This window comes from Opisthocomus hoazin, chromosome W (assembly GCF_030867145.1).
Source record: "Opisthocomus hoazin isolate bOpiHoa1 chromosome W, bOpiHoa1.hap1, whole genome shotgun sequence".
NCBI lineage: Eukaryota > Metazoa > Chordata > Aves > Opisthocomiformes > Opisthocomidae > Opisthocomus > Opisthocomus hoazin.
Genome location: NC_134453.1, coordinates 25710040 through 25854218, shown reverse-complemented (window position 1 = coordinate 25854218; position 144179 = coordinate 25710040). Strand labels below are relative to the sequence as shown.

Sequence of the window (144179 nt, the reverse complement as noted above, 5' to 3'; positions counted from 1 at the left end):
ATACAAAAAGTTCACTGAGTTCATTAGCTTATAACTGTGGGTTTTCATCTGTTATAGCAGTCTTTCTGGGCAGGAGAGATGGTATGTACTTTGGTGCGGTTCGTGTCCAAGGATTGCAGAGATATTAGACATAGACAGAGATGTCAATCTCATGGAAGTTACTGGATGTCATGTGATGAAGTTATCTCAGGTTTCACCACCACTGCATTAACCTGTCAGACACTTACTGTACACAGTATTATGTAGCAGTTAGCATCATACTGTTTTAAATTGAGTATTCTCACCAAGAATTAGATCTCCTTCAGGTATGCATTGGACTTCAGCATCCTTCAGCATCACCCACCAAGTACATCCAGGCCCTTGAGCAAAAACAATCCCATGAATAGGTTTGTCTTTGTCCAAAGCAGGAATAACCCAGACAGTTTTCCCCAACATATTCCTTTCATGCACCACAGGGACTTTATCCCCCCCTACTGTATGTAAAAGGTCTGACTTGAGCAGGGCCAGCTCGATTGATTGATCCCTGGTGTTAAATAATCAGGTGGCTTGTGCCAAATGTTTATCCCAGTTTTTGACAGTTCTACCTCCCATTGCTTTTCAGGGTAGTTTTTAACAATCCATTGTATCGTTCGATCTTCCCAGAGGCTGCTGCATGATAGGGGGTGTGATATACCCACTCAATGCCATGTCCTTTAGCCCAGGTGTTTATGAGGCTGTTTTTAAAATGAGTCCCATTGTCTGCCTCAGTTCCTTCTTGAGTACCTTGTCTCCACAGGACTTGCTTTTCAAGGCCCAGGATAGTGTTCCAGGCAGTGGCATGAGGCATAGGATACGTTTCCAGCCATCCGGTGGTTGCTTCCACCATGGTAAGCATATAGTGTTTACCCTAGCAGGTTTGTGGAAGTGTTATAGAGCCAATTTTCCAGGCCTCCCCATATTTATACTTCAACCACCGCCCCCTGTACCAGAAAGGCTTTAACTGTTTGGCTTCTTTGATTGCGGCGCGTGTTTCACAGTCATGGATAACCTGTGCAATAATGTCCATGGTTAAATCCACCCCTCAGTCACGAGCCCATCTGTATGTTGCATCTCTCCCTTGATGACCTGAAGCATCATGGGCCCATCGAGCTAGAAACAGTTCACCTTGGTGTTGTCAGTCCAAATCCACCCAGCCACTTCAGTCTTAGCAGCCTGATCCACCTGGTGGTTGTTTTGATGTTCTTTGGTGGACTGACTCTTAGAGACATGAGCATCCACGTGACGTAATTTAAGAGGCAAGTTCTCTAGCTGGGCAGCAATATCTTGCCACAATGAGGCAGCCCAAATGGGCTCACCTCTGTGCTGCCAGTTACTCCGCTTCCACTGTTTTAATCACTCCCACAAGGCATATGCCACCAACCATGAGTCAGTATAAAGATAAAGTACTGGCCACTTTCCCCGTTCAGAGATGTTTAAGGCCACCTGTATGGCTCTTACCTCCGCAAACTGACTTGATGTGGGAAGCGATATAACTTGAGACAGAACAGCACTGTCTCATGACCCTGAAGGATCAGCGCATCCTGTGCCTCCCTTCTCTATTCTCAGGAGATAAGCTGTTTTCACACATGCAGCTGCAAAAGATCCTGGAAAACAGCAACCATGAACTGGCATTCGCAAAGCCACGAATCCAAAGCTGATTGGCTCTAGTAACTATTGTATTCGTATATAAGGTATTCACTTGAGCAATAAAATGATTCTGATCAAGCACAGATTGGGGTCCGTGCAATCATTCACCACAAATGCCACCCAAATGTGGGTATTCGGACATGAAGATATTCAGACATAAAGATAATTGGATATAAAGATATTCGGATATAAAGATATTCAGACATGAAGATATTCAGAGTTGGAGATTATTACCGGTGGTGAACCGCAGCTGGGACCAAGAGGAGACACATATGCACGCGTGTGCATACACAAGAGGAGACATCACCCTTCGCTGGAACAATTAAGGTGAGCAGCTGTGGAAATTATAAGATGGGACAGTCAGCTACAAAGGAGCAAAAGCTCCATCAAGAGATTTTACAGAGAATTTTGAAAGAACAAGGTTTTGCAGTATCAGTTACAAAGTTGGTTAAATTGTTAGTTTGGATAAGAGACTATTGCCCGTGGTACCCTTCCTCAGGTTCCTATGATAGCTCGTTGTGGGCAAAGGTGGGGGAGAAACTGCAGACAAAAAAGGACTTGCAGCTTGAAGTCCCTGAGGAAATCATTATTACTTGGAAAACAGTGTATACAGCTTTAAATGCTCTAAAACCTGCAGAAACTACCTTACAAGCGTCGGCTGCCCCTCCTCCATTCCCACAAAAGCAGGAACAGACTGAGCTGCTGATGAGATTGACGACACGGACTCCGATATCCAAATCGAAGACCCTTTATTTATCAGAAAGCTGCGTTTTATATCCTTACAAAGCTGTCCACACACTCCAACCCAAATGCTTATTCCCTAACATACATTGTTCACGCGCCTATTCTAAACATTCAGTTGGCTAGCTTAGCTGTGTATCATTTCTCCTTCGTTTGCTCCAGGCGTTCTGCCAAAGTCCTCTGTTGCAAGTGATAACGTCCTTATTTTAGTCTTGTTCAGAAACTCTCAAGGACATCATGACCTTCGTTGATATAGAATGTTCCCACAGTTCCCCCTTTTTTGTTTTCAATGACCAAGGCATGTAGTTGTTGATATTGTCATTGAATCATTCCCTGAATACACTGCAAGAAACAAGGTAATATCATAACAACAATCAAAATCATCAATAATACCATTCCTCCCCTGAGGATTAATTCTTGTAATCACCCTGTAATCCCCCATCCTCACAACAATCCTCTCAACCAGTCTGGGCCCTTTTCGCATTTGAAATCCTTAGCCAAATCCTTTAATGGTTTTAATTGTTTGTGAATGGACTCCGAATGATCTGACAAATTCATACAACACATTCCTGCAAAATCCTCACATCCATGTCCCCGAGCTAACAACAAGAAATCTATGGCTGCTCTATTCTGAAGTGTTGCGTGCCTCACTGAATTTACATCTATCGCTAATTCTGATATTAAAGCTGACATTAAATTCATTTCCTTTGCCTCCCAACATGGCAACCTATCTATACTACCTAAAGCTTTACCTACACTTACATGTGGAGAAAACATAGCTACCAATACTCTTGTTGCTTCTCCCCAATTATCTACCTCTAAGCTCTTAAAATGCCAGTGACATTCACATACTCCATAAGATCTCTAAAATCATTCACTGCCTTTCCAATAAGACATGTTCTAAATGGATCTCCGGGTGTGGCTGATGACAAACACGATGAGCCTTGTCCTGTTAGATTTGCAAAAGGCACCCATAAGTTTTGCCTTGTTTGGATGGTCCATGGTCCTGCTGCCGTTGTCGTGATGATCACTGCTCCAAAGATGACCCATCCGACAACGTTCCCTTTTCTACCGCCGGTTTTACCCATTTTGCCAGGATCCACATAGGTCCACTATCTGTAATGACACAAGCATAGCCTCTTCCCCATGTTACTAATTGAAACGGTCCTTCCCATTTTCCTTCCTTGTTTTTCACTAACACTTTAAGTTGCTCTTCATATGTTGACATTCCTGTTGACATAGCTTGCATATGTTTCACAATGGGAGGAATAACATCTTCCCCTGCTAATCGTAAAAAGTTCATCACATATTGTACTTTCATTAATCTGTTTACTGGTGTCTCCCCAGATTCCCCCTGTTTTTGTTTCTGCAAATAATGTTTTAATGTTTGGTGTGTACGTTCTATAATTGCCTGGCCTGTCGGAGAGTGTGGAATGCCAGTAACATGTACTCCCCATTTTCTAAAAAACTGTCCCATTGATTGTGAAACATATGCCAGGCCATTATCTGTTTTAATCTTTTGGGGGATGCCTAACGTCGCAAAAGCATGTCTAAAATGATTGTGTACATGTTGAGATGTTTCACCACTCAGTGCTGTCATACAAACCGCCATTGAATACGCATCAACGGATACATGTACATATTTTAATTTTCCAAATTCTGGGATGTGCGTCACATCTGTTTGCCATAATTGCAGTGACTGCAATCCTCTTGGATTTACTGCTACTGTTGGTCCTTTTGTTATCTGCTGACAGTCTGGACATGCTTGTATGATTGCCTTTGCTTCTGAAACTGGTAAATTAAATTGTTTTTTCAAAACTTTTGCTGACTGATAAAAAAACTCATGTGATATGCGAGCCTGTTGCCACGTGTCCGGAACTGGTAACATAAAGGCTGGTTGTGTGAATTTATCTGCTCTCGCATTTCCTTCAGCACAAAATCCTGGCAGGTTGATATGACTATGGTGATGACACACATAATATTCATATTCTCATTGCTGTAATAACAGCCGTAATTCTTTCATTTGATTGAATAACAATTCATAATTAATCTGTTTTAAAAATTATCTTTCCAAGCATTGCACCACTCCAGCTACATAGGCCGAGTCCGTGATAATATTAACTGGTTCTTTCATCCATTTTTTAAATACTTCAATTATTGCTCGTAATTCTACAATTTGTGGGGAGGCCTGTAAAATCACTACATGTGATTTCCACTGTCCATTTTCAAGCCAGGTCAGGGCTTCCTTTCCAGTTTTTCCACTACCATCTGTAAAAACTGTTGGCCCATTTACTGGAGTGGCACTACACTTAGATTTCTGTTCTAAACACTGTTGCTCCATAAAAGTAATCAGGCGATGACTTGGATGTTGCATCTTTATCTGTCCACTAAAAGCTGCTAAAGCAATCTGTAAAAACTGACTATTTTGTAAACACCATTGTAAATATTGCTGTGTCATAGGAATGATAATAGTTTCGGGTTCTTTTCCACTCAATTCCACAATTCGGTTTCTACCTTTCATGATTAACTGTGCAAATACTTCTGGTCTGGTTTGTATACAAATTTGTTGGTAACTTGACATTAGTTCTGGAGTTAAAGGCAATTGCAATTTTATCCGAAACTTTTTGTAAGACAGTTTTCGCTTCTGGTGTCAATCTTCGGGAAAATAACAAATCTGGGTCCTTTTTAACAAGGTAAATAGAGGGGATAACTCTTCACTTGTGATGCAAATATTTTCACCTTTCAACAGAGTGAACAACATCATCTAGAAAGGCCATCTGAACCCTGGAAAGATAATAAAGTCCAGCTGTTTGTCCACAAGGAGTTCTACGGCAGTAATTGAATTATACACACTTTTTGCAACCAAGGCCTTGAATGTCAGGAAGATCGTTCTCGCTGCGCTGCTTCTGTGTCAGGCCCGGCCGGGTGGACGCGCTGGGAGTGGGGGGGGGGGGGGGGGGGCCAGGCCGCGCTGTCGGTTGCCGGGGGGGGCTGTGTGCCCCGCCAGGTGTAAGGTTTGCTGACCCGTCTGGTGCGGTGGCTGCTGGCACTGCGGGCTGTGTTGCATTGGAGGGACTGCACGGCTTCACGCTGGAATTCACCCTGCTACTGATTAATGGGATTGCCATCCTTATCAAAGCATGATCGACACTGATTGGCATAATGACGTCCTTTGCGGCAATGTGGGCACATTCCTGGCATACGACCTCCTTGAGGTCTGCTCTGCCACCTTCCTTGACCTTTATTACATTGATAACTCAAATGTCCTTGCTGTCCACAGGTATAACACCTTCTTGATTCTAAGGGCTTCGTCGCGGCTGCAAAAGCTCCCGCTAACATTGTAGCTTGTTGTTGCAAAGTTCCTACACAACTGGCTGCTTCTACCATTTCTACTAAGGTGGCATTTTGTGGTAGGGCGATCAATATCTTTTTACAATCGGCGTTCGCATTTTCTAAGGCCAATTTTATTAACAATGATTCTCTGGCTTCCGGATGTTCAATTTGCTTTTCTACCACATCGCGCAGCCAGTCTATAAAAGTCATATAAGGTTCAGAAACCCCTTGTTTGATAGAGGTAAATGAAATTGGTTGTTTGCCGGCTTCAGGCAAGGTTAAAAATGCCCGTAAAGCCATCTGAGCTGACTCTCTTAAAACCTCCGGCAATATTCTCGATTGCAATTCAGGGTCCGCAAATCGTCCTGCACCAGTGTAATGATCCACACCAACTCCTAACAAGGGATCTCCTTGTTGGCGTCCCAGATTCTCCACTGCCTTTATTTCACAATACTCAACAAATTTGTCTTTCCATAATAGCTTTTGTGTTGGTGTTAAAATCAACGAAGCCAATTGCTGACAATCATATGGAGTAACTAATTGTCCACACAGCACATTCTCCAATAACGTTTGTGAGAATGGAGATTGTAATCCATTCTGCACAACAGCCTTCCTTACTTCCTTTATCAATTGCCAGTCAAAAGCTTGATATTGAGGCGGCTGGTTTGGTCTAAAAGTAACTGGAAACGCCACATCTATCTTCTCTCCATCCTTTAAGCCACCCATTCTTATTTTTCTCCACCTCTCCCTAATAGACTCCCTCTTCTTGCGTCCCGTTTTTCCAGCCCTTTGAATTGATTCCTGTTCACTGCTGCTATCACTATCCGTTTTTTCATAAAAAGCGCTTAATATGTTTCTTTCTCGATCTTAATGATTTGCTACTTTGTCGTGAAACCACAGTCTCACCCTCAGATTCTTTATCAGATTGCAACTCCTTGTGGTCATCATCGCTATTATCTGTCTGAGTGCCTGTTGACACAAGGCTTCCCGCAGATGTCTGTGTAGGCAGGTCATCATAAACAAACCCTGGCAAGCATTCCTCAGATGGTACATTTGCATCAAAAATACTTTTCTGAATGGCGCTGGCTACTTTTTTCTCCGCTCGCACATCTTTTAACGCTTCATAAACCAAACGCCAGGTTGTTAAAACTCGACTCGCATTCACATCTCCCCTTGAAGCATGTTCAAAAAGTAGTTTTCCTGCCTCCTTCCAAGTTAAAACACCAAAAACACACGGTGATTCCGCGGGTACTCCTTTACTTCTGAGCCAGGCTAACAACATCTCTAAAGTCTGTTCCTCATACTTAATCCCTCTCCTCCTTAAAATTTGCTTAAACATCTTAACAATCCCTCTCTCATCAGCTGACATACTCACTCCCATCGCGTTTCTCGGCTGCTCACCTGATCCTGATTACGATGTTAATGGAATAGGTGTCTGTATAGCCCCGGGGTCTTGGTCCACTCGGTCCAGCCGGCAAGATGATCATTCAGCCGAGACGTCTCCCCCCGGACGCTGCTACTCTGGAGCACACTTTATCGATCCTTGAATCCATCCCTGGGTCCTGGATAGCATCCTGGACTCTTCCTGAGTCATGTCAGGGTCACCATTTGAGGAGACTGACGACACGGACTCTGATATCCAAATCGAAGACCCTTTATTTATCAAAAAGCTGCGTTTTATACCCTTACAAAGCTGTCCACGCGCTCCAACCCAAATGCTTATTGGTTAACATACATTGTTCACGCGCCTATCCTAAACATTCAATTGGCTAGCTTAGCTGTGTATCATTTCTCCTTCATTTGCTCCGGGCGTTCTGCCTAAGTCCTCTGTTGCAACTGATAAAGCCCTTATTTTCCTCTTGTTCAGAAACTCCCAAGGACATCATGACCTTCGTTAATATAGAATGTTCCCAAAGAGAGGTCCCTTCCAATCCCTACCATTCTGTGAGTCCGTGGATGGTTGAGTAAATGATTATGACCTGTGAACCTATGTTTTGGTTTAGCCTGAATAAATGCCAGGTGCCAACCAAAACCACTCTATCACTCCCCCTCCTCAACTGGACAGGGGAGAGGAAATATGATGAAAGGCTTGAGGGTCGAGATAAGGACAGGGAGGGATCACTCACCAATTGCCATCACGGACAAAACAGACTGAACTTGGGGAGAAAAGGAAGTTTAATTCATCACCAATCAAATCAGAGTAGGATAATGAGAAATAAAACCAAATCTTAAAACACATTCTTCCCACCCCTCCTTTCTTCCCGGGCTCAAATTCACTCCTGTTTTTCTACCTCCTCCCCCCCAAGCAGCCCAGGGGGACGGGGAATGGGGGTTGCGGTCAGTTCATCACACGCTGTCTCTGCCGTTCCTTCCTCCTCAGGGGGATGACTCCTCACACTCTTCCCCTGCTCCAGCGTGAAGATTCCTCTCACGGGAGACAGTTCTCCACAAACTTCTCCAACGTGAGTCCTTCCCACGGGCTGCAGCTCTTCACAAACTGCCCCAGTGTGGGTCCTTCCCATGGGGTGCAGTCCTTCAAGAACAGGCTGCTCCAGCATAGGTCCCCCACAGGGTCACAAGCCCTGCCAGAAAACCTGCTCCAGAGTGGGCTCCTCTCTCCACAGGGCCGCAGGTCCTGGCAGGAGCCTGCTCCAGCGCGGGCTCCCCACGGGGTCGCAGCTTCCTTCAGGCTTCCACCTGCTCCGGCATGGGGTCCCTTCTATGGGCTACAGGTGGATATCTGCTCCGCTGAGGACCTCCATGGACTGCAGGGGAACAAACTGCCTGACCATGGTCTTCATCACGAGTTGCAAGGGACGACTCTCTGCTCCGGCATCTCGAGCACCTCCTCCCCCTCCTTCTTCGCTGACCTTGGTGTCTGCAGAGCTGTTGCTCTCACATAGTCTCAGTCCTGTCTCTCGACTGCTGTTTCACTGCAGGTTTTTCTTCCCTTTCTTAAATATGTTATCACAGAGGTGCTACCACCATCACTGATTGGCTTTGCCTTGGCCAGCAGTGGGTCTGTCTTAGAGCTGGCTGGCACTGGCTTCATCGGATAAGGGGGAAGTTTCTATTATCTTCTCACAGAAGCCACCCTTATAGCCTCCCCTCTACCAAAACCTTGCCATGCAAACCCACAGCACCTACCTGTTGATTTTTGAAAAAAGCAGGATGTTAATATCCAGATTCAAAGAACTGATTCTTACCAGCGAATTATCAGTCTGAACTGATGTTCAATTTGCTGAAGAGGTGAACTTAATAATGCAAAACTAATAATACATAGAGTTTTTAAACATTTCAGAAGAATGACCCCGTGTTCAGATTGTTATTCAAGATTAAGTTCTCATAACATTTTCTAACTTTTAATGTAAATTGAGCATGAATCTGGAAAAATCTATATGTGTATAAAATTTATTTTAAAACTTTCATAGCTCATGTAATTCTGGAGAGATTTAAAAGGGAAATCTAAATTCTGAGACACTTCACAGAACTTGAGAACTAAAGCGCATGAGCACAGTGAGCACAGAGCTATGCTAGCATTCCTGATAGGATCGATACAGCTCCAAACCCACACAAACATTGGAGATCAGAGTTCTAAACTGCTCGTTTTTTTAAGATTTAAACCTGGACCTAATGTTGTAATGAGATTTTGTATGATCTCTAAGAAAGGGAGAAAAGAGAGAAAGAAACAGCTGGGTGCCTTTTAACTGCTCTGATTGCCTTCAGTGTTCTACCTGAGGAATTGCATAATATGGACACACTTTTGCAGAGATCATTGCTAGTGTTTCCAAATGCTCAGATCTTATACTCATCTGAATTCTCTTCAGGAAAACATGGTAAAAACATAAAATACCCCCAAAACTGTAAAAATTTAATAGGGCATACTTTCGAAACTCGTTCAGCTTCATCTACAGTTTATGATGCTAAATCATACAGTGGTCTCAGAATCACTCATGCTGACTTATTGTGAAAGGACAGCTGTTAATTTACTGGAAAACCCTTGAAAACCTGCCCTGCATACCAAGTAATGTTAGAAGCCTGTTATATTTGCTCTAAATTTACCTTTATGCATTTACTAGATGCTGCAGACTTCCCCAACTTGTTGATATAATTCTTACCTCTAACGAGTGCTGAGGGAGCTGGCAGATGTCATTGCTAAGCCACTCTCCATCATCTTTGAAAGGTCCTGGAGGACAGGAGAAGTTCTTGAGGACTGGAGGAAAGCCAATGTCACACCAGTCTTCCAAAAGGACAAGAAGGAGGACCCAGGGAACTACAGGCCGGTCAGCCTCCCCTCCATCCCGGGAAAGGTGACAGAGTGTACCCTCAGCAAGTTTGCTGATGATACAAAACTGGGAGTAGTGACAGATATACCGCAAGGCTGTAATGCCATTCAGCGAGACCTGGACAGGCTGGAGAGCTGGGCAGAGAGGAACCTGATGCAATTCAACAAGGGCAAGTGTAGGGTCCTGCACCTGGGGAGGAACAACCCCATGCACCAGTACAGGCTCAGGGCGGACCTGATGGAGAGCAGCTCTGTGGAGAGGGACCTGGGAGTGCTGGTGGATGACAGGTTAACCCCGAGTCAGCAGGGTGCCCTTGTTGACAAGAAGGCCAGTGGTATCCTGGGGTGCATGAAGAGGAGTGTGGCCAGCAGGACGAGGGAGGTTCTCCTCCCCCTCTACTCTGCCCTAGTGAGGCCCCATCTGGAGTACTGCATCCAGTTCTGGGCTCCCCAGTTCAAGAAAGATGAGGAGCTACTGGAGAGAGTCCAGCGGAGGGCTATGAGGATGGTGAGGGGACTGGAACATCTCTCCTATGAGGAAAGGCTGAGGGAGCTGGGCTTGTTCAGCCTGAGGAGGAGAAGGCTGAGAGGGGACCTTATAAATGCTTATAAATGTCTCAAGGGTGGGTGTCAAGAGGATGGGGCCAAGCTCTTTTCAGTGGTGCCCAGTGACAGGACAAGGGGCAATGGGCACAAACTGAAGTACAGGAAGTTCCAGCTGAACATGAGGAAGAACTTCTTCCCTCTGAGGTTGACGGAGCACTGGAACAGGCTGCCCAGGGAGGTTGTGGATTCTCCTTCTCTGGAGATATTCAAGACCTGCCTGGACATGGTCCTGTGCAACTTGCTCTAGGTGACACTGCTTTGGCAGGGGGGTTGGACTAGGTGACCCACAGAGGTCCCTTCCCACCCCTACCATTCTGTGATTCTGTGATTCTGTGAAATAGCAAACCTGGAAATTTCCCTGTTAACTCCAACACATCTAATTGTGGACTGAGGTCTAGATACACAGAAGGATTTAGCCAACTAAATCATCTGATTATCACAAGAGCTTCCTAAATCCCAAAATGAGAATTTTCAGACTCTGAGCTCTAATCCTGTGTTCTCTATCAGAACAGTCCCATAGGTGGCTGCTGTTGCACCTGCCTAAATTCAGACTAATAGTAGTATAAAAGGAATCTAGCAAGAACCAGGTTCAAAATAAACAAAGCCTGTGATTCCTCACAAAACAAGTGAGCGAGCCATGGAATTACTTGCCAAAGGATGTTTAGGATGCTGAAAGTTTAAATGGATTTAAGAGTCACCAGGCAAGTTTATAAAAATCTAATGGAGATTACTACAAAGAAATACATGTAGTTCATGAAGTCCCTGAGCTGAAAATGTTTGGTGGAGGACAGAACGTTAAGGAATAGTTTCAGATCTACACACCTTGTTCTTATACTTTTCTGTTCTATACTCAACTTGTGTCCACTACTGGGACACAGCATACACTGAGTGAATAGATACCTCCTTCACACCTGAAACTTTTCTGTCTTGCTTCTGAGAAATATTTAATAAACATTTTTTTGGGATCCACACACTTAGTAAATGGAGCTTGAAGAAAAGACAGTATTTCCTCCTTTATCATGTGTGGCAGCATGCCACAATAAGTTACGGCAGTCAAAAAGCAAGCAAGCAAAGCAAAAGAAAGCAGACAGAAGCAGAAACACTTCATTGGGTATCTATAACATTTTTATATTGCCTTGTTCCCCATCCCACAAGCTCATTGGTGAGGGTCTCTAGGCACACGGTTCCTTTGTTCTTCTGATTGATCATCATGCGTCATTCACCCGACCTTCACGCTTGGCTAGGAGTTGGGGTCTCGCATCCTGTTTCTTTGTTCCTTTCCTCCTGTTCTTCAACCACAGCTGCACAATATTTTTTGCTCAAGGATACAGCTCTAATCCATCAAGATCGTCAAGGCCGTCCATGGCCCAGCCAACTCCCACATCTCCCCTTTTTTGTTTTTCTACCAAAAATGCAGTGTTTACCATCTTCTGCAGGGCCCTTTGCAGACAGGATAGCAAACACGGAATGATGAGAAGGAGGCCACAGATAACACACAATAGAATTAACCCAATCTTCATCAAACCTTTAAGCCAACCACGAATTCCCCAATCACTAAAAAGACTTTCTATCCAACCCCATCCATCATCAATCTACAACTTTTTGACTTCCTCTTTCAGTCGTTGAAGGCTACGGTGAATAGATTCCGAGTGATCGGAGAGATTCATACAACACATACCATCAAATTCTTCACACCTATGCCCTTGTGCTAAAAGTAAAAAATCAATTGCTGCGCGATTTTGTAAAGTTGCGTGTCTAACCGAATCAACATCTAAAAACAAACTACTTAAGGCCTAAGAAGTAGCATTAGTCTTCTTGGCTTGCCAACATCGCAATTTCTTCGGGGTAGCTAGAGCCCGGGAGGCTGCAATCCCGGGAGCTAAGAGTGATGCAGTGATTATTTCGCCACTATTCCAAAATTCGATATTGTCTTTGCAATCTGAGGTAAAAGCATGAATTGTTCTTTTCCCTCGGTACCATGTATTTCGGTGGCCAATTATCATGGTCTGATTTGGTGTTAAAAGCGTTAATCTCCCTAGACTACAGGGACCTCCCTTTATATGGGATGGGATGGACGGCTAAGCACGGTCCCCAGAAATGAGAAATACTCCATGGGTTAAAGCAAGTGGTTGATTGGTCGATTTAGATAAGCCACTTGTGGTATAGTTGCACCAAGCACTTGCATTGCAACATATAATGTTTGATGTATTAATGCTCCATGCATGTGTTTGATTTCTCCCTGTATAGTTAAAAAACAAACAAAAATCCATTCGTATGGAGCCAAGTAACTCTATCTCCTGAGACTCTAATTGTGCCAACGGCAGTTGAACAGTCCATAGGTCCCACATATCAGTGACTGTGCCGTTGTACGGAGGGACCACACTGGTCAGTGCCGATGGTATGGGCCATGCAACCAAAGGGACACCAACAAGGCATGTTGAAAAGGAGTTCCCTGGAGATGCAATGGACAGGCAAACCGAATGCTGTCCTGTTAGATTCGCTAGTGTGACCCACACATTCATTTTTGGTTGTGGTGGCACCAATATTGCTTGCATACACCCCATCAAGCTTAAGAGGATTGTTATCATTTCCATCTTATATACCGGTCTGTGTTACAGCAATGATAGCGGATTGAATAGATCTTACTTACGGTATCGATTCTTCCACAGTGAATGCACAATGGTGTTAAGGTGCAATTCAGATAAATGTGTTAACTACCATCAAAATAAATCAAATACCTTTTACAAAATATATCATGTGCAATAATATATCCACAACAGCGCTTACAGACTAAACATATAGACACCTGCAGCCTAGTGAGGCCTGATACACAACTCCTTATAGTCTCAGATGAATCACTTGCCATCAAACAGTGTGTTATCACTCAAAATGTCTTCTGACGCTTCAGCAGGCGCTTCAGGGTCTTTTGTGGTTGCCTGTTGCTTGTCTAGCGCTGGCTTAATGCACTTCACTGGGAACCATTTAGGTCCTATATCTGTGGAAACACAAGCATACTCGTGCCCCCACATTAATAGTTCCCATGGGCCTGTCCAAGCTCCTGACTGCAGATCCCGTGCCAGCACCTTTGCCTGAGGCCGTATATCAGCATTCTGTAAAGAAAGAAAATGAGTTAGGATAGGAGGCGATTCTCAAGACATCGGAAGCGTTAGGTGGTTCCATGTGAACATGACTTTATGCAAATGGTCATGTACCCGGACGTTAGTTCCTGGGAAATTTCTATCCCGATCAGGCAGCTATTTGCATGAGTTTCTCTGTTCTGCTTCTGTCCAGTCCGTAGCCATATCACATGCCAGGTCAGCCAATCAGGTTGCTGATCATGTGCTGTCCATGCGCTGGCTGGCAGTACACAACCGCTGCTTTTTAACTCCTTATCATGTATTCGGCTCCTTCAGCACATCCACAAGACCTGTTTACTTCAGCATTTTTCTCTTCTGATTGTTACAGCAATCTGCTTTTCACAGAATCACAGAATCACAGAATAGTAGGGGTTGGAAGGGACCTCTGTGGGTCATCTAGTCCAACCCCCATGCTGCCGAAGCAGGGTCACCTACAGTAGGCCGCACAGGACCCCGTCCAGGCGGGTCTTGAATATCTCCAGAGAAGGAGACTCCACAACCTCCCTGGGCAGCCTGTTCCAGGGCTCCGTCACCTTCAGAGGGAAGAAGTTCCTCCTCATGTTCAGACGGAACTTCCTGTGCCTCAGTTTGTGCCCATTGCCCCTTGTCCTGTCACTGGGCACCACTGAAAAGAGCTTGTCCCCATCCTCCTGACACCCACCCTTCAGATATTTGTAGGCATTTATAAGGTCCCCTCGCAGCCTTCTCTTCTTCAGGCTGAACAAGCCCAGTTCCCTCAACCTCTCCTCGTAGGGGAGATGCTCCAGTCCCCTCACCATCCTCGTAGCCCTCCGCTGGACTCTCTCAAGTAGCTCTTCATCTTTCTTGAACTGGGGAGCCCAGACCTGGACACAGTACTCCAGATGAGGCCTCACCAGGGCAGTGTAGAGGGGAAGGAGAACCTCCCTCGACCTGCTAGCCACACTCTTCTTGACGCACCCCAGGATCCCATTGGCTTTCTTGGCAGCCAGGGCACACTGCTGGCTCATGGTTAACCTGTCGTCCACCAGGACACCCAGGTCCCTCTCCGCAGAGCTGCTCTCCAGCAGGTCCACCCCAAGCCTGTACTGGTGCATGAGGTTGTTCCTCCCCAGGTGCAGGACCCTGCACTTGCCCTTGTTGAACCTCATCAGGTTCCTCTCTGCCCAGCTTTCCAGCCTATCCAGGTCACGCTGAATGGCAGCACAGCCTTCCGGTGTATCTACCACACCTCCCAGTTTGGTGTCTTCAGCAAACTTGCTGAGGGTACATTCTAACTCTTCATCCAGGTCGTTGATGAAGAAGTTGAACAAGACTGGGCCCAGTACTGACCCCTGGGGGACACCACTTGTCACCAGCCTCCAACTAGACTCAGCGCCGCTGATGACAACCCTCTGAGTTCTGCCATTCAGCCAGTTCTCTATCCACTTCACCGACCACTCATCCAGCCCATACTTCCTCAGCTTCCCTAGGAGGATATCATGGGAGACTGTGTCGAAAGCCTTGCTGAAGTCAAGGTAGACAACATCCACGGCTCTCCCTTCGTCTACCCAGCCAGTCATGTCATCGTAGAAAGCTATCAGATTGGTCAGGCATGATTTCCCTTTGGTGAATCCATGCTGACTACTCCTGATAACCTTCTTTTCTTCCACTTGCTTCATGATGGCCTCCAGGATAAGCTGCTCCATCACCTTTCCCGGGATGGAGGTGAGGCTGACCGGCCTGTAGTTCCCTGGGTCCTCCTTCTTGCCCTTTTTGAAGATTGGAGTGACATTGGCCTTTCTCCAGTCCTCGGGCACCTCTCCTGTCCTCCAGGACCTCTCAAAGATGATGGAGAGTGGCTCAGCAATGACATCCGCCAGCTCCCTCAGCACTCGTGGGTGCATTCCATCGGGGCCCATGGATTTGTGGACGTCCAGATTGCTTAAGCGATCCCTCACACAGTCCTCCTCAACCAAGGGAAAGTCGTCCTCTTTGTAGGCTTCTTCTCTTACCTCCGGGGCTTGGGATTCCTGAGGGCCAGTCTTAGCACTGAAGACTGAAGCAAAGAAGGCATTCAGTAGCTCTGCCTTCTCCGTATCCACCGTCACCAGGACACCCGCCTCATTCAGCAGCGGCCCCACGTTGTCTCTAGCCTTCCTTTTGCTGCTGATGTAGTTGAAGAAGCCCTTCTTGTTGTTTTTGACATCCCTTGCCAGCTTCAATTCCAGGTGGGCCTTGGCCTTCCTCGTCGCATCCCTGCATGCTCTCACCACGTTTCTGTACTCTTCCCAAGTGGCCTGTCCCTCTTTCCACATTCCATGGACCTTTCTCTTCTGCCTGATCTCCGCTAGAAGCTCCTTATTTAACTTTTCTTTAGCTTTTGTCCCGTTCCTCTACATCTCCCCCGTTTTTATTTAATGAATTTAAAGCAAGCGCTACATTGACACGCGTAAGCATCACTACTGGCATTGTGGTCCAGTAACAGTCCCACTACAGTGTAACACTAAAAACAAACATAAGAACACAAATGCTAATAAAAAGACATAGAGATGTGAAGTGCATACAATAACCTGACAGGTGTAAAGAAGGGTTAAATTAGCCTGAGAATGGTACATATTGATGGAAAATCTGTTACCTAACATATGGGGATAGATCGATTTACTTGCATCCAATGTTCTTCCTGTGTGGATGGTGGGAACCAAGCACCGCCTGACCACAACATACCATTATTGTCAATTGGAGGGGGTGCATCCCCCCTGCCAGGCGTCGAAGTAATGGTGTATCAATAATATGAGCCCAGTAAATTTGCACTTGGGTTATAGGTATACTCATCACACATACAAACATCCATAACATTTAGTATTGGCTATCCATATTAATCACCTAGGTTAAGATCAATGTATCTAGAAGCATGACTCATTAACAATTTAGGGTAAAATTAATGTACATAAAAGCATAAAGATGCAAACATCACCACATCTATTCCCTGTTGCATCAAATGCTTCCAAAGTCTCGATAAATCAGAGTCCAAATGCAACAGTCTAAAGTCAAAAACTGAAATAATCAATACCTGCAGAACTTACCAAACCGGAAGACACAAAAACAGTTACTTAGTCCAGACAAATCCGCTAGATCACAGAAACCAAATAAATCCATCAGATCACAGAAATACAAACACTATGACAACAAACACATAAAACCACACAATTATAGTCGCGACCACATACACACACAGGCACACCAAGTTTTCAACATAAATCCAAATATTACAAATACTTATGAACAGACAAGGACTTACAATAATATTCTACATTTAACAGACAAATTCCCAAGGCTCGGTTTCAGGAAGAGTACTCTCTTTTCAATTCTGTTTTAGGAAGGGTACTTTCCCTTCTCCCCAGGGATATAGCCCAATGCTGTGAAGCTTTTGCTATGACTAACAGGCAGGCAACAAGAAACAATACTGGAAGAATGCCTTTACCTTATTAATGGTCCGTGCTCAGAACTTTTTGGTCCAGGGATCAGAGGTTCTCCGCGAGAATCCCTTGGTACCAGCTGGAGGTCCTGCGATCCCTCGGACCATTGATGTTCAAGAGCAGGGTCCTACCTGGGTACCCAAAATCTATTACCAGAAAGCAGCAAAATAATTTACTTTCCAAAGCTTAAACACGGAGCCCTAGAAAGCAGGCACTCTCGAGAACTCATTAGCATACATTAATATCATAATTAGCTAGAGCGGCCTGCAGCAATATGGATTCTCTATTTAATACCAAAAAGTCATCTTTAGCCAGCAGCAGGTAAATAGCATCAGGATCACGTCCTGTCAATTGCTGACAACGATTCCGACCTTGTGCTATTAAGGACACTATCATGTCTACCTTTGTAGTTAATGTTTTCATGGGCGTATGAGACAAAAAGATCCATTCCAGAGTCTTCAACTCCTGCATGTTAACACACCACTGACCTAAAAGAGCATAAGGCTGGAAAAAAACCACATAAATTATATACAAATCTATTGGCAACTTGACATTGATTCTGGAAGCAAAGGAAGTTGCGATTTTATCTGAAACTTTCTGCAAGACAGTTTTCACTTCTGGCGTCAATTTCGTGGAAGATAAAAAATCTGAGTCCCTTTCAACAAGGTAAATAGAGGGGACAACTCTTCAGTCGTAATGCCTAAAAGGGGTCGGACCCAATTAATTGTTCCTAATAATTTCTGTAAATCATGAAGAGTGGTAACCTGATCAACAATATGCACTGGTTGTGGGAACACTCATGAAGTAAAGAGTTTCCATCCTAGATCCTTCCAGGGCTGCTCTGTCTGCACCTTTTCCGGGGCTATCTGTAACCCGAAGATCTTTAATGACGATTCTAATTTAGCAAAAGCAGTGAGAAGCACATTTTGTGTTTCAGCAGCAAGGAGGATGTCGTCCATATAGTGATATAAGTAAATCTGTTTAAAAGATTGCCGTACCTCTTTTAGTTCTGCATCCACAACTACCTGGCAAATCGTGGGGCTATTCACCATGCCTTGTGGCAGAACGACCCAGTGGTATCGCTGCATGGGTTTGCTGTTGTTAATTGAAGGCACAGAAAATGCAAAATGGGCACAATCATCAGGGTGTAAAAAAAAAAAATTGTAAAAATCCGTCGTTTAAATCAGTAACAAAAAGAGGCCAACCTTCTGGGATCATAGCTGGGTTAGGGACACCAGGCTGTAGCGGCCCCATTGGGCTCATTACTGCATTTCTAGCCTGCAGATCTTGTAATAATCTCGATTTACCAGACTTTTTTGGAATGACAAATCTAGGGGTGTTCTATGGGCCAGTAGATGGTACCAGGTGACCTAATGCCAGCTGCTTGTCCACAAGGAATTTTGCTGCAGTAACGGAACTGTACACACTTTTTCCAACCAAGGGCGTGAATGTAAGGAAGACGGTTCTCGCCGCACTGCTTCTGTGACAGGCCAGGCCGGGCTACGCCGCCGGTTGCCGAGCGAGGGGAGCCCGCTGGCGGGAAGGGGCGGGGCGCGGCAGGCGCGGCCCGGGGGAGGGTCACAGGCCCCAGCAGTGTCAGGTTCGCTGACCCGTCCAGTGCGGTGACTACTGGCACTGCAGCCAGACCCGGCCCAGCACTGCGGGCCGTGCTGTGTTGGAGGGATTGCACGGCTTTACACTGGAGTTCACCCTGCTTTGATCCCGGGTCAGGTACGCCGGTTGCTGTAGAGGGACCCTGTTGTACACTTTCGGAGTGCTGGGTTTTGCACCCCACTTCCCGTTTCTCTGGATTTAAAGGATGGTCAGGTTCTGGCAGATTTACCTCCCGCATTTCTCGTGTTGGGTTAGGAAATTTCATCGTATATCGGGTTAAATATTTCAAAAGACTGCGGCTCTGTTCCTGCTTTTGAGATAACGGTGGAGGAGTAGCAGCCGCTTGTAAGATAGCTTCTGCGGATTTTAGAGCATTTAAAGCAGTATGCACTGTTTTCCAAGTAATGATTTCCTCAGGGATTTTAAGCTGCAAGACTTTTTTCTTTCAAAATTCTCTGTAAAATCTTTTGATGGAGCTTTCGCTCCTGTCTAGCTGACTGTCCCATCCTTCAGCAAGCCAGGGGGGCAGAGACCTGATTCCTGCTCAGGGTCTGTTGGACCCAGCCCCTGCTCATGGCTCCGGCCCCTGGTTAAGATAGTTTGTGCGATACCCTTGCAATCATGTGGTGTGAGCTCAGCGGTAAAAATTGAGCGTAATAGTGACTGAGCATACAGGGATCCTAAGCCATGTTGCATGCATGTCGAACACAGTTCCTTGATGACTCCCCACTGAAAAGGTTCCCATTCTACTGCTGCACTGTCGGCCCGATAAACCGGATAAGCAGCTATTTCCACCCTCATTGCTTTAGCTGCTTCTACATCGCCATCATCCCAAGCCTGCTGGCCTAGGTGTTTCCAGAACTTAGCTGGATCAGGACCAGCGATAGTTACACTTGCGGGGGAGACACTAAACAACTCAGTAACAACAGAAGACCTAGGTGCCTTGGCCCTATTAATACAACGTGTACGTCCCGTCCCAGTACCCCCCCATATCAGAGAAGTCAATCAGCGGAGGCTCAGGTAATGGGGAATGACAAGACTCAGGGAGAGGTATTGATGCAGCATCGACCAATTCTCCCGCAGTCTGTTGAGCCCCTTCAGTAGGGGGGAGCTGTGGTGCTGTAGACAGGGGGAAGGTAGAAGGCAACACTGGCCAAGGAGAAGGCTTGGGGTCAGTAGCACTCACAGCAGCAGCTTTTGCTTTTTTATCCGCCCGCAGCTGAGCTAGTGAGTCTTTAATCAATCGCCAGAGACTGGGTTGCAACCTGATCCCCTTCAGAAGCAGCCTCAAACAGTTTCTTTCCTGCTTCCTCCCATGTCTCTATATCAAAGGCAGTTTTAGCAGTAGCAGGCAGCTCATTACGCTTACAGCATAGAAAAAGCATGCGCACAGCTCGTTCTTCATAATTAATGCCGTGTGCTTTTTGAGTATACACATTAGTATATTCAGGATAGACCTTTCTTCTACAGAAATTTGCGCGCGCACATTCCCAACGGCTCACCTCTCCAAGTGTCGAAATTGCCGGCCAGCTACAGACTCTCCTCATCTGTCCAGCAGCTTCGTTGGGCTCTGCCGTCACCGCTTACCGTCCATGGTCAATGCCTCAGCGAGACAGCCTCACACGGGGCGCCACTTGTGGCAGCACGGCACAGTAAGTCACAGCAGTCACAAAGCAAGCAAAAGCAAGCAGAAGCAGCAGAAGTTGATTGGTTAATCATAACATTTTTATATCCCCTTGTCCCCCACCCCCAGAGTCTCATTGGTGAGGGTCTTTTGGCACGTGGCTCCTTTGTTCTTCTGATTGGTTATCATGCGTCTGTTGTCTTGACCTTCACGCTTGGCTAGGAGTTGGATTTTCCCATCCTGTTTCTTCATTCCTTTCCTCCTGTTTTTCAACCACAGGTGCACAAAATAATTAGCTCAATGATACAGCTCTAATCCATCAAGATCGTCAAGGCCATCCATGGCCCAGCCGACTCCCACAATTTGTGGCTCGACCAAAAGTATGGTATAAAGAATTTGGGGAATCGCAATGGACAGGTCCTGTAGAACTAATAACGTGGGGAAGAGGGTATGCGTGTGTTCTTCCTTCAACAGGCCCTCGATGGTTACCAGCAAAATATGTGAAACCGTATCATGAGCTGAAAGAACGCAACACAGAATCCGATGCCAGAGGTGACCACGCTCACACTCAAGGAGAAACCTCTGATGTGGAAGCAGAAGAGATCCACTCTGGATGATCCTATTACACAGGGAAAACTAAAAAAAAAATTACAGAAAATGCAAGTACTCTGATGACTGCAGTGGGTGCACCACCCACCCCAATTAATATATTTTTGGCATATTTGGCAATTATCTCCCACAACTGCTTTTTGTATAATGAAGCAATCATGGAGGACATGGTATACGTGATTTTAGAGCTGAGTTTGCACAAGAGCAAAGGTCAAGTAGCAGACACCATGAGGAAAAGTACGAACCTTCAACTGAGGGCTCCCAACAACTGCCCAGAGGTGCCAATAGACATGTACAAAGGATATTAGTATATTAAAAAAATGATAAGCACTTCTCAGAAATGTAATGATTATGTATATTAACATAGCATAAATATCCAGCAGTTGTGTCTTTTCGGTACACACATTTGGGTGGAACTATCCCCTGTGCATCCAGCACTGCAATAAAGAATGCCTGCTTTCTAGAACTCCAAAATTAAGTTTTACAGAGTGAATTATTTTGCCGCTTTCTGGTAACAGATTTTGGCACCCCAGATGGGACCCTGCTCCTGAACATCAAAGGATATGAGGGATCGCAGGACCTCTGGCCAGCACCGAGGGATTCTCGCGGAGAACCTCCGATCCCAGGACCAAGAAGTTCTGAGCAAGGACCATGAATAAGGTAAAGGCATTCTTCTAAGTATTATTTCTTGTTGCCTGCCTGTTAGTCGTAGTGAAAGCTTCACAGCATTGGGCTATATCCCTGGGGAGAAGGGAAATTACCCTTCCTAAAACAGAATTGACAAGAGAGTACTCTTCCTGAAAAGGAGGCTTGGGAATTTGTGTGTTAAATGTTGAATATAATTGTAAGTCTCTGTCTATTTGTAATATTTGGATTTATGTTGAAAACCTGGTGTGCCTGTGTGTGTGTGGTTGCTGTCCCGGGTTTGGCCCGGACAGGGTTAATTTTCAGGGGAATCCAGGAAGGGACACAGCCGGGCGGGCTGACCCAACCTGGCCAAACAGAACAGGGTATTCCATACCACGTGCTGTCATGCTGGGTTCCAGTGGGGGGGGGGGAGGGGGGCGGCGAGAACTCACTCACGGCTAGGGAGTTTGTGGTGGCGGTCGTGGAGGGTGGCTCTCTGGGTTGTGCAGTTTGTGTTGTGTTTTCTCCTTATCTGTATCGTTGTTGTTCCTGTTCCCTTTGTATGTTGTTCTGTTAAACTGCCCTTATCCTGACCCACCAGTTTCTGCCTGTTTTTTCCATTCTTCTCCGCACCCCGGCGGGAGGAGGGGTGGCCGCGTGGCGCTTTTGTTGCTGGCTGCAGCCAAACCAGAACATTAAATTTGGCGACCAGCATGGGGCGGGGATAACGGCAGGGCTGAGCAGCGTGTGTTAGAACAGCTTTCTTAGATTTTGTTATAATTAGTTGTACCCATTTCCTGTGTTAGTTAAACAGTTGCCGGTAAAAATGTTGCTGAATTTAATCAAATGGCTGTGGTATGTAAATCCGTATCTGGTGCTCGCATTTCCTGTGGTGATGTTCATTACCTCGGGGAAAAGGATCAGGATTATGATTTTACTGTACTGTACAATATCGACTTATGACATGATTACATCACTGTGCATGAAATTAGGCTTGTATTTGCATGCGGCACTGCGATCATTTCCATACCTCGGATCCTATGTCTTAGAATTTGTTAATAATCGAACCCAGCCTGTGGGGAAAACCAGAGGGGATACCTTCCCCCACTCTTTGGCCCCCCCTCTCTCCTTCAGGCTAGTCCTAACAGCTTTTGAGAATTTCAAGTACCCGTGGGATGCTCAGGCCAGCACACTCCTATTGTTCTGCCTCCTGAATGGGTTGCAGGTTTTGTTTAGGGTTAAACAAGTAGTTAAGAACATCTTGCAGAGACCTGCCCCGGGGCAGGACAGCTGTGAGTGGCTGGGTGTGTGGGACAGCATGGGCAAGTACCTAGGGCAGTGGGCACCCCCGGTGTCTTTGAAACTCACCCCTGAACAAGTGCAGAATCCAGACAAACTAGTAAAGTATCCGCACAAAGTGCGCTGCCCCCCCAGCCGGCCCTGAAGCCCCTCCAGCCCAGCAGACAGTCACAGCCCCCCCGACCGGCACCACCACTGCCACTGCCACAGCCGCAGGGGAAGCCCCGGTTTCCCCGGCGGGCACAGCAGCTGCTCCAGCCCCAGCTCCGGCAGCAGGCATCGCGGCTGAGCCCAATGACCAACCTGTGCCAGTAGCAGTCGCCCCTGTAAATCTAAAGAAAGACGCAAAGAAAGAAGATCGCTCCGGGAGGGATGACAATGAGCCAGGGTCATTGCGGGAGACAGAGACAGAGATCATCACCCAGTCCCTGTCCCTGAGTGAGCTGCGAGACATGTGGAAAGATTTCAGCCGCCACCCAGGCGAGCACATTATCACCTGGCTGCTGCGGTGCTGGGATAACGGGGCCAGCAGCTTGGAATTAGAGGGCAAGGAAGCCAAGCAGCTGGAATCCCTGGCCAGGGAAGGGGGCATTGACAAGGCCATTGGGAAAAAGGAACAAGTGCTCAGCCTCTGGAGGAGACTTCTGTCAGGTGTGAGGGAGAGGTACCCCTTCAGTGAGGATTTTGTATGCTATCCTGGCAAGTGGACCAATATGGAAAGGGGTATTCAGTACTTGAGGGAATTAGCTGTGCGGGAGCTGGTTTACTGTGAACCAGACAATGAGCAGGTACCCACAGACCCAGATGAAGTCCAGTGCACACGGCACATGTGGAGTAAGTTTGTGCACAGCGCATCATCCTCATATGCCAACTCACTGGCAGTAGTAAACTGGAAAGGTGAAGAGGCACCAACAGTGGATGAGGTGACTGTCCGACTCAGGCAATATGAAGAAAGTCTCTCTTCCTCCCTCATCTCAGCTGTGGAGAAACTTGCCCGGGAGGTGCGGCAAATCAAAGAGAAAAGGTCCTACTCCCCACCTGTACGGGCCAGCATCTCAGCTATTAGGGGCAAGCGTTCCTCTGCTCAGGAGAGAGAATACAGAGGCTACACACCACGGGGCACCCTGTGGTTTTACCTGCGTGACCACGGAGAGGACATGAGGAAGTGGGATGGAAAACCTACCTCAAGTCTAGAGGCATGAGTGCGTGAGTTGCGAGGTAAAACAATCACCAAAGGGGATTCTGTTAGGAAAAATGCCACTCCAGTTTCCAGCAGCCAGCTCTCCAGACCAGGTAGACAGTTTGGTCTTGATTCTGATCCTCTGGAAGGGACCTCCAAGTCATTTTTACAGCAGGTGAGCAGCAAATTCTCTGACCAGGATTAGAGGGGCCCTGCCTCCAGCCAGGTGGAGGAAAGGGACAACCGGGTTTATTGGACGGTGTGGATTCGGTGGCCTGGCACGTCAGATCCACAAGAGTATAAAGCTCTAGTGGACACTGGTGCACAGTGTACTGTAATGCCATCAGATTTCAAAGGGTCAGAGTCCATTTGCATTTCGGGAGTGACAGGGGGGTCCCAAGAGCTGAGTGTATTGGAGGCTGAAGTGAGCCTCACTGGGCAGGACTGGCAGAAGCACCCCATTGTAACTGGCCCCGAGGCTCCGTGCATCCTTGGCATAGACTATCTTAGGAGAGGGTATTTCAAGGACCCAAAGGGGTATCGGTGGGCTTTTGGCATAGCTGCTTTGGAGACGGAAGAAATTAAACAGCTGCCCATTTCACCTGGTCTCTCGGAGGATCCTTCCGTTGTGGGGTTGCTGAGGGTTGAAGAACAACAGGTGCCAATCGCGACCACAACGGTGCACCGGCGACAGTACCGTACCAACTGAGACTCCCTGATCCCCATTCATCAGCTGATCCGCCAGCTGGAGAGTCAAGGAGTGATCAGCAAAACTCGCTCACCCTTTAATAGTCCCATATGGCCAGTGAGAAAATCTACTGGAGAGTGGAGACTGACAATAGACTACCGTGGCCTGAATGAAGTTACACCACTGCTGAGTGCTGCCGTGCCAGACATGCTAGAACTTCAATATCAGCTGGAGTCAAAGGCAGCCAAGTGGTACGCTACAATTGACATCGCTAATGCATTCTTCTCCATCCCTTTGGCAGCAGAGCGCAGGCCACAGTTTGCTTTCACCTGGAGGGGCATCCAGTACACCTGGAATCGACTGCCCCAGGGGTGGAAACACAGTCCCACCATTTGCCATGGGCTGATCCAGACTGCACTGGAAAAAGGTGAAGCTCCAGAACATCTGCAGTACATCGATGACATCATTGTATGGGGTGACACAGCAGAGGAAGTTTTTGAGAAAGGGGAGAAAATAGTTCAGATCCTCCTGAAAGCCGGTTTCGCCATTAAGCGAAGTAAAGTCAAGGGACCCGCGCAAGAGATCCACTTTTTGGGAATAAAATGGCAGGATGGGCGCCGTCAAATCCCAATGGATGTCATCAACAACATAGCAGCTATGTCTCCACCAACCAGCAAAAAGGAAGCACAGGCTTTCCTGGGTGTTGTGGGTTTTTGGAGGATGCACATCCCAAATTACAGCCAGATTGTAAGTCCTCTGTACCACGTGACCCGGAAGAAGAGTGATTTTGAATGGGGCCCTGAGCAGCGACAGGCATTTGAACAAATTAAATGGGAGATTGTTCATGTCGTAGCCCTTGGTCCAGTCCGGTCAGGGCAAGATTTTAAAAACGTGCTCTACACCGCAGCCAGGGAGAATGGCCCAACCTGGAGTCTCTGGCAGAAAGCACCAGGGGAGACTCAAGGTCAACCCCTGGGGTTTTGGATTCGGGGATACAGAGGATCCGAGGCCCGCTATACTCCCACTGATAAAGAGATTCTGGCAGCATATGAAGGCGTTCGAGCTGCTTCAGAAGTGGTCGGCACTGAAGCACAGCTCCTCCTGGCACCACGATTGCCAGTCCTGGGCTGGATGTTCAAAGAGAGGGTCCCCTCTACGCATCATGCCACCGATGCTACGTGGAGTAAGTGGGTCGCGCTGATCACACAGCAGGCCCGAATGGGAAACCCCAGTCACCCAGGAATTCTGGAGGTAATCATGGACTGGCCAGAAGGCAAAGATTTTGGAGCATCGCCAGAGGAGGAGGTGACACGTGCTGAAGAGGCCCACTGTATAACCAGCTGCCAGAAGAGAAGAAACAGTATGCCCTGTTCACGGATGGGTTCTATCACATTGTGAGGAAGCAGCAGAGGTGGAAGACTGCTGTATGGAGCCCTACACGACAAGTCGCGGAAACTGCCGAGGGAGAAGGTGAGTCCAGCCAGTTTGCAGAGGTGAAAGCCATCCAGCTGGCTTTAGACATTGCTGATCGAGAGAAGTGGCCAGTACTCTATCTTTACACTGACTCTTGGATGGTGGCCAATGCCTTGTGGGGGTGGCTGCAGCAATGGAAGAAGAACAACTGGCAGCGCAGAGGCAAACCGATCTGGGCTGCCCCATTGTGGCAAGATATTGCTGCCCGTCTGGAGCAGTTGGTTGTAAAAGTGCATCATCTGGACGCCCACGTCCCTAAGAGTCGGGCCACTGAAGAACATCAAAACAACCACCAGGTGGATCAGGCTGCCAAGATTGAAGTAGCTCAGGTGGATCTGGACTGGCAACATAAGGGTGAACTATTCATAGCTCGGTGGGCCCATGACACCTCGGGCCACCAAGGAAGAGATGCGACATACAGATGGGCTCGTGACCGAGGGGTGGACTTGACCATGGACACCATTGACAGGTTATCCATGAATGTGATACATGCGCTGCAATCAAGTAAGCCAAGGGGGTAAAGCCTCAGTGGTATGGAGGACGATGGCTGAAATGTAAATATGGGGAGGCTTGGCAGATTGACTACATCACACTGCCACAAAGCCGCCAAGGGAAGCGCTATGTGCTCACAGTGGTGGAGGCCACCACCGGATGGCTGGAAACCTACCCTTTGTCCCATGCCACCGCCCGGAATACCATCCTGGGCCTGGAAAAACAAGTCCTGTGGCGACATGGCACTCCCAAAAGAATTGAGTCGGACAACGGGACTCATTTTCACAACAGCCTCATAGACACCTGGGCCAAAGAACACGGTATCGGGTGGGTCTATCACATCCCCTACCACGCACCAGCCTCTGGAAAGATCGAGCGGTACAATGGGCTGCTAAAAACCACTTTGAGGGCAATGGGGGGTGGGACATTCATAAATTGGGATACTCATTTAGCAAAGGCCACCTGGTTGGTTAACACCAGAGGGTCCACCAACCGGGCTGGTCCTGCCCAGTCAAAACCTCACTGCCCCGTAGAAGGGGATAAAGTCCCTGTAGTGCACATGCAGAACATGTTAGGGGAGACAGTTTGGGTTAGTCCTGCCTCAGGCAATGGCAAGCCCGTCCGTGGGATTGCTTTTGCTCAAGGACCTGGATGTACCTGGTGGGTAATGCGGAAGGATGGGGAAGTCCGATGTGTACCTCATGGGGATTTGATATTGGGGGAGAATAGTCCATAAATGAATTGCATAAAGTTAATTGTTAAATAACCCTGTCACTGTCTGTTATCACTGTTATAATTGTTATATGTTGTACCAGTAGTAGCATAGTAAGAATTGTCCAGATTAAAGAAGGATGGACTTTTTGATGAAACCTAGCAGAGCACAGCGATGATGGGACTGGACCTTGTTTTCAACAACTGGCACCCAGCAACTTCATCAAGATCGACATCTCTAACCTGCAGACTGTGGGCACGGGCCGCACCAGATGCATCAGTTGTGAGCTCCGGATGCAGCGAGTGACCGCCCATCACCACACATCACCTCTCCTGCCACGGAAGACCATTATGACAGATGGAGCCCGTAGTCATGGATTAAATGAACTCAGCGGACACTTTAGAGTGATGATCCATAGACTAATGGAATGATATCTGGAGACAGGAGAAGTGGTGGTGATCAACTGGACAATGGGGGACCTGGGCATGACGTAGATGGTATGGAATAAGGGGTGGATAATGTCCTGGGTTTGGCCAGGACAGGGTTAATTTTCAGGGGAATCCAGGAAGGGGCACAGCCAGGCGGGCTGACCCCACCTGGCCAAACAGAGCAGGGTATTCCATACCATGTGCCATCATGCTGGGTTCCGGTGGGGGAGCAGGGCGGCGGGAACTCACTAGCGGCTGGGGAGTGTGTGGTGGCGGTCGTGGAGGGCGGCTCTCTGGGTTGTGCGGTTTGTGTTGTGTTTTCTCCTTATTTGTATCATTGTTGTTCCTGTTCCCTTTGTTTGCTGTTCTGTTAAACTGCCCTTATCCCGACCCACCGGTTTCTGCCTGTTTCTTCCCATTCTCCTCTGCACCCCGGCGAGGGGGGAGGGGTGGCCGCGTGGTGCTTTTGTTGCCGGCCGCAGCCAAACCATAACACCTGGATAAATGCCAAGTGCCCACCAAAACTACTCTATCACTCCTCCTTCTCAGCTGGACAGGGAAGAGGAAATATGATGAAAGGCTCGTGGGTCAAGATAAGGACAGGGAGAGATCACTCACCAATTACTGTCACGGGCAAAACAGATCAAACTTGGGGAGAAAAGGAAGTTTAATTCATCACCAATCAAATCAGAGGAGGACAGTGAGAAATGAAACCAAATCTTAAAACACCTTCCCCCCACCCCTCCCTTCTTCCCAGGCTCAGCTTCGCTGAGGTACAGTTTCTGTACAAGGTCACAGGCCCTGCCAGCAAACCTGCTCCAGAGTGGGCTCCTCTCTCCACGGGTCCGCAGGTCCTGGCAGGAGCCCGCTCCAGCGCGGGCTCCCCACGGGGTCACAGCTTCCTTCAGGCATCCACCTGCTCTGGCATGGAGTCCCTTCCACGGGCCACAGGTGGATATCTGCTCCACCGTGGACCTCCATGGACTGCAGGGGGACAACCTGCCTCACCGTGCTCTTCATCATGAGTTGCAAGGGAAGAGTCTCTGCTCCAGCATCTCAAGCACCTCCTCCCCATCCTTCACTGACCTTGGTGTCTGCAGAGTTGTTTCTCTCACATAGTCTCACTCCTCTCTCTTCACTGCCGTCTCACTGCAGTTTTTTTCTTCCCCTTCTTAAATATGTTATCACAGAGGCGCTACCACCGTCGCTGACTGGCTTGGCCTTGGCCAGCGGCAGGTCCATCTTAGAGTCGGCTGGCACTGGCTTTATCAGACATGGGGGAAGCTTCTCGCAGCTTCTCACAGAAGCCACCTCTGTAGCCCCTGCCCCCCCCAACTACCTAAACCTTGCCACGCAAACCCATAACAATTGTTCATTTTTATTAAGTTTAAATATTGATGCAACATACTTGCTGCTTCAAGCAAAAAGGTGCTTTTGTGGACTGTCATCCTTTTTTTCCCTCCAAACTACAAAGATCACTGCTTGTGACCTTTATAAATATAAACAAACATCAGAATGGAGGACATGATTTCCAAGATAAGTGTGGAGACTGGTGTAAGCAAGCTCCCAGTGAGTAGGCGGAATTAAGAGGTAGAAGCTCACACAAAGAATATAGTGAATGTTATGGATCCCAAATGGATCTTGGATTTCAGTTCCCTGGCTGCCTTACCTGGGATGATGGCGTGGTGGGATGCAAGGACAAAAATAACTGATGACTTCCTTCAGGGCTCTGGTTTTGTTAAAGCTTCAGCAGCACTGAGGCATGTGGCTCTGCCTGGTGGGGGGAACTTAGCTACAAAAACAGCTCTCACAACCCCATTTTTATTTCTTCTGCCTTTCAGTTTTGTGTCCGGACACTTCTGCGACCATGCCAGTTTGGGGGTCAGGCCTGTACCGAGCTGCTGGTGGATTCCTGCCCGTGCTTCCCAGCTAAGCTCTGCGACATAGTGGAAGTTGATTGCAAGAATAAATTTCAGTGTAAAACTGGCAATGATAGTCTTCATTGCATAACTGCTGCATTATTGGATAGTCAAAAGATTAGACACTGAAACAAACAAGGTCCAGATGATCCAGATCTTGCATATTCCATGCAAAATTTTCAGGGAAAAGGAGCAGGGAGAAAAGTTTACTTAAGGATTTCATGTGTATATATATACCAGCAGGAGCTTATGTTTGCAGTTTCTTCTGTAACTAAACGAATTCAAGGCAGTGCAATCTCTAGCCTGGGATGTCAGCATAACCATGATAGCTAGACAGTAGCACTGTTCCAGTAAGATTTCTTTGTGTGGTGGCTTGACTGGAATCGAGTTAATTTTCTTCATGCAGTTAGAAACTTTTCTTTCTCATAGCTAGCATGGTCATTGTTTGGGTTTGGTTTGAGAAGGAATGTAGGAATGTACTGATATCTTAGCCATTACCAGGGAAACCAAGGTCTTCCTATCTGCCAGGTGTAGGGCAGCTAGAAGGGGGGCGTACATGGACAGATGTTGACTGACATCCAGGTTGATCAATGAGAGTATTTCATACCGTCAGCGTCATGCTTTGTATATAATTGGAGTCGGCTTTTCTGGCTCATCAGAACAGTCCTTATCATGAGAACCGTTCTGGGCAGGACCGTTCTGGTTCAGTTCTCTTTGCAGTTGGCCTTTGGGCCTTCCTGCCTTTCTTGTCTCTTCACGTTCTCCATGCGATCAGCTGTTCTGGACCAGAGTGCTCTCTTCCTTTTTAGCACCCAACGTGGGGCACGAGGAATTCAAGATAAGGATAGGAAGTGGGAAAGGTAATGGGCAAAACAAGAACTGAACATTGCTAGAGATTGGAGAGCAGAATAATTGTGGGGAATTTCTGTTGTTGCAATTGTGGTGAAGGGACAAGGGGTAGAGTATGTGTAAATTGTCCACTTCTGTCGATGTTGTGATGATGATATTTTCATTTTGGTGTGGGGAATTTTTTTTGTTGATGTAAGTGAAGTTTGTGAAGATTGTAGATTGTGTGATTAATGTGTAATTTTATGATAGCTCTTAAATACGTGATTCACAGAGGTGAGGGGTGGAATGTATAGGTTTTACATGGCAACGTTTTGGTAGCGGGGGGGCTACAGGGGTGGCTTCTGCGAGAAGATGCCAGAAGCTTCCCCCATTTCTCCTAGAAAGCTATGACCTGATTGCCCTTACTGAAACTTGGTGGGACGAATCCCATGACTGGAGTGTGGCTGTCGATGGCTACAGGCTGTTCAGAAGGGACAGGCAGGGAAAGATGGGTGGAGGCGTTGCCCTCTACACCAAGAAATGGATAGAGTGTGAAGAGCTGTCCCTGAAGAATAGTCACGAGCAGGTCAAAAGCCTATGGGTAAGAATCAGAGACAGAGGCAACAAAGGGAACCTTGTGGTTGGTGTCTACTACAGGCCGCCTGATCAAGGGAAGCCTACTGATGAAGCCGTCTTCCTCCAGTTCCAGGAGGCTTCACACTCGCAGGTTCTCATCCTGCTGGGGGACTTCAAACACCCCGGTGTCTGCTGGAAAAGTAGCACAGCGAGCTGTAGGCAATCCAGGAGATTCCTAGAATGCACTGAGGATAAATTTTTAAGCCAGGTAATAGACAGCCCTACCAGAGGGGATGCAATACTGGACCTGATGCTCACCAATGCAAGTGAGCTCATCAGTGACGTCAAGATTGGAGGCAGCCTGGGCTGCAGTGATCACGCGCTGGTGGAGTTCACACTCCTGAGGGATTCGGGAAAGACGAGGAATGTAGTCAGGACCCTAAATTTTGGGAAAGCAAATTTCCAGCTCTTCAAGGAGTTAGTCAGAAGGACCCCCTGGGAAATGCTCCACAGGGACAGGGGAGCAGAACAGAGCTGGCAGATCTTTAAGGATGCTTTCCACAGAGGGCATGAGCTCTCAGTCCCCAGGTGTAAGAAATCAGGCAAGGAAGGGAAGAGACCAGCATGGCTGAGTCAAGACCCGCTGGTCAAACTAAAGGGCAAGAGGGAACTGCACAGGCAGTGGAAGCAGGGACAGAGATCCTGGGAAGAGTATAGGGATGCTGCCCGGCTGTGTAGGGATGAGGTCAGGGGGGCCAAGGCGCGGCTGGAGCTGAACTTGGCAAGGAATGCTAAGAATAATAAGAAGGGCTTCTATAGGTATGCCAACCAGAAAAGGAAGGTTAAAGAAAGAGTACCCCCTCAATGAACAAGAATGGTGACCTAGTATCAACAGACAAGGACAAGGCTAAGGTACTCAACAAATTTTTTGCCTCAGTCTTCACTCGCAACCTCTCTACTCACCCCTCCCAAGTCGATGGACCACAAGATGGGGACCAGGGGGGTAAAGCCCCTCCCACTGTAAGGGAAGACCGGGTTCATGACCACCTCAGGAACCTGAACATCCATAAGCCTATGGGGCCTGACAAGATGCATCCCAGAGTCCTGAGGGAATTGGCTGATGCAGTTGCCAAGCCACTCTCCATACTATTTGAAAGGTCATGGCAGTCAGGTGAAGTCCCCAGTGACTGGAAAAAGGGAAACATTGTGCCCATTTTTAAAAAGGGTAGAAAGTAGGACCCTGGGAACTATGGATCTGTCAGCCCCACCTCTGTGCCTGGGAAGATCATGGAACAGATCCTCCTAGAAGATATGCTAAGGCACGTGGAGGACAGGGAGGTGATTCGAGACAGCAAGCACAGCTTCACCAAGGGCAAGTCCTGCCTGACCAACCTAGTGGCTTTCTATGATGGAGTGACTGCATCAGTGGACAAGGGAAGAGCTATGTATGTCATCTATCTGGACTTCTGTAAAGCCTTCGACCCCGGTCCCCCACAACATCCTTCTCTCTAAATTGGAGAAATGTGTATTTGATGGGTGGACTGTTTAGTGGATAAGGAATTGGTTGGAAGGTTGCAGCCAGAGGCCAGTGGTCAACAGTTCGATGTTCAAATGGACGCCGGTGACAAGAGGTGTCCCTCAGGGGTCCGCACAGGGACCGGTGCTGTTCAATATTTTCATTAATGACTCAGACAGTGAAATCGAGTGCACCCTCAGCAAGTTTGCAGATGACACCAAGCTGAGTGGTGCAGTCGGCACACCGGAAGGACGGGATGCCATCCAGAGGGACCTGGACAAGCTGGAGAGGTGGGCCTGTGTGAACCTCATGAGGTTCAACAAGGCCAAGTGCAAGGTCCTACACCTGGGTCGGGGCAACCCCTGGTATCAACACAGGCTGGGGGATGAAGGGATTGAGAGCTTTGGGGTACTGGTGGATGAAAAGCTCAACATGAGCCGGCAATGTGCGCTCGCAGCCCAGAAGGCCAACCGTATCCTGGGCTGCATCAAAAGAAGCATGGCCAGCAGGTCGAGGGAGGTGATTCTGCCCCTCTACTCTGCTCTGGTGAGACCCCACCTGGAGTACTGCATCCAGCTCTGGAGCCTTCAGCACAAGAAGGACATGGACCTGTTGGAGTGGGTCCAGAGGAGGGCCACAAAAATAATCCGAGGGCTGGAGCACCTCTCCTATGAGGAAAGGCTGAGAGAGTTGGGGCTGTTCAGCCTGGAGAAGAGAAGGCTGCAGGGAGACCTTATCGCATCCTTTCAGTTCTTAAAGGGGGCCTACAGGAAAGATAGGGACAATCTTTTTAGCAAGGCCTGTTGTGACAGGACAAGGAGTAATGCTTTTAAACTAAGGCAGCTATGACAGAAAACATCTTATGTTAAATGTTTGAGTCCTGATGTCTTTATTTCAGCTACTATGTGAGAGGTAAGCATCTCTTAATTTAAGAATTTGGTGCAAAATAAGACTGTGACTATTAAATGCAAAGTTGCCAGATGCAGTGAACCAGAGCTTTTACTAGTGCCGCTTTCCCAGTGAGTGATAAACCAGAGGCAATCTTAGCCAGTTTTTCCTACTGGGTTCCTGCAGAGCTCACTGCTGTCCAACGCACTCCTGGACTTGCTCTCAGGGATGCATCTCCAGCAGCAGCATAAATTGTGGCACTCGTGATAGCTCCAGTTCAACGTATTCAATTTATGTATTTGGAGGAAGAGATCCATCACATTTCTGCTCACCCAGAGATCCCTGAGCAGTAGGCTTTGGCTAGTTGCTTCAGAAAACAGAGGCTTTGGCTATATCTGTAATAGAACTGACACTAACTCTGCTGGTGGAACGTTATGGGATAAAGATGCTACAAATAACATTGTTTATAAGTTAAAATTTAACTAGATTTAACAAACTCTCTGCTCAGAGGTATCAATTTTACTATAAGGGGTCTTTAAGCTGGCTCCCAAGGCTCTGTGGGTTTGTGTGTGGGTGTCCTATCCTGCTCAGTGGGTAAAGGGGAAGGTGAGCTTTTTAATTCTCTGTGCAGTACTGAAGAGTCGTAACAATGACCAAGAGGCTTGACTGAAAACAAAGCTTTACTTGGAATGCAGTGGAATTACAAAAGATGATAACTTTGCAACTTCATAACATTACTTTTAGCACAGTAGGGTTGGAAACAGATATTGACTTGGCAAAGGTTTCAACAACACAGTATCTGATTTCACAAAACCACAGAATATAGCAGGTTAACAAAGCTTAGAACAACACATTACCCTTATGTGCCCAGAAAGTCGGAGATAGAGAGGAAAATGAAAGGAGAGATAAGAGAAGAAATAAGAGAAAATATATCACCACCCTTGGATCCAGCATCGGTCTCTGAGCTGGTGGTCGGGGTCCTCCGGTGGTGGGCCCGCACAGCAAGGGGCTGGCCCCCTCTCCTTTTATACCCTTTGGGTACCTGTCTCATAGCTTCCTGAAAGTTCTCGAAAATGAGTCAGTGGGCGTGGGGGGTCTTGGTGGTCTCACAGCACTCCCCCCCAAAGGCAAGTGCTTAACTTCCTTGCCTACATGACATAGGTGGGTTTCGCAAGCCGATACCCTGCCTCTGCAGGGTTTTGCTGGTCTTCCACACTCCCTTATCAAGATGAGGAAGTTCCCAAAGCACGATGCCTGATTTAAGAGTTTGCTTAATTTGTGCATCTTTATCAGTTTCTCAAGACAGATGTTTGCAACAATTGCCCACCCCGGCCTGGGGGTGCACAGTGGGTAGGTATGAAGATTTCTGATGCAGAGGGGTTTGGGTAAGCTGATCTTCCTTCCTTGGTTATTGGGAGTAATATGCCCCTAAAGGTGTATGTCTGCATCCAAGACAATCATCTCTGGATGTACGTTTAGTCAGAGGAGGAGAAAAACAGTCCCTTAGAGGACAGCATTTCTGTCGTCTTAGGTAGACATCTAAAAACATGCCAGATGAGTCATGCCCAAAAGGTGCCTATCTTTCTCTGTTGACTGTGAAGGGAGCTGGGTGGGTGACTAGGCCAGATACAAATATTTATGCTATTAATATCTGTAAATGTAAAATTTCCACTTACTAGAGTGACTGTAATTAAACTACAGTAGATCCTTGTTGTTTTTGAGAGGACAGGAAAGCTCTAACTTGAAGAGGCTCCTAAATAACGCTACTTAGACAAGCTTGACTTGCTGTTTTGGGGGGACAGGAAAGCTCTAAGATAAAGAGGCTCCTAAATAATGTTATTTAGATAGCTCAACCTTGGAAGAAGCAGATGTGCGGAACCATAATGATGAAGGAACGGCAAAACAAACACTAAACCAGAACAGACTACCCTTGACGGACGTGATATACGTGATTTCAGAACTGAGCATGCGCAAGAGCAGAGGTCAACCAGCGGACACTGTGAGGGAGAGTATATCCTTCATCCAGAGAGCCCCGACGACCACCCGGGGTTGTAAATGGGCATGCGCAAAAGAACATTAGCATATGATGATGAGTTTACCCGAAAGATAATGAATATGTAAATCTTTTCTTGGGAATTTGATGAATATTTGTCCTGGGTTCGGCCAGGACAGAGTTAATTTTCACCAGAATCCAGGAAGGGGCACAGCCGGGTGGGCTGACCCAACCCCAACCTGCCCAAACAGAGCAGGGTATTCCATACCATGTGCCGTCATGCTGGGTTCCAGTGGGGAGGAGGAGCTGGGCGGCGGGAACTCACTCGTGGCTCGGGAGCGTGTGGCGGCAGTCCGGGAGAGCGGCTCTCTGTGGGTCGTGCGGTTTGTGTTGTGTTTTCTCCTTATCTGTGTCGTTGTTGTTCCTGTTCCCTTTGTTTGCTGTTCTGTTAAACTGCCCTTATCCTGACCCACCAGTTTCTGCCTGTTTCTTTCCATTCTCCTCTGCACCCCGGCGAGGGGGGAGGGGCGGCCGTGTGGCAGTTTTGTTGCCAGCCGCAGCCAAACCATAACAGAGGAGAAATCCCCTGTGTGTCCAGCACCGCAATAAAAGAATAGCTGCTTAATAATCTTCTGACTGTTGAGTTTTTAACTTGGGCTTTTCACGGCATCACTGCTTATCAAATTTTAATTTGCATTCAGGCTTAGCCTTAGGGCTGTGAATCTGGCAAATTCACCGAGGTGGCGGATCAGACAACTGGGAGGATCCGATACATCCCATCCTGCGCCCGTAGTTTACTATGTCTTGTACATATTCACTCCACGTGATTACTTGATTTTGATTCCGGTCTTGATCCTAATTTTGCCCTCGACGTGGGCGTCGGCCTTGTCTGGGGCGAGCAACTTGAATTCAATCTTGCACATTGGCCACATATGTTTTTAAACTGTCTGGGAGGCCGCGGATCAGTGGAGTTAATCTTGCCGGATCTATAGGGGCTAACATCGGGGAGCTTATTAACCCATCCTTCTCATGCATTGCTTGTATGCAGGCAGCCTTTTGTACAGATGTCACCAAATCAGAGAACCCTGAGGTTTTTATAAGAGGAGGTTCTCCTCTGTCTTGCGGGTCTATGCCACCAGCCCAATAAGCAGCCCGCATAGATAAGGAGTTATTATGATTACCCATAGTGGTAGTTAGGAATACTCCAGGACCCCAGTAGCCTCCTGCTTCTTCCTCATTTAAGAGGATTTGGTCTCCCCCGGTGAGGAAGACTCGACATACATATTCCGTCTCGGACTCCTCCAGATGCCTGGAATATTTTTCCTGCAATTTTGCCAATTTAGCAGAAGACCATGGGATGGTTCGTACAGTAGTACGAGTCTGTTCTCCACCCTCATCGGTGGTTTCTATTTTAATCAATGGTTGAATAGGTAGAGGTTCTGGGGCCAAATCATAATCAGAATTTTCCTCCAGTTCATCATTATCATCACTGTCCCAGACGTCTCCATCCCATGTCTCGGGATCCGCATACTGTATTAATTTGCGGATTTGTTTAGCTGATACCGAGGATGGTATCCAGTTTAATGAGAGATTTAATTTTTCTTGTAAATGTTTTTCCTGCCTTTTGGCCCAAAACAATTGCGATTTAAGGTAACTGATTTCACCTTTTAGGGTGTCTGTTTGTGTCTCCAATTTCTTTTGATTTTCCTTTTAAAAAGTCAACGATGTTTTTCATACTTCATCTTCTGATTTTGATACCTGTGAATGTAGCAAATGTAACAGATCTAGCGGATGTAGATAAAAGTTATCACTTTAGGTCGTCAGAATCATTGCACAACCAAAGCAAATCTTGGTTCTCTGTGAATATTTGGGAAGGTTGTAAGATAAGAGACTCCTGAATAGTCACTTCAGACAGCCCGGCCTTGGGAAAGCAGATGTGCAAACTACAGAGATAAGGAGGCTGCAAGATGACCATAAGATCAGAACGAAGCAACCTTGAAGGACATGGTAGACGTGATCTTAGAACTGAGTTTGCGCAGAAGCAAAGGTCAACCAGCGGACACTGCGATGAAGAGTACGAGCCTTCATCTGAAGACCCCCGACGACCACCGAGAGGCGCCAACAAACATGCGTGAAGGACATTAACATATGCTAATGAGTTTTTGGAAAACTCGTGAATATGATAAGCATTTCTTGGAAATGTAATGAATATGTATGATAACATAGCATAAATACCTAGTAATTGTGTCTTTTCGGCACGCACATTTGGGCGGAGCTGTCCCCTGTGCATCCAGTGCCGCGATAAAGAATGCCTGCTTTCTAAAACTCCAAACTTAAGTTTTAGAGAGTGAATTATTTTGCTGCTTTCCGGTAACAATTTTAGTGCAGCATATTATACATCTGCAATTTTTTTGGAGTGTAGGGACTCTTTAATTTCTTTCTGTGTGCAAGATAGGTAAGGCCCTAATACAGCACAAATAATTTTTTTGCCTTTAGTGCCTTTGATCTTTTGCTCGCTCAGACATTGTTTTATCTGTTCCACCACTTTATCCTCATCTTTCCAGAATTTTTGGGCCCATTCAATTCCCACTTGGGATGGTGCACATTTACATTTTTGTAGCAGTTTATCCATGGCAATCCTGCCAACTATGCCAATTTTTACTGCCACATTAAAATGGGTAAAGGTGTCACCGAAAATCCGGGAATAAAACCTCGTAACACCAATGTAGTGTTAAAAGGCAGGCATTCTTTATTGCAGCGCTGGATGCACGGGGGATAATTCCACCGAACGTGCATACCCCATACCTTTTCCGCATAGTTTATACAGATCAAAATATACATATTTATTAGGTTACATAACTTATCCCTTTCATAGTAAAATTAGTTCATTTTCATACACTCCTCCCACCCGCACTTGCGCAGTGCCTCCTAGTGGTGGTCGTCAGGGGTCTCAAGATGAAGGCTCATCCTCTTCATCACAGTGTCCGCTGGTTGACCCCAGCTTCTGCACATGCGCAGTCCTCTTCTGGCTCTTGTCCCGTAGCTAGGTCACTGTAACTATGTCGCTGTAGCTAGGTCGCCTTGACTGGCTCTAGGCGACCGCTAACATTTCAGGTGGGAAACATGGGACTTTTTGTTTCAGTTAATTTAGACAATACATAAAAACCACAAACACACCTGCAACCATAGTAATGCTATTCCTATTAAAAATCCCCCTTTACCGTTATTGTTTAACATTGATAATTACCTAGAGACCAAACTCTCTGTTGCTGGACCTAACGTCCAGATGGGCAGGGGCTATACAAGGGACATAACTAGCAACATGGTTTATGTTTATGGTTAACAGATTTCATCCCCTTTGTTACATTTCCCCCCTTTGGAAGTTTTGAAATAATTATCCTTTCAGTACTTCCATTCTATTCTATACCAAACTTTATTTCAGTCACGATGGTTAGATAGTTATTGATTGTTATATTCGTTTTATAATTCATTCGTTTCACTATAGGATGGCGGAGGTGTAGCAGCCGATTCACCAGGGTTTTGTCTTCTGGAAACAGCTTGAATAATTTTCCAATTAAAAGCAGTTCTGTTGGTGAGTTCTCTTTTCAGGCAATAATATATGAGCATTACTACTACAACTACTACCAGTAAAAGCAGTCTGGTACTAATTAAAGATTTGACCCAAGAACTAATGTTCCACCCTAATCCATTAAAAATTTTGTCAAGCCAATTTTCCTGCATGTCATGTTGAATCTCCTGAGTGTCTTTTTCTATTTGTCCTAGTAAGTCTAGGTCATGTTCAACATCTTGAGTGATGTTGGGGATGTGTACACAGCAATGATCTATTTTATCTCTCAGGTATCCACATACTCCATGTTCTTTTAACAGGAGCATGTCTAAGGCCATTCTGTTTTGCAAGGTCATTCTTGAAGTTGCTTGCAACTGTAGGTTTAACTGTCTGAAACCCTTCCTTGTTACATTTGCTAATTTTTCTACTTGACCAGTTAATTTATATAGCCAGGCCTTATTCCTATAAGTCGATAAGGGAGTCAATAAAGATTCTAAGGCCCATCCTATTTTTACTCCTGTTGAAGGCTCATTCCAGTTTTCGTCTTCTTCAACTTCTGATCTCTTTGTTCATAATAATTTCAAATTTTCAGAGTTCCCTTTAAAGGGAGTCTTTTTCCAAATCGGACATAATGTTGGCATTCCTAAAGTAATTTGTTTTACCTTACCATCCACCAGTAGGTGAGTGGACCAGGTTCCATCACTCATTGCCCAAACTAAATGTCCCGGACTTTGAATTGTAGATTTTCTACAACTAAAAAAGGTTCCTCTTTTGGGCTTATATGTGTCAGTTAATTGTAAATCATTTTTAAGTCCCCTACACTGGCATCCATATTTCAAGGCAGCTGCTAGAGGGGGAACACTCTGAATCGCTTTACTAACTGTGCTGCAATTATATATTTTTGTACAATTCCACCAGGGCACGATAATTTCCTTTTCTCGGGAAGTACTTCCTTTGTCATTGACCGATGGGAAAGCTGCAAAAATCATCCCATCCCAAGTGAAACACCAGGGGGCACTGGCCATATACTGGAACTGAGATGTGATGGCCATTGACCATACTGAATCCCACAAAGTTATTTCTTGTTTAGTTTGGTTGGACTTTCTACATTCCAATTTCATGATTGTTCGACTAACGTTTTTCTTAACTGGTTCGTCACAAGCACACCAAACTATATTGGGAAGAACTATTTGGACAAAAACATGATTTAGTAACTTCTCACAATTTGCTTTACTCCCAGGGGTTTTCCATTGCTTTTTAACATAACTTATTTGTTCCTGCCACTCAACAACGGGAAGTTGCTCACAATGAGTACCGTTATTGTTGGGTTCTTTGTTACTCAGATTTGTGGTCAAGATTCCCCACGGGACTGATTCTCCTACCGCCCTTGGGATTGGAAGACATGCAGTTATTTGGGTCACGTTTTGTAAATTTGCAAATTCTTTTATGAGCCCCATCATCAAATTTTCCTCAGGAGTCCTCCTTGGGAGGTATATTAATTGTTCAGCTTTTATTGGTAGTGGATCAACACTCTTTGTCTTTCCTACTAACACACTAAACAGAGCTCCCATCACCATTAATTGCCAGATACAATTTTCCGGCATTTTGCAGCAATAATTTCTCTTTTAGATATACTTTAAAGTCAGTTTTGCAGTTTCTGGGTCTCTATTGATGACCTTCCACGAAGGGGCCTTTTTCACTCGAGTGTAGTGTATCCACGGTTCCACTCCTTCCACTTTGATAGCAGTGTAAGTTGTTAACAGTACCTGGAAAGGTCCTTTCCACTTCTCTTGCAGTGGTTCAGAGTTCCAAGTCTTTATGTACACAAAATCACCTGGTTCATACTGATGCACAGGCGTATCCAAGGCAAGCGATCTGGTCAGCACAACGTGTTTTCGGAGTGCCTCGAGGGTTTTTCCTAAAGAAATCAAAAACATTTTTAAATCTGTTTCCCCTGCTATTTCCATATCCCCTGGGATTAAAGGAGTCTGATAAGGTCTGCCATACAAAATTTCGTATGGACTTACACCATCTTTAGATTTTGGTTGAACTCTGATTCTCAGGAGTGCTAATGGTAAAGCTTGTGGCCATTTTAAAGACACCTCTTGACAAATTTTACTTATTTGTCGCTTTAATGTTTGGTTCATTCTTTCAATTCTCCCACTTGATTGTGGCCTCCAGGGGGTATGTAAATCCCAATTTATTCCTAAAATTTTACTTACTTGTTGAACTATTTCTGCTACAAAATGTGGTCCCCTATCGGAGGACATGCCAATTGGTACCCCAAACCTTGGTATTATTTCTTTCAACAATATTTTAACTACTTCTCTCACTTTGTTGGTGTGACAAGGAAAGGCTTCCGGCCACCCAGAAAAAGTATCAATTAATACTAATAGATACCTGAATCCATTCTGCCTGGGGAGTTCAGAAAAATCAATTTGCCAGTAATCTCCTGGGGAGTTACCCTGTTTTGTTACTCCTAGGGGTGCCCTTTTCCGATTTAAAGGATTATTTTTGAGACAAATTGGACACTTAGCTATTATAGATTTAATTACCCCTGTCATTCCTACACACACTACAGATGATTTTAGGCTTGAGATCATAGCATCTACACCCCAATGTGTCTGTGCATGCTTTTCTTTCACAAGTTCTAACATAACTTGCGGGGTTACAATTATCTGTTTTCCTGGCGTTACCCACCACCCTTCTGTATTTTGTGATGCTTTCAATTGTTCTGCTAATTGTTCATCCAATTTACTATATTTTGTTTCAGATTTGGGATTTTTATCTGTTTTACTGGTACTAGTGCAAGGATACCTCGTTCCGCAGTCTCCTTTGCCGTTTTGTCTGCCAATCGATTACCTATGTTTACAGCTGTCTGACCAAATTTATGAGCCTTGCAGTGCATCACTGCCACTTCCTTTGGTTTCTGCACCTCTTCGAGGAGCTGAAGGATTTCTTCTTTATGTTTTATCGATGAACCTTGGGCTGAGAGCAGTCCTCTTTCTTTCCAGATGGCTCCATGAGCATGAATCACACCAAATGCATATTTAGAATCAGTCCATATATTTACCCTCTTTCCTTCTGCCATTCGCAAGGCTTGCTTCAACGCCACCAGTTCTGCTTTCTGTGCCGAGGTATTTGCAGGCAGCGTTCCTGACTCCGATACCTCGGTCGTGGTGACAACAGCATATCCGGCCATTCGTCTTCATTTCACAGATCTGGTTCAATAAGCTTCATTTCACAGACTGGTTGGGGTTAGAAGGGACCTCTATGGGTCATCTAGTCCAACCCCCCTGCCGAAGCAGGGTCACCCAGAGCAGGCTGCACAGGACCTTGTCCAGGCGGGGCTTGAATATCTCCAGAGAAGGAGACTCCACAACCTCCCTGGAAAGCCTGGGCCAGGGCTCCATCACCCTCAGAGTGAAGAAGTTCTTCCTCATGTTCAGACGGAACTTCCTGTGCTTCATTTTGTGCCCATTGCCCCTTGTCCTGTCACTGGGCACCACTGAAAAGAGCTTGGCCCCATCCTCCTGACACCCACCCTTCAGATATTTGTAAGCATTTATAAGGTCCCCTCTCAGCCTTCTCTTCTCCAGGCTAAACAAGCCCAGCTCCCTCAGCCTCCCCTCATAGGAGAGATGCTCCAGTCCCCTCATCATCCTCGTAGCCCTCCGCTGGACTCTCTCCAGTAGCTCTTCATCTTTCTTGAACTGGGGAGCCCGGAACTGGATGCAGTACTCCACATGGGGCCTCACTAGGGCAGAGTAGAGGAGGAGGAGAACCTCCCTCGACCTTCTGGCCACACTCCTCTTAATGCACCCCAGGATGCCATTGGCCTTCTTGGCAGCCAGGGCACACTGCTGGCTCAATTTCCTGGGTGGCAATGTTATGTTGCTGTTGCTTGATGAAGTCAAGGAGAAACTCTGATGGACTTTTATGTTACCGACCAGGGAGGTTCTTCCACTTGGCCCACACGTGAGCCCAGCGTCCTCCGGCACCAGCAGGCACCCTCGACAGCACTGGCCAAGGGCAGGGACGGCAGCGTCATGAAAGGCAGCAGCAGCTACATTGACAAAGCCGAGCGAGCAAACTCGCCACTGAAAATCTGGCAGCAAACTGGATTTATAGCAAACCACTTCAGTGCAGCATGCAAAACAAAGAAGCTGTCAGAAATCCCACTGACATAATCATCAGCATGTTCAGTATTTACAAAAAAAAAATAAAATAGAAAGCTTTTCATCTTCAAAGTCCTTTACAAACATTCACTAGTTAACCTTCCGTGTCTCAGTATTGCAGCTATCGTGGGAAGGCCCTCAGGGGAAACTGTAGTAAAGTTTCTAAATATCCCTTGAAGATGTCGATGTAAGCACAAATTCTCTTTTTTTAACTGACCACTGAATGCAAAGCACTTCTATAAATACTTCAAATAGCACTAACAATGCTATTGAAATGCGTATCTGTGTACACAACCTGTGTAAGGCGTTATGCATCATTTATGTCCTCCTTTAGTTTTTAAAAAACGACTAATGGCACTTCAGCCCTCTCTGCTGGAGTGAATTTCTCTAGGTGGGTCTGTCACCGAAAATCCGGGAATAAAACCTCGTAACACCAATGTAGTGTTAAAAGGCAGGCATTCTTTATTGCGACGTCGGATGCACGGGGGATAATTCCGCCGAACGTGCATACCCCATACCCTTTCCGTGCAGTTTATATAGATCAAAATATACATATTCATCTGATTACATAAGCCCTTTCTTTCATAGTTAAATCAGTTCATTTTCATACACTCCTCCCACCCGCACTTGCGCAGTGCCTCCTAGTGGTGGTCGTCGGGGGTCCTAAGATGAAGGCTTATCCTCTTCATCACAGTTTCTGCGCAAACTCAGTCCTCTTCTGGCTCTTGTCCCTGCGGCACGGGTCGTCTTGACCAGTTCTAGGCACCTGCTGGTTTTAATTAAAACTAACTTCTTTGGGGGGAGATGTATGACTTTTTGCTTCAGTTAATTCACACAATAGATAGGTACCACAAATACACCTGCAATCATTTGGTAACGCTATTTCTATTAAAAATCCCCCTTCACCATTATTGTTTAACATTAATGATTACCTAGGGACTAAACCCTCTGTTCCCAGACCTATTGTCCAGATGGGCAGGGCTGTACAAGGGACATAGCAGCACTGTTCGTGCTTTATGATTAACGAATTCCATCACCGTGGTTACATTTCCCCCCTTTGGAAGTTTAGAAATAATTATCTTTTCAATACTTCCATAATTAATTTTTTTTATTATATAATGATTAAATACTATTAAAATATACTTTTTAAAATTACAACACTACACTTATAGTCCACTTGTTTCGTTATAGGGTGGTGGAAGTGTTACAACCGACTCACTAAGGTTTTGTCTTCTTGCAATAGCCTGAATAATCATTCGACACTGAACAGTGCTCCTATTATCATCAGTTTCCAGATCGAGATACAGTCTCCTCGCATTTTACAGTAATAACTACTCTTTTTAGATATATTTCAAAGTCAGTTTTGCAGTCTCTGGATCTCTATTGATGACTCTCCACGAAGGGGCCTTCTTCACTCGAGTGCAGTGTATCCACGGTTCCACCCCTTCTACTTTGATTGCAGTGTAAGTTGTTAACAGTACCTGAAAAGGTCCTTTCCACTTTTTCTGCAGTGGTTCAGAGTTCCAAGTCCTTATGTAGATGAAATCACTTGGTTGATACTGATGCACAGGTGTATTCAAAGCAAGCGATCTGGTCAGCACAATGTATTTTTGGAGTGCTTCAAGTGTTTTTCTTAAAGAAACCAAATACATTTTTAAATCTGTTTCCTCTGCTATTTTTATATCCCCTGGGATTAAAGGAGTCTGATAAGGTTTGCCATACAAAATTTCGTATGGACTTACACCATCTTTAGATCTTGGTTGGATTCTGATTTTCAGAAGTGTTAATGGTAAAGTTTGTGGCCATTTTAAAGACACTTCTTGACAAATTTTACTTATTTGTCTTTTTAATGTTTGGTTCATTCTTTCAATTCTCCCACTTGATTGTGGCCTCCAGGGGGTATGTAAATTTTAATTTATTTTTAAAATTTTACTTACTTGCTGAACTATTTCTGCTACAAAATGTGGTCCCCTATCGGAAGACATGCCAATTGGTATCCCAAACCTTGATATTATTTCTTTCAACAATATTTTAACTACTTCTCTCGCTTTGTTGGTGCGACAAGGAAAGGCTTCCGGCCATCCAGAAAAAGTATCAATTAATACTAATAGATACCTGAATCCATTCTGCCTGGGCAGTTCAGAAAAATCAACTTGCCAGTAATCTCCTGGAATGTTACCTTGTTTTGTTACCCCTAGGGGTGTCCTTTTCCGATTTAAAGGATTATTTTTGAGACAAATTGGACACTTAGTTATTATGGATTTAACTATTCTTGTCATTCCTACACACACTACAGATGATTTTAGGCTTGAGACCATAGCATCTACACCCCAATGTGTCTGTGTATGTTTTTCTTTCGCAAGTTCTAACATAACTTGCGGGGTTACAATTACCTGTTTTCCTGGCGTTACCCACCACCCTTCTGTATTTTGTGATGCTTTCAATTGTTCTGCTAATTGTTCATCCAATTTACTGTATTTTGTTTCAGATTTGGGATTTTTATTTGTTTTACTGGTACTAGAGCAAGGATACCTTGTTCAGCAGCCTCCTTTGCTGTTTTGTCTGCCAATCGATTACCTATGTTTACAGCTGTCCGACCAAATTGATGAGCCTTGCAGTGCATCACTGCCACTTCCTTTGGTTTCTGCGCCTCTTCGAGGAGCTGAAGGATTTCTTCTTTATGTTTTATCGATGAACCTTGGGCTGAAAGCAGTCCTCTTTCTTTCCAGATGGCTCCATGAGCATGAATTACACCAAATGCATATTTAGAGTCAGTCCATATATTTACCCTCTTTCCTTCTGCCATTCGCAAGGCTTGCCTCAATGCCACCAGTTCTGCTTTCTGTGCCGAGGTATTTGCAGGTAGCGTTCCTGACTCCAGTACCTCGGTCGTGGTGACAACAGCATATCCGGCCATTCGTCTTCCTTCTTTCACAAAGCTGCTTCCATCCGTGAACAACTCCAGATCAGGGTTCTCCAGAGGCTCATCCCTCAGGTCTGGTCTGCTAGAATAGACTTGTTCAACAGTTAGCAGGCAGTCATGTTCTAGATTTTCTGTTGGATTTTTCGTTGACAGAAACATTGCTGGATTTACGATGGTTGTGGTTTTCAGTTCCACATCATCCTGCTCTGGCATGACAACCTGATATCTTAGCATTTTGCTGGGGGATAGCCAATGACCCCCTTTTGTTCTAGAACAGTTACCACCATGTGTGGTACATATACCACCATCTTTTGGCCCATAGTCAATTTTCGAGCTTCCTGAATCAGCAATACTGTCGCTGCCACAGCGCGCAAACATCCCGGCCATCCTTTACTCACGTTGTCAAGTTGTTTAGAGAAGTATCCTACTGGTCGCTTCCAGGATCCCAGATGTTGTGCCAGCACTCCAAGGGCCAGATGCTGCCTCTCATGGACAAACAGTTCAAAAGGTTTGGTTAAATTAGGTAAACCCAAAGCAGGGGCCATCATCAATGCTTTTTTAAGTTCTTTAAATGATTTTTGGCATTCAGGTGTCCATGTCAGATACAAGTCTTTGGATTCTCTTAAGGCGTTGTAAAGTGGCTTCACATATAGTCCATAGTTTGGAATCCAAAGCCGACACCATCCAATCATTCCCAAAAAGGTTCTCAGCTCCTTTGGACTGTTAGGTTCTGGGATTTGGCAAATGGCTTCCTTTCTTTCGTTGCTTAGTTGCCTTTGCCCTTGAGATATTTCAAATCCCAGATAAATCACTGCTTCTCTTCCTATCTGGGCCTTATTTCTGGAGACTCTATATCCTCCTTGGCCCAGGAAATTCAACAAACTGATAGTAATTTCAAAACATTCTTCTTTGCTTTCTGCTGCTATTAGAATATCATCCACATATTGTAACAATGTCCCCTTTTCCTGGTTTTGTCTCTTCCATATTTCTAATTCCTTTGCCAACTGGTTTCCAAATATTGTGGGGCTATTTTTAAATCCTTGTGGAAGTACAGTCCATGTCATTTGCATCTTTCGTCTTGTTGCAGGGCTTTCCCATTCAAAAGCAAATATGCTTTGACTTTGTGCATTCAGAGGTATGCAAAAGAAGGCATCCTTTAAATCTAGTACAGTAAACCATTTATACTCCTCTTTCAGGGATGTCAATAAAGTATAGGGATTGGTTACTACTGGGTGTATATCTTGAACTATTTGATTTATAGTTCTTAGATCCTGGACTAGTCGATATTCCCGTCCCCCAGGTTTCTTTACCGGTAATATAGGTGTGTTGTATTTTGACTCGCATTCTACCAAAAGCCCATATTCTAAAAATTTCATGATTAACCCCTCTAATCCTTTTCGTGCCTCCCACTTAATAGGTTATTATTTTTGTCTTACTGGTTTGGATCCAGGTTTTAAGGTCACTTTTACCAGTTCTGCCAATTTGGACTGTCCCGGAACTTCATTTGCCTAAACCAAGCGGGATTACTGCGTTTTCCACCTCTTCTGGAATTTGTTCCTCCTTAAAAGAATCCTGTAACACAAACACCCTTGCCTCTACGGCTTTTGATTCTGGTATCAATAATTTAATTTCTTTATTTTTTTTTTTAAAGTTATTTGTGCCTCTAATTTGCTTAATAAATCTTGTCTTAACAAAGGCAACGGACATTCAGGCATATATAGAAACTGGTGAGTTACCCACTGTTTTCTCAATCTAAATTTCAACAGCTCTAAGAAAGGTTAATTTTCTTTTTACCTTGTCGCACCAACAACATCTACAGATTTATGACTACATTTCCCTTTACATGTGTTTAATACCAAATAAGTGGTCCTTGTATTTATTAAAAATTTTACTTCCTCATTCCCTATCTTCTCAGAGAGGGGCTTGGAGGGGAGAAGCCGATTCTGCTACCCCCCCCCCCCCGCCCCGTCCTTCCCTGTGTCCTTCCCGAAACCAGGCTAAATCTTCCTGCCCCCCCCCCAGGAGAAACGGAAGGACTGTCTGTCTCAGATTTTCGGTCCTCCTCATTACCTCCACATCTCCAACAAGGTGCAACCATTAATTCAACATCATCCTCCTCAGGCTCATATTTCAAACACTCTTTGCCAACACTACAAGCGACGCAACATTTTTTTGAACCCTTTTCGTAGTTTCCTTTCTTTAAAGCCATTACCATAGAACCGCGTGGATGTATCCCACACTGCCTTTGCCATTCTGAATGATTTCTCAACGAGAAAAACAAATCTACATATGTCATTTCTTCTTATTTACCTTCCCTTTTACAAAACAACATCAATTGCAAAATGGTATTATAACACAGTGTCCCGTCCTCCGGCCACTTCTGCCCGTCATCCAGAGTATATAACGGCCACCAATGATTACAATATTCAATTAACTGTTTCCGAGTTAAAGGGTGCCCCCCCAGTTCTTTCCAGTGCTTTAAAATACATCCCAAAGGCGTGCCCCTTGGGATGGGTCTTTTACTCGGAAAGGTGCCCATCCTTCAAATGACCAGTGGTAGTGATTGTGCACTATATCACAAACACTAATCAGAGGGACCCCAACCCTTGTTGGAGCTCCCTTTTGGGATCCCAGCCCCCTGCTGAGATCCTGGAGACTTCAACCCCCTGTTGAAGACCTCCCCCTTGGGCCCCGCTCCACCGGCTTTCACCGAGCAGAGACTTTCCACAAAGGTACCTTTCAGCCCAACTCTACGAGGTTTTCACCACGATTTACGAGCAGGCGTATATTACACTTAAAGAATGCCTTAATTAAATTCCAGGGGACTTACTTGGAATCCTTCGGTCTGGGGATCAGAGGTTCTCCTCGAGAATCCCTCGATGCCGGCTGGAGGTCCCGTGATCCCGCGGATCCGTCGGTTTTCACAAGCAGAGTCCCATCTGGGTCGCCAGAAACTGTCACCGAAAATCCGGGAATAAAACCTCGTAACACCAATGTAGTGTTAAAAGGCAGGCATTCTTTATTGCGACGTCGGATGCACGGGGGATAATTCCACCGAACGTGCATACCCCATACCCTTTCCGTGCAGTTTATATAGATCAAAATATACATATTCATCTGATTACATAAGCCCTTTCTTTCATAGTTAAATCAGTCCATTTTCATACACTCCTCCCACCCGCACTTGCGCAGTGCCTCCTAGTGGTGGTCATCGGGGGTCCTAAGATGAAGGCTTATCCTCTTCATCACAGTTTCTGCGCAAACTCAGTCCTCTTCTGGCTCTTGTCCCTGCGGCACGGGTCATCTTGACCAGTTCTAGGCACCTGCTGGCTTTAATTAAAACTAACTTCTTTGGGGAGAGATGTATGACTTTTTGCTTCAATTAATTCACACAATAGATAGGTACCACAAATACACCTGCAATCATTTGGTAACGCTATTTCTATTAAAAATCCCCCTTCACCATTATTGTTTAACATTAATGATTACCTAGGGACTAAACCCTCTGTTCCCAGACCTATTGTCCAGATGGGCAGGGCTGTACAAGGGACATAGCAGCATTGTTCGTGCTTTATGATTAACTAATTCCATCACCGTGGTTACAGGTCTGCAAAGGCTTGCAGAGGTGATTAACTTCGTAAAGCAGTCCCACAGAAGTTCAGTGAAGCTGTTCCTCATGTAACATAAGCATGCAGCATGTTCATGAGCAAAGCCATCATGAGCATAATTCGGCAGTTTGGACCACTGCTCTTGTTGGCATAGGCAGGCCTTTGGGCAGAAGTATGTCCTTCAGCCCTGCTGCGGTTACTGCTCTGGCTATTTTTGTTCTGGGCATCCTTTTATCTCGGGGAGGCAAATTTGTGGCTCCCTTGGAGTCTTCCTTCTTTCACAAAGCTGCTTCCATCCGCGAACAACTCCAGATCAGGATTCTCCAGAGGCTCATCCCTCAGGTCCGGTCTGCTGGAATAGACTTGTTCAACAGTTAGCAGGCAGTCATGTTCTAGATTTTCTGTCGGATTTTCCGTCGGATTTTCCGTCGACAGAAACATTGCTGGATTTACAATGGTTGTGGTTTTCAATTCCACATCGTCCTGCTCCAGCAAGACAACTTGATATTTCAGCATTCTTCTGGGGGATAGCCAATGACCCCCCTTTTGTTCTAGAACAGTTACCATCATGTGTGGTACATACACCACCATCTTTTGGCCCATAGTTAATTTTCGAGCTTCTTGAATCAGCAATACCGTTGCTGCCACAGCGCGCAAACATCCCGGCCATCCTTTACTCACGTTGTCGAGTTGCTTAGAGAAGTATCCTACTGGCCGCTTCCAGGATCCCAGACGTTGTGCCAGCACTCCAAGGGCCAGATGTTGCCTCTCATGGACAAACAGTTCAAAAGGTTTGGTTAAATCAGGTACACCCAAGGCAGGGACCATCATCAATGCCTTTTTAAGTTCTTTAAACGATTTTTGGCATTCAGGTGTCCATGTCAGATACAAATTTTTCATCCTGTTGCAGGGCTCTCCTATTCAAAAGCAAATATGGTCTGATTTTGTATATTTAGAGCTATGCATTAAAAATTTGGTCAACAGTTTATGTCTAAAGGGTTAAGTGCGTAGCCACTTAGCAGATTCAACTTGCCTGTCAGAGCCCTTCCAAGGACTTTCATCACAGTTTTGCAAAGTTGAAACAATAGGTAATTTATACAGGTATCACAGATTTGGGATTGCTGTTGATAAATGCACTGTCTACAAAAGCTGAGCTCAAGGTAATGGTTTAGCAGTTTAGTTAACAATGTGTTCCCGGGGATATGTCTGACAAAGTCAGAGGTGCGAATCTTACCAAAAAGGCATCCCTTCTTGGGGGGGCGAAGAGAGGTTCAGGCCCGTTGACATGCCATCAGGTAAGGTTCTCGCTTGGCTCCTCCTCCCAAAGAGAGTTTTCAAGTGCCAATTTTTATACATTTGAAAATCTTTTTGTGAGGTGGGACTAAGTCAATTACTATGTGTCAATTGGCTCTTGGCGTGGAATGTTGTGTCCTCACAAGCGGGACTCAGCAGTTCAACACGCCTTCGCCTTCAGAGGGGGGATCTTGGTATGTGCTCAAGGGGGCCAAATGTTTAAGCAACCTCTGGCTGTGCAGCCTCCATCATGTACGGGAGATTACTTGATTTACAGTGATGGGCTATCTCCCTTCTGTCTGATAAGATAAGCACAAGTCAATTGCTCCCTTTGTTAACTCTTAGCATGTCATTGACAAGTCCAGCAAGGCCATGGACCACATGGGGTCTTCCCCTTCTTCATTAGGTCCTTTCATTGTCTCTAGGTGGGCCCGGCGTTTCTTTTCTTATCTCTAAGGTTGCAGCTTCTGTTAATGAATGTAGCTTCCTTATCTTCTGGCTTGAACTGGCTCTGGGGCCTTCTTTTACTTGACTAGGTAAAAGTTCAACATATCTAGGTGAAAGATCACGGCCTGCAGCCTGAGGCATCAGCCAATTTAGCTGCTTATGCTAAACAAGCTCTATATAAGTAGTATACCAGATCACACAACAGCCTGTAAAACTCCAAAGACTGACTTGAAAACCAGTCCAATACACACTAAGAACGGCAGCCTGTAAAAATTAACAGTTTGAACTGGCTTCAAAACAGCAAGCTTCAGTTACTCACAAAACCAAAATTTCTATGATTGTTTTTCAGAAAGTAAGAAAGAGGAGAGGGAAGAATTATCTCTGTCACTATACTGTATTAGTGTACTGGATATCATCCAGAGGTAGAGAGGTACGGTTCTTTGTCTAAAAGCCTTTGACTTATGGTATTTAAACACTATGTTAGAAAATTGAGCATGATATTACATTGTGATTCTTCTCTTCAGATTGATACATACACACACAACAGACAGTAATGCTAAACACTGAAAAGCATTAAAAAAGTCATAGAATCATAGAATGGTAGGGGTTGGAAGGGACCTTAAAGATCATCTAGTTCCAATCCTCCTGCCATGAGCAGGGACATCTTCCACTAGACCAGGTTGCTCAGAGATCCATCCAACCTGGCCTTGGACACTGCCAGGGAGGGGCATCCATAGCTTCTCTGGGCAACCTGTTCCAGTGTTTCACCACCCTCATGGTGAAGAATTTCTTCCTAATATCTAATCTAAATCTGCCCTCTTTTAGTTTAGAGTCATTCCCCCTTGTCTTATCACTACACACCCTTGTGAAAAGTCCTTCTCCATCCTTCCTTTAGGCCACCTTCAGGTACTGGAAGGCTGCTGTAAGGTCACCCGGGAGCCTTTTCTTCTCCAGGCTGAACAGCCCCAACTCCCTCAGCCTGTCCTCGTAGGAGAGGTACTCCAGCCCTCTGATCATCTTCGTGGCCCTCCTCTGGACCCGCTCGAACACATCCATGTCCTTCTTATGTTGGGGGCTCCAGAGCTGGACACAGTACTCCAGGTGGGGTCTCACGAGAGCGGAGTAAAGGGGCAGAGTCACCTCCCTCGACCTGCTGGCCACGCTTCTCTTGATGCAGCCCAGGATACGGTTTGCCTTCTGGGCTGCAAGCGCACATTGCCAGCTCATGTTGAGCTTCTCATCCACCAGTATCCCCAAGTCCTTCTCCTCAGAGCTGCTCTCGAGCCACTCTCCGCCCAGCCAGTACTTGTGCTTGGGATTGCCCTGACCCATGTGCAGGACCTTGCATTTGGCCTTGTTGAACTTCATGCGGTTCACGCAGGCCCACCTCTCCAGCCTGTCCAGGTCCCTCTGAATGGCATCCCTTCCCTCCAGCGTGTCAACCACACCACACAGCTTGGTGTCGTCAGCAAACTTGCTGAGGGTGCACTCAGTCCCACTGTCCATGTTGCCAACAAAGACATTAAACAGCACCGGCCCCAGTACCGACCCCTGAGGCACACCACTAGCCACTGGTCTCCACCTGGACATCGAGCCGTTGACTGCAACTCTTTGAGTGCGTCCATCGCGCCAGGTCCTTATCCAACGAGTGGTCCATCTGTCAAATCCATGTCCTTCCAATTTAGAGACAAGGACATCATGCGGGACAGTGTCGGATGCCTTGCACAAGTACAGGGAGACGATGTGAGTTGCCCGCCCTTTGTCCACCAACGCTGTAACCCCATCATAGAAGGCTACCAAGTTGGTCAGCCATGATTTGCCCTTGGCTGTCCCCAATCACCTCCTTGTTATCCATGTGCCTTAGCATGTTTTCGAGGAGGATCTGCTCCATCATCTTGCCAGGCACAGAGGTGAGGCTGACTGGCATGTAGTTCCCCAGGTCTTCCTTTTTTCCCTTTTTAAAAATGGGGGTGATGTTGCCTCTTCTCCAGTTGGTGGGGACCTCCCCAGACCGCCACGACCTCTCAGATATGATGGAGAGTGGTCCACCAGTTCCCTCAGGACCCACGGATGCATCTCATCAGGTCCCATGGACTTGTGCACCTTTAGGTTCCTTTGGCAGTCTCGAACCTGGTCTTCTCCTACAGTGGGCGGTTCTTCATTCTCATCTGGTATTTTGACTATAAATCATGACAATTTTAATCAATCCCCTATTCATACTACACAATTTTACTTAGAGTGATAAGCCTACCTATTTTCTCTGCATTTTTTGCATGATTGACCTTAGATAATGATCAACCTAATCAAAGCTAATAGTTACTGAGATTAAAATTTTTAATTTTATTTGGAGAATACTGGTATTGTTCATTCACTCTGAAAGAGGTAAGCACTATATGGAATAGCTAATAATACCTGACATGCAAACTACATCCAGGACTGATACCAGTTATTTTCAGCCTACAAGGAATAGTAGGAATGAGTGCCTAGTACATTCTCCTAGTTTCATCATAAGCCTTTTCCAGTCATTTCTCTTACACTTAATTACAAAATCCAGTTGTGTAGGGCTTTTAGATCACCCTTATGGAAGAGTCAACATTCCCCATGCAATATGTCAGCAGCCTAACATAATTTTAGACTTTATTCTGGGAGCCAGGAATAAAAGCTAAGTTTGTAGACTCCCAGATTCTCTACTGAATCAGTCCATTTAACTTTCTAACTTTTAAAATACATTTTTGCTTTAAATGAGGACAATCAGCAGAGAGCGATAGGAAGAAGGCGGAGCAAAGACTGCCCATTTTTGCATCGCTCTCTGTACCCAAAGCATTCTATCAAAGATACATGGACTAGCAAAGCAAAATGAAAAATAAATTCAAGAAATGCAAGTTTCCCACCTGCCGAAAAAGGTTCCATACCAGTGACCTGTACAGCCAAATTCGAGTCTGAGGAACTACTTTCTGTATTCTAAATGCACCTGTAGTTTTAATAGGATATAATCACAGAATGGCTGAAATTGGAAGGGACCTCTGAAGATCATCTAGTCCAACCCTGCTCAAAGCAAGGTCAACTAAAGCAAGCTGCTTAGGACATTGTTAAGTCAGGTTCTGAGTATCAACAAGGATGGAAAGCCCACACCACCCTCTAGGAAACCTCTCGCCTATCAGGTTGGTCAAGCATGATTCCCCCTTCACTACTCAATGCCAGCTACTCCCAATAACCTTTCACAGCCTTTCAAACACAGTTGAAGAGTCCTTGCAATAACATCAACCATCTCCGGGGGCTGGGGTTCTTGAAGGCAAGTCTTATCAATAAATACAGAGGCAAAGGCAAGCAATGAGTACTTCGGTCTGTTCTGCATCCTTTGCCGCCAGATCCTCTGACCCATTCAGCAGAGTATTCACATTTTTCCTAGTCTTTCTTTTGTGCTGATGCACCTGTAGAAGCTCTTCTTATTGTCCTTCACATCCTTCACCAGATTCAACTCCAGGTAGGCTTTGGCTTTCCTAACCCCATCCCTGCATACTCAGACGGGGTCTCTGTGGTCTTCCTGGGTCACATGACCCTGCTTCCTGTAAGGGTCCGGACAATATGAGGTTAAATATCTCAAACGTTCATCTAAGGTGCTAATGTGAAGGACAAAGCCTGTGAGTGTTGGATACAGGAGCGTTGTACTTGTGCCAATAAGCACTGGGCCTGAGCAAAGGGCCTGCTCATCCTGGCGCCTGGTGGTCTGGTACTAAATCAACCAAGTGGCATCTAGAGTAAGGAAGAGACCCTCACAGCCCGATGCTATTCTGGTAAAGCTAAGCAGACCACCTCCATACCCAATTCCCTTTTTACAGCTAACCAGCTGAGAGTCCTGCACCAGGAAGAGATCAAGCAGAGGTAACTGCGGCAGGGGGAGATCGCAACCACCGACTCAATTCAAGACCAAAAAGACTTGCCCCCCCACACCTGTTAGGAGCATGTGTGCTAATTTACATGGAAAGCAAGGCTAACCTAGCCTATAACAGAAAAGGTGGTTATCACCAACTAATTAATTAGCATGAGAAGTGAAAAACTCAGTTAAAGGGAGGAGCCTACCTGCCTATAAAAAATGAAAAAAAATCACTGCAAAGGTGGTGCCCCCAGGACCTGGAGACACAGACACACACCCACACCCCCCCCCCCCCCAGGTTGTCTGGATCAATGCTGGACCCAGGACTGGTCATATCTTTTTAATTCTTCTTCTTCCTCTTTTCCTCTCTATCTTTTCTTTTCTGTCCCCTCTTACGTTCTTTTCCTTCTCCTTTGAAACTATAAAAGCAAGGCTTATGTCCTGGTTTTGGTTAAAACAGAACCGATTCTCTTTTAGTGAATCTTCCTTACAGCTAAGTTCTTCTAAGTAACTGCATTTTTCTGAAGCTGGCTGCATATTTTACAGACGCTGTCTGCTCCAAAGCTGATAACACCTAATGTTTATAGTCTTACTGAGCTAATGGTAGGAAAGGAATGCAGAAAAAGGCCCCCGTTTATCACTATAGCAGCCAAGGTCACCAAGTGGTCTCTTGGGTCCCGCAAGTGAGGAGTCGGAAAGGGTCGTACTTGCAGGGAGGGGCGGACAGGACAGGTGACCCGATATTGACCAACGAGGTATTCCATGCCATGCACCTCATACTCAAATTAAAGCTGGGGGATCACGAGGGGCTCTCTCTCTTCGTCCATGGCCGCCTTGTGAAGAGTACCCTGCTCATTGCTCTACCTGCTATCCTGATCCAGATTCCTATCTGTGCATCCCTGAGTCCAGTTCCTGCCTACTGTCAAGGCCAGTCTGGGACTTCCTGGTGCTGCCCGGCAGCTGCTGGCAGGATGCCAGCGCCCGGCACCCAACTCCGGGAAACTCAGTATCGGTTTTGTATATTTTACATCATTACTCTTATTATTAGTAGTATTATTAGTGTAATTAGTAAAACTTTTTATATTCAATTTGTGAGTCTCCCTTTTCCTCCTTTTCCCTTTCTCTGGTGGGAGGGTGGGGGTTAACAGAGAGCGTCTGTCACTCAGTTTATTGACGCCCTGCTTTAAACAGTGAGACCTTACCATAATCGTACCACCGTAGTTTGCTTACCATAATTGTGCCACAATAAGTTGATTTATCATAATTGTGAATAAACATTGTAAAGTGATACAGGATCTCTGGTGTTGTTTCACCTTAATCTGACTGAGGTGATTGGCAAATCCGAGTCACTCTCATTAATGGAGTGGGGCATTTAATCACTCTCATTACTGGGGTGTGACACTTCCACCTCTTGTACATAACCATTTTATGTTTGAATTTTATCAGGAGCTCCCTGTGCACCCATGCAGGACTCCTATCACCTTTTCTTCATTTCCTCCTCATCAGGATGAAGCATCCTTGAGCTTGGAAGAGTTAAATTGAAAAAAATACGCAATCAGCTCTCCTGAACCTCTCTTCTCTCTAACATACCCCACTTCTACCCCACTACATACACTTAATGTAATTAAGCCTATTATTTGGCAGAAACATTTCAGCAGTTTAAGGCAGCTGTTTGACCTTTTGAGAAACCTCTTTATTTACACTATAAATAATATCAGTTTTACAGAATGAAAATTGAAAGGCAAATTGGACACAATGATCCTTGCCCTTTGCCATGTCGGTTGCATCAAAATGAATTATCAAGACAATCTGAAAGGAAAGTGCTAAAGCAATAAAGTTGCTAACTCATTAGTAATCAAGTGCTTATCATAATCTAAACCTGAAAGACATGGGTAAATTGAACAAACATTATAAAAACATGACAGAAAAGCTTTTCAACTTTTTAAAATAGGTATTCTTCTGCTCCATCTGCTAAATATTTTTATTTATTTATTTTATAACACTTAGCTTATCACTACACTAAACACTTTTTAAAGAACTGTGCTTCTCATCATCTTACACTGACACCTTACTGTGTCTAGTGAGGAAGACAAACTGAAATACAGCTTAGGAATCTTTATAGCTAATGAATCTTAAGCTACACATGTTGAAGTGATTCTAGCATACTAGCATCGGGGGGGGGAAGTCAGTCTCAACTGTAAAATGTGGATTAAGTAGCGTTTCACAAAAGTTGGATATTTTTAAAATAATAGATTAGAAAATTGAGTAATTCTCAAAGATTAATTACCCTAGAAAAGTAAACTACTTCATGAAGATTGACTAATTATCTGGTCTGTTCATAGCACTTTGATGTGCCTTTGTTTAATTTGCTGCTGCAAAAGGTAAAGGAAAGAAAGAGTAAAACCTTATTAATCAGTCTAATTTACATATCAAGTGACAAAGTGACATCAACTATTTATTTTAACATAGGTGAATCTCTAAGCTCAGCCAAAACAGTGTTCCAGTTGAAAGGAGTCACTGTAGCTATTCAAACCCTGGCAAAGGGCCCTGCAGCTATTTCAACACCCTCGAGAGTCACTGCAGCTACACAAATCCAGGCAACAGGTACTGTAGCGACTCCGACCCCAGTGACAGGCACTGCAGCTGAACCAGAGAACCAACCCACACTGCTATCAGTCGCCCCTGTACAGAAGAAGAAATAAATACACAAAAAAACCCAGAACACAAGGGTGAAGATGAACCAGGGTTGTCACAAGAACAAGAGGAAGAACCAAAGGTAACCACCCAATCCTTATCTATGGGTGAGCTGCGAGATATATGAAAAGAATTCAGCCATCATCAAGATTGATCGATTACATGCAAATAACTAAGAACTTAAAACCAATAGTGTATATTTGCAAAAGAAAATGAAGTATTTAGATGAGCATTTTTTTGCACATCTTCAGGGTATATTGGAGAGAACTATCTCCACCTACTGGACCAGCTACAAAAATGGTTGTAGTTTGAAAACAGCATGGGAGGATTGAAAAACCATATATATGAATAAGCAACTCAAATGTACTGAACATGCTAATCTGACACAGAAGTTTTACTCTCCTTGCTCTTAGCTCTTTACACACAACATGTTTGAAGACATTATACTCCATTGTTTAATCTCACCTAAACCCATTCTTAAACAGACAAACGCTACGAACTATCACAGTTTAGAGCAGGGCAGCAATAAACTGAATGGTAGATACTCTCTATTAACCCACCCTCCCACCAGGGGAAAGGAAAAAGGAGGAAAAGGGAGAGAGACTTACAAAATAAATATTAAAACAGTTTTACTAATAACACTAATAATATTAATTATAAGAAAAATAAAAGAAAATATACAAAACCAATATGCAGTTTCCCAGAGTTGGCTGCCGTGGGTGCTGGTGTCCCACCAGCAGCTGCCAGGCAGTACCAGGAAGTCCCAGACTGGCCTCAGCAGTAGACAGCAACTGGACGCAGATTGGAATCTGGATCAGGATTGCAGGCAGGACAACAAGCAGGGTCCTCTTCAGAAGCCGGCCATGGACAAAGAGAGAGTGAGACCCTCGTGATCCCCCAGCTTTAACCTGAGTATGAGGTGCATGGCATGGAATACCTCGTTGGTCAATATCGGGTCACCAGTTCTGTCCGCCCCTCCCTGCAAGCACGACCCTTTCCGACTCCTCACTTGCGGGACCCAAGAGACCACTCGGTGACCTTGGCTGCTATAGTGATAAACGGGGGCCTTTTTCTGCATTCCTTTCCTACCATTAGCTCAGTAAGACTATAAACATTAGGTGTTGTCAGCTTTGGAGCAGACAGTGTCTGTAAAATATGCAGCCAGCTTCAGAAAAATGCAGTTACTTAGAAGAACTTAGCTGAAAGGAAAATTCACTAAAAGGGAATTGGTTCTGTTTTAACCAAAACCAGGACACTTACCAGTCAAAATACACTGTAATTGCAAACTGCTGTGTTCAAAATACTGAGACTGAGAACACAAACTTTTATCTTCTTGGATTGTGCTGGATTTAAAACAGTATAGGACTACCAACAAAAAAACTAACCTGGATTATGTTGGGGTTTTTTTTATTCCAGTGTTTGTGTGCATATCCATGCTGATGTCTCAATTTGGATAATGCGCCAGCATTAGAAATTTCATATAAGCAAAACCAATTCCTCTGGAATACTCTCCATTCTTTCCACCAACATACAATAGTCTATTTCCCAAAAGAGTGTGTATGTTTGTACATGTTTGTTTAATTATTCCTTCCCACACGTCCCAAGAGCACACGAATGTGACTCTTCTGCACATCCGCCTTTTCTTTCTGTTCTGACAGCAAGATCACTCATTCACAAGTCATCTTCAGACTACCAGGCCAGAATTTCCTAAACCACATCTTCCACAATATTAGACCCACTGGGATAATCAACCCAGTTCAACACCTTTTTCTGGCAGTCTCCCTATCATCCTTCCCATCCCAGAGAAAGACTAAAATGTAGATCAGAAATTGTTCTCTTCAGCACTATTTTAATTCTTTCTCTCTCTCAGCTTAACAGGTCTAATGCACATACATTACACTGGGTACACATTGTTATGGTTTGGCTGCGGCCGGCAACAAAAGCTCCACGTGGCCGCCCCACCCCCCGCCGGGGTGCGGAGGAGAATGGAAAGAAACAGGCAGAAAACTGGTGGGTCGGGATAAGGGCAGTTTAACAGAACGGCAAACAAAGGGAACAGGAACAACAACGATACAGATAAGGGGAAAACACAAAACAAACCCGCAGAACAGAGCCGCTCTCTCCTGGACTGCCACTGCGCGCTCCCGAGCCGCGAGTGAGTTCCCGCTGCTCCAGCTCCCCCCCCACCGGAACCCAGCATGACGGCACATGGTATGGAATACCCTGCTCTGTTTGGGCAGGTGGGGTCAGCCCGCCTGGCTGTGCCCCTTCCTCGATTCCGGTGAAAATTAACCCTGTCCTGGCCAAACCCAGGACACACATAAACACCCCCCAAGCAGCTCCCACAGAATGCTGCCACCTCCAAAACAATTAACCCATGCTACTCCCGAGTTCACTAGTGGGCAAAGAGAGCAGGCTAATGAGAAATAAAAACAAATCTTAAAAACACATTCCCCCCACCTCCCCTCCCTTCTTCCCAGGCTCAACTTCAATCCCGATTTTCTACCTCCTCCCCCTGAGAAGCACAGGAGGACAGGGAATGGGGGTTGTGGTCAGTTCATCACACATTGTCTGCCGCTCCTTCCTCCTCAGGGGGAGGACTCCTCACACTCTTCCCCTGCTCCAGCGTGGGGTCCCTCTCACGGGAGACAGTTCTCCACAAACTTCTCCAATGTGAGTCCTTCACACAGGGTGCAGTCCTTCAGGAAGAGGCTGCTCCAGCATGGGTCCCCCACGGGGTCACAAGCCCTGCCAGCAAACCTGCTCCAGAGTGGGCTCCTCTCATTCCACAGGTCCTGCCAGAAGCCTGCTACAGCACAGGCTTCCCACAGGGTCACAGCCTCCTTCGGGCAGCCACCTGCTCCAGCGTGGGGTCCCTTCCACGGACGACAAGTCGATATCTGCACCACTGTGGACCTCCATGGACTGCAAGGGGACAATCTGCCTCATCATGCTGCAGGGGAATCTGCTTCAGCGCCTGGAGCACCTCCTCCCCCTCCTTCTTCATTGACCTTGGTGTCTGCAGAGTTGTTGCTCTCACATAGTCTCACTCTCTCAACTGCTGTCCCACAGCAGGTTTTTCCCCTTCCTAAGTATGTTATCACAGAGGCGCTACCACCATCGCTGATTGGCTCAGCCTTGGGCAGCGGCAGGTCCATCTTAGAGCTGGCTGGCATTGGCTCTATCGGACACAGGGGAAGCTTCTAGCAGCTTCTCACAGAAGCCACCCCTGTAGCTCCCTGGCTACCAAAAACTTGCCACGCAAACCCACAGTAGTGTGTTAAGTTTTTGTATTGTTCCCTAACTGATAGAAAAAGGAAAACTTTAGTCTTGGAGACTGAGTTTTGTCCCAGCTTAATATTTTAAGATCACCAAAAGTTACCTGCTGCTCAAAATAAATATACAGCATTGTGTATCTCCCTGCCCTAAACTACATATATGACAGATTATTTGCTGCCATTCAAGAGATTTATTGCACTTTACATAATATATAAAAGCAAATAAGTCAAAAAGAACACCAAAATACAGAGAAAATAAGGGTCTTCCACAATATACAACATCCAAAGCAAAATACAAGGAGGGCAAAGGTGAGGGTGATATGAAATTCAAAGATCAACTTCTGTTTAATTTATAAGTACTGATAATTGCTAATATTTACTGATGTAGAATGAAAGCATTTAGAAATACTACTTTCTCAAGATTAAAAACACAATCTCTGTACTGTTAGGAAAATCTCATTCCCTAACTATTGTACCAATTAACATTTAGAGTATGAAATTGTATGAAAGAGAAGGCGAGAGCTTACATTGTATGCTGCATAGTCATGGTTAAGTAAGCATGACTAAAGGACCCCAGCTCATTGCAAGGAGGACAGCCCCCATCCTGAAGAATAAAGGATACCCCAGACTACCAAGATAATGCCAGCATCTTAGGCCCTCTAACACCTCTGTGAAACCCTCCCATTATCTGGCATCATAGATAAGTAACTGTAGCAAAACCGACTCCGGGGACATCTAGATCAAGAAAGCAGCAGGTGGATGATGACACCATAGAATTATAGTTGCTTTGCAAAACAGTAGTATGTATGTGTTAAGTAGTGATTGGTCAAATCATGTTGTGCTTGAAAGGTATAAGAACTATGTGTAAAACTGCATTCAGGGTGCCTCAGTGTGAATGGGACACCTCATGCGCATGAATAAAAGTTACTCTTGTAATTCTATACTTTGTGGTCTAGCCTCTCCTTGGTTGGCACAGGCCAGTTGTGAAATTTTCGTGACAACATCCTGAAAAGGACAGAATAGACCTACCTTTCTGTAGAACACTGTATGATTTATTCCCAGTGTTAAAAACAAAGAAGTTAACAAAATATTCTTAATTTGTGTGTTGTGTTTTGAGCTATTAATATTAATTTAAACAACTTATGCAGCTACTGTATTAAAGGTATTGATGGCAGCATGCTTAAAACTGATTTAGCTTAATTTGGTTTTAAGTCACCTTTAAAACACTTCAAAATTTTATTCAGGAATTACAAAACTCAGGAACACAAAAGGATGTGTAAAAGTGAATCACTGTCCCCCTGAACAGTGTCACCATCAGACTGAAGAGTAAAAAGAGGAAAATATTAAAACAGAAAGCCTTTTCTCAAAGTCTTATATTTTTTTAAACCAGACCACACACACAGTGTTTATTATTATAAACAAACTCGCCTGCTTTAAACTTCTAAGTTGTTCTCTCTTCCAGACTGCCCAGTGCACCCTTTTTTAGGTGGAAATTTCTTAACAGAAATAGTTTAACAGAACAGGAGCGTATACTGACTGATTATGGAATTATTTGTATCAGGAAAACGTCATCACTGGTCTGGGACAATGAATAAAGCAGAGATGCTCATACAAATCATACAGATTTAGATGTCAAGCATTCTGAAGATTTTAAGGGGACTAAGACCTCCCTCCCCCCGAAGATCTAGTCAAATTATGCAATTAATATGTAATTTACAGTCTCTTTCCCCCCTCCACTCTAAAGTTACTTTCTGCTTGAAGCATAATAGGAGAATGGAACCATCTGTGCAATATCCTTCCAAAAATCACTGCAGTCTCAACACTCAGTATTGCTACCAGAAGATGTTCAGAGTAGCTACCCGAACCTGACTTTCCAAAAGAATTAGACATAATTACAGAGCATTATGACTTGAAGATCCGGTAGGAAAAAACCTAACAGTACAATGTATACTGTTAAGCAGATATTCTTTATTGCGGCGCCGGGCACACGGGGGATTTCTCCTCCAAACGTGCGCGCCAGACACCCTGTTGCTTCAGGTTAAATACAATCACACATGTAAATATTCATTATATTTCTAGGAACTAATAAGCATATGTAAATATCTTTCATGCATGTCTGTTAGCATCTTTGGGTGGTCTTCGGGGGTCCCAAGATGAAGGCCCATCCTCTTCATCACGCTGTTCACTGATTGACATTTGTTTCTGCGCAAACTCAGTTCCAGGATCACGTATATCATGTCCTTCAGGGTGTTTGGCTCCGGTCTTGTTGCTCTCTTGGTGCCTCCTTATCTCTGTAGCTTAGCGCATTTGCCCTCCCAAGGCTGAGCTGTCTGGAGTAGAATTATTTAGGAGTCTCTTTTATCCCACAATTATCCCAATTATTTGCTGAGAATCAAGACCACTTTTGTTTCACTTAATTATTTTGTCTAACGACTAAGTGATAGCTTGTGCCCATGTCCATCCACTACATTCCTTAATGAGAAAACAGGGATTAGTGTAACAGTTACATCATTAGATCACTATGCATGCAGAAATACAAGTTACAGTACTAAAGACTACTAAAAACTAGAAAATATTAAGGCTTTTTGTTATAGTTTCATGTTTCTTACAATCCCCTCTATCAATTAGCTGTTTTGCGTTATTTGCCTAGGCACTGTATACATGCAAATAAGTTTACTCTTAATAACAGAAAAGTAAGATTACCACACATTTACAGGAGAAGAAAAAGCTACCAGAGTAGCTAAAGCATTACTTACAGCATGGCTTATCTCATGGTAACTTATTCACCCTTTCAACTTTCAGATCCAGTCAGTTTTTCATCTCCCTCCTTCTATCATTTTTTTTGTTATGTGAATGCACAAAAGTGAGATTGAATACAGGCTTAATTTCACAGCTACCAACACCATCAAAGAAAACAATTTATTCAGTACCAGACAATAAATGTAGAATGAAAGGAATAATCAATTTTTCAAATATGAAAAATGTGAATGTAGCTACTAGCAAATTATCTAGTGTTTAGAGAAGAGACTAAAATGCTATTTAACACTTATTCAGTCAATGAAAAAAAGAGTAAGATAGTAGTAGTACTTCCTATTTTCAGCCAAACTTGCACCTTCATCCTTCAGCTGCTTGCTTTTCTTTACACAGTCTTCTAATAGAATTTCCTTTCTTCTCTTAATTGCATGCACCCAGTTAACATTGTCATCATCAACCAAACACTTGTCATCCCCTGCTTCTGCTTCAAATTGCTGTGAAGCAGCTTTTGAAACTTTCTCACTAATCTTTCTTTTCCACTCAAAAGAAGCCACTTGGAGAGCTAGAGAAAAACATATTTTCAACAGTTTGGTAGTTAGGTAGTTAGGTATGTAGAAGAAAAAAAATGCAACTCACTTATCTTGATTCTAAAACAATAATATGTAACAGACCCATCCACACAAATTCTGCCCATCAGCTTCACTAGATGTGTTAGTTGGGCAATTATAACTTCGAGCCTAGCTAGGAGATACTCTCTAGCAGAAACACCCTCCCCAAAACAAAACCCCACACCACAAAAACAAAACAAACAAACAAACAACAACAACAACAAAAAACCACCACACCACAAAAACAAAAAAGCCACCACGGAACTCTGACACACCAGAAAGCCTTGTAACGTTTAAGCCAACACACCAGAAACCAGACAAAAAGAAAAAGGAAACAACTCGGTCCAAGGAGAGCAATGCATGACAGGCATGGTCACTAGCCCAAACCACTACGAGCTGCAACGGCCACGCAGACCTCACACTGCACAGTCCTAAATGCCTTCGGCCCAGCCACCTGCAGGGAAGTTTCCCCACACGGTCGTTCCTCAGCCAGCGAGGTACCCCCGGGATTACCACCTGCTAGTGATGTTCAACTATGAAGGCAAGTATTACAAAGGGAGAGGTGAAGAAAGATGGGAATGCCATGTGTCGCACAAAACTCTGATAATATGCAACTGTTACTTGTAAGTGCAGTCACCTCTTCACAAGGATCTGTTAGGAGCAGGTAATACTACAAGGAAAAATGATCAAGAATGAAGATGAGGTGGTTTTTTTTCCTAAAAGAAAGAAAGGACAGACTATAGGTTTTTAAATTGCTCCTTAGTTATAGGGGCAAAGATAAAAGAACCATCCATGGTGCATGAAAAGAGCAAAGTGCAAGATGCTAGATAAGGTGAGCCACCATAGGGCAGTGCAAAAGGAGACTTTTCCCAGTGTTCCTTCCATCTCAAATTCCATTTTGCTTTAAGAGGGTTTATAGGACCTAAGGGAAAATAGTCAGTCACCACACTAGCAGTTGGTGGCACCCAGCCTGCCTAGCTGGGAATTCTTCAATAATTTTAGTTGTCATGTTGCTGCTTATTCTAAAATCGTAATTACTGTTGTTTTTAAAACAAGTTTAAGTTTTTCTATTAATTTATAACATATATAACACTAGAAGACAGTATGCACACAGATGTTTTAGTATTTTATGTTTACTTAGTTTTAAGTTTTGAGAGTTTAAAAAGTTATAGTTATAAACAAGCATTTGAGCCATTCAGCTTTGTCAAAAAAACCCAAACAACCCACAGCACAGGAAGTAGGCACATCTTTGTTAAAGAACAGGACTTTATATCTTACAGTAGTAATCAACTGGTAAAATAAAATTTATTTCCAAGTTTGTATTAAATACTCATATCAAAACAACCATGAAAGTTTTTTTTTTAAATATTGCACCACCAAGATAAAATTTTTACCTGCTACCTAATGAGTTACATTGCACATGGACAATCAGATTTATCCATGTTTTTGAAAAAAAATACAATACAAAGGCAAGATAATTCAACGTACTCCAACTGAAGCAAACTTGGGAATATAGAGTAACATACTTGACCAATTTGTATATTTGCATAAGCTGCCTCCTTACAACCCTGACAGATTTCTCAATTAAGTTTTGTTTCACAGCCTAGTGGCAGATATAAGTGTGATGCTAAAAAAAGGTCTGCAAGATCAGTAGGAACATCTGAAGAAAGCAGTTACAACAGCAAGATCTACAAAGCATAGGAAGGTTACACAACAGACAACTGTTCTGGATTCAAATAGCTTGTCAGCCTCCCTTTCTCCCTCCCCCATTCTGTATTAAAAAAAAAACAACAAAAAAATCCCACAAAACCCCAACTCTGTTCCATCAGGAAACTTTTGGCCATCAAAACTGATTTATCATACCAATAAAAATTACTTTATTTAAAACTATGCATAAAGTAAACTCTTGCCAGAAACTTACTTTAACTTCCAGATACCAAGACAAAGTAAAAACCATGGTTGCCTTAATACATAAGAGAGCCAAGAAAGTATATAAATTTAAAAGCTATTTGCACCTTGACACCTTGCATTTGTGGTCAGCATTACAAATTTGCAAACCAGGAGCAGATACCATTTGCAAATATTTAGTTTAACATATGCAAGAGACCCTTTCAGTTATCCCAAACAGTTCCAGATGAGGAATTACTGCAATAAAAAATAATATCTGTGTGTTTGTTATATTGTACAAGTGCAATATTTAACAATTTCAAAATAAAAGGGTAACAAAAATGAGTACACTGATTTATTTGGTACATCAGAACCAATTCTTACAAGGCTGAAAACACCCCATCCCAAACAACTTAAGTAGAATTTGCAGCTGCTCCCTCATGTTGACATCTCAATCTCAGGAGTTTAAACCCAAAGCTTTATTTAAGAGAAATCTTCCACTTTGAGATACAGTAATACGACCTTGCATTACAGGGACCATGTGTGACACTTGAGGATAAAGAACTGAAGTTGAAACTTGTACCTACATACTAGGCAGACCACACCATTGCCCAGTTCAGAACACAGTTACAGCAGCTCCAGGGCTTAAGCAGCTTTAAGTTTCTTCAAATTCTGTGCTGTGTATATTCATAACATGAATTTCTGAACTGAAGCCAGCTGGCCTGGATTAGACTGTTCTTATAGCTGTAGCTAGCAGTTTTCAGCTAATCATTGGTAAGAACCTCCATTTATTTTAAGAGTCCAGGTTTCACTGTTCATAGTAATGCCTTGATTTCCAGTCTCTAACTGGGAGAACAATCTTCAAAACTGAGTAGGTTATGAAGTTTATTTTTAAGAGAATGCTCATTCTTGAATACAAAACTAAATGTTTTATGACATACAGTTTGTCTAATGTTTACATCTGTTGGTGCTAGATGAAAATGGAACTGTGGATAATTACATCCAGTTTACAAGAGATTAAATGTTTTTGTGCAAGGACTAGTTGATTTTAACATTTAAGGTTCAATTTTCTTCCCAAAACATTGCAAAAACCATAAATACAGAAGGATTTATGTCATTGGTAATGGCAATCTACTGCTGAAAACTTTTTGAATATTAGCAGTCAAGTTGTCACGATCAGTTTTAAATGTCCAACTGAAAAGTTGGACTATTAATGTCACAATTTAAATGGCAGAGTTCACTATAAAGGTGGCTTGGGAAAACCTAAACCTATATATGTAGTATCAACTGCAAAGTGAATTCTATATAATATATGCTAAGTTAGCATACGATATAAACAGCTCTATCAAAATATTAACACATATTTAAAAAACCTAAATTTTAGATTCTGGAAAAGCATGCAAGAGCCCTTAGGGCTGTGCTCTTAACTACAAGCACACATTTATAAGGAACAGGATTCTCAGCCTGCAGTAGCAGTGGGGAGCTGCTATGCTGCTACCACACTAAGGTATGAGCTAGCAAATCTGCACAGATCGGGAACCTGCTGACAGTTCTTCACAGAGCAACATTTTGTTTCAGTCCACAGGGTGCCAAGTCTTCGCAGCATTAAGTCTCTCACCATTGTTGTGGCCTCAGTTGTTCCACTTAGAGCCCACAGAATTTCACCCTTAGTGCATTACAGAGCACCTACATGCATTTCCACCTGGTTGGATTTGCATGCATTTGATCAAATTTATCCATTATTAAAAGTAGTATATTATAATGCATTAAACTATTCTTTATCATTTACTGTCAAATAAGGGGGAGGAAACACCGCAGTTTTAACACATTACTGTTAGATGTTGACAATTCTGATCAACTGAGGCACAACTATAGATAGTGACCAACAAGTCATACTTAGGTCAACTAGTAAGTGCACATTTACTTACAGTGCATCAGATGTATGTATTACCAGTAGAAAAAACCAAGAAGGTCCGTGTAACTTAAAACATTATATGAAGTCTAATGTGCAATCAAACTGTTATGAACACTGCCCCAAGGGCGTGTGACTTCCCGTACCTGTATTATGCTATTGTACAGCAGACAATCAGAATTCACTTCAGCTTCAAAATAATATACATAACTGCCCATAATCATTCCAATCCCTCTGCAAATTGTATTCTGTGGCTATTTTTTTCAGCGCCTTAGTTAATTTAACTTGATTATAACTGGAAACATCTGACTGATTTAGGCATGCTTATTACTGCAAAAGAAATAAGCCCATCTTCAAAATTATTGTGCAAGTATTTTAATAAGATTTGCACACATCTCAAAGAATTCTATTGTATGACTCCCTGGTCTTGGAGTTAAGTCAGCTTTAGAAGAGTCAAGTGAAGAGGTCACTGATGGGGTAAGGGATATATCTGCAGATTTTCCTTGTGCATCAGCATCTGAATCTTTTTGACAGGATCTACAGTTGCTCACAGAACCCGATCTCCGTGGAGTTGCAGTCCCAGATTTTGCTTCAATAATTTCATCTGTGAAGCAAGTGGAGAGACGAGGAAAATGAGTTATCGGTATCAAATCAGTCATAGGAACAGCAAACATCTTCCCCTTCTCACACTTCTAATCTTATTTTTTAAGTTTTGATTAATACATAAACAGCTTTTGCAAACTGTATATACTTGTTGTGGTTTAGCCCCAGACGGCAACAAAGGAGGACAATCGGAAGAAAAAGGCAGAACTCATGGGTTGGGATAAAGGCAGTTTAACAGAACACAGGAAGAGAAAAACAACAACAATACTGATGAAAAGAATATGCAAAGCGAGGGATACACAGTGCAATTTTCTAACTGCCCAATGCCCAGTCTGCTCCAGAGCAGCGATCCCCCTCCCCCAGCCAGCTCCCCCAGTTAAATACTGAGCATATGGTATCAAATATCCTGTTTGGCTAGTTTGGGGCAGCCTTTCAGGCTGTGTCCCCTCCCAGCTTCCTATGAAAATTAACTCTATCCCAGCTGGAACCAGGATATTATCCATCCCTTATTCTATACCATCTACATCATGCCCAGGTCCCACACTTTCCAATTAATCACCACCACTTTTCCTGTCTTTCAGATAAATATACAAACATACAGAGATATTATTCCCTTAGTCTATGGGCCATCCTGTTGGCGTGGGTTACGGATCCGTTGTAACGATGTGACCCTAATATGAGTATGATCGTTCACCTTTATTAGTCAGCAAAAACAAGGTTTATATAGCAAAACTATTACAGCATCTGAATGGTTAAACCCCCAATCCATATATAGGCAAAACTACTGCAACTCGTTGCGATTGGTGCAGAGCTGCATCTCGAAGTGAAAACAGTACTGTGGCAGGAAACAACAACGTGGCAGGAAGGAAGTGACAGTGTGGCAGGAAACGATGACATTCCCCCTGCTCCAGTGTCCCGAGCTCGTCGCTCTGCCTTCCCAGCAGGGTTCCGTGTCAGCCGCTCCCAAGGCTCACCTCCGGATCGGAACCTGGGTTGCTCAACAGCACCAAACTATGTCCCCTCTCGTCCAGCCAGGACTCCACAATTCCCCCTTTTTGTTTTTTTGAGCAAGCCAGGTATAGTTGATGAGGTTGTTGATGATGATGAGAGCTGACATAATTTTGGTCTTCAGCTTGCTACCACTTTTTCAGAGGCCCACACAAACTACAATACTAACAGTATAAGAACACAAATGCTAGTTGAAGACATAGAGATGTGAAGTGCATACCACAACCTGCTGGATATAAAGAAAGATTAAATTAACTTGAGAATGATACATACTGATGGTAAATCTGTTACCTAGCATATGGGTGTAGATTGATTTACTTGCATCCAATTTTCTTGCTGGATTTACTTGTATCCAATTTTCTTCCTGTGTGGATGGTGGGACTAAAGTACCGCTTGACCACAACATATCATTATTGTCAATTGGAGGGGATGCATCTCACCGCGTTAGGCGTCGAAATAGCAGTGTATCAATAATATGAGCTCAGTAAATTTGCACTTGGGTTATAGGTATACTTATCACATATACAAACATCCATAACATTTAGTATTGGCTATCGATATTAATTACCTAGGTTAAGATCAATGTATCTAGAACTATGACTCATTAACTATATAGGCTAAAATTAATGTACATAAAAGCATAAAGCTGCAAACATCACCACATCTATTCCCTGCTGCATCAAATGCTTCCAAAGTCTTGATAAATCAGAGTCCAAATACAACAATCTAAAGTCAAAAACCGGAAATAATCAATACCTGCAGAACTCACCAAACCGAAGACGCAAAGGCAGTTACTTAGTCCAGACAAATCCGTTAGATCACAGAAACCAAATAAATCCATCAGAACACAGAAATACAAGCACTGCAACATAAAATCACACGTTCATGGTCACGACCACACACACACACGCAGGCACACCAAGTTTTCAGCATAAATCCAAATACTGCAAAGACAGGACTTACAATAATATTCAACATTTAACAGACAAATTCCCAAGCTTCAGTTTCAGGAAGAGTACTCTCTTTTCAATTCTGGATTAGAAAGGACGCTTTCCCTTCTCGTCAGGGATATAGCTCAATGCTGTGAAGCTTTTACTATGACTAACAAATAGGCAACAAGAAACAATACTGGAAGAATGCCTTTGACTTATTAATGGTTCGTGCTCAGAACTTTTTGGTCCAGTGATCAGAGGTTCTCCCCGAGAATCCCTCGGTGCCGGCTGGAGGTCCTGCGATCCCTCGGACCATTGAAGTTCAAGAGCAGCATCCTACCTGGGTACCCAAAATCTATTACTAGAAAGCAGCAAAATAATTAACTTCCTAAAACTTAATGTTGGAGTTCTAGAAAGCAGGCATTCTTTACTGCAGTACTGAACGCACAGGGAATAGTTCTACTCAAATGTGTGTACCGAAAAGACACTCTTACTAGATATTTATGCCATGTTAACATACATAATCATTACATTTCTGCAAAGTACTTATCATTCTCCATTTCTCCCCCCCTTTTTTTTTTTTTTTTTTTTTTGTTGTACATGCATATTGGCACCTCTGGGCAGTTGTCGGGAGCCCCCAGGTGAAGGTTTATATTTTTCCTCACGGTGTCTGCTAGTTGACCTTTGCTCTTGTGCAGACGCAGTTCTAAAATCACATATACCGTGTCCTCCAAGATTGCTTCGTTATACAAAAGCTGTTGTGGGAAATAACTGCCAAATATGCAAGGAATGTATTAATTGGTGTGGGTGGTGCACCCACTGCAGTCATCAGAGTACTTGCGTTTGCTGTAATTTTTTCAGTGTTCCCTGTGTAATAGGATCATCCAGAGTGGATCTCTTCTGCTTCCATGTCAGAGGTTGCTCCCTGAGAGTGAGCGTGGTCACCTCTGGCATCGGATTCTGCGTTACGTTCTTTCAGCTCATGATATGGCTTCACATATTTTGCCGGTAACCATCGAGGGCCTGTTGAAAGAAGAACACACGCATACCCTCTTCCCCACGTTGTTAGTTCTACACGACCTGTCCATTGCGATTCCCCAAATTCTTTATACCATACCTTTGGTCGAACCACAAATGGAGGGACCATCCCGAATTGACAGTCAGCTGCTGTTGTAAATAATTGATCATCAGAACGATTTAAAAAATTAAGTACATATAATGCTTTGTCTAACTGTTCCTGTGGGGTAACACTGCCCGTAGGATTCCCCCTTTTTTGTTTATTTAGCATAGCTTTGAGGGTTCCGTAGACACTTTCGACAATGGCTTGTCCAGTAGGAGAATGCGGTATACCTGTAGCATGTTGTATACTCCAGTCCTGTAGGAAAACAGAAATTGTCTGTGAAACGTTCCTTTTCTCCCGTATGTGCCGTGGCTACCAGAAATCCTGAGAAAGTATCCACATTAACATGTACACAGCACAGTCGACCAAATGTTGATATATGTGTAACATCACTTTGCCACAACTCATCAGCTCGTAAACCACGAGGGTTCACTCCTGCACACGATGGTACGGGTGTAATACATTGACAGTCAGGGCATGCATGAACATTTTCCATGGCTTGCCCCTGGGACAAAGCAAATTGTTTACGCAAGGAAGAGGCATTTTGATGAAAGAAGTCATGAGATAATCGGGCTTGCTTAAAACTGTGTGGCAGTACTGCTGCCATTGTCAATTTGTCTGCTACAGCCTTTCCTTCAGTTATTGGTCCTTGTAGAGTAGTATGTGACCATATATGCATTATAAAATATACAGGTACATGATTTTCTAATTTCAATAGCAAGGAAAAAAAAATTGTTTGTTATTGACTTCTCTTATCATTGCATCTGCAATGCGTTAAACAATAGTCACAACATATGCAGAATCTGCGACAACATTGAGTGGTTCAGTCGAAAACAATTCAAAGGCGTGCAAGGCCGCTGATAGCTTAACAATTTGTGTGGATCCTTCAACAACTAAAATAGATGATTGCTAATCTGATGAATTTGTTTGTTTCCACACAACTACAGTTTTATGTGTTTTTCCTTAATTCGTCCAGAAACACTGTTCGTGCTCCTTTAATAGGAACAGAAACACATCGGTTTGTTGGCTGCAATGAAATTTGAGAGAGGGAATGTAACAGTTTATGCTGTGGAAGGGTATAACGTATGTCATTTAAATAATCAGCTAGAGCGGCTTGTAGCGATAAGGATTCACTGTTTACTACCACAAAGTCATCTTTAGCCAGCAGCAGGCAAACAGTATCAACTTGCTGACAGTGATTCCAACCTTGTGCTATTAAGGACACTATGATGTCTACCTTTGAGGTCAATGTTTTCATGGGAGTATGAGACAAAAAGATCCATTCCAGAGTTTTCGACTCGTGCGTGTTAACACACCACTGATCGAAAAGAGGATAAGGCTGGAAAACAAAACCCTCATAAATGATATACAAATTTGTTGGCAATTCGACATCAATTCTGAAGGTAAAGGCAATTGCAATTCTATCTGAAATCTTTTGTAAAACAGTTTTTGCTTTTGTCATTGATCTTCAGGAAAATAATAAATCTGAGTCCCTTTTAACAAAGTAAATAGAGGGGACAAATCTTCAGCTGTAAAGTCAATATTTTCACCTTTCAGCAGAGTGAATAACATCATCTAGATAGACCATCTGAACCCTGGAAAGATAATAAAGTCCAGCTGTTTGTTCACAAGGAATTCTACTGCAGTAATCGAATTGTATACATTTTTTCTAACCAAGTCCTTGAATGTCAGAAAGATGGTTCTCGCCACGCCGCTTCTGGGCTGGCCGGGACGGGCTGGCACACTGAGATCAAGGGGAGGGGGCGGGGGAGGGTGGGGGGGAACTGTGCCGCCGGTTGCCCGGGGGGGTGCCATGTGCCCCACCAGGGGTAAGGTTTGCTGACCCGTTCGATGCGGTGGCTGCTGGCGCGGTGGCTGTACAGCGTCTGAGGGACTGTGCAGTTTTATGTTGGAATTCACCTCATTTTGATCTCAGGTTGGGTACGCCAATTGCTGTAGAGAGACCCTGTCGTACACTTTCGGGATGCCGGATTTTTGCACCCCACTTCCCATTTTTCTGGATTCAAAGGATCGTCAGGTTCTGGCAGATTTACTTCCCGCATTTCTCATGTTCGGTAGGAATTTCGTCGTATGTAGGGTTAAATTTCAACAGACTGCTGCTCTGTCCTTGCTTTTGAGATAACAGTGGAGGAGTAGCAGCTGCTTCTAAGATAGTCTCTGTAAGTTTTAGAGCATTTCAAGCTGTATGCACTGATTTCCAAGTAATGATTTTCTCTAAAGGGATTTTAAACTGCAAGACTTTGTTCTTTCAAACTTCACTGTAAAAAATTTTTTTAATGGAGCCTTCGCTCCTTTTTTCGGTGACTGTCCCATTCTCCAGCGAGCCGGGGGAACAGACCTGATTCCTGCTCAGGGTCTGTTGTTGGACCCAGCCCCTGCTCACGGCTTTCTTCAGGTGGTACATTTGCAACAAAAGGACTTTTCTGAATGACTCTGGCCACTTTTTTCTGTGCTCACACATCTTTTAACGCTTCATAAACCAAACGCCAAGTTGTTAATACTCGACTCGCATTCACATCACCCCTTGAAGTATGTTTAAAAGGTAACTCTCCTGACACCTTCCAAGTTAAAACATCAAAAACACACGGTGATTCCGTGGGCACTCCATTACTTCTAACAACAGCTCGAAAAACAGGGGCTAATTATCGCTCCTCTTTGTTGCCGACCTGCGTGCACAGAGTCCATGATTGTTGCCGACCTGCGTGCACAGAGTCCATGATTCTCTGCCACACATCCAAGTCGAACAACTGATCTGTTTTCCAATTTTTTACACTCGCTAGTATTGTGGTTATCTTGCTTACAGTTCACACACCACTTTAGCTACCCCTCTCCACCATACCCCCGACCCTCCCCCGGTTCCCAACCCCCCATTCCACCGCACGGCGCAAGGTGGGGCTGGAAGAGAAAACAGGTTATATGGGTTAGGGACTGGTGGCTCCGGCAGCAAAGTATCCGTAAGCTTCTCATCTGTACAATGAGTCACTGGAGTCCTTGGAGAAGGTGGCGTAGGCAGAGGAAGTGGAGGATACTGCGGTACAGGATTCAGGGACGTGGGACGATCAGAAGGGGCAGCGGCGGCGCCCGGCCGACCTGCGGGTGGTGGCACCTCAGTGAATCCCTCTCCGCGGTGTGGTGGCAGCGGTGGTGACTCTGGCGGTGGGGGTGGAAACCCCTGTGCCAGTGGGTCTCGCCGCACGTACTCCTTTTCCTGGACCGCAGGTTTCCCTGCCTCCACGGGCTGCCGACTCGGACCCCCTCCTGCTTTCACACGTGGCATAGGGAGGCTAGGACCCTGAAACAGCAGAGTTGTTGCCAAGCAGGTCCCTCCCTCGGGTGTTAATATAGCGAAAGCAGAAGTAACGGCTTAAGTCCTTTCTCCGTGCAGCAGCAACAGAAACTTCAAGGTAGCTGAGTCATATTGTAACCCTCTCACAGAGAGGATGGGTTGGAGGAGCTTAACCACTGTTGACTCTTCCTATATCAGTGTGGACCCCATCTCCTCCCCGGCCCAATCAACTTCATGAGTTGCTTTGCCGTTGCGTCTATTCCTCTCTTAGAGAGAATACCGACTAGCAACGTTGCCGCAGCATCCACCTCCATGCCTGCAACCACGGCCTCCACGTTCAAATTTAGCTGCACCAGGCAGCCCCAGTGTGGCTCAAAAATTCCTGGGAGTCGGCCGTCCGTGTCTGCCCTGCGCGTTCGCACCCAGGAAGGACCCTCCCAGCCACTGTTCCCACGCCCCCTCTCCAGCTGCTCACCGCAGACTGAGGGACTCATGCAGGGAAACTGTCCATCCTCTGCTACCAAATGTTGGCATGGGTTACGGATCCGTTGTAACGATGTGACCCCAATATGAGTATGATCGTTCACCCTTTATTAGTCAGCAAAAACAAGGTTTATATAGCAAAACTATCACAGCATCTGAATGGTTAAACCCCCAATCCATATATAGGCAAAACTACTGCAACTCGTTGCGATTGGTGCAGAGCTGCATCTCGAAGTGAAAACAGTACTGTGGCAGGAAACAACAACGTGGCAGGAAGGAAGTGACAGTGTGGCAGGAAACGATGACATTCCCCCTGCTCCAGTGTCCCGAGCTCGTCGCTCTGCCTTCCCAGCAGGGTTCCGTGTCAGCCGCTCCCAAGGCTCACCTCCGGATCGGAACCTGGGTTGCTCAACACACCAAGCTATGTCCCCTCTCGTCCAGCCAGGACTCCACACCATCCCTCTAAAATGTCCATTGAACCATCCCTCTAAAGTATCTGTTGAGTTCATTTAATCCATGACTTTGGGCTCCGTCATAACAGTCTTTCAGGGCAGGAGAGATGGCGTGTGATGTTGGATTGTTGCATGCTGCATCTGGAGCTCACGGCTGCTGTATCTGGCCCGGCCCATACCCACAGTCTGTAGGTTGAAGATGTCGATCTCGAGGAAGTTGCTGGGCTGGGGGTACACAAGAAGTTGGGAGGGGACAGAGCTGGGACAGCTGACCCCAAATGATCAAAGGGATATTTCATACCATATGATGTCATGCTCAGCAATAAAATCTGGGGGAAGAAGGAGGAAGGGGGGACATTTGGAGTTATTGTATTTGTCTTCCCAAGTAACCATTATGCATGATGGAGACCTGCTTTCCTGGAGATGGCTGAACACCTGCCTACCGATGGGAAGCAGTGAATGAATTCCTTGGTTTGCTTTGCTTGTGTGCATGGTTTTTGCTTTACCTGTTAAATTGTCTTTATCTCAACCCACTAGTTTTCTCACTTTTACTCTTCTGATTCTCTTCCCCATTCCACTGAGGGGGAGTGAGTGAGCGGCTGTGTGGTGCTCAGTTGCCAGCTAGGGTTAAACCACGACAGAGTTGTATGCTGTGTTACTGTCACTCAGTAAAATAGATTTTTCTACAGGTTAGTTCAACTGCTTTCAAGACTTCACTTACTGCAAAAGCATGCAATTCCCATCTCAAATTTTGTCTACTACTAGTGTTGGTGGGTTGGACCTAGCTGGCAGCTAAGCCCCCAGCCAGCCCCTCATTCACTCTACCCTATCTCAGTACAACAGAGGAAGAGAATTAGAAGGGCAAAAGCAAGAAAACTCATTGGTCAATATAAGCACAATTTAATAAGAGGAAAAAGAAAAAAATAAAAGAAATAAAAAGAAGTGATGCAAAGGCAACCATTCACCACCTCCTACAAGCAGACTAATGCCCAGCCAGTCTCTGAGCAATGGCTACCTTCCCCAAATCCCCATCCCCTCAGTTTTTTTGCTAAGCATAATATCATACAGCATGGAATATCCCTTTAGTCAATCTGGGTCAGCTGTTCAGGCTGTGTCCCCTCCCAACTTCTTGTTCACCTCCGGCCTACTCATTTAGTGCAGCACAGTGAGGAAAGAGAAAGACTAGATACTATGCAAGTACTGCTCAGCAATAACCAGAACACTGGTGTGTTATCAACACTGTTTTATTTATAGATGGAAAACACAGCACCGTACAGGCTACTATGAAGAAAATTAACTCCATCTCAGCCAGACCTAGTACAGCAATGTACAGCCCAAGTCAAATTTAAATGCCTAGATGCCAAGCTTTATCTTCACTAGGAAAATATGTTCACATACTTCTTTCAGATCTAAATTAATGTTTAAATTTGGGGGTGAGGCCCTAAAGATAGTTTAGGTTGATCCAAATCTCACCTCCCATAATCCTTCCCCTTTTACACCAGTGGTATTGATACCTGTGAATGCAGCAAATGTAACAGATCTAGCGGATGTAGATAAAAGTTATCACTTCAGGTCCTCAGAATCATTGCACAACCAAAGCAAGTCTTGGTTCTTTGTGAATAATTGGGATGGTTATAACATAACATAACAGACTCCTGAATAGTCACTTTAGACAGCCCGGCCTTGGGAGAGCAGATGCGCAAACTACAGAGATAAGGAGGCTGCAAGATGACCATAAGACCGCAATGAAGCAACCTTGAAGGACATGGTAGACATGATCTTAGAACTGAGTTTGCGCAGAAGCAAAGGTCAACCAGCAGACACCGCGATGAAGAGTACAAGCCTTCATCTGAAGAACTCCGACGATCACCCGGAGGCACCAACAGACATGTGTGAAGGACATTAACATATGCTAATGAGTTATTGGAAAAATCATGAATATGATAAGCATTTCTTGGAAATGTAATGAATATGTATATTAACATAGCATAAATACCTAGTCATTGTGTCTTTTCGGCACGCACATTTGGGCGGAGCTATCCCCTGTGCATCCAGTGCTGCAATAAAGAATGTCTGCTTTCTAAAACTCCAAAATTAAGTTTTAGAGAGTGAATTATTTTGTCGCTTTCCGGTAACAGATTTTGGTGACCCAGATGGGACCCTGCTCTTGAACATCGACGGATCCGAAGGATTGCAGGACCTCCAGTCGGCACCGAGGGATTCTCGGGGAGAGCCTCCGATCCCCATACCGAAGAGTTCTGAGCAAGGACCATCAATAAGGTAAAGGCATTCTTCCATTATTATTTCTTGTTGCCTGCCCGTCAGTTGTAGCAAAAGCTTCGCAGGATTTGGCTATATCCCTGGGGAGAAGGGAAAGTACCTTTCCTGAAACAGAACTGAAGGGCAAGTACGCTTCCTGATACCAAGGCTTGGGAGTTTGTCTGTTAAATGTTATTATAATTGTGTGGTTTTGTGTGTTTGTTGATATAGCGTTCGTAGTTATGTATTGTTGTTGTAAAAAGTTTGGTTTTAATTGTTTCGTGTCTTGGTTTAAAATTGGAACTGGAACTTCTAAAGGGGAAATGATTTTAAAGAAATCTCCTCTCGGGTGCATTTTACAAAATTGGAAGCAAATAGCAGGACCCCCAGGAGGGGTTGCAAAGAAAGCTGACCTAATCAAATATTGTAATCAGTGGTGGCCATTGTATAAGCTGGAGGAGGGAGAAAAGTGGCTGGTTAATGGAACTTTGAAGTATGAAACTTTGTTGCAATTGTTGTTATTTTTAAGACAGAAAGGAAAGTGGGATGAAGTATTGTATGCGGATATGTTTTTCACTTTACATTTGCACCCTGAATGGCAGAAATAGTGTGGGATAAATTTGGCTCCCTCAGATCCTTTGGTACTAGCATTGGAGAAAGATAGTAAGAGCAATGGAAAAGGGAAAGGTTTGAAAAGATGTTGTTCTGCTTGTAGTATTGGACAGAGGTGTTTAAAATTAGTTCAGGATGAGCCAGAGGACGACCTAGAAATGTTGGTTGCTCCCACATTGAGACAGAGATTTCAGAATGATATACCTGAGCCCCTTGGAGCCAGGTGACTCAGAGTAGAAAGACAGGAGGGACTCCGGTAGCTGAGAGAACTCGTAGTCAGCAGGGAGCAGTATTGCAAGCTCCACTGAGACAGGCTGTTGGAAATGAAGGACCAGTGATTCTGAGGGTGCCATTTTCAACAGCTGATTTAAATAATTGGAAGCAGGCAGCTGGCAATTATAGAGATAATCCTGACAAGGTAGCTAAAGCTTTTGAAGCAATGATCAGAACTACAGACCCTGATTGGAAAGATATTGATACTATTATGTCAGTATTGTTTGATAGCACAGAAAAGGAAATTATCTTTAGAAGAGCAAGAACTCACATAGAGGCACAAATTGCTGCAGGACAATTTCAGGGTCAGTGGGAGCAACATCTACCTCCTGTAGATCCAGATTGGGACCCCAATAATAGAGCGGAAAGGGGAATTAATAAAACAATATCAGAGATTGATTTTATTTGGAATTAGGAATACTATTCCCAAAGCAGTGAATAGGTCAAAGTTGTACCATATTAAGCAGAACAAGGAAGAGTAACCGACTGAATTTTTAGACAGACTAAAGGAAACTGCGCAAAAATATACCACTAGGGATTTGGAATCAGAAGAAGGGAAAAATCAGTTAGTGTCCCTCTTTATAGGACAGTCAACAGACGATATTCAGAGGAAATTACAAAAGTTGCAGGGCACAGATGTCAGGGACTTGGGGAAACTGTTGGAAGTTGCATGGATAGCTTTCAGAAATAGGGATAAGGTGAAAGAAAAACATAATGCTCAGTTGATAACAGCTTTAGAAGGATTGCAAATAAGTAGAGGAGGGTTTCGAGGAAGTAGAAATGAATTCTGAGGAAGAGGACGAGGCAGAGGGCCTATAGTGGGGAGAAACCAATGTGCTTATTGTAAAAAGGAGGGACATTGGAAAGCAAACTGCCCATCCCGACAGGGAATAGAAAGGGCTGACTTTGCTTTGACAACAATAAATGCAGTTAACACTAAGGAATGAAAGGGACCGGAGGAATCTTCCCCAGCAGAACCTCTGGTTAAAATGCAGCTGGGGGAAGATCAAACTGAAATAAAATTCTTAGTAGACACTGGGGCTGCCTATTCGATTTTGAATGAAAAAAATTTTGAACTTAGTAACAAAAGAATCAAAGTTGCTGATGTGACTGGTAATGCTGAAACTAGGCCATTCTTCAAGCCTTTAACATTTAAAATTGGAAAACAATGGGTAATGCATCAATTCTTGTATTTACCGGGAGCTCCAAAACCCTTGCTAGGGCAAGTTTTTTTAGAAAAAATTAGAGGCGGAAATACAATTTAAAGATGGGGAGGTCGATGTGTTAATTCCTGAATCTAAACCTGTACAAGCAACTGTGTTCCTATTGCAGGAAGACAAAACTTTAGAAACTGGCATTCTGATAGAAGTGGAAAATGCAGTGATACCCCTCGTATGGGCCAGCAAAGTCCCTGGTAAAGCTAAGAACGCTGAACCGGTAAAAACTAAACTCAAAGCAGGAGCCAGGCCGGTAAGGCAAAAACAATATCCTTTGAAACTAGGAGCTAGAATCGGGTTAATGCCAATTACTGAAAAATTTGTGAAATATGGTTTGTTGACAGAATGTGAATCAGGATACAACCACCCCACCCTTCCAGTGAAAAAGGCAGATGGAAAAAGCTATCCATTGGTCCAAGATCTGAGAACTATTAATCAAATTGTTCAGGATATTCATCCAGTAGTTGCAAACCCATACACTTTATTGACCACAACAAATGAAAGACAAGAATTGTTTACAGTTATAGATCTGAAAGGTGCCTTTTTCTGCATACCTCTTGAGCAAGAAAGTAAAAACATATTTGCCTTTGAGTGGGAAAATCCAGAAACTGGTCAGAAATCACAATATACTTGGACAGTACTGCCACAAGGATTCAAAAATAGTCCCACAATATTTGGAAATCAATTAGCTAAAGAATTGGAAACCTGGAAAAGAAGACAAGAGACAGGGTCTGTGTGTTGCAGTATGTCGATGATATTCTAATTGCAGCTGTAAGCCAGGAAGAATGTTTGCAATTAATTATTGATCTTTTGAATTTTCTGGGATGAATGGTTACCGAGTTTCAAAGGAAAAGGCTCAAGTTGTTCAAGAATCTGTCAAGTACCTGGGATTTGAACTTATGAAAGGACAACGAAACGGAAAATGGAACAAAAAGAGGCTGTCAGCTTCCGGAACCCCAGGATGCACATGAGCTACGGACCTTCCTTGGAATGGGAGGGTGGTGCAGGCTGTGGATTACAGATTATGGACTCATTGTGAAACCTCTTTATGAGCTACTGAAAAATTCACCACATGGGTGTTTGGAATGGGATGATAACACCAGAAATGCTTTTAAAAAAATAAAAAGAACTCTAATGAAAGCACCAGCCTTAGGACTCCCTGATCTAACTAAAACTTTCGAATTGTTCGTTCACAAGCGACAAGCTATAGCCCTGGGGGTGCTTCCTCAGATGCTAAGAGGTAGCAGACGGGCTGTGGCCTATTTCTCCAAGCAATTGGATCATACCAGCAAAGGATGGCCAGGATGTCCGAGAGCTGTAGCTGCTACTGCGCTGTTAATTCAAGAAACCCAGAAACTGACACTGGGACAGAAAGTGACTGTTTTTGTACCACACATGGTACTTACTGTCCTGGATCAAAAAGGTGGGCACTGGTTGTCTCCGAGACGGATGTTGAAATACCAGATAGTACTTCTTGAACAAGATGATGTTGTTTCAAAATCAACTACAGTAGTAAACCCAGCAGTTTTCCTGTCATCCCGACAACCAAAAGAGGAAGAACCTGTCACCGAAAATCCAGGAATAAAACCTCGTAACACCAATGTAGTGTTAAAAGGCAGGCATTCTTTATTGTAGCACCGGATGCACGGGGGATAATTCCACCAAACGTGCATACCTCATACCTTTTTCGTGCAGTTTATATAGATCAAAATATACATATTCATCAGGTTACATTACCTATTCCTTTCATAGTAAAATTTAGTCCATTTCCATACGCTCCTCCCACCCGCGCTTGCACAGTGCCTCCTAGTGGTGGTCGTCAGGGGTCCCAAGATGAAGGCTCATCCTCTTCATCACGGTGTCCGTTGATTGACCCCTGTTTCTGCGCAAGCTCAGTCTCCTTCTGGCTCCTGTCCCTGCAGCAGGGTCGCCTTGACCGGTTCTAGGCAACTCCTAGTTTTAATTAAAAACTGACTTCTCTGGTGGGAGATGTATGATTCTTTGCTTCAGTTAGTTTCCACAATCTAAGTACCCTGAATACGTCTGTGGTTACAGTATATAAGCACCATGAATACGTCTGTGGTTAACTAACAACGTTATTCCTATTTACCATTGCTTAATACTTAATGATTGGAAACTTAACTGTTCGTTCCTACTAATGTCCAGATAGGTAGGGCTGTGCAAGGGACATAGCAGCATTGTTCATGTTTATGGTTAACTGATTTTATCACCTTGGTTACAAACCTGCACAGGACTGTTTACAGATCATCGAGGAAATATATGCCAGCCGACCTGACCTGAAAGACACCCCTCTGGAAAACCCAGACTGGGAGCTATATTCGGACAGGAGCAGCTTTGTGAGGGATGGGATCCGGATCTCAGGCTATGCTGTGACTACAGTAGATACTGTTGTAGAGGCAGAAGCTCTGCAATCAAAAACATCAGCCCAAAAGGCAGAAGTGATTGCACTGACAAGAGCTTTAGAGCTAAGTGAAGGAAAGCAAGTGAATGTAGGGACCGATTCCAAGTATGCATTTGGGGTATTACACGCACACGGGGCAATGTGGAAAGAAAGGGGATTGTTGCCATCTCAAGGGACCTGAATTAAACATGCGGAGCAGATTTTAGAGCTACTTGAAGGTGTACAGAAACCAAAGGAAGTGGCTGTTATGCACTGCAAAGCTCACCAAACTGGATGAACCCCACAAGAAAGAGGCAATCAATTGGCCGATCTGACTGCTCGTAAGGTTGCAGAAAAGGGTAAAGGAATATTGACAATAATACCTGAAAGGAAAATAGAATTAGGAGAATCACCCAATTATGATAGTCAGGATCAAAACTTAATTGAAACATTAAGAGCTAAGATACAGAAAAATAAATGGGTTGTCACTCCTACAGGGCAGGTAATTCTAATCCCAATTTTGATGCGTGAAACAGTAAAGAAAGAACATAATAGTGTTCATTGGGGAACTGAGAATTTACTGAAACATCTGCAGAATTCAGTGATGAGTCATAATATGGTGGAAATTATAAGGTCTGTAATTGAGAGGTGTGAAACATGCCTTAGAAATAATCCAAAGACACAGAATAAAATTCGTCTTGGATCCACAAAAACAGGAAACACTCCAGGAGAGCACTGGCAAGCAGATTTCACTGAACTGCCAAGAAAAGGAGGGTTAAGATTTCTGTTAGCACTGGTAGATACTTTTACAGGATGGCCTGAAGCCTTCCCATGTTGTACCAACAAGGCCAGGGAAGTTGTAAAACTTTTACTTAAAGAAACAATACCGCAATTTGGTGTTCCTTTAGGAGTGTCCTCTGATAGGGGACCACATTTTGTTGCAGACATTGTCCGACAAGTAATGGAAAGGACCATTTCAGGTTTTACTTACAACATACATGGCCGTAAAGCTGGATAAGAAAGGACCCTGGGTTCATTACTCAAGAGTCAAGAGGGCTCCTAAACCATGGACTTCCGAGGAGACAGCTCCTCTCAAGCTCGTTTTCAAATGACAACTCTAGTTTCTGTGTTACTGATAAGTTTAAAAGTGTCTGGGCAGAAACTAGGAAGTCCATGGCATGAGAATGCCCATGTGAAATTAGTGACAGAAGTAGCTTCAGCCACTAATGTAAGCAAATGTTGGGTGTGTACTAGATTCCCAAAGCATAGCATTCAATCTGCTGTAACACTAATTGGCCTACCAATTCCTTTCAATACCACTTGGCATAACCTCTGGGACAGCCCTGAAGTTTACTTTAAAACTCAAAACAATAATCCACAAGTTTGGGAAATCCAGACTCCCCAATTAACAGGCAAGATTGAGTGCATTACTGACCAGAATTCAGAACAAAGAGGAAGCTATTCTGTAAGGAATTATTTGCAGTGTGACTGGTACATGCAGTTGCGATTACAGAAAAACCAACAGAAATATTGAGGAAAATTTTGGGAAGTACCCAAAGGGACAGGATGGTATTGGCTGTGTGGAGACCAAGCCCTTAAAGTGTTACCTCCCTGGTGGACAGGTTCTTGCACCTTGGGAGAGGTATCTCCAGATATCAAAATAATAACACATCTTTATGGAATGGGGTGGGTTAAGTCCCCATTTAGAAAGCAGAGGAGAGCAATAGATAACCCGTTGATCACTCGCCCTACTACCTTTCACTCATTCATAAGATGGTTAATCCCAGCGTTAGGAGTCAGTGAATTGGAAAAGGCAATAGTGAATATCTCTGGAGCCATTGAGAAAATCGGAAATGCCACCTCTGACACTATAAGAGCTTTACAAGAAGAAACTACTAAACTTTCAAAAGTTACATTACAGAACAGGATGGCCTTTAGATATGATGTTAGCCTCTTACGGAGGAGTATGTGCAGTAGTAAATTCAAGTTGCAGCACATACATTGATGAGAGTGGAAGGATATCTGAGGATTTAAAAATCATAAATGACCAAACAGCTATTTTACATGAAGTAACTAAAGATAACACCTCCTTTGGGTCTGAAGAAATTTGGAATACTCTTACTTCTTGGTTACCTAATTCGTCATGGATAAAGAAACTGTTTTTGTTTGTGGTTTTTATTATCGCATGTTGTATTCTTGCATGCATAATGATCCAGTGCTGTAACTGCTGTAATAACCTCTCTTCTAAATACAACAAGTACACGTATTGAGGACTGTAGCACGTAAGGTACAAGCCCTCAGAAGTAAAGGAGGGATTGATACCTGTGAATGTAGAGAATGTAGCAGATGTAGCAGATGTAGATAAAAGTTATCACTTTAGGTCATCAGAATCATTGCACAACCAAAGCAAGTTTTGGTTCTTTGTGAATAATTGGGACGGTTGTAAGATAAGAGACTCCTGAATAATCCCACTTAGACAGCCCGGCCTTGGGAGAGCAGATGTGCAAACTACAGAGATAAGGAGGCTGCAAGATGACCAGGTCTTATGACCAGAACAAAGCAACCTTGAAGGACATGGTAGACGTGATCTTAGAACTGAGTTTGCGCAGAAGCAAAGGTCAACCAGTGGACACTATGGTGAAGAGTATGAGCCTTCATCTGAAGACCCTCGACGACCACCGAGAGGTGCCAACAAACATGCGTGAAGGACATTAACATATGCTAATGAGTTATTGGAAAAATCATGAATATGATAAGCATTTCTTGGAAATGTAATGAATATGTATATTAACATAGCATAAATACCTAGTAATTGTGTCTTTTCGGCACGCACATTTGGGCAGAGCTATCCCCTGTGCGTCCAGCACTGCAATAAAGAATGCCTGCTTTCTAAAACTCCAAACTTAAGTTTTAGAGAGTGAATTATTTTGCCACTTTCCGGTAACAGTATTAGTGCTGGCGCAGACACAAAATGGAGTAGTTCAGGAGTTTGTAACCAGGGTGACAGAATCAGCTAACCATGGCAATGAACAATGCTGCTATATTCCTTGTACAGCCCTATCCAACTGGACATTAGGTCTGGGAACATTGAGTATACAAACTAAGTCGTTTGGGATAGATGTAGGTAATCATTAATGTGAACAAAACAACAGACAATGTGTTTCTGTCAAAAGAGAATGATGGAGCGTGGTTTCATGTAGCGAACTGAAAAAACTAACCAGGACTGCCAAGATTGCGAGCCGAGTGGGTAAAAGGTAATTCTGGCAGGGGGAGATCGCAACCACCGACCCATTGACCACCTACCCAAGTAATACCACCTACTCAAAAAGGAAAAATGGAAGAGGACGAAGGAGTCTGCGCAATAATTTACACGCTAAGTGAGCAAATTTGCACCAATCACCAAAGAGAATAATAATGAATATGTAACCAGGGTGATAGAATCAGTTGACCATAAACATGAACAGTGCTGCTATGTTCCTGGTATAGCCCGACCCACCTGGACATTAGGTCTAGGAACAGAAGGTCTAGTCTCTAGGTAACCATTAACGCTAACCATAGTGGGTAACTGTGTTTTTGTCAAGAGAAATGATGGAGTGCGGTTCTGTGAAATGGACTGAAGAAACTGACCAGGTTTGCCAAGATTGCAAGCCTAGTAGGTAAAAGGTAATTCCGGCAGGGGGAGATCGCGACCACCGACTCACTGACCCCCTACTCAAGTAATACCACCTACTCAAAAAGAAACAATGGAAGAGGATAACTGAGTCTGCACAACAATTTACTTAAGAAGCGAGAAAAGTTTACACCAATCGCCAAAGAGAATAATATTAAATATGCATGAATAAAATAAATATGTATATTTTTGATCTATATAAACTGCATGAAAAAGGTATGAGGTATGCACGTTCGGTGGAATTATCCCCTGTGCATCCAGCGCTGCAGTAAAGAATGCCTGTCTTTTAACACTACATTGGTGTCACGAGGTTTTATTCCCGGATTTTCGGTGACAAGTTGACATATCTAAAAAGGGATTAAAGGGATGAAGCAGCTAACCATCTGGTCACAGGAACACTAGACCAGGAAGGAATAAAGAAACACTAATTCAGATCTAGCTTGGCTTAAACTAATAAAGGGCAACACTTACTTCACTTCTAAACAAGTAAATTAAGACATGTTTGCATTTAGAATTATTTCCCTTACAACACCATTAACTTATGTAAGTCTTCACATACCATCAATGCTACGGAAGTCCAGTAAGTATGTCCTGCTGTCCACCTGATACAGTTGTAGATTCATTTTGGAATATGCACTTGTCACTGGATTCTTCCTTCGAACACGTAGATAGTATGGATTTACAACCTAGTACAAAAGAGATTTGAGTTAGTAACTAGAACTGCTTGAGAAGCACTGCATATTGTTTTTTTAATTTCAACTCACTGGTATTATCAAGTGATTTCAGGCTTATCTGTGAGAACATTTTTTTTTTTGGCCAACAAAACAAACAAACCAATCACCCCACTCAACACATTCCCACAGCCCCAACAGAAAGGTTAAACACGTTAGCAAGATTTTTCCTGTTAGCATAAATAGCCTCCCCCAGTACCCTTCCTGCACAGGAAGCACAAGCAGTCAGCACAGGCACATGAGATCATTTTCCAGCACAGGATAATGTAGTTTCAGACTTTTAGACTATGTAATTACACAGCTCAAACAAAAAATTACTGTTGTCTGCTGTAAAGATCCTTTATTCTTCTACCTTCCATTCATAATCCAGTTGTTTAATTGCTCGACAAACTTCAGCCATGATATCATTAGGTCGACTCTGACTCCTTATTCCCAAGTGCCACTTAGCTCTTCTTACACCTTGATGTTTTGACTTCTGTGGGTTCAGCTCATCAAGAGTATGGCGGGGACGTGGTGCTTCAGCTACTAAGAATGGCACTCTTTCAGGATGAGGGCGAGACAGATTGTGATCATCAAGAAAAGAATCCGGTGGGCTTGTGGCCAAGTATAAGTCTTTGGCCTCATTCATTATTCTTCTATTATCTATAATGAGGTGATAAGCAACCACTAAAGGGTCCTGATGATCTTGGCTGTATAGACAACTTAGCACTTCCTCTTCAGTACATTCAAACTTCTCACACACTTCTTTTAAGGCTTCATCATCAATCATAGTAGAACTATATGATGGGTCTTCAGGAAACAAATATTTGGGAAGGTCCTGCTTAAACCATTCATGTTCCCTAGATTTAAAAATAAGCAAAGTCTGAGTACATATATGTAAAGCGAGCCTTTTTAGTATTAAATTATTTTAAAAATAGAATTATTCTTAGTCTGTACAAAAACCCCACAGTTGTCAGTCCAAGTCCCCTTCTGTGCAACACAACAGTACATAATGGAAAGTAATCACCTCCTTCACAAGATTTTGCTACACATTTTGCAGGACACTGTAAAAAATCCTCTTTCCTATAAGGGTTTCAACTACCTGATCTGCAAAAATATCTTTGTATATCTTATCAACCAGCTTTTATTTTTTTACTGCCACTATCTTAGTTTTGAGATATTTTCAACTGAAAGTCGCATGCTACCCACTTCAGTTGTCCCTTCCCAAGTACATACATAACAATACATAACAAGTAGAACAAATCTTGATACTGAATTGTTTCTTTGAAGGAAGGGGTTAAAAGGGATTTTAGTAGAAGTAGCATTACCTAATAGTTGCAGTGCATTTAAAGAGAACTGATAGTGCCTATCTATTGTCTAAATTAACTGAAGCAGAGAGTCTTGCATCTCCATACAAAGGGGTTAGTTCCTGATAGGGGCTGGGAGTCGCCTAGAACCAGCTAAGACCTACCCTGCTCTATGGATGGGAGCCAGAAGAGAACTGAGTTTGCGCAGAAACAAAGGTCAATCAGCAGACACCGTGATGAAGAGGATGGGCCTTCATCTTGGGATCCCCGACGACCACCACTAGGAGGCACCGCGCAAGCGCAGCTGGGAGGAGTCTATGGAAATTACTTCTTGGAACTGATTTTGATATGAAATGAGGATAGATGCATATGCATAGGCATATTGGGAAATCTAATGTATATGTAATATTTGATTGTATAAATTGAAGAGGTAAGTTGCTGCTCGGCACGCACGACTTTGGTGGGACTATCCCCCGTGCCGCCCGGCGCCGAATAAACATACCTACTTTACAATCTTACAGATTGTGGAGTCCGCTTTCTGCACGTCAGTTTTGGTGAGCCAGGCAGGAGATCTCTACTCGACCGTGGGAGCGACTGTGGAGCGGACACTCCTAGGTGCGCCCCGGGCACTTTCCTCAGAGGAGCCTCCGCTGCCGGCCGCTCACCCAGAGAACAAACAACAACCTCCTGAAGCCGCGGATATGAAAGGTATGTTTTGTAGGGAAGGGCCTGTAAGTCGTATGTGTGGCCGGGGCTGCTGGTAAATCGTGCAGAGACGTCTGGCGTGCAGCATAGTCCCCGTGGGGAAAGGGTACCCTGGTAAGGAGGGGGTTTGCTGACCGATAGAGCGGCCGCTAGCGATCTTGAGGGTAGATCGAGCAAACTCGAGGTTACCGCTGCATCCCAGTGTCGGGAGCCAGGATGGACCTGCTAACGATTGGTATGTAAGAAGCAGGAGAAGGGTAAGCAGACCTCTGCGCAATTGTGTTTGGGTTGTTTTTGTATGAATGCTAACTGAAGTGATAATGTTATAATTTGAATGCCCGGGGATTTTATGTTAAAAGTTTTTGCGTGTGTGTATGTGTGGTTGAGACACAGCATTGCTGTGAAGTGAGTAGGAGTCCCAATCTGCGGTTCCGTAACTCCGCGAGGAGCACGGCCAGAGACGGACAAAGCGCTTGGAATAATTATGAAGCTTGTAAATCTTTTTAACATGCAAGTTGGGCTGCGGTAGAGCCTAATCACTCCCCTAAGTGACAGGGAACGGGAACTGGTTAATTATTAAAGTGGCAGAGCAAAAGAAATCACTCCTTAGGTGGTTTGGGCTCTAACCTTGGGAGTATTTAAATGAGGGTGGGGATTGGATACAAAGGGGAGAAGAGAGATTTTATTTGAAAGGGGCATACGTGACTCCTGCAGGGTGGAAGGTAGCCTTAGATTGGGAACAACCTCCAGAAACCCTTATAAGTCCTGGGGTTGGTGGGCAAGCAGGAATAATTCCCTGCTTCGCATGTGGGCTAGCTCCTAGATTATATAAGAATTGGCACCAAGCTTGGGTCCTGTTGAAGTGTAAATCTTGTGATAAAAAGTGGTACTGTGTATCTAGGAGGCGAAGAGTGCAGTGTCCTAGGTGCCTTCCCTGGACCCCAAGGTTTTATAGTTGGGAAAGAACTCACCAAGAATATGAGGTAGTGAAGCTGGTGTGCGAAGAGGAAAATTTGATTCCGGAAATTTGGGATGTGTGGGAGAAAGATTGGGAGGAAACTATAACGAATTGTAAGAAACGATTTGTGTGGAAATTTATTAAAAGAATAGCAAAAGACAAATTAAAGGGGCAGTAAGTCACGAAATGGGTAACACTCAGGGAGGAATTTTGAAAAAGAGTCCTTTAGGCAGTGTACTTGCTCACTGGAAAGACATTGTTGGGACCGGAGGCATAGAAAGTAAAAGGACCCTTATCAAATACTGCAATCAATGGTGGCCTCTATATAAATTGGAAAATGGGGCCAAGTGGCCATTAAATGGGTCAATAGACTATAATACCCTTTTGCAGCTAATGCTGTTTTTGAGGAGAGAAGGAAAATGGGATGAGGTCTCATATGCAGATATGTTTTTCACCCTCCGAAACCATCCGGAGTGACAAAGGGACTGTGGAATGATACCACCACAGGACCCCATGGTACTCGCACTTGAGCGAGAAAATAATAAAGAACTCAGAGGTAAACTGAGGCAGTGTTGTTCGGCATGTAGCATTGGGCAAAGATGTACTAATCTAACTGACTTGTTTAAGCCTCCCCCTCAACCACAGGAACAGGGTGCGAACTCAGACGAACTCACATCTACCGGGCGACTTGCATAGGTTGCTTCAATGGTCTCCAAGCAGTCATGATGCACTGGTTCTCCTGTGTTTATCTGGGAGCCCTAAGGCAGGGGCTGACATCAGAGCCTTTTTCAGTAGTTCAAAGGCTTGCATGGTCTCCTTGTTCCATTTAAGGTGATTTTGTCCAGTAGCATCCAAATGATACAACCGTCTTCTGTGTTAGTGGCAATCAGAATGTCATCCACATACTGTAGTAATTTCCCTTCTTCAGAAGGGATTTCCCAGGACTCCAAGTCTTTTGCAAGTTGATTGCCGAAGATGGTGGGACTGTTCTTAAATCCTTGTGGCAGCACTGTCCAAGTGAGCTGAGTCTTTCGAACACTTGGGGTTCTCCCATTCAAATGCGAATAATTTCTGACTGGCTTCATGGAGAGGGAGGCAAAAGAAGGCATCTTTCAGATCTAAAACAGTAAACCAGGTTAATTTGGAAGCCAATACGGTCAACAAAGTATATGGGTTTGCTACTACCAGGTAGAGGTCCTCTGTTATTTTGTTTATGGCTCGCAAATCCTGGACCACCCGGTACAACCCGTCAGATTTACAGACAGGTAATATAGGGGTGTTAAAATCCGACTCGCACTCTTTCAATAATCCTAATTGTAAAAATCTTTCTATCTCTGACCGGATTCCTTCCTTATCTTCCTGTTTTAGGGGATATTGCTTAACTCTTACCGGTTGCTGGCCTTCTTTGAATCTAACTTCAACGGGTGGAGCATTCTTCGCTCTTCCAGGGACACCAGTGGCCCATACCCCAGGGTATACCTGGTTTAGGATCTCCTCAGGAATTTTTCCTTCTGTGGGAGGACTGGTTAGAAATAGACTCAGTACCTGAATATATTGTCGATCCTTTACCTCCAGAGTAATTTCTCCTTTTTAAAATGTAATTTTTGCACCCAATTGTTCCAACAAATCCCTTCCCAGAAGTGCCTTTGGGGAATTGGGCATATACAAGAATTTGTGGATGCCCCATTGTTTTCCTAATTTATACTTCAAAGGTTTACAAAAGTATGCCTTTTCACTTTGGCCAGTTGCCCCTTTTACCATGATATAGTCGCTCCCCAGGGGCATCAAGGCTTGATTCAAAACCGAGTTTGTTGCCCCCGTGTCAACCAAAAATTCTACCTCTTGTTGTTCCCTCCCTAGCTTCATTATAACCAGTGGATCCGCTAGGGTGGATTCCCCAGGTCCCCGTCAATCTTCCTTTACATGGGCTATTTTTTCTATCTGGTGGCCTCGTCCCTTTTCCTTATTTTTTGGACATTCCCTTTTCCAATGACCAAATCTCTTACACAGCGCACATTGGTCTTTACCCAACTGGGACAATTCCCATCTAGGACTTCTTCCTTCCTCTTCCCTGACAACTGTCACTATTCTCCTCTGCCCTTGCCTGTATCCCTCTTCTCTATTGCTAAACACTCTTCATGCTTCATCCAGCAGGACTTCCAAGTTCCTACCTTCTGTAGGACGCAACTTCTGGAGTTTGCGCCTAATGTCTCCCGTAGACTGACCCAAAAATAGGGAGACTAGTTGTTGTATCCCTACCTCTGACCCAGTGTCCAGCGGTGTGTTACGGCGCATTACATCCCTCAATCGATTCAGGAATTTGGATGGGGACTCGGAAGGACAATTTCATCTGAGTTCGCATCCTGTTCCTGTGGTTGAGGGGGAGGCTTAAAAAAGTCAGTTAGATTAGTACATCTTTGCCCAATGCTACATGCCGAACAACACTGCCTCAGTTTACCTCTGAGTTCTTTATTATTTTCTCGCTCAAGTGTGAGTACCATGGGGTCCTGTGGTGGTATCATTCCACAGTCCCTTATGATTTCTTAAGTATCAGTGCAGTGTCTTCCCGTGGGGCGGGGGGGATTTTGAGAAAGTCTCTCCTATGATGTATATTGAAACTGATGCCGTGAAAAGCTGGAGCTGAAGACTCAATAGTCAGAGGGCTATTAAGCAGGTATTCTTCATTACAGCGCCAGGCACATGGGGGATCTCTCCTCCAAACGTGCGCCCGAAGAGGCACAGGTACTAGGTATTTATGCTATGTTAACATACATATTAATTGCATTTCCAAGAAATGCTTATCATAGCAATCGTTTTTCCAAGAACTCATTGGTAGGTGTTAATGTCCTTCCATCCTTGGGGGTCTTGAGATCATCTTGCAGCCTCCTTATCTCTGTAGTTTGCATACTTGTTCTCCCAAGGCCTAAAGGGATTATTCAAGAGTCCCTTATCTTACAACCGGCCCAATTATTCACAAAGAACAAATTATTCACAAAGGGACTTGTTTTGGTTGTGCAATGATTCTGACCACCTGAAGTGATAACATCCCCTACATGTTACATTTGTTACATTCACAGTTATCAACGGTAGTTATCAGGTTAGAGAGTCATAACTTCCCCGCAGACTCCCAGGTTCTCAACAGGAAAGAATTTTCTTGCCCAGAGAAGTCAATACAGTGCAGTTTTTGCAAACCATTCTGCAGGTAAACAGGTTTGCTTTAGCAGTCTTAAATCTAGAGTTTCTCAGAATTTCTATATGTAACACATATATTTGTTTTACTGTGACCTCCAATAGATACTTCATTGGCCACTGGAGAACAGAGCCAGAGCTAAAGCCAAACAACCAGACGTTGATTTTTTTCATCTCAGACTATAAAACAGGGACAAGCTATATTAATGATTTCTTTGTTCTGCATATTTTTACTGAGATTACCATTCCAGCATCCTGTGATCAGACATCAGTTAATGCTTTACCTAATGTTTCTGATTGTTGCTCTCTTCATTGGATCTACTTGCAGCATGTGTTTCAGAAGACTAATTACAGATGGACTCAGGTACTGAGGGGTATAAAAGATACCATCACATATCCTCTTAAAAAGGGTTGGCACGTGATCATCATCAAATGGAAGTGTTCCACACAACAAAGCATAGAGAATAACCCCACTGCTCCAAATATCTACTTCTGGACCTGCATATAATCTGGGAAAAAGTTAACTATTAGTGATTTGTGCTTAATACATTTAAATAGATTTTTTTTTTCTACTTTCTTACATTGTATCACATTAATTAAGAGTGTGTGAACTTGGGACAACTAATCTGCAATTACTATATCACTTCAGTGCTATGCCTCCCTTGAACTCTAGTGTCCTTCCTCTTCAAGTATGTAAGAAAAGCTAGGGCACAAGCACTTGGTTTTCCTCTCTATTGTATAAAAATAATCCACAGATACAATTTAAGACAACGGTAAACTGAAAGATACTTGCACCTACTACCAAGAAAGCCCATGTTATACATTGTTATCACTGTTTAAGTGGAATCTATGCAGTCATCTAGCCCACAAATCTTGGAGGCTGAGAAGTTTGTCACATCTATGCTACTGCCTGAATAAAACACACATCTGGCCTCCAATCAGCAAGAGATATTAGGGTGGGTAGCTGAAAGCAGCAGATTTGACAATCAGAGTCCAAAAAAAAAGAAAAAAAAGGGAAAGTTACCTTCAGACTGAATATCTGTTCTGCAGCAGATATTTCACTGCTACTCAACTTCACAGTAGACTTTGCCTGTATTTCTATCTGTACCTCTACTGCCAAGATCGGAGCTGTAAGTGAGATTTTTAAACCAATTCAGGTGCACTGTACACACTGGATTTGGGACATTAGACATCACCTCCACCTTACAGGAACTATTCAAAGCTAGTTCATCAAAGCCTTAAATACTTATGAAAAATTATCGAGGCAATTAAGAGTTCAGCCCACAGTTTCTCAGCATCAAGCTTGTCAATTGCACTAGTTTTTGTAGCCTTTAGAATTAAGCAGCAAAATGACTGAAGTACATGCATGCATCTGATAGAAAAGACACTACCTTCCTGAAATTACTTCTGGTGCAGCATAGTTAGGGGAACCACAGCTTGTTCTTAAAAATTCTCCATCTGACATCATATTTGATAGACCTGAAAGTGTATAAGAGTAACTACTAAAGATTCAGAGAGCAAAATGATTGCACGCTGCATATACCACATAGAACAAATCACTAGTAATTCAAATTAGAAAGTTAACTAATTTATCTCAGTAAGGAAGCAGCATTGTTTGGAATTACTGAAATTTTTATATGAGAACGCCACATGATCCTGCATTTAGTTTACCAGAAATTTGAGTAACATCAATCTATTATTGCACACAACCTAGGAATGTTTGAAAACATATTCATTCCAAGACAAAAAACAGTCCATTTTGGATTACACAGGCATGATAGAGAACAAAGTTGCTCTAAGGAAGAGAGCAGCATAGCAAGATAGGATTTTGGTCATTAACAAGAAAGTGTCTTAAAAACCACATTTGCTTCTAAATGCCAAAGTGGAAGATGCTACGACAGAATTGCCTAAAATTCTGTAAGAGGTTATATAGAATAAAGGAACTGAGGAGTGCACACAGCTTCACCACAATTTAGACACATACACTGCTTCAACTGGTTCTTGAATCACTGCAGTTTAGTATAGCTTGATTTTTAGATACTGTTAGTGATTAAAGCATACTTTAGAACTAGGCCATCTTCATTCACCAGCCCTCAGCATACCCTATGATCAGTAAAGAATTACCAATTTTAGAATAGCTGTGGAAAATATCTTCTAGTTTCCTCAGTGGAGGGTGCATAATCAAGATTACTACAGGCCAGAGAACTCAGTCTCGGAGAAGGAATTATGCCCTTTTACTGGTGTGGGGGGAGGAAGAATATGAAAGAACACAGCTTGGCTAGCTTTCATACTCTAATATACAAAAGCTTTTATTGAGTGCTACAGCTTTTCTGACACTTGAGTTACAGAAAGATATTTTATAGGTTAGTGTACTTCATTTCTTCACCAGGTAAGCCATTTCAGCCAAAGTATTTTCTATTTCTACACTTGAGAAATCACTACGAATCCCAGCACCCACATACTTGAACACCATACTTTTAAGCTATACTTAGAATACTCAGCAATACCTAGCATCTTTTAGAGACCTCCAAGTGCTTTACAAGGGCAGGTATTATCCACTACACCTACAAGAGATATATCGTGATGATGTAGCAGTATGGCTACCTTACCATACTTATATGGTCAGGTTTCCCAATTCAGATAGTTCCAAGAACTAGCTACCAGTCTTCTCAGTAGCAGTGTTAAGCAGCTAGTACAAAAAATTAAGCTTTCTAATTAGTTAAGCAGCTATACAGCAAAAAGCACAGGAGTTTGCAAAATTAACTGTTCTTATTTTACCTTTTATGCTTTAATTACATTTTTTCAATGATATCTTTAGAGTTTTTAAAGTAAATTTAGAGTAGTTTCGTAGGAGGAGTAGTGTATTTTACTAGAGCAATGTGGTTCTTAAATACGATGAACTGTCCATGCACTGTACTTCCAAGAGAACTAAGCATTTGCATTTTACAGATGGAGAAACAGGTAATAAGAGAGTCAATTTTGAAGTGTCAAGGTGGAGAACTAAGTCTGTTTACCATTACAGAAAAAATATTAAGTAAGACCAAACAAGGCAGTTCACAATTTCACCCAGTCACAGAAAATACCTCACTTGAAGAGAAAGCTTTAGAGGAAAACAAATTCTACACATGTACAAGAACACCATTTTCTTTTCATACTCTTCAGGTTTTCTTGTATTATGTCCCACCACCAGGATACTCAAGTATACACATTTTATTAAATACTTCCCATAGTAATTAACAGGATTTAAATAACACCAGAAATGTAATGAGATATAAAACAGCAATGTTTACCAAAGTCAGCTATCTTGGCATTCATGTGTGCATCAAGCAGCACATTTTCAGGCTTCAGATCTCTATGCACTACCATATGCCTGTGACAGTAATCCACACCAGAAAGGATTTGCTGGAACAGACGTCTACTTTCCTTCTCATCAAGCTAAGACAAAGAAAGGTTTTAAATGATTTTGAGACAGTGGAAGATAACTTGGTTTTCCTCTATATGAATTAACAGAAAATTTCCCATGACCTAAAGTTATCATTCATAGTTTTGATACTTTATACAGCAGATGATCAGAACTTGTAGCAGAAAGCTTCATAGCTTGCATCATTTTGTTTGTACCACAGCTCTAAAATGACCAAACCAAAACAATATCCACCAACTCGAGTGTCACTGAAATTTCTCAATCACACTTTTGAAATTGGTTAGGCAGACATTATATACTCAGTAAGTAGAAATATTAGCACCCAAACATTAACTTTGTCTAATTAGAATATCAATGAACTTTGATATTTAAGCACAGTGTAAGATTTAATTTGACAAAGGCTGCTGACACTCAGTACAGAAGTGATAAATTTTAGATGCTACTTATGCTTCTATTAGTAGCTAGCCCCAAACAGCAGACTTAGCTGGGCATTTCCTATAAACACACCCTAATCCATGTCAAAGTCTGCTCAGTCTAACAACTAACTAAAAGTATCCTGGCTATCTAGATGGTTTGTCAAAAGTGACTTTAGGACTTTCACAGAAACCATTCTATTAGTAGAAGAGGGTAATAAGGGCACAATGGTAGCTTTCCAATAATAGGTTATACTGAAGAAGTAGTTTTCAGCTACTCTAAATGGATACATAACCATCCAGTTTGTACACACTAATTGTAAATTAAGACATCAGTATCATTTATTCTTCAGTAGAGTGGAAAAAAGTGGAAAAAAAGTCATACATAAAGATCTGAAACATGTTAACATATAACCATTTTTAGTTTCAAACAAGATGTAGTCATAAAGTATATTTTAATTGTTAACAGAAAAATGCTGAATACATAAAAAACAAACCTTCATTTAACAGGAATGTTGCAAACACAATAACAGAATGAAAATCATTGATTTCTAGAGTTGAACTACTTCTTACCCTTCCATTTTTACAGATATAATCAAACAGTTCTCCTCCTGAAACATATTCCATCACCATGAAAATGTCAGTTGGTGTACTGATGACTTGGTACCTGATAAGAGAAGGTATCTGTTAGTCTATGCACTCAGTAAAAGAAGCCAGTTACATTTAGTTAAAAATCGAAGTTGTGCAAAGAGTCAGATAAAAGTATACTTTAAAAAAATTTATCAGCCAATTTACAGCTACTGGAATGATAATATATCTCAGAAGCTATTTCTTCTCCTTTCACTATGTGATGCCATCATTGCAAAGACTAGCAGGGAATTTGTATTTCCCACCAGGAAGATCAGTCTTCATACTTTCAGAAGACTATTCTTAGTCCAAATGATTTCTATGAAGCCATTTACAGTGCTGCCTCACAGACATCTTAGTGCAGTGAGGAAGGAATTCAAAAGGACTTTGCTAGTATTTCAAAAGCATGCACCTTTCAACCTTAACAGGCAAAAAACCCTGCCTTGCCATAAATAAAAAGAAAGTGTACTTCAAGACTTGAAAAAAATATTCATGATGATTGAGAGCAATTATCTTTTACAAAGAGACCTAATTTTGTCATTAGTATTTAATAGTATTGACACACTGGTTATTATATTTTTATCATTATACTTCAATTAAGTTTGAAAAAAAAGCTTTAAGGTTTTCAAATAACTAGTTTATGGTCAAACTCCTCACATAAGAGTTTGATGTTTTCTACATATCCTTACCTAAAAGTTGTTTAATTTTTTTCCCCCCTTATAGCACTCAGAAGTGGTCAGTTTTTAATGTAACAAGAAAACGCACACTGATAAACCTTCAGTCAAAATTCAGATGCTATATTGAGAAGACAGGAGGTAGCAACTGGATGAAAATTAATGTTTCAAGGTACTACACTTAAGTATACAAATATCCCAATTGTAAAAAAATAATTGAATTCACACATACAATACAGAACTGAAATGTTCCTCAAAATGCTGAATCGATGACAAGGGGGAAAACCAGACATGCTTCAGCTTACTGAGACAAGTTATTCTTGAACTGCATAGACAGCAATGAGTTCAGACTAACCAGTTGAATGTATGTGTGCTCATAGATGCATGTGTGTATTTTAACAGCTTAGTATTATAGGGTAACATTGCAATAACCTAAATACTATTCTGAGTCAGTTATCAACACGAGATCTTCAAAGTTAACTTTACCTAACATCTTACAGTCTAAGATGCTTTACCCTTTACTAATGTTCTCTCAAATACCTTGGTTGAAAATATGTCATGTGCTTAAACATGAACATGCTGAACCCATGGCTAAGACAGTCTACAGAAACAGTATTTTAATCTTTTTAATCCAAAAGTTACAGTGCAGCCTCATTTTTAACAACATTAATGTTAATGACCTTTCCCATAGTTGTGAAATCAATGAGCTACATGCTTCAGGCAAACATGAGGAACAGTTCATAGTTTAGATCTTCACAGTGATTTTTCCATCCTCTGGATAGTAAGGTAGTGAACAAAGCTAGGAGATAAATCTCTCCATATCACTAGAAAGAATGAGCCATTCTGCACCTCACATTTTCAACCTCCTGGAAGACTCAGCCATACTTCTCTATAATAGTTCATTTTTCTAGTTATGGAAAAGGAGGCTGTAGAATAGTTACATACATGTATGTTGCAGTTTGGCCGAGGCCGGCAACAAAGGGCCATGCGGTCGCTCACCCTGCTGGGGCCTCACACTGCTGGGTGGGGAGGAGAATGGAAAGAAAAAGGCAAAAACTCCTGGGTTGGGATAAGAGCAGTTTAACAGAACAGCAAACAAAGGGAACAGTAACAACAATAATACTGATAAGAAGAATATACAAAACAAACAGCAAAATGCACAGAGCAACTATCACTGCCCGGTGCCCCGCCCACTCCTGAGCCACGATTAACTTCCCCCCGGCCACCTCCTCCACACTGGAACAGAGCATGATGGCACATGGTATCGAATACCCTGTTTCGTTTGGCCAGTTTGGGTCAGTCCACCCAGCTGTGTCCACTCCTGGCTTCTGGTGAAAACCCTGTTCTGGCCGAAGCCAGGATGTTATCCACCCCTTATTCTATACCATCTACGTCATGCCCAGGTCCCCCATTTTCCAGTTGCTCACCACAACTTCTCCTGTCTTTAATACATACAAACAGATATCATTCCCTTAGTTTATGGATCATCCCTCTAAAGTGTCCGTTGAGTTAATTTAATCCATGGCTTCAGGCTCCATCTGTCATAACAGTGTTTCAGGGCAGGAGAGATGATGTGTGGTGATGGACGGTCGCTTGCTGCATCTGGAGCTTGCGACTGATGTATCTGGTGTGGCCCGTGCCCACGATCTGTGGGTTGAAGATGTCCATCTTGATGAAGTTGTTGGGTGCCAGCTGCTGAAGCCAGGTCCAGTCCCATCACTGCTGTGCTTTGCTAGAGTTCATCAAAGTCCGTCCTCCATTAGTTTGGTTGATTCTTACTGTAATACTGTTGATATAACATAGAACAACTATAGCAGTGATAACACACAGTAACAGGGTCATTTAGCAGTTGACATCATACAATTTCATTCATTGACTATTCTCACCTAAAATCAAATCCCCATGAGGTACACATCGGACTTGCCCGTCTTTCTGCATCACCCACCAGATGCACCCAGATCCTTGAGCAAAAGCAATCCGACAGATGGGTTCACCTTTGCCCAAGGCAGGACTAACCCAGACTGTCTTCCCTAGCATGTTCCACATGTGCACCATGGGGACTTTATCCCCTTCTACAGGGCGCTGAGCTTTTGATAGGGCAGGGCCAGCCCGGTTGGTGGATCCTCTGGTGCTAAGCAGGAGGCCTTTTGTTATGGTTTGGCTGCAGCTGGCAACAAAAGCGCCATGCGGCCACACCTCCCCCCGCCAGGGAGCAGAGGAGAATGGAAAGAAAGAGGCAGAAACCAGTGGGTTGGGATAAGAGCAGTTTAACAGAACGGCAAACAAAGGGAACAGGAACAACAACGATACAGATAAGGAGAAAACACAACACAAACCGCACAACCCACAGAGCCGCCCTCCATGACTGCCGCCGTGAGCTCCCGAGCCACACCGGAACCCAGCATGACAGCACATGGTATGGAATACCCTGCTCTGTTTGGCCAGGTGGGGTCAGCCCGCCCAGCTGTGCCCCTTCCTGGATTCCGGTGAAAATTAACCCTGTCCTGGCCAAACCCAGGACACCTTTACTAAATGAGTATCCCAGTGTTTGAAAGTCCCACCCCCCATTGCTCTCAAAGTGGTTTTTAGCAGCCCATTGTACAGTTCGATTTTCCCAGAGGCTGGTGCATGGTAGGGGATGTGATACACCCACTCAATACTGTGTTCTTTGGCCCAGGTGTCTATGAGACTGTTGCGAAAGTGAGTCCCAGGATAGTATTCCGGGCAGTGGCATGGGGCACAGTGTAGGTTTCCAGCCATCCGGTGGTGGCCTCCACCATTGTGAGCACATAGCGCTTGCCTTGGCGAGTTTGTGGCAGTGTGATGTAGTCAATCTGCCAAGTCTCCCCATATTTATATTTTAGCCATCGTCCTCCAGACCACTGAGGCTTTACCCGCTTGGCTTGCTTGATTGCAGCGCATGTTTCACATTCATGGACAACCTGTGTAATGGTGACCGTGGTCAAGTCCACCCCTCGGTCACGAGCCCATCTGTATGTCGCATCTCTTCCTTGGTGGCCTGAGGTGTCATGGGCCCACCGAGCTATAAACAGTTCACCCTTATGTTGCCAGTCCAGATCCACCTGAGCCACTTCAATCTTAGCAGCCTGATCCACCTGGTGGTTGTTTTGATGTTCCTCAGTGGCCCGACTCTTAGGGACATGGGCATCCACGTGACGCACTTTTACAACCAACTGCTCTAGCCGGGCAGCAATATCTTGCCACAATGGGGCAGCCCCAATAGGTTTGCCTCTGCGCTGCCAGTTGTTCTTCTTTCATTGCTGCAGCCACCCCCACAAGGCATTGGCCACCATCCAGAAGTCAGTGTAAAGATAGAGCACTGGCCGCTTAATCAGCAATGTCTAAATCCAGCTGGATGGCTTTATTCTCTGCAAACTGGCTTGACTCACCTACTCCTTCTGCAGTTTCCGCGACTTGTTGTGTAGGGATCCATACAGCTGCCTTCCACCTGCGACGGTTTCCCACCACATGACAGGGCATATTGCTTTTCATTCTCTGGCAGCTTATTATACAGTGGGGCCTCTTCAGCACAAGTCACCTTCTCCTCCTCAGGTAACATTCCAAAATCTTTGCCTTCTGGCCAGTCCATGATTACGTCCAGAATTCCTGGGCGACTGGGGTTTCCCATTCGGGCCTGCTGTGTGATCAGCGCGACCCACTTACTCCACGTAGCATCAGTGGCATGATGCGTAGAGGGGACCCTCTCTTTGAACCAGGACCAGCAGTCAGTGTTCTAAGAAGAACTGTGCTTCAGTGCCAACCACTTCTGAAGCAGCTCGAACGCTTTCATATGCTGCCAGAATATCTTTTTCAGTGGGAGTATAGTGGGCCTCGGATCCTCTGTATCCCCGAATCCAAAACCCCAGGGGTCGACCTCAAGTCTCCCCTGGTGCTTTCTGCCAGAGACTCCAGGTTGGGCCATTCTCCCCGGCTGCGGTGTAGAGCACGTTTTTAACATCTTGCCCTGACCGGACTGGACCAAGGGCTATGGTATGAACTATCTCCCGTTTAATTTGTTCAAATGCCTGTCGCTGCTCAGGGCCCCATTCAAAATCATTCTTCTTCCGGGTCACGTGGTACAGAGGACTCACAATCTGGCTGTAATTTGGGATGTGCATCCTCCAAAAACCCACAACACATAAGAAGGCCTGGGCTTCCTTTTTGCTGGTTGGTGGAGACATAGCTGCTATTTTGTTGATGACATCCATTGGGATTTGATGGCGCCCATCCTGCCATTTCATTCCTAAAAACTGGATCTCTTGCGCAGGTCCCTTGACCTTACTTCATTTAATGGCAAATCCGGCTTTCAGGAGGATCTGAAATATTTTCTCCCTTTTCTGAAAAACTTCCTCTGCTGTGTCACCCCATACAATGATGTCATTGATGTACTGCAGATGTTCTGGAGCTTTGCCCTTTTCCAGTGCAGTCTGGATGAGTCCATGGCAAATGGTGGGACTGTGTTTCCACCCCTGGGGCAGTCGATTCCAGGTGTACTGGATGCCCCTCCAGGTGAAAGCAAACTGTGGCCTGCACTCTGCTGCCAAAGGGATGGAGAAGAACGCATTAGTGATGTCAATTGTAGCATACCACTTGTCTGCCTTTGACTCCAGCTGATATTGAAGTTCTTGCATGTGTGGCACGGCAGCATTCAGCGGTGGTGCGATTTCATTCAGGCCATGGCAGTCTATTGTCAGTCTCCACTCTCTATGGAGACTCATCCATCGTTGGTGCCTCTTCACCTTTCCAGTCTATTACTGCCAGGTAGTTGGCATATGAGGATGGTGCGCTCCATAACAACTTCCTCCACATGGATCGTTTGCACTGGACTTCATCTGGGTCTGTGGGTAACTGCGCATTGTCTGGGCCATAGTAAACCAACTCTTGCATAGCTAATTCCCTCAGGTACTGTATATCCCTGTCCATATTGGCCCATTTGCCAGGATAACACACAACATTCTCACTGAAAGGATACCTTTCCCTCGTGCCTTACAGAAGTCACCTCCAGAGGCTGAGGGCAAAAGCCTTTTTTTCCAGTCGCCTTGTCAATGCCCCCTTACCTGCCCAGGGATCCCAGCTGCTTGGCTTCCCTGCCATCTAATTCAAGCTACTGGCCCTGTTATCCCAGCACCGGAGCAGCAGGGTGACGATGTGCCTGCCTGGATAGCAGCTGAAATCTTTCCGCATATCTCCCACCTTGCTCCTCCTTCTGCTCCTGTGATGGCCCCGGCTCATTGTCATGCCTTATGGGGAAAACTGATATTTTTGTCTATTTCTTTTTCTTTATAGGGGTGACCGATAGAAGCATGGGTTGGTTTACTGGCTCAGCTGCCATGCCCACAGGGGCTGGAGCAGGTGCAGCGGTTGTGGCAGTGGCAGCAACAGCGCTGGCTGGGGGGCCTGGAGAGGCTGCAAAGCTGGTTGGGGGGACTGGGCCAGCCGCCGTGCTTGTCACTTTGTTTTCCCCCCCTCCCCCTTTACAGCACTGAATAGTGTTGAACAGGGTGGCTCAGTAGGCATGGTCCAGACTGCAGCACATTGAGATTATTTGTATCTCCCTGGAATTCCCAGGGTGGCAGCACACTTCTTCCAAATATTGCAGAATCCCGACAGACTCAAATACTTTCTCAGGGGTGAAGTTCAAAAACACTGGGGGAAAACCATTCAGGAGACATAACAATAGGAGCATGCTGGATTGAGCATCCCATTGATACTCGAAATTCTCAAAAGTATTTATGACTGGCCTGAAGGAAAGAGAAATGGTGACTGTGGGGGAAAGCATCACCTCTAGTTTTCCCCATAGAGTGGGTTCAATTATTAATAAATTCCAAGAGATAGCACCCAACGTACGTAAATGACCACAATGTTGCACACAAATACAAGCCTAACTTCATGCCCAGTGATGTTATGATATCATAAGTTGATATTACAGAATCACAGAGTGGTAGGGGTTGGAAGGGACCTCTGTGGGTCATCTAGTCCAACCCCCCTGCCGAAGCAGGGTCACCTACAGCAGGCTGCACAGGACCTCGTCAAGGTGGGTTTTAAATATCTCCAGAGAAGGAGACTCCATAACCCCTGTGGACAACCTGTTCGGGGGCTCCATCACCCGCAGAGGGAAGAAGTTCTTCCTCATATTAAGACGGAACTTCCTATGCTTCAGTTTGTGCCCGTTGCCTCTTGTCCTGTCGCTGAGCATCACTGAAAAGAGCTTGGCCCCATCCTCCTGACACCCACCCTTCAGATATTTATAAGCACTTATAAGACCCCTCTCAGCCTTCTCTTCTTCAGGCTGAACAAGCCCAGCTCCCTCAGCCTTTCCTCGTAGGAGAGATGCTCCAGTCCCCTCACCATCCTCATAGCCCTCTGCTGGACACTCTCCAGTAGCTCCTCAACTTTCTTGAACTGGAGAGCCCAGAACTGGATGCAGTACTCCAGATGGGGCCTCACTAGGGAAGAGTAGCGGGGGAGGAGAACCTCCCTCGTCCTGCTGGCCACGCTCCTCTTGATGCACTCCAGGACACCATTGGCCTTCTTGACAAGAACACACTGCTGCCTCACAGCTCACTTGTCATACACCAGGACTCCTAGGTCCCTCTGCTCAGAGCTTCTTTCCAGCAGGTGTCCTGGGTTTGGCCACGAGAGGGTTAATTTTCAGCAGAAGCCAGGAGGGGACGCAGCCAGGACAGCTGACACAAACTGGCAAAAGAAAATGGGGTATTCAATACCAGGTGCCATCATGTTCCATTCTGAGTGGGGGAGCTGGCCAGGGGGAAATTAATTGCAGCTCAGGAGCACACTGGGCATTGGGCAGCGAGAGTTGCTCTGTGCATTTCACTGTTTTGTATATTCTTCTTATTAGTATTACTGTTGTTACTGCTTGCTTCCTTGGTTGTTCTGTTAAACTGCCCTCATCCCGACCCACCAGTTTTGCCTTTTTTCTTTCCATTCTCCTCCCCACCCCATCGGGGGGAGGAGCAGTAGAGCAACCGCGTGGCTCTATTGCCAGCCATGGCCAAAAATCACAACAAGCACATCAGACCCTAGCCTGTACTGGTGCATGGGGTTGTTCCTCCCCAGGTACAGGACCCTGCACTTGCCCTTGTTGAACCTCATCAGGTTCTTCTCCACCCAACTCTCGAGCCTGTCCAGGTCTCACTGAATGGCACCACAGCCTTCTGGTGTATCCAGCACTCCTCCCAGCTTTGTGTCATCAGAACTTGCTGAGGGTACACTCTAACTCTTCCTCTAGGTCATTGATGAAGAAGTTCAATAAGACTGTTTAAACGTCACTTCCTCCATGCTCAGGAGCGGTGCATCCCCCTGAGAAAGAAATCGAGCAAAGGAGGCAGGAGACCTGCATGGTTAAACAAGGAGATTCTAGCAGAGATCAGACGGAAGAGAAGGGTCCATGGAATGTGGAAAGAGGGGCAGGCCACTCGGGAAGAGTACAGGAATGTGGTCAGAGCATGCAGGGATGCAAGGAGGAAGGCCAAAGCCCACCTGGAATTGAAGCTGGCAAGGGATGTCAAAAACAACAAGAAGGGCTTCTTCAACTACATCAGCAGCAAAAGGAAGGCTAGGGACAATGTGGGACCGCTGCTGAATGAGGTGGGTGCCCTGGTGACGGAGCACGCAGAGAAGGCAGAGCTACTGAATGCCTTCTTTGCTTCAGTTTTCAGTGCAAAGGCTAGCCCTCAGGAATCCCATTCCCTGGAGATAAGAGAAGAAGCCTGCAGAAAGGATGTCCTTCCCCTGGTGGAGGAGGATTGTGTGAGAGATCACTTAAGCAATCTGGACACCCACAAATCCATGGGCCCCGATGGAATGCACCCACGAGTGCTGAGGGAGCTGACGGATGTCATTGCTGAGCCACTCTCCATCATCTTTGGGAGGTCCTGGAGGACAGGAGAGGTGCCTGAGGACTGGAGAAAGGCCAATGTCACTCCAATCTTCCAAAAGGGCAAAAAGGAGGACCCAGGGAACTACAGGCCGGTCAGCCTCACCTCCATCCAGGGAAAGGTGATGGAGCAGCTTATCCTGGAGGCCATCATCAAGCAAGTGGAAGAAAAGAAGGTTATCAGGATGTTTCAGTTTCGTCTGCCGCCGGCAACAAAAGCGCCACGCGGCCGCCCCTCCCCCCGCCAGCGTGCGGAGGAGAATGGAAAGAAACAGGCAGAAACTGGTGGGTCGGAATAAGAGCAGTTTAACAGAACAGCAAACAGAGGGAAACAGGAACAACAACGGTACAGATAAGGAGAAAACACAACAACGAACTGTAACGACCCAGACAGCCGCTCTCCCGAAACAGGACCGGCGCCGCGCCCCCCCAAGCCGCAAGTGCCTTCCCGCCGTGCCGCCCCCCCCACCGGAACCCAGCGTGACGTCACATGGTATGGAATACCGGGCTCTGTTTGGCCAGGTGGGGTCAGCCCCCAGCCCCCGGCTGTGCCCCTTCCTGGAGTCTGGTGAAAATTAACCCTGTCCTGGCCAAACCCAGGACATTATCCACCCCTTATTCCATACCATCTACGTCATGCACAGGTCCCCCATTGTCCAGTTGATCACCACCACTTCTCCTGTCTCCAGATATCATTCCCTTAGTCTATGGATCATCACTCTAAAGTGTCCGTTGAGTTCATTTAATCCATGACTTTGGGCTCCATCTGTCATAATGGTCTTCCGTGGCAGGAGAGGTGATGTGTGGTGGTGGGCGGTCACTTGCTGCATCCGGAGCTCACGGCTGATGTATCTGGTGCGGCCCGTGCCCACAGTCTGCAGGAGATGTTGATCTTGATGAAGTTGCTGGATGCCAGTTGTTGAAAACCAGGTCCAGTTCCATCATCGCTGTGCTCTGCTAGGTTTTCATCGAAAAACTTCGTCCTTCTTTAATCTGGACAATTCTTACTATGCTACTACTGGTACAAAATATAACAACTATAACAGTGATAACAGACAGTGACAGGGTTATTTAACAACTAACTTTATACAATATATTTATGGACTATTCTCCCCCAATATCAAATCCCCATGAGGTACACATCGGACTTCCCCATCCTTCCGCATTACCCACCAGGTACACCCAGGTCCTTGAGCAAAAGCAATCCTGCGGACGGGCTTGCCTTTGCCCGAGGCAGGACTAACCCAAACCGTCTTCCCTAACATGTTCCGCATGTGCACTACAGCAACTTTATCCCCTTCCACGGGGCGCTGAGGTTTTGACTGGGCAGGACCAGCCCGGTTGGTGGACCCTCTGGTGTTAACCAACCAGGTGGCCTTTGCTAAATGGGTATCCCAATTTTTGAAAGTCCCACCCCCCATTGCCCTCAAAGTGGTTTTTAGCAGCCCATTTTAACGTTCGATCTTTCCCGACGCTGGTGCATGATAGGGGATATGATACACCCACTCGATACAGTGTTCTTTGGCCCAGGTGTCTATCAGGCTGTTGCGAAAGTGAGTCCCATTGTCCGACTCGATTCTTTCGGGAGTGCCATGTCGCCACAGGACTTGTTTTTCCAGGCCCAGGATGGTATTCCGGGTGGTGGCATGGGGCACAGGGTAGGTTTCCAGCCATCCGGTGGTGGCCTCCACCATTGTGAGCACATAGCACTTGCCTTGGCGGGTCTGTGGCAGTGTGATATAGTCAATCTGCCAAGTCTCCCCATATTTATATTTTAGCCATCGTCCTCCAGACCACTGAGGCTTTACCCACTTGGCTTGCTTGATTGCAGCGCATGTCTCACATTCATGGATAACCTGTGCAATAGTGTCCATGGTCAAGTCCACCCCTCGGTCACGAGCCCATCTGTATGTCGCATCTCTTCCTTGGTGGTCCGAGGTGTCATGGGCCCACCGAGCTATAAACAGTTCACCCTTATGTTGCCAGTCCAGATCCACCTGAGCCACTTCAATCTTGGCAGCCTGATCCACCTGGTGGTTGTTTTGCTGTTCTTCAGTGGCCCGACTCTTAGGGACGTGGGCGTCCACGTGACGGACTTTTACAGCCAACTGCTCCAGCCAGGCAGCAATATCTTGCCACAATGGGGCAGCCCAGATAGGTTTGCCTCTGCGCTGCCAGTTGTTCTTCTTCCATTGCTGCAGCCACCCCCACAAGGCATTGGCCACCATCCAAAAGTCGGTGTAAAGATAGAGCACTGGCCACTTCTCTCGACTGGCAATGTCTAAAGCCAGCTGGATGGCTTTCACCTCTGCAAACCGGCTTCACTCACCTTCTCCCTCGGCAGTTTCTGCGACTTGTCGTGTAGGGCTCCATACAGCAGCCTTCCACCTCCGCTGCTTCCCCACAATGCGACAGGACCCATCCGTGAACAGGGCATACTGTTTCTTATCTTCTGGCAGCTGGTTATACAGTGGGGCCTCTTCAGCACAAGTCACCTCCTCCTCTGGCGATGCTCCAAAATCTTTGCCTTCTGGCCAGTCCATGATTACCTCCAGAATTCCTGGGTGACTGGGGTTTCCCATTCGGGCGCACTGGGTGATCAGAGCGACCCACTTACTCCACGTAGCATCGGTGGCATGATGCGTAGAGGGGACCCTCTCTTTGAACATCCAGCCCAGGACCGGCAATCGTGGTGCCAGGAGGAGCTGTGCTTCAGTGCCAAACACTTCTGAAGCAGCTCGAACGCCTTCATATGCTGCCAGAATCTCTTTTTCAGTGGGAGTATAGCGGGCCTCGGATCCTTTGTATCCCCGGCTCCAAAACCCCAGGGGTCAACCTCGAGTCTCCCCTGGTGCTTTCTGCCAGAGACTGCAGGTTGGGCCATTCTCCCCGGCTGCGGTGTAGAGCACGTTTTTAACATCTTGCCCTGACCGGACTGGCCCAAGGGCTATGGCATGAACTATCTCCCGTTTCATTTGTTCAAATGCCTGTCGTTGCTCAGGGCCCCATTCAAAATCATTCTTCTTCCGGGTCACGTGGTACAGAGGACTTACAATCTGGCTGTAATTTGGGATGTGCATCCTCCAAAAACCCACAACACATAAGAAGGCCTGTGCTTCCTTTTTGCTGGTTGGTGGAGACATAGCTGCTATTTTGTTGATGACATCCATTGGGATTTGACGGCGCCCATCCTGCCATTTTATTCCTAAAAACTGGATCTCTTGCGCAGGTCCCTTGACTTTACTTCATTTAATGGCAAATCCGGCTTTCAGAAGGATCTGAAATATTTTCTCCCCTTTCTCAAAAACCTCCTCCGCTGTGTCGCCCCATATAATGATGTCATCGATGTACTGCAGATGTTCTGGAGCTTCACCCTTTTCCAGTGCAGTCTGGATTAGTCCATGGCAAATGGTAGGACTGTGTTTCCACCCCTGGGGCAGTCGATTCCAGGTGTACTGGATGCCCCTCCAGGTGAAAGCAAACTGTGGCCTGCGCTCTGCTGCCAAAGGGATGGAGAAGAATGCATTAGCGATGTCAATTGTAGCATACCACTTGGCTGCCTTTGACTCCAGCTGATATTGAAGTTCTAGCATGTCTGGCACGGCAGCACTCAGCGGTGGTGTGACTTCATTCAGGCCACGGTAGTCTATTGTCAGTCTCCACTCTCCAGTAGATTTTCTCACTGGCCATATGGGACTATTAAAGGGTGAGCGAGTTTTGCTGATCACTCCTTGACTCTCCAGTTGACAGATCAGCTGATGAATGGGGATCAGGGAGTCTCGGTTGGTACGATACTGTCGCCGGTGCACCGTTGTAGTCGCGATTGGCACCTGTTGTTCTTCAACCCTCAGCAACCCCACAACGGAAGGATCCTCCGAGAGACCAGGTGAAATGGGCAGCTGTTTAATTTCTTCCGTCTCCACAGCAGCTATGCCAAAAGCCCACCGATACCCCTTTGGGTCCTTGAAATAGCCTCTCCTAAGATAGTCTATCCCAAGGATGCACGGAGCCTCGGGGCCAGTTACAATGGGGTGCTTCTGCCAGTCCTGCCCAGTGAGGCTCACTTCAGCCTCCAGTACACTCAGCTCTTGGGACCCCCCTGTCACTCCCAAAATGCAAATGGACTCTGACCCTTTGAACTCTGATGGCATTAAAGTACACTGTGCACCAGTGTCCACTAGAGCTTTATACTCTTGTGGATCTGACGTGCCAGGCCACCGAATCCACACCATCCAATAAACGCGGTTGTCCCTTTCCTCCACCTGGCTGGAGGCAGGGCCCCTCTAATCCTGGTCAGAGAATTTGCTGCTCACCTGCTGTAAAAATGACTTGGAGGTCCCTTCCAGAGGATCAGAATCAAGACCAAACTGTCTACCTGGTCTGGAGAGCTGGCTGCTGGAAACTGGAGTGGCATTTTTCCTAACAGAATCCCCTTTGGTGATTGTTTTACCTCGCAACTCACGCAGTCGTGCCTCTAGACTTGAGGTGGGTTTTCCATCCCACTTCCTCATGTCCTCTCCGTGGTCACGCAGGTAAAACCACAGGGTGCCCCGGGGTGTATAGCCTCTGTATTCCCTCTCCTGAGCAGAGAAACGCTTGCCCCTAATAGCTGAGACACTGGCCCGTACAGGTGGGGAGTAGGACCTTTTCTCTTTGATTTGCCGGACCTCCCGGGCCAGTTTCTCCACAGCTGAGACAAGGGAAGAAGAGAGACTTTCCTCATATTGCCTGAGTCTGACAGCCACCTCACCCACTGTGGGTGCCTCCTTACCCTTCCAGTTTACAACTGCCAGTGAGTTGGCATATGAGGAGGGTGCGCTCCGCACAAACTTCCTCCACATAGATGCTGTGCACTGGACTTCATCTGGGTCTGTGGGTAACTGGTCATCATCTGGTTCATTATAAACCAGCTCCCACACAGCTAATTCCCTCAAGTACTGAATACCCTTTTCCATATTGGTCCACTTGCCAGGACAGCATACAAAATCCTCACTGAAGGGGTACCTCTCCCTCACACCTGACAGAAGTCTCCTCCAGAGGCTGAGGACTTGTTCCTTTTTCCCAATGGCCTTGTCAATGCCCCCTTCCCTGGCCAGGGATCCCAGCTGCTTGGCTTCCTTGCCCTCTAACTCCAAGCTGCTGGCCCCGTTATCCCAGCACCGCAGCAGTCAGGTGACAATGTGCTCGCCTGGGTGGCGGCTGAAATCTTTCCGCATGTCTCGCAGCTTGCCCAGGGACAGGGACCGGGTGATGATCTCTGTCTCTGTCTCCCACGATGACCCTGGCTCATTGTCATCCCTCCCGGAGCGATCTGCTCTCTTTGCGTCTTTCTTTAGTTTTACGGGGGCGACTGCTACTGGCACAGGTTGGTCACTGGGCTCAGCCGCGATGCCTGCCGCTGGAGCTGGTGCTGGAGCAGCTGCTGTGCCCGCTGGGGAAACCGAGGCAGACCCTACAGCTGTGGCAGCAGCGGTGCCAGTCTGGGGGGCTGTGACTGCCTGCTGGGCTGGAGGGGCTGCAGGGCCGGCTGGGGGGGCAGCGCCAGTTGCAGCGCCTGCCGTTTCGCTTCCCCCCCTTTCCCCTTTAAGGCACTGAACAGTGTTGAACATGGCTCGGTAGGCATGGGCCAGACCCCAGCACATTGTGGTGATCTGTGTCTCTCTGGAGTTCCCAGGGTGGCAGCACACTTTTTTCAGATATTTTACCAGATTGTCCGGATTCTGTATTTGTTCAGGGGTGAGTTTAAAACACACCGCAGGTGCCCACTGCTCTAGACATCTGCCCATGCTGTCCCACACACCCAGCCACTCACAGCTATCCAGCCCCGGGGCAGGTCTCTGCACGATGTTCTTAACGACTTGCTTAACCCTAAACAAAACCCAGAACCCGTTCAGGAGGCATAACAAAAGGAGAGTGCTGCCCTGAGCATCCCACGGGTACTCGAAATTCTCAAAAGCAGTTAGGACCAGCCTGAGGAAGAGAGGGGGGGCGAAAGAGTGGGGGAAGGTATCCCCTTCGGTTTTCCCCACAGATTGGGTTTGATTATTAACAAAATCTAAGACATAGGATCCGAGGTACGGAAATGACCGCAGTGCCGCATGCAAATACAAAACTAATTTCGTGCACAGTGATGTTATCATATCATAAGTCGATATCGTACAGTACAGCAAAATCATCATCCTGATTTTTTTCCCGAGGTAACAAACAGCACGGCGGCAAACACATACAGCAAGTAAGGATTTACGTAGCACAGATATTTGATCAAAGTCAGAAACATTTTTACCGGCGACTTTAACTAGCACAGTAAATGCGTATAATAAATTTTAACAAAATCTATGAAAGCAGTTTTAACACCCGCTGCTCAGCCCTGCCGTTATCCCCGCCCCACGTTGGGCGCCAATTGAATGTTTCGGTTTCGGCTGCCGCCGGCAACAGAAGTGCCACGCGGCCACCCCTCCCCCCACTGGCGTGCAGAGGAGAATGGAAAGAAAAAGGCAGAAACTGGTGGGTCGGGATAAGGGCAGTTTAACAGAAGAGCAAACAGAGGGAAACAGGAACAACAACAGTACAAATAAGGAGAAAACACAACAACGAACCGTAACGACCCAGACAGCCGCTCTCCCGAAACAGGACTGGCGCCGCGCCCCCCCAAGCCGCGAGTGCCTTCCCGCCATGCCGCCCCCCCCACCAGAACCCAGCGTGATGTCACATGGTATAGAATACCGGGCTCTGTTTGGCCAGGTGGGGTCAGCCCCCACCCCCCGGCTGTGCCCCTTCCTGGATTCCGGTGAAAATTAACCCTGTTCTGGCCAAACCCAGGACACAGGAGTAGTCAGCATGGATTCACCAAGGGGAAATCATGCCTGACCAATCTGATAGCTTTCTATGATGGCATGACTGGCTGGGTAGATGAGGGGACAGCCATGCATGTTGTCTACCTAGACTTCAGCAAGGCTTTCGACACTGTCTCCCATAACATCCTCCTAGGGAAGCTCAGGAAGTGTGGGCTGGATGAGTGGTCAGTGAGGTGGATCGAGAACTGGCTGAATAGCAGAGCTCAGAGGGTTGTCATCAGCGACACCGAGTCTAGTTGGAGGCCTGTAACAAGTGGTGTCCCCCAGGGGTCAGTACTGGGCCCAGTCTTCACAGAATCACAGAATGGTAGGGGTTGAAAGGGACCTCTGTGTGGGTCTTCCCAGCTGTTGTCAGGGTGGTTGAAATCCCCCATGAGAACCAGGGCCTGTGACTGTGAGGCTGCTTTCAGCTGTCTGTAGGCTGCCTCATCAACTTCCTCCTCCTGGTCAGGTGGCCTGTAGCACACACTCACAACAGTGTCACCCATATGAGGCTGTCCCTTAATTCTAACCCACAAGCTCTCTACTCCTTCTTCATCCGCCCCCAGGCCGAGCTCAATGCATTCCAGTTGCTCCCTCACATATAGAGCAACTCCACCACCTCTCCTTGTTGGCCTGTCTTTCCTAAAGAGTGTGTAGCCATCTATAACAGCACTCCAGTCATGCAAGCTGTCCCACCATGTCTCTGTAATTGCAATGAGGTCATGGCCCTGCGACCGCACACAGATCTCTAGTTCTTCCTGCTTATTGCCCATGCTGTGTGCATTCATCTACAGACATTTCAGGGAGGAACTCGAGCATGCATGTTTCCCTGGAGGGGTGCAAGAGTATCTGCTGCATCCATACCCACCCTTAAGGTTGTTGGTCTTCTGCTTTTTAATTTGGGAGGCAGCTAAGGAACATTTGTCACTGCTCTGGTTGGCCACACTTATTCGCCGGCCAGATGAGATGGCTTGAACACTGTGACTTTGCACCCCTGCCCCCAAAGTCCTTCAGTTTAAAGCCCTCCACACCAGCTTGGTCAGCCTGCTGCCAATGATCCCCTTGCCTCTTCTAGGCAAGTGGATCCCATCCCTCCCTAACAGGTTATAGTCATTGAAGAATGTCCCAGTGTCATAAAAGCCAAAACCCTCATGGCAGCACCAGCCACAAAGCCAGAAGTTGATACTCATAATGCACCTATTTCTGGCTGAACCCCTTCCTCCAACTGGTCAAATGGAGGAAAAGGTAACTTGGGCACCAAAGCTTCTTGCTTGCACACCCAGGGCTTTGGAGTCTTCCTTAATTCTGACAAGGTTCTTACTTGCAGTTTCATTTGTGCCTACGTGAAAGAGTAACAGTGGACAGTAGTCTGTGCTCTTTACCAGTTGTGGCACCCTCTCAGTCACATCTTGGACTTTAGCTCCTGGAAGGCAGCACACCTCGCGTGCCTCCCTATCAGGTCAGCAGATGGGTGCCTCAGTGCCCCTTAACATGAAGTCACCCACCACGAGTACCCGTTGTTTCTTTTTATGGTACCCGCTGTGTGATGCTGGCATAGATTGCTCTTGCAGATCTTGCTCCTGGGTGTCTATAGTTGTTAAAGCTTCATATTTGTTTTTGGTTATGATGCTGGAGCAGACTCCTGCTTTTGCGGGTCACCAGGGTCCAAGGTGCCCTGGCTGCCAAGAAGGCCAATGGCATTCTGGGATGCATTAAGAAGAGTGTGGCCAGCAGGTCGAGGGAGGTTCTCCTTCCCCTCTACACTGCCCTAGTGAGGCCCCATCTGGAGTACTGTGTCCAGTTCTGGGCTCCCCAGTTCAAGAAAGATGAAGAGCTACCGGAGAGAGTCCAGTGGAGGGCTAAGAGGATGGTGAGGGGACTGGAGCATCTCCCCTACGAGGAGAGGCTGAGGGAGCTGGGCTTGTTCAGCCTGAAGAAGAGAAGGCTGCGAGGGGACCTTATAAATGCTTACAAATAGCTGAAGGGTGGGTGTCAGGAGGATGGGGTCAAGCTCTTTTCAGTGGTGCCCAGTGACAGGACAAGGGGCAATGGGCACAAAATGAAGCACAGGAAGTTCTGTCTGAACATGAGGAAGAACTTCTTCACTCTGAGGGTGACGGAGCACTGGAACAGGCTGCCCAGGGAGGTTGTGGAGTCTCCTTCTCTGGAGATATTCAAGACCCGCCTGAACAAGGTCCTGTGCAGCCTGCTGTAGGTGACCCTGCTTCAGCAGGAGGGTTGGACTAGATGACCCACAGAGGTCCCTTCCAACCCCTACCATTCTGTGATTCTGTGCCTCATTCTCCTTGGCGGTCCCTGCAGATAAGTGGTTGCAGAACCATGCTCCCATCTCCAACTCAGCTCCTCTGATACTGCATAGCCTGTTAACTGTTTCTTGCAGCTCAGCCACCTGACGTATCAGATCCTCAACCTACCCACATATTGTGCAGACACTTACCAGTGCTCCAGGAGAAGGGTCTGGGCACTTGCCACAATCCACCGCCTGTACTGAAGACTCCTTTCTTACCAGTTCTGTCTGGGTGGGAGCATTAGACATCACAAGGGTGCCCACTGTGGGAATTCTGGTTTTAGCTCTGAGGCGAGTGCCCACCATTCTGACAGAGACTTAGAGCTCTTCCCTGTGCTGTGGCCTACAGGCACATTGCAGGGCCCTCCCTTCTGCATAAATTGCTGTGCAAACTACCACGCCACACCCTGACTGCCTGCCCTCTTCGTCATGCTCCTTAAGGGCCACTTAAATCTCCTGCGGTTGCTCCTGACAATGCCCACACCATGTCAGCCTCGCTCATGAGAGCTGCCGGCTCCTGGCACGTCTTGCTACTCTTTCCTCAGGTTTCCCTGGCTCTGGAAATCCCCCTGTCCACCTCGGTCGAGCACCCAGCCACGGTTCTTACCATTGCCACCACGTTCCTCACCGACTGAGACTGACCAACTGAAAAGTTAGGGATCCATCAATCTCTCCATCTCCTACATCTTGTCCTTTCTCTCCACATGCAGGAGAGAAAATTCTCCCCATAACTCCCTGAGAAAGAATTTGCCATCTGAAACTTGTTAAGCTGACTTAAAAGTTTAGCAGCATCAAAAGTACACATTCCTGTTCCACCCCCATATATCAGTTGGTACACTAACACTTCCTATTTTGTTTTGGCTACAGGTACATGCTTTGGACTCATTCATGAGCTCTAACTGGCAGCACTAGCAGTTCTGCAGCCAGACAAATCACCTCAATAGTCTTCTGAAAACTGACCCACTGAAGAAGTTAGCATGATGATCTGACACAACCTGATTTAGCTCCAGTATAAGTGCTGTTGTCAAATCAAAGGAGTGTATAGGGATAGCATCTGTCAGTGGCAGCGTGGTCTTAAGAAAAGACTCTGCCAATAAAATAACTCCAGTGCCATGATTAACAGTGAAAGTCACCCACATTCTAGCTGTGCCCTGCTAGATGCGCAGATTCACTTTATAAGAAACAAGAGTCAACAGCATTTATAATTTATTTCCTCAGACCACATAAGGTGTCTACTCTGGGACATATTTAATTGTACTCTGAACTCTGCTGATAAACTATTAATCAAACATGTGTAAATAGGCACACTGTAAATATCACATTTATTTAGACAAGTGGTAGCAGCTATATTGAAGAACTCTGAAATATCAGATCACATTTAGCAGACTGCACATCTTTCAGCAAAACCTTGCAGAGTGCTGTCTACATAGGGAAAACATAGGTCACTGACCAACATGTCGTCCCTTAACCCTGGAACAGGTTTGTGCCCGGTGTGCTGGAGCCAATGAGCACACAGAGTTGAGATCCACTTTCTAACCTTTAACGCAGTTCTGTACAGAAAGGGGTGCTAGGTGATAATGCGCAAAAACTAGCACACCTCTTTGGAAAAGTTGTAGGCTTTTATACAGGTTACAACGAAGAAGTTGTTACACAATACTTACTCATTGGTCAACTTTTAGTTACATAACTGGTGTACTCCTGCGCATGTTCTGACTAGTTCATTATACAAAGGTGGTCCTACCTCAGGATGCAAGGTCTCCTACCAGGGCTGTGATTTTTACCATGCTAATCAGTCTTAGGTTACCTTCAGACAACCTTATCTCCTTCTCCCCCATCCCCCTGGTCATCCCTGATGACATTAGCTCATTCTCGTCATTCCTGTGTTACCTTGATGAGATTCTCTCACCTTGAGGAACACAAGCACATCCCTAAAAAATATTTTGAGTAAAGAAAACACAATAAACTTAATCTAGAAACGCCCTTTACAGTCTTGTTCTTAAATCGGTTTCTAAGCAGAAAAAGATCAAGTATAACCAGAAAAAAGAACATGGAAACAGCAGTTAAAAAATTATGTTACTTTAAGTATCCATCATGCCGCTACCTTTTATACACCTGCCCAAAGGATTTGTAAGTAAATATCTAATGGAAGCTCTCTCCTTTGCAGAAAAGATCAGTTTTGTGAAAATGCATTACAGAGTACACTGAAACTGGTTACTTTCCTAATAGCATACTGCTAGTAGTATTGCCCTTTAAACATGTTTCAGATGGTTGGGAGCAAGAGATTACTGCTGAAATAGATTTGATTACAGCAAGCAAAACTTACAGCTTAATTATATGAGGATGTCTGAAGAGTTTGAGGTTCTGAATCTCCCTGCAGATTTTTCCTACAACATCAAGGCTGCGAATCTTCTGCCGATTCAGGATCTTCACTGCAACTTTATGCCCAGTTAACTCATGTTTGCCAACTGCAAGGAACAAGGAAGTATTTAGTCAGAGTTCTCAATTGCTCCATAAAGATATTAATCAGACCATTTCAACTATAGCCAAGAAATACCACAGTTAAGATGTAAGCATTCCACATAACCCCTATTATCTTTGGGGAGGTTGAAAACCAGATGGCACGTCATTTCTTCTGCCCTACCCCAATTTCTCCCACAATTCCACCATTAGAAGATGAATTGGGTATGTAGGAACAAACCTTAAGCCTAACCCTCAGAAGTCTTGCAGCACAACTACATTTTTGCACTACTGCAAACAAAATGTTTTGAATCCCAAAACACTGCCATCCTTTCTAATTAGGGAGACCATTTTCTTTCCCTGCACAAGTCACTCGAAGCTTTTGACTCACTTGGTAACCCACTCAGACATGCTCTCCTAAAGTAGAAGTATCTGCAAGGATGCTATTGCTAAAGACATCACTGCTATCCTTCCTTCAAGAAGCAATTACTCTGAATTACTGCTAAAAGTATCTGATCAGTTTACTTGAAAAATATTTACCTGTCCTTGGAGCAGTCTGACCCTATATAAGCTTCACATTCTATGTAGTAAACACCAGGGCTTTATTATATAAATTTTGCCACTTATTTTATATGAAATGCACAACAAAATCCAATAGTAACTATGAGAAGCAACGCAAACATGTAACCTCTTACATTCCTCGGTTTCTTTCCTACTTCTAGGAGAGTTTAATTTTTCATTCAACAGGGGAACTTGAAAGTGCAAAACATTTCCTAGATAGTTACCCCTCTTAAATTCCTTAATCTTGCAGGTGCTATTGAAAGTAGCCACAACAAAGTTGCTAAGAATATTTTTCTTAAGCCCAACATTGGATCACAGATAAGCCACAGAAGGTAAGTATCTCTTCCACTAGAAGGCTTCACTATCTGCATTGGTTTCCGCACACAGTGATTTAATACTACTAATATCATAACTACATCACTTTAATCCGCCACCCTGAATCTTACCTTCTGAAGACAAGCCAGACTCCAAGGATACCTACATGGTTCGTCCTTGTCCACTTGAATGGACATTGGTAACAGGCCTCTGCTGAACACAGTACTCATTCATCTGAGTGCCTCTCCTCACTTGAAAACTTCACTAAGCCCCAGGATTCAAGCTTTAAATATATCCATGGGAAGCTGTGATAAACAGCAGTGATCCACAAAAATCTTTCTGCATTCAACAGATAATTTTGACAAGATTAACAAACACCTATCAATCTGTAAATCTCATTCCCAACACAAGACTTTCCTGCTGCCTTTTGCCTCTATATTGAGCTAAAAAAAGCAATGCAAGTGGAAAACTTCTTCGCAGAGAGACAGAGATAACAATAAGCATCCCTGAGTGATTATTCTTACAACAAAAAGATGGCCATTGGGTAAAATAAAGCAGTTTGTCTGAACTCCTGTGGGGAAGTAACTAAGTAATGGATCATCCAAGACCCTGAACCATCATGATGCAGCGGTGAGGACAGATGTCTTTTGCACCTGAGAATACAGAAAGACTCCACCTGCAAGGTGAAAGAACACATCCCCTCATTCAGAGAAGCCAACATTCATCACAAGTTCTAGACAGACCACAAAGCAGTGATAGGTAAGTGCCTAGAACTGTAAAATCACATCACCTATGAGAATTATTTGCTTTCAATCAGATCTAAAATTAAAGCAATTACATCCTCATTTTTTCTTCAGTTCAAATGTCGTTGAGGTTTTAAAGGAACCCAACAAATCATATTACCTATATCAAAACCCTAAGGAGTAATGAATCACTACCATAAAACACTAGAAAAGCAACTATTCCATTCAAATTACAAAGTCTTTGCCTATCAATAATGTGAACTGAGGTAAGCCAGAAGTATTTAGAAAAAAATCTTTAATCAGCAAGTTAAAATTTAACATGAATTTGTTAGTAAGGAACAGCTGCTTAGAAACTAACCAAAAATCAGACACATTAATATGCATCTTCCTTTGGTTTACAAGTATTAAAGTGCCTCCTTAAATGTAAGTAGCATATACATTTGAGCAATTCTACAGCTTAACATACAGATATTCAGACATTAAGTTCTGACATGCATTGTGTTATAAAGTTTCATTTATCAGCAAGTTTGTTTCACTTCTGATTTGTCAGTCTACCTTAGCTGAAAACTGGAATTAGAACTCAGAAAAGCATTAGAAGGCCATTTATTAGCTACAATATTCTATGTTCAATATACAAGGCACATAACAGTTTATTAAAAACACATTTTTTTCATTCAAAGTAATTAAACAGTAACATTTGCAGTTGACTAAAACCAATTCTAGCCATCACAGCCTTCAAGATTGTGTACCTCAAGCCTTGATTTTATTAATTGACTGGGAGAAAACAAACTTCTCTGCTTCTTCAGCTGTTTGCCAACTTCCAATAAATTATTGAAATGAAAACATACTGTGATTTTACACAGATGCAAAAAGATCCCCAAAAGCCTGTTCACTTGCTTAAGACTTTTCAAATTGAATGGCTATTTTCTTCAGTAATTTTTGCCCCCTCCCCTTTTATTCAATTTAAGATTATATCAAGTTTAGCTTTTTAAGATACAGGTTTCCATTAACCATCTACTTCATGAAATAAAACTGTCATCTTGGATATGATGCACCGAGTATCCATTATCACTGTTCAGTTACCACAAGTCATATACTTTAAGTCTTAAACTATGTATTCTTTTCAGAAATCTTTGTCTTCCCAGACAAAAGTAATCTTCACCTTGCTGCATAATGTAATAACAAATAGAAGTTTTCACATGCATTTAAGTCAAAATAAAAAGAGTTGTCATTTTTTTCTACTGTAAAGTGGCTTTGCAGCTTTGTTATTGTTTGTGTAGTATCACGTTAGAACTAAACTGTTAATTCCAAAGAGAAAACATACTGGACTGCTACCATGGTTTTAAGTTAAGTCTTTATCCACGTGCCAGAAGAACTTATTGTATGATGAAGCAGTTCAAGGTATCTGGCATCAGCAAAACAGCAGACACTAACCGGTAACAGACCATTGACTACTTTTGAATTTGGCATAAATACAGAACTGAAAGCAAGACCTCAGATAATATCACATAGAAAAGCTGCCAGTGTTTACAAAATCTACTTTGTATTGCCTCTTGACAGAAGTTTTACCTATGAAGAAGGTGGCTCACAAATAAGAAGCAATGATGCAGAACGATGCTGCATTTTACCAGAGTGAGATTTCTCCCAACACTTAAAAAAAATTATGTTCATACATGCATGTGTGTACTCTTCACATGATCAATAGCTACAAAGCAGCCTAAAAAAACCACCCAAATTCACCAAATCAGTTAAACAAAAGTGTAAGCTCAACATAAGCCACCAACGTGTGCTCGCAGCCCAGAAAACAAACCGTGCCCTGGGCCGCATCAAAAGAACTGTGGCCAGCAGGTCAAGGGAGGTGATTCTACCACTCTGCTCAGACCCCACCTGGAGTACTGCGTCCAGCTCTGGAGCCCTCAGCACAGGAAAGACATGGACCTATTGGAGTGGGTCCAGAGGATAGCCACAAAAATGATCAGAGGGCAGGAAAACCTCTCCTATGAAGAAAGGCTGAGAGTGTTGGGGTTGTTCAGCCTGGAGAAGAGAAAGTTACAGCAATGGAAGCAGAGCAACTGACAGCGCAGAGGCAAACCAATCTGGCAAGATATTGCTGCCCAACTGGAGGCAAGCTGGTTGTGAAATTGTGTCACATGGACGCCCATGTCCCTAAGAGTTGGGCCACTGAGGAACATCAAAACAACCACCAGGTGGATCAGGCTGCCAAGATTGAAGCGGCTCAGGTGGATCTGGACTGGCAACATAAGGGTGAACTCTTTATAGCTGGGTGGGCCCATGACACCTCGGGCCACCAAGGAAGACATGCGACATACAGATGGGCTCATGACCGAGGGGTGGGATTACATCACACTGCCACAAACCCGCCAAGGCAAGCACTATGTGCTTACAATGGTGGAAGCAACCACTGGATGGCTGGAAACATATCACATCCCCTGTCATGCACCAGCCTCCAGAAAAATTGAACTATACAATGAACTGCTAAAATGAAAACTACACATAGAGCACTGGGTGGTGGAACCTTCAAACACTGAGAGACACATTTGGCACAAGCCACCTGGTTAGTTAACACCAGGTGATCTACCAATCTAGCTGGCCCTGCCTAATCACAACTTCCACATCCTGTAGAAGGGGAAAAAGTCCCCGTAGCACGTGAAGAATATATTGGGGAAGACAGTCTGCATTAGTTCTATCATGGACAAAGGTAAACCCATCCACGGGACTGCTTTTGCTCAAGGACCTGGGTGCACTTGGTGGGCGATACAGAAGAATGGGGAAGTCCGATGCCTACCTCAAGAGGATTTGCTATTATTTGAGAATAGCCAATAATTTGAACTGTATGATGTTAATTGCTACATATATAATATTGTACGCCATCATTTCTATTAGTTTGCTAAATGTCATAAAGGTATTACAGTAAGAAGCACCCAGATTAATGAAGAATGGACTCTGATGAAATCAAGAAAAGTGCAGCAGTGATAGAATGAGAACTGGCTTCAGCAACTGGTGCCCAGCAACTTCCTCGAGATCGACATCTTCAACCTGCAAACTGTGGGACATGGGCCGTGACAGATACACCAGCTGCGAGCTTCAGATGCACTATGCAACAATCCAGCAGTGCACACCATCCTCCTGCTGCACCCAATGTCACCTCTCCGCCACATTTTGCCAAAGCCCGGTCCTGCTCTACCAACTTTGCACCATCTCTCCTGCCCCCAAAGACTTATGACAGATGGAACCCAAAATCATGGACTAAATGAACTCAACGGACATTTTAGAGGGATGGCCCATGGACTAAAGGAATGATATCTGTGTGTATATACAGAGAGACAGGAAAAGCAGTGGTGATTTACTGGAAAGTGTGGGGCCTAAGCACGACATAGATGGTATAGAACAGGGGGTAGATAATATCCTGGGTTTGGCTGGAATAGAGTTAATTTTCCTCCCAGTAGCTGCTGTGGTTTTGGATTTAGTACCACAAGAATGTTGATAACACTGATGTTTTCAGTTGTTTCTATGAAACCAAGGACTTTTTTTCCAGTTTCTCATATTCAGCTAATGAGCAGGTGTGCAAGAGCTGAGAGGGAGCATAGCCAGACAGATAGCCCAAGCTGGCCAATGGAGACATTCCATACCATAGATGTCATGCTCAGTGTATGAATGGGGGTTGGCTGGGGGACAGGAATCTCTTTCTCTTGAGTTCAAGTCCTCTCTTGTCTAGGAGTTTGTGAATTTTGCAAAACTCAAGAAAGACCAAAATCATCAGTTTCAGAGTTCTGCAACCACTGATCAGGGACTGGCTGCAAATCGGTCATCAGGTAGTGAGAAAATTGTATATAGTTTGTTTTGCATATTCATTATTACCATTATTAATATTGTCTTTTGTTGCCTTAAACTGCCTTTATCTCAACCCACCAGTTTTACTTCTTGTCAATTTCTCCTCCCCCTGTCATGGGGGGGGGGGGGGAAGAGGTGAGCATACAGCTGTCTAGTGCGCAGTTGCTGGCTGCCAGGTTAAACTACAACACCATGGCAAGGGGGTTGGAACTAGATGATATTTAAGGTGCCTTCCAACCTAAACCATTCTATGATTATGAAATAAAGCAATAAAAAACTGACAATTTTTTTTAATCAAGTGTTTCAATAAGGCAGATTATTAGCCCTTCAAGCTAATAGTATTTGATGACATATTAATAGGAGTGATATTCAATAACATGTTAAAATTATAAAAGTAGCTCCACCAATTGACCATCTTTCAATATTTCAGACACATTTTCGCTAATACAGATAAGAATGGGAGCAGTAGTGCAAACAGCACGCTCTGAAATCTAAGAGTGCCTCTAAATAACCCTGCCCTACACCCCACAAGCCTAAATGGACACCTCCAGCTTTGCCAGCCCCAGCAGCAGCAGTCCCTTGAGGTAGGGAGTGGAATGTGGGAAAATAAATATTGGTGAGGAAGATTATAAACACGCTTAAGTGACCTGCAGCTGGGGTGAAGACTAATACATATATCATACTACTTGTTGTTTAGCCTTACGTGCTTGACAAGTAGAACATCTGTGTTTAGATAACATAGGCCTACCATAGACTCAGAGGTGCCCTATGGGACATGCTTGAGATTCCTGCCCCGCTACAGAGATCAAAGTACAGTGGTAAGCTACGCCTGCATGAATCTCTAATAAACAGGCAAAAACAGTAGGGTCGGCAATCCTCCAACATGGACTGAGCTCAGCAGTGCCTGCATCCCCGCTTGTGTGCCCTCTGCCCAGGTGCTGCTTCAGAGATCCTACAGTTTGTGAGGTAACAAAAAAATAAATTTACTCTTTTGCATTTCATCCATGATTTTGTGGTTGTTCCTGCATCCTGCCTGTGCCAACTCACACACTACTCCCCAGTGGCTGGGGGGGGTGTGTGTGTGTGTGGTGGTATCACTTTATAAGCCAGCCTTGAAAAAAAGGGAGACTCCATGGGGTTTACTCCTAAAATATCCTTCCACTGTTTTCCTATATATTCTTAGAGTCAAATATATTCATATTTTCTATAGCATGCCAGAAGTTCCTTATTAACAAGCAACTTCCAGGTAGGATTTGGTTCTACTACTACACAGAACACCATCCATGGCATCACTTTCAATTTCTAGAGAGGGGAATCACGCTTTTCACCCACTTTCTTCAATCATACGGACACACATAACCTGATGCTACTCCTAGAATGAAGAATTTAAAGTAAAGGGAGGTAAATTTGAAATGAAACATGGCAACAGACTGCTGAAACATCAGCAATTTCTTCAGAACATGCCAACAGTTGAAAAAGCTTGTGCAGAGAACATACAATAGGAACACCTACACTGAAAAAAAGATATGTTAAAAGCCAGCTAGCACATTAGATACAACAGGATAAACTGGGTTTTTTTACTGGTTATACTGGTATAGGAGCAATTCATTAGGTTAAAATAAGTGGGTTTTTTTATGGCTAAGAACACATCCTGAGTCTAGTCAAACATTTGTGAAACAATGTTTTCAACTTGCATACCCCAATATTTCAACAATTATCACAAAGAACACAGCAGGAACAGTTTAAGATAACGCACAGTTTTTTCACCTGTGGTGAATGGCATCAAGGGAGAGTTTAATTTCTATTTTATTTCTACTAGGTTTCAAGTTTACTGCATGACATCTGCACCCCTACTAGGAAAAGTTGTTTCAATCTGAGCTGAAAAAAAACCAAACCAAAAAACCTTTCAATAACCACTAACCAGCTGTTTTTAGCAAAGTCTTTCCGTGTCTGTGTGTCAGCTGTGTTGCTAGTTAATCCAATAATCTCAGGCCCATCTTTTTATGTTTCTTTCTCCCCTTGTAGAGGGCATCAAGTATTAGTATTTGTGCAGCAAAACATACAGACAGCTCAGGAATTAAGACTACCTACTTTCATTACATATCTGGTGATGTTTTAAATAAACACAATATAGTTAGCTTCCAATAATTATTTCCATAAATACAGAAAAAAAAAAAAAGCTTTTGCTCCTCCAGCGATTACTTCCTGCTGCAGAACTGCAAGTCCTACTCTCTGAGAAGTCAGCTAATACAACTCCTCTTTCCTGAAAGACGCTCACAGCATACCAGGCGCTGTTTCCACACCACACTCGGTCAGCGGCATTCAGACCGTAGCCCCAGGCCCCCCACCCTGCAGCCACCGCGGCTGGAGCCGAGGCTCCAGCTAACAGCCCATGAAACGCCTTCTGGCGGCTGCCCCGACCACGCGTCAGCCCTGCAGTCACTCCCCCCAGCACCTCTCCCACCGCCCCCGTCGGCCCGGTGCTAGCGCAGCCTCAGCCCGGTGACTCGCCCGGCTCAGGTTTCCCAGCACCGCCCCCGGTGAAGCTCAGACCCCCCCCCCAACGCTCTGAGCGGGAGACGGAACGGGAACAAGCCCAAGCTAGGGCGGCGGCCCGACCCCCGCACACCCCCTACCTCCGGTCAGGCCTCGACGGCCGCTTAGCCCCAACCCCAGGGGACCAGTCACCGTGAGGCGACCGCGTCCCTCAGCCTGCAACGGAGACTCCGTTGCTCTGCCCGACACATCCTCCTAGCCCGCTACCCCCCACATCCCGACTAGGCCGTATCGCTCCGTATGGCACGCAGCGGCCCCACTGCTCACCGCTCACCCTTAACTTTGCCGAAGGTGCCTACGCCGAGCGTGTCGCCCAAAATGTAATGCCCAATCTTCACCCATCCGTGCTCGTGCTTCTGCTTATCCGCCGCCGCCATCTTAAACCAAGGGCCGAGTCTGCGCATAGCCCACGCCGGAGCGCTGGCGAGTGAAGAGCAATCGCACAGCGTCCACCCACCCGCACCGAAACCCGGAAGTGAACCCCGTACTTATCGTCTTCCCGCCCTTCCCTGGGACAAACCATTGCTGTTCAGGGAGGAAGGGCTGGATCGGCTCAGCGGCGTCCCGAGAGATGCGGCTCTTGCATCGTGCTATCACAATGAGATCGCTAGGCTGTCTACACTGCCACAGCCGTGGAGTGCTGTGCAATGTGCTGCTGCATGCTGCAAGGCCTGCCTGCAGAGAGCACACAGCAGCTCTCTCTGGGGCGGCAGCTGAACCCCCACATGCAGGCAGGATTTCAGGCACTAATAATGTGGTGTGTTGCATATCACAATTTAAAGGTCCATTCAAGATGCAGTTGTTGCTGATACACTTGGCTCTGTCAGCAATGCTGAGAGGGCTGATAGCCAGCAAACCCATTTTGCCACACCATGTGAAGGAGTGGCATCCAGGCACAGGGAGCATACTGTTTCCAAACCACCTGTGCTCAGTGGTGAAGAAAGGTCTGTGACAGTTTAAGATAAGCAAGCTGGTGAAGCCTTGTTTCCACCTCCCTGCCTTGCTCTGACATAAGCAAACACCAGTCTGATCCTTCCGTAAGGTAATTCAGAGGTATAAGCTGCCAGAATGTCACCGAAAATCCGGGAATAAAACCTCGTAACACCAATGTAGTGTTAAAAGGCAGGCATTCCTTATTGCGACGTCGGATGCACGTTCGGCGGAATTATCCCCCGTGCATCCGACGTCGCAATAAAGAATGCCTGCCTTTTAACACTACATTGGTGTTACGAGGTTTTATTCCCGGATTTTCGGTGACAGTTTCTGGCGACCCAGATGGGACTCTGCTTGTGAAAACCGACGGATCCACGGGATCACGGGACCTCCAGCCGGCATCGAGGGATTCTCGAGGAGAACCTCTGATCCCCAGACCGAAGGATTCCAAGTAAGTCCCCTGGAATTTAATTAAGGCATTCTTTAAGTGTAATATACGCCTGCTCGTAAATCGCGGTGAAAACCTCGTAGAGTTGGGCTAAAAGGTACCTTTGTGGAAAGTCTCTGCTCGGTGAAAGCCGGTGGAGCGGGGCCCAAGGGGGAGGTCTTCAACAGGGGGTTGAAGTCTCCAGGATCTCAGCAGGGGGCTGGGATCCCAAAAGGGAGCTCCAACAAGGGTTGGGGTCCCTCTGATTAGTGTTTGTGATATAGTGCACTACCACTGGTCATTTGAAGGATGGGCACCTTTCCGAGTAAAAGACCCATCCCAAGGGGCACGCCTTTGGGATGTATTTTAAAACACTGGAAAGAGCTGGGGGGGCACCCTTTAACTCGGAAACAGTTAATTGAATATTGTAATCATTGGTGGCCGTTATATACTCTGGATGACGGGGAGAAGTGGCCGGAGGATGGGACACTGTGTTATAATACCATTTTGCAGTTAATGTTGTTTTGTAAAAGGGAAGGTAAATAAGAAGAAATGACATATGTAGATTTGTTTTTCTCGTTGAGAAATCATTCAGAATGGCAAAGGCAGTGTGGGATACATCCGCGCGGTTCTATGGTAATGGCTTTAAAGAAAGGAAACTGTGAAAAGGGTTCAAAGAAATGTTGCATCGCTTGTAGTGTTGGCAAAGAGTGTTTGAAATATGAGCCTGAGGAGAATGATGTTGAATTAATGGTTGCACCTTGTCGGAGATGGGGAGGTAATGAGGAGGACCGAAAATCTGAGACAGACAGTCCTTCTGTTTCTCCTATGTCGGGGGGCAGGAAGATTTAGCCTGGTTTCGGGAAGGACACAGGGAAGGACGGGACGGGGGGGGGGGGTAGCAGAATCGGCTTCTCCCCTCCAAGCCCCTCTCTGAGAAGATAGGGAATGAGGAAGTAAAATTTTTAATAAATACAAGGACCACTTATTTGGTATTAAACACATGTAAAGGGAAATGTAGTCATAAATCTGTAGATGTTGTTGGTGCGACAGGGTAAAAAGAAAATTAACCTTTCTTAGAGCTGTTGAAATTTAGATTGAGAAAACAGTGGGTAACTCACCAGTTTCTATATATGCCTGAATGTCCATTGCCTTTGTTAAGACAAGATTTATTAAGCAAATTAGAGGCACAAATAACTTTAAAAAAAAATGAAGAAATTGAATTATTAATACCAGAATCAAAAGCCGTAGAGGCAAGGGTGTTTGTGTTACAGGATTCTTTTAAGGAGGAACAAATTCCAGAAGAGGTGGAAAACGCAGTAATCCCCTTGGTTTGGGCAAATGAAGTTCCAGGACGGTCCAAATTAGCAGAACCGGTAAAAGTGACCTTAAAACCTGGATCCAAACCGGTAAGACAAAAACAATATCCTATTAAGTGGGAGGCACGAAAAGGATTAGAGGGGTTAATCATGAAATTTTTGGAATGTGGTCTTTTGGTAGAATGCGAGTCAAAATACAACACACCTATATTACCGGTAAAGAAACCTGGGGGACGGGAATATCGACTAGTCCAGGATCTAAGAGCTATAAATCAGAGAGTTCAAGATATACACCCAGTAGTGGCCAATCCCTATACTTTATTGACATCCCTGAAAGAGGAGTATAAATGGTTTACTGTACTAGATTTAAAGGATGCCTTCTTTTGCATACCTCTGGATGCACAAAGTCAAAGCATATTTGCTTTTGAATGGGAAAGCCCTGCAACAAGACGAAAGATGCAACTGACATGGACTGTACTTCCACAAGGATTTAAAAATAGCCCCACAATATTTGGAAACCAGTTGGCAAAGGAATTAGAAATATGGAAGAGACAAAACCAGGAAAAGGGGACATTGTTACAATATGTGGATGATATTCTAATAGCAGCAGAAAGCAAAGAAGAATGTTTTGAAATTACTATCAGTTTGTTGAATTTCCTGGGCCAAGGAGGATATAGAGTCTCCAGAAATAAGGCCCAGATAGGAAGAGAAGCAGTGATTTATCTGGGATTTGAAATATCTCAAGGGCAAAGGCAACTAAGCAACGAAAGAAAGGAAGCCATTTGCCAAATCCCAGAACCTAACAGTCCAAAGGAGCTGAGAACCTTTTTGGGAATGATTGGATGGTGTCGGCTTTGGATTCCAAACTATGGACTATATGTGAAGCCACTTTACAACGCCTTAAGAGAATCCAAAGACTTGTATCTGACATGGACACCTGAATGCCAAAAATCATTTAAAGAACTTAAAAAAGCATTGATGATGGCCCCTGCTTTGGGTTTACCTAATTTAACCAAACCTTTTGAACTGTTTGTCCATGAGAGGCAGCATCTGGCCCTTGGAGTGCTGGCACAACATCTGGGATACTGGAAGCGACCAGTAGGATACTTCTCTAAACAACTTGACAACGTGAGTAAAGGATGGCCGGGATGTTTGCGCGCTGTGGCAGCGACAGTATTGCTGATTCAGGAAGCTCGAAAATTGACTATGGGCCAAAAGATGGTGGTATATGTACCACACATGGTGGTAACTGTTCTAGAACAAAAGGGGGTCATTGGCTGTCCCCCAGCAAAATGCTAAAATATCAGGTTGTCATGCCAGAGCAGGATGATGTGGAACTGAAAACCACAACCATTGTAAATCCAGCAATGTTTCTGTCAACGAAAAATCCAACAGAAAATCTAGAACATGACTGTCTGCTAACTGTTGAACAAGTCTATTCTAGCAGACCGGACCTGAGGGATGAGCCTCTGGAGAACCCTGATCTGGAGTTGTTCACGGATGGAAGCAGCTTTGTGAAAGAAGGAAGACGAATGGCTGGATATGCTGTTGTCACCACGACCGAGGTACTGGAGTCAGGAACGCTACCTGCAAATACCTCGGCACAGAAAGCAGAACTGGTGGCATTGAGGCAAGCCTTGCGAATGGCAGAAGGAAAGAGGGTAAATATATGGACTGATTCTAAATATGCATTTGGTGTAATTCATGCTCATGGAGCCATCTGGAAAGAAAGAGGACTGCTCTCAGCCCAAGGATCATCGATAAAACATAAAGAAGAAATCCTTCAGCTCCTCGAAGAGGCGCAGAAACCAAAGGAAGTGGCAGTGATGCACTGCAAGGCTCATCAATTTGGTCGGACAGCTGTAAACATAGGTAATCGATTGGCAGACAAAACAGCAAAGGAGGCTGCTGAACAAGGTATCTTTGCACTAGTACCAGTAAAACAAATAAAAATCCCAAATCTGAAACAAAATACAGTAAATTGGATGAACAATTAGCAGAACAATTGAAAGCATCACAAAATACAGAAGGGTGGTGGGTAACGCCAGAAAAACAGGTAATTGTAACCCCGCAAGTTATGTTAGAACTTGCGAAAGAAAAACATACACAGACACATTGGGGTGTAGATGCTATGGCCTCAAGCCTAAAATCATCTGTGGTGTGTGTAGGAATGACAAGAGTAGTTAAATCCATAATAGCTAAGTGTCCAATTTGTCTCAAAAATAATCCTTTAAATCGGAAAAGGGCACCCCTAGGGGTAACAAAACAGGGTAACATTCCAGGAGATTACTGGCAAGTTGATTTTTCTGAACTGCCCAGGCAGAATGGATTCAGGTATCTATTAGTATTAATTGATACTTTTTCTGGATGGCCGGAAGCCTTTCCTTGTCGCACCAACAAAGCGAGAGAAGTAGTTAAAATATTGTTGAAAGAAATAATACCAAGGTTTGGGGTACCAATTGGCATGTCTTCCGATAGGGGACCACATTTTGTAGCAGAAATAGTTCAGCAAGTAAGTAAAATTTTAAGAATAAATTGGGATTTACATACCCCCTGGAGGCCACAATCAAGTGGGAGAATTGAAAGAATGAACCAAACATTAAAAAGACAAATAAGTAAAATTTGTCAAGAGGTGTCTTTAAAATGGCCACAAGCTTTACCATTAGCACTTCTGAAAATCAGAATCCAACCAAGATCTAAAGATGGTGTAAGTCCATACGAAATTTTGTATGGCAAACCTTATCAGACTCCTTTAATCCCAGGGGATATAAAAATAGCAGGGGAAACAGATTTAAAAATGTATTTGGTTTCTTTAGGAAAAACACTTGAAGCACTCCAAAAATACATTGTGCTGACCAGATCGCTTGCTTTGGATACACCTGTGCATCAGTATGAACCAGGTGATTTCATGTACATAAGGACTTGGAACTCTGAACCACTGCAGAAAAAGTGGAAAGGACCTTTTCAGGTACTGTTAACAACTTACACTGCAATCAAAGTAGAAGGGGTGGAACCGTGGATACACTGCACTCGAGTGAAGAAGGCCCCTTCGTGGAGAGTCATCAATAGAGATCCAGAGACTGCAAAACTGACTTTGAAATATATCTAAAAAGAGTAGTTATTACTGTAAAATGCGAGGAGACTGTATCTCGATCTGGAAACTGATGATAATAGGAGCACTGTTCAGTGTATTAGAAGTAAGAACAGAAAACGTTGATTCACTGCCAATAAAAGCAGAACAATTAATATACCTCCTAAGGAGGACTCCAGAAAAAAATTTGATGATCGGGCTTATAAAAGAATTTGCAAATTTACAAAATGTGACCCAAATAACTGCATGTCTTCCAATCCCAAGGGCGGTAGGAGAATCAGTCCCATGGGGAAATTCAACAAGACATGCAAGAAAATTGGCTTGATAAAATTTTTAATGGATTCAGGTGGAATATTAGTTCTTGGGTCAAATCTTTAGTCGGTACCGGACTGCTTTTACTGGTAGTAGTTTTAATAATACTGCTCATTTATTATTGTCTAAAAAAGGAACTCACCAACAGAACAGCTTTTAATCGAGTGATTATTCAGGCTATTGCAAGAAGACAAAACCTTAGTGAGTCGGTTGTAACACTTCACCACCCTATAGCGAAACAAGTGGACTATAAGTGTAGTGTTGTAATTTTGAAAAGTATATTTTAATAGTATTTAATCATTATATGATCAAGAAAAATTTAATTATGGAAGTATTGAAAAGATAATTATTTCAAAACTTCCAAAGGGGGGAAATGTAACCACGGTGATGGAATTAGTTAATCATAAAGCACGAACAATGCTGCTATGTCCCTTGTACAGCCCTGCCCATCTGGACATTAGGTCTGCGAACAGAGGGTTTAGTCCCTAGGTAATCATTAATGTTAAACAATAATGGTGAAGGGGGAGTTTTAATAGAAGTAGCGTTACCAAATGGTTGCAGGTGTATTTGTGGTACCTATCTATTGTGTGAATTAATTGAAGCAAAAAGTCATACATCTCCCCCCAAAGAAGTTAGTTTTAAGTAAAACCAGCAGGTGCCTAGAACTGGTCAAGACGACCCGTGCCGCAGGGACAAGAGCCAGAAGAGGACTGAGTTTGCGCAGAAACTGTGATGAAGAGGATAAGCCTTCATCTTAGGACCCCCGACGACCACCACTAGGAGGCACTGCGCAAGCGCGGGTGGGAGGAGTGTATGAAAATGGACTGATTTGACTATGAAAGAAAGGGCTTATGTAATCAGATGAATATGTATATTTTGATCTATATAAACTGCACGGAAAGGGTATGGGGTATGCACGTTCGGCGGAATTATCCCCCGTGCATCCGACGTCGCAATAAAGAATGCCTGCCTTTTAACACTACATTGGTGTTACGAGGTTTTATTCCCGGATTTTCGGTGACAAGAAGACCAATCCTACTGAAAAATTAGTATTGGGATCCTATGACAGAAAACATAGCCACTCGCAAAAAACAGACATGTCAAATCTCTGTATTTCCAATCAACCTTGTAAATTAAATCTGTTAGTTCTCCTCCCCCTTTTCCCTTCTTCTACCTGTAATAAATGTATATATATAAAATTTGTTCTCAAACCGGCAGATGGAGAAAGAGGAAGAGCCCCCTCCCTTTCCTTTGGTGTTAGCTTTATTACTGTTGTGCAACGATTGCAAAAACCACTTCCATAAACGTTGTTAAATCATAGAACCTTGGGGCAGGGAAGTTTTGGGACTTGTTTGCTCGGCGGGGTGCCGCGGCTTCCCTGCTTCGTGCTGGGCTGGCATGGCTGGGGGGGAGGAGGCTGGTCCGCGGCGCGGAGGGAGACTGCGACCTTTGTCCTAGTGACCGCTGGAGGGAGCAGGACGACCCCTAGCAACAAGTACGCGCAGCCGCGGAAAGATACCAGGATGGGCTACGTAGACCGTCTGGAACCTTCCCTATGAATATGTATTAGGAACAAGGAGAACCTATGGCAAAGTCCAGAACTTTCTGTATGAATATGTATTAGCAGACCATATATAAACTGGGGAAGGGGACTGGGCGGTGCGCGCCGTTGGTAGAGCAGGAGACTCCCCTGGCCGCCCAGCGCTGTTTTTGCCTGCTTATTTGCTTGCTTAAATAAATTTGGCTTTAATAAATATAACTGGCTCTTAGCCTTTATAACAATTTGGTGCCGTGACTGGGATACAGGTTAACTTGGTTTGGGAATCCAAACTCTGGGGAGGCGCCCCATCTTCAGATGGCCCCTGGGTGGACGATTCCCTCTTCCAACACCTGTACCTCTGAACCCTAAATTAAGGAAGCAGGCAAAAAGAAACTGCAGTACCCCGTAATTTTTGTGCACGAAGACCCGAACAAAGACTCCCGGACGCGTGAGTAGATTCAAGGTTTCTGTTCGGTTGGGGTGGGTTTCCTGAGGTGCAATTGAAAGGTACCTCGGAAGATGGGACAGAAGAAAAGCAAGCCTTCTGATCCCATGGGTGGTCCAAGGATAGGGCTCCCCGGTATACCGCCAGACAGTCCCTTAGGGTTAATGATTGCCCATTGGGGAGACTGGCTGTCTAGGCGAGGAGGGAGTGAAGAAAAGATGGCATATTATTGTATGCAGGTATGGGGTGGGAAACAAATAAGAAGGGACCACCTATATTGGCCCGTTTTCGGTTCCTTTGAAGATTGGATTTGTCAAGCTCTGAACATGTATGTGAATTCCAAAGAACCTTTTAGCCTAGAGGAGAGCGAATATCAGTTCCTGGGTCCTAATGTGTATACCTGGGAAGAAGTGCAGGCAATCTTGGGCATATTGTTCACAATGGAAGAGAGGGAAATGATTCGGAGAGCAGGCATGAGAGTTTGGGATCAACAACACCAACAGGGTCCCAGTGGAGATATCAAGTGGCCATTACAACGGCCAAATTGGGATAACCAAAATGCTGAACATAGAACACACATGGCAGATTTACGCACTATTATTGTTCAGGGAATTAGGGAATCTGTTCCCAGAGGATAGAACATCAATAAGGCTTTTAGTGAATACCAAAAGAAGGACGAGACCCCCACTGAGTGGCTAGAAAGGCTGCGGAAGAATTTGCAGCTCTATTCGGGGTTAGACCCTGCCACTCCTGTGGGACAGGCGCTGTTGAAAACTCAGTTTGTGGCAAAATCATGGGTAGATATTAGGAAAAAATTAGAAAAGTTAGAGGACTGGCAGGAGAAGGGATTAGATGAATTATTGAGGGAAGCTCAGAAGGTGTATGTGCGAAGGGAGGAGGAGACTCAAAAGAAACAGGCAAGGATTTTGGTGGTGGCAGTCCGAGAAGGACAAAAGGTGGCTCCAACCCGTACAGGGGGAGCGGGTGTTTCAAGGCCTAGGGAAAAACCCCCGAGGGGCCAAGGTGATCTGAGGGACATGAGACAGGTTGAGTGTTTTTATTGTCAGAGAAAAGGGCACATGAAAAGGAATTGCAGAAAATGCATATGAGATGAGCAAATGTTTAAGGAAGATTAGGGGGGTCAGGGGCTCTATTTGCTGGGGACTTGTAGGAAAACAGAGCCCTTGATAAAGTTGAAATTGGGTCCCCAGCGCCAAGAAGTGGAGTTCCTTGTGAACTCCGGGGCTGAAAGATCTACAGTCCAAATAGTGCCCCGGGGATGTTCTCCTTCCCCGGAGAAATTGCAAGTAATAGGATCAAAAGGGGAACCCTTTGAGGTCCCAATAATAAAAAAGGTAGAAATAGAAACCCCTTCCCGATTCAGCATAGGATCCTTTTTATTAGTACCTGAAGCAGATTATAATCTGTTAGGAAGAGACCTAATGATTGAGCTAGGAATTAATTTAGAAGTAAAAGACAAGGAAATAGTGGTTAAGTTGTACACTCTCACTGCGGAAGACCAGGCAAGAATCAGTCCTGAAGTGTGGTACACCCCTGAGTCAGCCGGGAAACTAGATATTACTCCTTTTGAAATTACTATCATGAACTCCGAGATCCCCATAAGGGTAAAACTGTATCCAATGTCCCAGGAGGGTAAAAAGGGGTTACAACCGGTAATTGAAAGACTATTAAAGCAAGGACTATTGGAACCTTGCATGTCACCCCACAACACCCCTATACTACCCGTTAAGAAGCCGGATGGCTCCTATCGTCTAGTGCAGGATTTAAGGGAGGTAAATCAGAGAACACTCACCAGATTCCCAGTGGTAGCCAATCCGTATACTTTGTTGAGCCAGCTCTCTCCAGAACTGAAGTGGTACAGCGTTATAGATTTAAAAGACGCTTTTTGGGCTTGTCCTCTGAAGGAGGAGTGCAGGAACTACTTTGCCTTTGAATGGGAGGATCCCGAGACCCATCGGAAGCAGCAGTTAAGGTGGACTGTGCTCCCTCAAGGATTTATGGAATTGCCAAACTTGTTTGGGCAGGCCCTGGAGCAGGTATTAAGTACCTATGAACTGAACCCAGAGGTAACACTGGTGCAGTATGTAGACGACCTATTATTAGCGGGGGAGAACCAAGAAGCTGTAAGGGAGGAAAGTATAAAACTACTGAATTTTTTAAGTCTAAAGGGACTAAAAGTATCTAAGTCCAAATTACAGTTCACTGAAGAGGAGGTGAAATACCTGGGACACTGGCTAAGTAAGGGGACTAAAAAACTAGATCCCGAGCGAGTAAAAGGCATCTTGTCACTTCAGGCACCTAAGAGTAAAAGACAAGTAAGGCAATTGCTGGGGTTGCTCGGTTATTGTAGACAATGGATTGAAAACTATAGCAAAAAGGTAAAATTCCTATATCAAAAATTAGTTAGAGAAGGATTAATAAAATGGAGCCAAACAGATGAGAAGTGTTTTGAAGATTTAAAAGCAGATTTAGTGAACGCCCCGGTGCTAAGTTTACCTGATACCAAGAAACCTTTTCATCTATTCGTAAATACAGAAGAGGGAACGGCATATGGGGTTCTAACCCAAAAATGGGCAGATAGGAAAAAACCTATAGGTTATTTTTCAAAGTTGTTGGACCCTGTTAGTAGAGGCTGGCCCATCTGCTTACAGGCTATAGTGGCTACAGCCCTTCTAGTTGAGGAAGCTGGGAAAGTTACCCTAGGGGGGGAATTAAAGGTATATACACCTCATAATATAAGGGGGGTATTACAGCAAAAAGCAGAAAAGTGGATTACTGATGCTAGACTATTAAAGTATGAGGGTATATTAATACACTCTCCCAAACTAGAAATTGAAACAACTAGTCTACAAAATCCAGCCCAATTTTTATATGGGGAACCAAGTGAAGAACTGACGCACGACTGTGTCCGATTTATAGAATCCCAGACCAAAATAAGGGAAGATTTAGAGGAAGAGGAATTGCCCAGCGGAGAGAAATTATTTGTAGATGGATTATCGAGAGTAGTAAACGGGAAATGAAAATCAGGATATGCCATAATAGATGGGAACACTTCAGAGGTGAAAGAATCTGGCCCTTTGGATACGACCTGGTCAGCCCAGGCACGCGAGTTATTTGCGGTCCTAAGGGCGTTACAGCTGCTAAAGGGAAAAGTGGGGTCTATATTCACTGATTCCAGATACGCGTATGGAGTGGTCCATACTTTTGGGAAGATCTGGAAAGAACGGGGACTAATAAATGCACAAGGAAAGAGTCTGGTACATGAAACCTTAATAAGGCAAACTTTGGAGGCCTTGAGGGGACCTAGGCAGGTTGCAGTCGTACATGTGAAGGGTCATCAGAAAGATGCCTCTATTCAGATAAGGGGAAATAATTTGGCTGATGAGGAAGCAAAACAGGCTGCATTGTTAATAGTAAAAGAAACAGAGAAACCCAGGGAAACAACGGGAGATAGTAAGAGCTTTACTGCCCGAGAAAAAGAAAAATTACAACAGATGGGGATAGCTGAGAGAGAAGGGAAGTGGATGCTCCCTGATGGGAGGGAAGTTATCCCTAAGGGTATGGCCTGGAGGATAATGAAAGAGTTCCACAGACAGACCCACTGGGGAGTACAGGCACTTGTGGACCACTTTGGAACTAAGTATATGTGTATTGGAATTTATGAAATTGCCAAAAAGATGGTGGGAGAGTGCCTGACATGCCAGAAGGTCAATAAACAGCAACTCAGGGAAAAAGTACCAGGGGGGAGGGAACTTGCAAAGAGGCCATTTGAAAAGATACAGGTCGATTTTACGGAGCTTCCAAAGGTGGGGAAATATAAATATCTTTTAGTTTTAGTAGATCATCTTACTCACTTTGTAGAAGCCTTCCCGGTGGCTCGAGCCACAGCACGGACGGTTGTAAAAACATTATTAGAAAACATTGTACCAAGGTATGGGAATATAGCTGTAATAGATTCAGACAGAGGACCACACTTCACCTCTAAGATTATTAGGGAAGCTTTGGATCCTCTGGGAACGTGATGGGAATATCATACCCCGTGGCACCCACAAAGTTCGGGAAAAGTAGAAAGAATGAACGGGGAAATTAAGAAACAATTGACTAAACTGATGATTGAAACTAAGATGAACTGGGTAAGATGCCTTCCGATGGCCTTATTAAATCTGAGAACACAACCCCGGACAGATACAGGAATCTCCCCTTTTGAAATGTTGTATGGGATGCCCTATGACCTAGAAATACTAGCCGAACACCCCAAAGTTGAAGAAAGGGTGTTACAAGAATATATTATAGAACTGATGAAGCGGAGGCGAGAACTAGTAAAGAAAGGATTGGTAGTACAAAGACCACCCCTAGATATAGCAATATACAGGGTCAAGCCCAGAGACAAAGTGTTGATTAAAACCTGGAAAGAATCCTCTCTGATCCCTCGTTGGGAGGGACCCTTTCTTGTGTTACTTACCACAGATACTGCGGTTCGAACGGCCGAACGAGGCTGGACTCACGCTACCAGAATAAAAGGACCTGTTCAAGAATCTCGTTGGGAGGCAATAGGGAACCCTGACAACCTGAAGGTCACCTTCCGGAGGAGGACTGATGAGTGAAGTCATCACGCGAAGGACTTAATGAATGGGACTGCATTCTGCCCAATTTCTGGCTGTATATGTTACCCTTTTGTTTGTTTTAAATGTAAAGTGTGTAAGGACAATTGGTGGGTTCATTGTAAAGAAGGAGATTTTACCCCAGATATTTGTGAGAAGTGTTAATTGGCTGAAAGAATATTAACAGAACTAATCCTTAAATATGTAGCAAAAAAAAAAAAACGGACAAATTGTCTGGAAGTCTAAAGAGTGGTGGGAAGTATACACAAAAGGCGTATATCCAGAGCCTGGTTGTGTGCACTTTAATGAGCATAGGGAAGCCAATCCGGAAATAATTAGAGTGGCGTGCCAAAAACAATTAAAACACCTGGTGTGTTTAGCCCCGGAAGTAGAGAGTAAAAATGGGGAGGCATATAAAACTCGCAAAAGGAGAGAAGGGAGAACCCCTGAAGACTATGACTGCTGCCGAGAGGATGGAACACCTTGCTGCTCCAAGCAACGGAGTAGGCAAAGGAGGCAGAGACGTAAGGAAATCGTGGGGAACTAAAACCTTCAATACAATTGCGAGAAAGCCCCCTAAATCTAGGTCCGGGATGGCACAATACACTCAAACCCAAACCTCCCAAACTAAATTACCAGAGAATAGCTACCCCCACTCTGAAATGGTTACCATCAACCCACCAATTCTCCTAAAATGGGTATTAATACTCTGGATCGCAACCCAGATAACATCAGGGGGACCAAGCTTTACTTCCACTCTATGTCAGCTGGTCCCGAGGCCCCGATGCTGGGAATCACTGGGGTTGTGAGACCATAGCCCCTAGTTGGACACCGGGGGACGGTATAGATAAATACCTAAAGGTCCAGTGGGGCCCATATGGGTGCATCCCACTGCGGGGGTGGGAAGGACGTGGAAACTGTAAAACCTCTTTTTAAATGTTACCCAACCCACGGATAGAGGGTGGATAATCGGAAGAACGTGGGGAATAAGGTATTGGGAACCTGGAACCGATAAGGGAGGAATGATTTTCATAAAGAAGGGGAATGGCTATGCTGATCACACAGGAGTAGTACGAGACACTATGGCTAAACTACGGGAAGGTCTGGAAAAACGCAAAAAGGAAAGGGAGGCTCAACAAGGATGGTATGAATCGTGGTTTAATCATTCCCCCTGGTTAACTACACTGTTGCCAACCGTTGCCAGACCTTTAATATTGTTGATGCTCACTCTAACCTTTGGGCCTTGCATTTTAAATAGAGTATTAGAGGCGGCCCATTTAATGCTGTTAAAAAGGCAATACGAATACCTAAAAGATGATGAAACCAGTAAGGGAGAGGCCCTAATTCTCTCTTTAGCCCGAGAGACTGTCGCTCGGTTTGAGGAACAAAATGGTAAAAATTAGAAGGGGGGAATTTTAATAAATGTATATATATAAAATTTGTTCTCAAACCGGCAGATGGAGAAAGAGGAAGAGCCCCCTCCCTTTCCTTTGGTGTTAGCTTTATTACTGTTGTGCAACGATTGCAAAAACCACTTCCATAAACGTTGTTAAATCATAGAACCTTGGGGCAGGGAAGTTTTGGGACTTGTTTGCTCGGCGGGGTGCCGCGGCTTCCCTGCTTCGTGCTGGGCTGGCATGGCCAGGGGGGGAGGAGGCTGGTCCGCGGCGCGGAGGGAGACTGCGACCTTTGTCCTAGTGACCGCTGGAGGGAGCAGGACGACCCCTAGCAACAAGTACGCGCAGCCGCGGAAAGATACCAGGATGGGCTACGTAGACCGTCTGGAACCTTCCCTATGAATATGTATTTGGAACAAGGAGAACCTATGGCAAAGTCCAGAACTTTCTGTATGAATATGTATTAGCAGACCATATATAAACTGGGGAAGGGGACTGGGCGGTGCGCACCGTTGGTAGAGCAGGAGACTCCCCTGGCCGCCCAGCGCTGTTTATGCCTGCTTATTTGCTTGCTTAAATAAATTTGGCTTTAATAAATATAACTGGCTCTTAGCCTTTATAACATACCAAGGTCCAAATCCAGACCCTATTGTGGGAATACGAAGAGAAGTAGGACCTTCTTAACTCCTAGTGCCTTGACCAGGTAACCTGTCATCCAGTTTGTCTTGCCAACTCATTCATTCACATTGCATTTAGGGCAGTATCCTTCCTTCCATTCATGCATTGCGTGCTTTCTACATACCGAAGACCATATTCTTTTATTGTTGACTATAACTGGATTATTTTTTAATCACTTTCCAACCCTGCCTTCAAAGAAACAGATGAAACTTGAGAAAGAGTGACAATTGGATGGATATTTTTACATAGAGAGATCATCGATTCAAGAGGAAGGTTACTGGCAGCTCCCGTCCCATCACCTCCTTTCCCCAGTTCTCCAGACTAAGTGAATGATATAAACTAAAACGCTTTCTCTTGCCTACCCTAAGCACAGCCCCTGAATGTGTTTGCAAGCAGATAAATATATTACAGAAACAATATAAGGATTTTTTTAAATGTGCAGACATCAGGAAGTTAAAAACCTTTTTTTTCTAGTATTGGTCCGAAGTCTGATTCAGAGAACATTCAGTATTACTTATGTTACAGTCATGAATTTAACAGAAAGTTGGAAAACAGAAATTCTGATCCCCGGAAAATCTTTATATTTTAAAACATCCCTCTAACCTAATGGGATAAAAAATTAAAACCCATCTGTTCATTATTGTGGAAGAAAAAATCTGAATGATTTAATAGGAAATATAAAGAATCCTTTTTAAAAAAAAATTATAAAACCAAGTAATTTGTTCAGCTGGTGCCAAAACAGACTGGTAAGCAATGTAGGGACTACTCATAATAACTACCCTGTTAAAATTTGCATGACATGAAATAAAATAATATTGTAAATGGTAAAATAGTAAAACCAAGGAAAATAAAACTAATACTTAATTTTTATTTGAGCAATTTAGAATTTTCATTTCAAACATTTTCATGAGGATCATCTTTGAGCAGTAAATATAAGAAGCTGGGACCATCTGCAACTACTTAAGCCAGCGAAAGCCTGAAATAGTCTACCAGAATTTCCAGGATATATGGGGAATATATAGTAAGAATGCACCTATTTGATAAAATAGCTGAAGACAGTTCCTGTAAGTGTACCTGAGCAGATGACAGGATTCCAGTGATTAATTACATTTTGAATTCTGAAGAGAGGTCAGACCTTTATAGGCCATTGTCCATAACAAACATAACAAGGCATGCAAGGCTGCATGGGCTTTTTCCCATATTAGCACTTATTGTTAGTAAAAACAAAATGCAAGATGAGACTGGCGTGCGGAGAGAAACTTCACAACTCACAGAGGGTTATAAAGCAGGTGTGTTTATTGCGGCACCGGGTGCAAGGGGGATCGCTCCTCCTAACTTGCACACCGAGTCACGAAGCATGCACCTATTTATCACAAAGCTTATCTAAGTAGGTTGGACTATTGTAATTATTTCTAGGAATTCATTATCATACTCCGACCTCCCTTTAGCACTTGTGCAGTGTCGTCTGGTGGTCGTCTGTAGGGGTCTTCTGGATGAAGGCTCATAGTCTTCCTTGCTGTGTGCTTTCACCTTTGGCTCAAAAATTCCTGAGTTGTCTGTGTTGGCTGAGTCCCAAACCATAGAAACAGTTTCAGCTAGAAGAGTTGCTTCTTACAGACAACAAAGTTCTGGTTATCAGTCCTTGTTTCTCTTCGTTTGTCTCGCAAGCAGTCCTTGTTAGCTACATTTGAGCCACAACAGTCCTTGTTAGCAAGATTGCAAAGAACAGAACTAAACTAAATAACAGCGTTTAACTCTTACCTTAACATAGCTGCAAAGCTATATAACAAAATTAAACTAAAGCTATAGCAAAATCAAACTAAACATCAATTTCCCACATCAAGACCACTAACATTTTTTTCTTCAGTTATTGATCTGTTGGGAAAGTACATTATCGCAGTCAGGTGGGAATCAGGGCTTGAGTTTTGCTTTTATTTTTTCCTTTTTTTTTTCTCCCTTCATCTTCCTGTAAAATGCGAGATACAGCCCCACCAACTGGTCAGTAATCGCTCTTGCTTTCCTCCAGGCTATTATAGACTGGCTGGGTTAAAAGTCCAGTACAGAAGAAAGGTAAAGTTGAAGTATCTCTATAAGATTACTTAGCAAGGGACACTGGCTCCAAGTTAGAGGCCATGTCTAACGTCTCAAGCATTTCAGCACTTATCTAAAGCATCTAAACGCTTACATTCTGTATAGGATCCTATCTACGGCTTTGTAGAAAGGCTAATCTGTAACATCGTAGAAAAAGCAGTGTATTTTTTAAAATACACTTAGGATTTACAGTTTAGTACTACACACTGATTTAATTTAGCTGATTTTGCAAATTAAAAAATAATTATATATTGGTTCATGCCTGTTAGCTAGCTGTTTATTCACTATTTTCTCCTTGGAGCATCACCCAGTAGGCAACGTGCTTTCTGTTTTAACAGGTCCATTCCCTTTTGTTTCATCAAGATTCTCCTCTTCACACTTTCTAGAAGGTGCTTATGGATTTTCACAAGTTTTGATTCATTGTTCTGTTGCAAAGTGTATGAGCTTTCATGTGTTAATGTGTTCTTGTTGTGTTCCTTTTATGGTCTTTCCTCATTATATGTGGAAGAGGGAGACTTATAGTCAGGGTAGTAACCAGTGATTTCAGAAGATGCACTTTCAAATACTGGTCCTGTTCTTGAAGATGTGGCATCCCAAAAATCTTAGTCTCAGTTCCTGTTTTGTAACTCCTATCTGGTAATATTTTGTTGCTTCAGTGCAGTATTGCAACAACTGCAACAGCAATTGCTTGAAACAGTTACAGTGGTATTTACTGATACAGTAAGCAACATACTGTAACTTGT

The 144179-nt window shown here is 44.6% G+C and overlaps 1 protein-coding gene across 13 annotated transcripts; it reads right to left on the bottom strand.

Annotated features, from left to right (window-relative positions):
• Nucleotides 1-63565: 63565 nt before the first annotated feature.
• Nucleotides 63566-127028, bottom strand: LOC104337761 (5'-AMP-activated protein kinase catalytic subunit alpha-1). 13 transcript variants are annotated; one of them, XM_075446268.1, is made up of 10 exons: nt 126856-127028; nt 118421-118562; nt 98308-98401; nt 97191-97335; nt 95292-95379; nt 94185-94409; nt 88115-88601; nt 87591-87717; nt 71075-71167; nt 70449-70534 (listed from the first exon to the last, which is right to left on the bottom strand). In XM_075446268.1, exons 1-9 carry the CDS (start codon nt 126983-126985, stop codon nt 71124-71126), a joined length of 1482 nt encoding a protein of 493 aa, XP_075302383.1. In that variant the 5' UTR covers nt 126986-127028; the 3' UTR covers nt 70449-70534; nt 71075-71123. The 13 variants fall into 13 exon arrangements, 11 of the variants coding, with proteins under 11 accessions (XP_075302377.1, XP_075302385.1, XP_075302387.1 ...); XM_075446262.1 differs by lacking the exons at nt 70449-70534; nt 71075-71167 and adding an exon at nt 63566-69298; XM_075446266.1 differs by lacking the exon at nt 71075-71167 and having other exon boundaries at nt 69513-70534.
• Nucleotides 127029-144179: the final 17151 nt, after the last annotated feature.

Bases quoted from the DNA above. Each gene is read 5' to 3' on its own strand.
- LOC104337761 (XM_075446262.1), bottom strand. From the start codon at position 126,985: ATGCGCAGACTCGGCCCTTGGTTTAAGATGGCGGCGGCGGATAAGCAG. The intron at 118,563-126,855 runs GTGAGCGGTGAG...TGTTCCTTGCAG, and splicing joins CACCTTCGGCAAAGTTAAGG to TTGGCAAACATGAGTTAACT. The intron at 88,602-94,184 runs GTAAAGCATTAA...TTTTAAATCTAG, and splicing joins GCAACAATCAGAAACATTAG to GGAACATGAATGGTTTAAGC.